We start from the raw sequence: 138,622 nt of genomic DNA on the forward strand, positions 1-138,622 counted from the left end.
CCTCCCTCAGTAATCTTTCTCTGAGGTGAGTCTCTGATGCCACACACTATCCTGTCTCGGATAAGGGAGTCCCTGATGTCCCCAAATCCACAGGTTGCAGCCAGTCTCCTCAGCTCTGTCACATATCTGTCCACACTGTCCCCAATCTCTTGATTCCTTGAGAAGAACTTGTATCTCTCCACTGTCTCATTCTTTTTGGGGTCACAGTGCTTATCAAATGCTTGCAGTATGTCTGTCAGTGCCATGCTGTCTGTGAGCAGGGTCTCAGCTAGTTCTCTGCCTTTTTCCCCAATCAAGTAATAAAACAGCTTTACTTCCCTCTGCTCATCTCTGGGGGCCACTGTCAGGTCCACATACAGAGTAAACTCTTCCTTCCAGTGTCTCCATGTCTGTGAGAGATTGGAAGAAGTGACATCCAGTCTCTGAGGGGGTTTCAGGCCACTCTCCATAGTGCAGTCTGATAGGGACTCTGTACTTACAGTTGCTGATTCTCTGTACAGTTCTAGTGTCACACAATCTGTATTTGTAGACAGAAGACTTGCTATTCAGAGGTCCAGTGCCCAGCTGCCACCATGTTCTGTTAGTTGATCCTGCTCAGATGCTCACACACTGTAGTTAGTAGCAGTCATTTTTATTAGATGCTCCTAGCTGCCATTATACATGTGTCTGCCTAGAACTACAACCAAAGAGAGGCAATAACACAGTTGTACCAGTATCTAAGTAGTGAGACCCCTAGAGGCCATACACAGCATATAACATATTGCTACACTGCACATCCATTAATTTCATTTTTAATTTTCTCTGCAGATCTCCTGCAGCCTAATAGCTCCCATTTTCCTCTCTATGTCTCAGCAGATCTCCTGCAGCCTATTAGCTCCCATTTCCCTCTCTATGTCTCAGCAGATCTCCTGCAGCCTATTAGCACCCATTTCCCTCTCTACGTCTCAGCAGATCTCCTGCAGCCTATTAGCACCCATTTCCCTCTCTATGTCTCAGCAGATCTCCCGCAGCCTATTAGCACCCATTTCCCTGTCTATATCTCAGCAGATCTCTCGCAGCCTATTAGCTCCCATTTCCCTCTCTACATCTCAGCAGATCTCCTTCAGCCTATTATCACCAATTTCCCTTTCTATGTCTCAGCAGATCTCCTGCAGCCTATTAGCGCCCATTTCCCTTTCTATGTCTCAGCGGATCTCCTGCAGCCTATTAGCTCCCATTTCCCTTTCTATGTCTCGGCAGATCTCCTGCAGCCTATTAGCTTCTATTTCCCTATATGTCTCAGCGGATCTCCTGCAGCCTATTAGCTCCAATTTCCCTATATGTCTCAGTGGATCTCCTGCAGCCTATTAGCTCCCATTTCCCTTTCTATGTCTAAGCGGATCTCCTGCAGCCTATTAGCGCCCATTTCCCTCTCTATGTCTCAGCGGATCTCCTGCAGCCTATTAGCGCCCATTTCCCTTTCTACGTCTCAGCAAAATGGTGCAATTAAAATATTTACAGAAAAAGATGTAACAAAGATATAAAGAGAACAATAAAACAACAGAGAAATAAAAGAAAGGAGTTCAGAAGGCAGGATACTTGCAATGTCCTTGGTTTAGCAGAGTCCAATTGTCTGAACAAAAAGATTGCCTTGGCTCTCAAGTCTGTTAGATGGTTCCTGATTGATGTTAAATGAGAGCTGTCTTCTCCAGGCTGTCAGTCTTTTTCTACCATATTAAAGGGGTGTCTCCTGAGAACAAATGACCAATCATCCAGTTTGGGGAGGGGTGTTAGGCGGTAACCAAGGTTATGACCAAATCCCTTCCAATTTCATACTAAGGTCAATAACCTTCAATAGGTACAGGCAGCATCCTAGCAACTGGCAGATTAATATTCAGAATTATATTCCAAACACAAAGATACCAAACATAGCGCACCCTTGTCACCCAGGAGGGAAGAGACGGCTTCTTCTCTCTTGTAGGTACTAATATAGTGATGTAAGGTCTTGTGTGACTCATATTAAAGTGACCCGTCCGAATATATACTTCATATTAATGTGCCCAGTTCCTGCTGAAGTGTATGAATTGTATGAAAACTGTCTCTTGTGGAATGTACGTTTTATGGCACGCTCTGCCCTAATGGCCTAACAGGTCATGACTGACTGAGTTATTGTTTTATGATCCAGCAGAGGGAAGTGGTTTTCCAGCAGACCCCCTGGAACCAGACTAATTAGAGGTGTACAGCCCTGGAGATGATCTATCTGTGTTTTATTTAGGATAAGAGATCCTGTTGACCTCCGTTCAACATACAGCTATGCATTCCATGTACAAAGGAGGGGGGAGGACAGAAGGGAACATGGCAGAGACCTAACAAGATGGCTGTCATATACAGCGTCCATGCCTCTATTGCACACAATCATCACAAAAGGAGGACATGATTCCTCTATATAGATCTTTATATCACCAGAGGGGTCACCAGCAGGAGGAAGGAGGTCCTGATTTCTCTATATAGATCGTTATATCACTAGAGGGGTCACCAGCAGGAGGAAGGAGGTCCTGATTCCTCTATATAGATCTTTATATCACTAGAGGGGTCACCAGCAGGAGGAAGGAGGTCCTGATTCCTCTATATAGATCCTATCACTAGAGGGGTCACAGGCAGGAGGAAGGAGGTCCTGATTCCTCTATATAGATCTTTATATCACTAGAGGGGTCACTGGCAGGAGGAAGGAGGTCCCGATTCCTCTATATAGATCCTATCACTAGAGGGGTCACAGGCAGGAGGAAGGAGGTCCTGATTCCTCTATATAGATCCTATCACTAGAGGGGTCACCAGCAGGAGGAAGGAGGTCCTGATTCCTCTATATAGATCTTTATATCACTAGAGGGGTCACCGGCAGGAGGAAGGAGGTCCCGATCCCTCTATATAGATCTTTATATCACTAGAGGGGTCACCAGCAGGAGGAAGGAGGTCCTGATTCCTCTATATTGATCCTATCACTAGAGGGGTCACCAGCAGGAGGAAGGAGGTCCTGATTCCTCTATATTGATCTTTATATCACTAGAGGGGTCACCAGCAGGAGGAAGGAGGTCCTGATTCCTCTATATAGATCTTTATATCACTAGAGGGGTCACCGGCGGGAGGAAGGAGGTCCTGATTCCTCTATATAGATCTTTATATCACTAGAGGGGTCACCAGCAGGAGGAAGGAGGTCCCGATTCCTCTATATAGATCTATATATCACTAGAGGGGTCACCGAAAGGAGGAAGGAGGTCCCGATTCCTCTATATAGATCCTATCACTAGAGAGGTCACCGGCAGGAGGAAGGAGGTCCCGATCCCTCTATATAGATCTTTATATCACTAGAGGGGTCACCGGCAGGAGGAAGGAGGTCCCGATTCCTCTATATAGATCCTATCACTAGAGGGGTCACAGGCAGGAGGAAGGAGGTCCCAATTCCTCTATATAGATCCTATCACTAGAGGGGTCACCGGCAGGAGGAAGGAGGTCCTGATTCCTCTATATTGATCCTATCACTAGAGGGGTCACCAGCAGGAGGACGGAGGTCCTGATTCCTCTATATTGATCTTTATATCACTAGAGGGGTCACCGGCAGGAGGAAGGAGGTCCCGATTCCTCTATATAGATCTTTATATCACTAGAGGGGTCACCGGCAGGAGGAAGGAGGTCCTGATTCCTCTATATAGATCTTTATATCACTAGAGGGGTCACCGGCGGGAGGAAGGAGGTCCTGATTCCTCTATATAGATCTTTATATCACTAGAGGGATCACCAGCAGGAGGAAGGAGGTCCTGATTCCTCTATATAGATCTTTATATCACTAGAGGGGTCACCGGCAGGAGGAAGGGGGTCATGATTCCTCTATATAGATCTATATATCACTAGAGGGGTCACCGAAAGGAGGAAGGAGGTCCCGATTCCTCTATATAGATCCTATCACTAGAGAGGTCACCGGCAGGAGGAAGGAGGTCCTGATTCCTCTATATAGATCTTTATATCGCTACAGAGGTCACCGGCAGGAGGAAGGAGGTCCCGATTCCTCTATATAGATCCTATCACTAGAGGGGTCACCAGCGGGAGGAAGAAGGTCCCGATTCCTCTATATAGATCCTATCACTAGAGGGGTCACAGGCAGGAGGAAGGAGGTCCCAATTCCTCTATATAGATCCTATCACTAGAGGGGTCACCAGCGGGAGGAAGGAGGTCCTGATTCCTCTATATAGATCTTTATATCACTAGAGGGGTCACCGGCAGGAGGAAGGAGGTCCCGATTCCTCTATATAGATCCTATCACTAGAGGGGTCACAGGCAGGAGGAAGGAGGTCCTGATTCCTCTATATAGATCCTATCACTAGAGGGGTCACCAGCAGGAGGAAGGAGGTCCTGATTCCTCTATATAGATCTTTATATCACTAGAGGGGTCACCGGCAGGAGGAAGGAGGTCCCGATCCCTCTATATAGATCTTTATATCACTAGAGGGGTCACCAGCAGGAGGAAGGAGGTCCTGATTCCTCTATATTGATCCTATCACTAGAGGGGTCACCAGCAGGAGGAAGGAGGTCCTGATTCCTCTATATTGATCTTTATATCACTAGAGGGGTCACCAGCAGGAGGAAGGAGGTCCTGATTCCTCTATATAGATCTTTATATCACTAGAGGGGTCACCGGCGGGAGGAAGGAGGTCCTGATTCCTCTATATAGATCTTTATATCACTAGAGAGGTCACCGGCGGGAGGAAGGAGGTCCTGATTCCTCTATATAGATCTTTATATCACTAGAGGGGTCACCAGCAGGAGGAAGGAGGTCCCGATTCCTCTATATAGATCTATATATCACTAGAGGGGTCACCGAAAGGAGGAAGGAGGTCCCGATTCCTCTATATAGATCCTATCACTAGAGAGGTCACCGGCAGGAGGAAGGAGGTCCCGATCCCTCTATATAGATCTTTATATCACTAGAGGGGTCACCGGCAGGAGGAAGGAGGTCCCGATTCCTCTATATAGATCCTATCACTAGAGGGGTCACAGGCAGGAGGAAGGAGGTCCCAATTCCTCTATATAGATCCTATCACTAGAGGGGTCACCGGCAGGAGGAAGGAGGTCCTGATTCCTCTATATTGATCCTATCACTAGAGGGGTCACCAGCAGGAGGACGGAGGTCCTGATTCCTCTATATTGATCTTTATATCACTAGAGGGGTCACCGGCAGGAGGAAGGAGGTCCCGATTCCTCTATATAGATCTTTATATCACTAGAGGGGTCACCGGCAGGAGGAAGGAGGTCCTGATTCCTCTATATAGATCTTTATATCACTAGAGGGGTCACCGGCGGGAGGAAGGAGGTCCTGATTCCTCTATATAGATCTTTATATCACTAGAGGGATCACCAGCAGGAGGAAGGAGGTCCTGATTCCTCTATATAGATCTTTATATCACTAGAGGGGTCACCGGCAGGAGGAAGGGGGTCATGATTCCTCTATATAGATCTATATATCACTAGAGGGGTCACCGAAAGGAGGAAGGAGGTCCCGATTCCTCTATATAGATCCTATCACTAGAGAGGTCACCGGCAGGAGGAAGGAGGTCCTGATTCCTCTATATAGATCTTTATATCGCTACAGAGGTCACCGGCAGGAGGAAGGAGGTCCCGATTCCTCTATATAGATCCTATCACTAGAGGGGTCACCAGCGGGAGGAAGAAGGTCCCGATTCCTCTATATAGATCCTATCACTAGAGGGGTCACAGGCAGGAGGAAGGAGGTCCCAATTCCTCTATATAGATCCTATCACTAGAGGGGTCACCAGCGGGAGGAAGAAGGTCCCGATTCCTCTATATAGATCCTATCACTAGAGGGGTCACAGGCACACAATCATCACAAAAGGAGGACATGATTCCTCTATATAGATCTTTATATCACCAGAGGGGTCACCAGCAGGAGGAAGGAGGTCCTGATTTCTCTATATAGATCGTTATATCACTAGAGGGGTCACCAGCAGGAGGAAGGAGGTCCTGATTCCTCTATATAGATCTTTATATCACTAGAGGGGTCACCAGCAGGAGGAAGGAGGTCCTGATTCCTCTATATAGATCCTATCACTAGAGGGGTCACAGGCAGGAGGAAGGAGGTCCTGATTCCTCTATATAGATCTTTATATCACTAGAGGGGTCACCGGCAGGAGGAAGGAGGTCCCAATTCCTCTATATAGATCCTATCACTAGAGGGGTCACCAGCGGGAGGAAGAAGGTCCCGATTCCTCTATATAGATCCTATCACTAGAGGGGTCACAGGCAGGAGGAAGGAGGTCCCAATTCCTCCATATAGATCCTATCACTAGAGGGGTCACCGGCAGGAGGAAGGAGGTCCTGATTCCTCTATATAGATCTTTATATCACTAGAGGGGTCACCGGCGGGAGGAAGGAGGTCCTGATTCCTCTATATAGATCTTTATATCACTAGAGGGGTCACCGGCAGGAGGAAGGAGGTCCCGATCCCTCTATATAGATCTTTATATCACTAGAGGGGTCACCAGCAGGAGGAAGGAGGTCCTGATTCCTCTATATTGATCCTATCACTAGAGGGGTCACCAGCAGGAGGAAGGAGGTCCTGATTCCTCTATATTGATCTTTATATCACTAGAGGGGTCACCGAAAGGAGGAAGAAGGTCCCGATTCCTCTATATAGATCCTATCACTAGAGGGGTCACAGGCAGGAGGAAGGAGGTCCCAATTCCTCCATATAGATCCTATCACTAGAGGGGTCACCGGCAGGAGGAAGGAGGTCCTGATTCCTCTATATAGATCTTTATATCACTAGAGGGGTCACCGGCGGGAGGAAGGAGGTCCTGATTCCTCTATATAGATCTTTATATCACTAGAGGGGTCACCGGCAGGAGGAAGGAGGTCCCGATCCCTCTATATAGATCTTTATATCACTAGAGGGGTCACCAGCAGGAGGAAGGAGGTCCTGATTCCTCTATATTGATCCTATCACTAGAGGGGTCACCAGCAGGAGGAAGGAGGTCCTGATTCCTCTATATTGATCTTTATATCACTAGAGGGGTCACCGAAAGGAGGAAGGAGGTCCCGATTCCTCTATATAGATCCTATCACTAGAGAGGTCACCGGCAGGAGGAAGGAGGTCCTGATTCCTCTATATAGATCTTTATATCACTAGAGGGGTCACCGGCGGGAGGAAGGAGGTCCCGATTCCTCTATGTAGATCTATATATCACTAGAGGGGTCACCGGCGGGAGGAAGGAGGTCCCGATTCCTCTATGTAGATCTTTATATCACTAGAGGGGTCACCGGCAGGAGGAAGGAGGTCCCGATTCCTCTATATAGGTCTTTATATCACTAGAGGGGTCACCAGCAGGAGGAAGGAGGTCCTGATTCCTCTATATAGGTCTTTATATCACTAGAGGGGTCACCGGCAGGAGGAAGGAGGTCCCGATTCCTCTAGATAGATCTTTCTATCACTAGAGGGGTCACCGGCAGGAGGAAGGAGGTCCTGATTCCTCTATATAGATCTATATATCACTAGAGGGGTCACCGGCAGGAGGAAGGAGGTCCTGATTCCTCTATATAGATCTTTATATCACTAGAGGGGTCACCGGCAGGAGGAAGGAGGTCCCGATTTCTCTATATAGATCTATCACTAGAGGGGTCACCAGCAACCTCATGTAGAATACTGTGTCCAGTTCTGGAGATCTCACTTACATAAAGGTATTGATAAGATAGAACGAGTCCAGAGACGGGGAATACAAATAGTGATATCAGGAGAGACTTCAGGAACGTAACATGTCCAGTCTGGAGGAGAGAAGGGAAAGGGGAGACATGACTGAAACCTTTACATACAACAAGGGAGTGAATAAGGTTCAGGAGGGCAGGATTTTCAATATGAAACCAAAATGAAGAACATGAGGACATGACCTCCAACTAACTGGAGGAAAGTTCACAACTAATCTCAGAAAGTATTATTTTACTGAAAGAGTAGTAGATGCTTGGAATACATTTCCAGTAGAGGTAGTGAGCCAGTGACAAATCACAGAGACCATCACAATAGTACACAATGAATGAAAGCCATTCATTGTGTACAAATGTCATGTGATCACTGTGATGGTCACAGCAATCACATGGTACTGGGCTGGCCTGGTACAATGATTTGTCATCTGGTGGACACAGCAGGTGACATATCAAGATACAGCAGAGCCACTAGACTTGGAGGACTTCATATGATGTCCACCCAGGATGGGAGAGATCCCGCTCAGCTGTCATTCTGCTATAGGCCTGGTGGGAAGCAGTTCATTACAGGGGACACTGTACAGGATCTATATGTAGTCTGGGGGTCCCTGTGGAAGTCCATGTGTGGACATTCCTACCTATGATAAATGACAGGCTAAACCCACCTGGAGACTTTTCTCCACACCTGGAGTGTGCTGAGTTCTTGGAGAACGTCTACACAGTGTTTCCAGATTGGCTTTATCACCCCAACGAGCTCGCTCCAGTTCATGGATGTCATCATTATGTTTGGAGGATCTCACCAGTCAGGAGCCTTTCCTGTCATCCTACATGTTCCCTTCTGAGGATTGTTCTATCCTTCCAAACAAATGTATGAAATCATGGATGAGTCCTCCTTCTATGTGATCTAGAAGATCTTCAATCACAATGTCTTTATGGATGAAGTGGATGGCCCAGTTTATATATTATTTATTGCTTTACAGCTTTATTCCCTCCAGGATTCATTCTTTATTTATAGAACCATTCAAGGAAGTGTTCTTACTGTGAGAGATCTCCACCACCATTCCTCTGTGACCATTACATCCTTGTCATTTATGTCTAACATCTTCATTATCAGTGGATTGATAGATATTCTTATACTTTAGGATATATATTTGCATTTTCTTCAACAAAAAGATACATTTCGGAGGTATCTGTTTCATTGGGTTTACCTTTGTTTTTAACTTGTGTTCTGTGTCTTTAAGACTTTTCTTTATGTAATGAAATATCTTTGTTAAACAGTTGGCTGCAAAAGATCTAGATTTATTTTTCTTACTTTTTAAAATAATTGTTGATCTTCTGTGGTAGCCCTCAAAGGTAGATATTATACAGGAATGGCTATTATGAGACATTTTGAGGGCTGCAGTTCCTCTGAACTCCACAAGGTGGTGATCTCATTTAAACTCAGACAGGAAGTTTCTATGGAATACACACAGGAAGTGATGTCAGGTATAGACAGGAAGGGATCTGAACAAAGACAGGTAGTTCCTTGTGGCACAAAGAAGAGGAGACGTTGCTGGAAGTGGCAGCAGAGGAGGTAATAAGATGTTATTTCCTATTTACACCCAGTAACCCCCCATCATGTCTATCCTCTTCCTCTATAGTCATGTCTGTCCTCTTCCTCCATAGTTATCTCCGTCCTCTTCCTCCATAGTTATCTCCGTCCTCTTCCTCCATAGTCATGTCTGTCCTCTTCCTCCATAGTCACGTCTGTCCTCTTCCTCCATAGTCACGTCTGTCCTCTTCCTCCATAGTCACGTCTGTCCTCTGCCTCCATAGTCACGTCCGTCCTCTTCCTCCATAGTCACGTCCGTCCTCTTCCTCCATAGTCACGTCCCTCCTCTTCCTCCATAGTCACGTTTGTCCTCTTCCTCCATAGTCACTGTGATGTCTTTTATCTCCAGCAGATGATGATACACACATATATAATGTGGGAACCCAGATGAACCCCTTCAGGGGCAGAACATTCCCCCACTTCCAGGGCCGGAACATTCTCCTCATTGTGGAGATAAATTCTAGTAATATGGTCCTCTAAACAAACAGCACTGACAATAAATAGACAAGACAAGGACCATCCTGACCATACATGGCCTACAAAGGGCAATGATGACACTACACAGGCAGCCAATGGGCAATCATTACACTATGCAGCCAACACAATGATGGAGTGCCGGGGTCAGGAGTATGGAGCATAGAGCCCCTTACATTGCTGGGAAGGAGGAAGGAAACATTCCAAATGAATAAAGAGTAATCACCACTGAAGTGCTATGTTCCCTCTTTTATACATTGTGGAGGGTCTGGTTTGAATATGTCCAAATAAAGGTGATTTTTTTTTTTTCGGATGTGCAGCCAAACAGATTTTTCTTCTCTACCCGGAACAAAACATTCCCCAGCCTGCTATGAAAATTATGTTTATTCATTGGTGTCAGAGGGAGGAAAACAAATGAAGGGTCTGAGGGATGAAGGAGAGCTGAGAGGACTCTCAGGAGGTACTAAGGATGAGAGACTTTGGGACCCCTGAGGGTGTAGAGTAGATGGTGAAATCTGGGTTGATAGGGTTGGCAGGTAGCATGTCTCTGAGGGAAGAGAAGGTTGTAGGACTCAGGGGGACTCTGAGGTAGGGAGGGGGGCTCTTGGTCTCTGGTTGTCCTCCCACCTACACTTACTTTCCAGACCTCCTTACAGAACTCCAGCCAGGAAAGGAAATAAACCTTCACCTTCTTATCATCTAACCGGTCAAATAACATTTTCCAAGATACCAAGCGGAATGAAGAAGGGAAGTCTTTCCCCCCTTGGTGGGCACTTGTTCTTAGAGGAGGTCTGTTGGTGTATTATCAACTAAAAGGTAGTCAGGGGTCAGTGCTGAACATCTTCAGGAGACACTCCAATACCTTCCCATGACACAGGCTCTGGCAGTGCCCGGTGCTGGAATTCAGAGCCCCAGGAACCCACCACCACTCTGTACAATGTCCTGGATACTACAGTATACTTGCCAATGATGAAAACAAGACCCTACCCCCTGCCATCATCCTACCCATACTGGGCTACCATTGGAGGAAGGAGAGCAGACCCCTCCCTCACAGCTCTCTACTCCACCAGCACCATCATCCTGTCCTATCCAATCCCTTCTCATACTGCAGAGAGTGAAAGTGACATCACTCCTAGAAAGCTGCCAGAGATTGGAGTCTTGCAGCCGGAGTTCTGGCAATTATCCTGATTAGCCGGCAACACCCGCTAATAGTCAGCAAGTTCCCCTTCCTGGATATCATGATGAGCCGACATTGACCTCACAGCACTGCCTCAGAGCAAACAAGTCATAGGAAGGATCAGATTTATCATTCCTTGTCTGCAGATCTAAAACTCATCAAAACCAGTTCAGAGACCAAACAAACCCAACAGAGAAAAGGGGATTTTTGATCCTGCAGGTCAAGAGGGTCCCGGGACCTCCAAAATGTAGCAAATACTAAACAGTCCCAAATAAACATCTTCCCATGGGGGAGTAGTTCTTCAATGTCCAGCAACCCTCCTATTCCCCCCTCACATCCACATCCTATTATTGTGTGACCAATACCATCCAAATCATTCTTACTTTCATTTCCCAAAGTTATCCATCTACAAGGAGACCTGTATAGGTCACATGATGGCACCAATGAGGATGGAGGAGGACCGGAGTCACATGACTGAGAAGATACTAAACCTCACCCTGGAGATCATCTACCTGCTGACCGGAGAGGTGAGGAGGATTCTGGGAGGTCACATGACATCACTCTTATCTCTATTAATAAAACAGACCTGACCGGAGAGGTGAGGAGGATTCTGGGAGGTCACATGACTTCACTCTTATCTCTATTAATAAAACACAGACCTGACCGGAGAGGTGAGGAGGATTCTGGGAGGTCACATGACTTCACTCTTATCTCTATTAATAAAACACAGACCTGACCGGAGAGGTGAGGAGGATTCTGGGAGGTCACATGACTTCACTCTTATCTCTATTAATAAAACACAGACCTGACCGGAGAGGTGAGGAGGATTCTGGGAGGTCACATGACATCACTCATCTCTATTAATAAAACACAGACCTGACCGGAGAGGTGAGGAGGATTCTGGGAGGTCACATGACATCACTCTCATCTCTATTAATAAAACACAGATCTGACCGGAGAGGTGAGGAGGATTCTGGGAGGTCACATGACATCGCTCTCATCTCTATTAATAAAACACCGACCTGACCGGAGAGGTGAGGAGGATTCTGGGAGGTCACATGACATCACTCATCTCTATTAATAAAACACAGATCTGACCGGAGAGGTGAGGAGGATTCTGGGAGGTCACATGACTTCACTCTCATCTCTATTAATAAAACACAGACCTGACCGGAGAGGTGAGGAGGATTCTGGGAGGTCACATGACTTCACTCTTATCTCTATTAATAAAACACAGACCTGACCGGAGAGGTGAGGAGGATTCTGGGAGGTCACATGACTTCACTCTTATCTCTATTAATAAAACACAGACCTGACCGGAGAGGTGAGGAGGATTCTGGGAGGTCACATGACATCGCTCTTATCTCTATTAATAAAACACAGACCTGACCGGAGAGGTGAGGAGGATTCTGGGAGGTCACATGACATCGCTCTTATCTCTATTAATAAAACACCGACCTGACCGGAGAGGTGAGGAGGATTTTGGGAGGTCACATGACATCGCTCTCATCTCTATTAATAAAACACAGATCTGACCGGAGAGGTGAGGAGGATTCTGGGAGGTCACATGACATCGCTCTTATCTCTATTAATAAAACACCGACCTGACCGGAGAGGTGAGGAGGATTCTGGGATTCTAACATGATGTTCCTATTGGTTCCTCAATACAGAGATTTCCTCTTCTGAAGTCAGGTGATCATATGACCATCACAGTGCCTCCATTTGACTCCATAAACCCTGAGAGACACAACATGGAGAAGATTCTAGAAGTCACCAAGAAGATGATGGAGCTGCTGACAGGAGAGGTGAGCGGTGCCGGGAATTCTGGGACATTCTCCAGTAACAGACAAGGGATGTGTCTGGATGGTGACTGTATCATTGTGTGTGTCAGGTTCCTATAAGGTGTCAGGGTGTCGCTGTCTATTTCTCCATGGAGGAGTGGGAGTATTTAGAAGGACACAAGGACCTCTACAAGGACGTCATGATGGACAATCAGCAGACTTTGGGTTTTGTGAAGATTGTAAGGAAGGAATTTCCCCGGAATGAGACGATATTGAAGCTCACCCTGGAGATCCTCAGCCTGCTGACTGGAGAGGTGAGTGTAATGAAGGGGTTAAATCTGACTGGGCTGTACACTGGGAGGGATTCAGAGTCACTTGAAGTCTTCTGATGTTCTGTAATCAATAACGACATCCACACAAGTACTATGAATACATAAAGTGTCCGGACTCTATGAGATTTGGTTATAGCACAAGATGGCGGCATTGGTTATAGAAGAGAACAATCTCAGCTTTAGTCCAATCAGAGAGACCCATGATTACCAGCATGCCACGCCCACTGACCACTAAATCCATGGGTGACATTTCCTGGTGGGTCAGTGAGCCTTACTAGTAAACCATTAGTGACTCTATTATATGACTTCTAGAAGAAGCTATAAATCTGACCCCATTGTCATCATATCATTGGATGGAGATGTCTGTCCTTTGCTGACTCGGCACATTGTGGCCAATCCCTGGAGAATAAATCTAGAGCTGATCATAGAAGTGAGGGATTATGGGAGAGCAGGGCACTGCCCAGGGGCCCCTTGATAATCTTGCATTACATGATACCAATTTTCCAGGATAGTCAAGCTTTTTACCAAGCTGTCCCAGGATGGCCGTGTCCCGGGCAGTGTCCTGGAATCTGGGCTGCGGGTACAGCAGCAGCCTGTCACTGGGCTCCATCTATAATCAGAATGACATCTCCTCCCTCTACTTTCTTCTGCTTTGCAGGAGTTAAGGAACCCTGAGACGGAGCATCTTACTGCTGCTGGTGCTTGTGTGGGCGGGACATGTACAGCTCTGATCCCAATGGCCCTCCCCTCCTATTTATCCCATGTGTTCAGAGCAGTACATATCCCGCCCACACAAGCAGCAGCAGTAGTAAGATGCTCCACCTCTTCCTTAACCCCTACAAAGTACTGGAACTGTGGGAGGAAGGTACAGGTGGGGAGATGTTATTTTGATTGTAAATTTAAAGCAGAACTGAAATCAAACCATTAATTTTCTTTGTTTCCTGTTTGTAAGACCGATGGCTGCTCCGCCTCCTTTACTTCCAGCCACTGGTCTTGGCACATCCCTTCTGTAGTTCTTTCTGCAGGAAGCAGAGATGTCATTCAGCCCCACTTTCAGTGGTGGGCGGACCGAGACTCTCAGACACATTCAACACATACAGGTCTAGTGTACCCGCCCACATTCACCTGTAATTGATGGGAACTGTAGTTTCCTTTTACTACAGAGAGAGAGGAGAGGATATGATGTCATCCCGGCTGTTACACCTCCTCCTTGGCACAGCAGATGATGTTATCTTTTGGGTTACAGAGATTAGGTCATAAAAATTCAGTTAGACTTTTCTCCACAATGGGAAGGATGTTCAACATTTTATGGACTGTTTAGTGTTTTCTGTAGGGGGGTGTACTATTGGGGGGTTTATTGCCTATCCCAGAGTTCTTTAACCCAGTGACAGGCTGTCAGAACAGGCAAGATCTGTGACAGCAGCTTCCCTGTGTTGCTGTGCTTGAGACCATCTCTTCTATATTATACATTACTGCACCTTGTAATGTACCTTGTAACCCCTCTGTACTGTACTCAGCCCTCCATCCCTCCTGTACTGTGCCCTCCTGCTCCCCCATACTGTGACCTCCTGCCCCCCCTGTACTGTGACCTCCTGCCCCCCCTGTACTGTGACCTCCTGCCCCCCCATACTGTGACCTCCTGCCCCCCCTGTACTGTGACTTCCTGCCCCCCCTGTACTGTGACTTCCTGCCCCCCCCTGTACTGTGACCTCCTGCCCCCCCTGTACTGTGACCTCCTGCCCCCCCTGTACTGTTCCCTCCTGATCCCCCTGTATTGTGCCCTCCTGTCCCCCATGTACTGTGCCCTCCTGCCCCTTTGTACTGTGCCCTGCTTATCCCCCTGTACTGTTCCCTCCTTCCCCCCTGTACTGTGCCCTCCTGCCCCCCCCCCCCCCCCGTACTGGGCCTTTCTGCACCCCTCCCTGTACTGTGCCCTCTTGCCCCCCTGTACTGTGCCCTCCTGCCCCCACTTGTACTGTGCCCTCCTGCCCCCACTTGTACTGTGCCCTCTTTCCCCCCTTTGTACTGTGCCCTCCTGCCCCCCTGTACTGTGCATTACTGCCCTTCCCTGTACTGTACCCTCCTGGCCCCCCATACTGTGCACTACTGCCCCCCCTTGTACTTTACTGTGCCCTCCAGTCCCCCCCCATACTGTGTACTCCTGCTCCCTGTACTGTGCCCTCCTGCCCCCATAATGGGCCCTCCTTCCCCACCTTGTACTGTACTGTGCCCTCCTGCCCCCCATAATGTGCCCTCCTTCCCCACCTTGTACTGTACTGTGCCCTCCAGCCAGCGGGTACTGAGCCCTCCTGCCCTCTGTACCATGCCCTCCTGTCCCCCCAGTACTGTACTATGCACTCCAGCACCCCTGTCCTATGCACTCTTGCTCCCACATACTGTGCCCTACTGCACCCTTTACTGTGCCCTCCATCCCCCTATAATTTGCACTCCTCCCCCATATCCTGCACTCCTGCCCAACTTATACTTTTACCTCCTGTATTATGTTCCCCTGCCCCCCTCTGTACTATGCCCTTCTTCCACCTATACTGTGCATTGCTGTCTCCCATACCCTGCACTCCTGCCCCACCTATACTGTGCTCTCCTGGCCCTCCTGTATTATGTTTTCCTGCCCCCTGTACTGTGCCCTCCATCCCCCTGTACTGTGCCCTCCTGCCCCCCCTGTACTGTGCCCTCCTGCCCCCCCTGTACTGTGCCCTCCTGCCCCCCCTGTACTGTGCCCTCCTGCCCCCCCATACTGTGCCCTCCTGCCCCCACTCATACTGTGCCCTCCTGCCCCCCCGTACTGTGCCCTCCTGCTGCCCCTTGTACTGTGCCCTCCTGTCCCCCCTGTACTGTGCCCTCCTGCCCCCCCATACTGTGCCCTCCTGCCCCCACTCATACTGTGCCCTCCTGCCCCCCCATACTGTGCCCTCCTGCCCCCACTCATACTGTGCCCTCCTGCCCCCCTCCCTGTACTGTGCCCTCCTGCCCCCCCTGTACTGTGCCCTCCTGCCCCCTCCCGTACTGTGCCCTCCTGCCCCCCCATACTGTGCCCTCCTGCCCCCCTTCCTGTACTGTGCCCTCCTGCCCCCCTTCCTGTACTGTGCCCTCCTGCCCCCCTTCCTGTACTGTGCCCTCCTGCCCCCTCCCGTACTGTGCCCTCCTGCCCCCTCCCGTACTGTGCCCTCCTGCACCCTCCCGTACTGTGCCCTCCTGCCCCCTCCCATACTGTGCCCTCCTGCCCCCTCCCTGTACTGTGCCCTCCTGCACCCTCCCGTACTGTGCCCTCCTGCCCCCTCCCATACTGTGCCCTCCTGCCCCCCTCCCTGTACTGTGCCCTCCTGCCCCCTCCCGTACTGTGCCCTCCTGCCCCCTCCCGTACTGTGCCCTCCTGCACCCTCCCGTACTGTGCCCTCCTGCACCCTCCCGTACTGTGCCCTCCTGCACCCTCCTGTTCTGTGTCCTCCATCCCCTCTTCCTGTACTGTGCCCTCCTGCCCCCTCCCTGTACTGTGGCCTCCTGCCCCCCCCCCTGTACTGTGGCCTCCTGCCCCCCCATACTGTGCCCTCCTGCACCCTCCCATACTGTGCCCTCCTGCACCCTCCCATACTGTGCCCTCCTGCCCCCCTTGTACTGTGCCCTCCTGCCCCCCTTGTACTGTGCCCTCCTGCACCCTCTTGTACTGTGCCCTCCTGCACCCTCTTGTACTGTGCCCTCCTGCACCCTCTCGTACTTTGCCCTCCTGCACCCTCCCGTACTGCGCCCTCCATCCCCCCTTCCATACTGTGCCCTCCTGCACCCTCCCGTACTGTGCCCTCTTTCCCCCCTTCTTTTCTCTGCCCTCCTGCCCCCCTCTCTGTACTGTGCCCTCCTGCCCTTCTCCCTGTACTCTGCCCTCCTGCCCCCCTCTCTGTACTGTGCCCTCCTGCCCCCCTCCCTGTACTCTGCCCTCCTGCCCCCCTCCCTGTACTGTGCCCTCCTGCCACCCTCCCTGTACTGTGCCCTCCTGCCCCCCTCCCTGTACTGTGCCCTCCTGCTCTCCCTGTACTGTGCCCTCCTGCCCCCCTCCCTGTACTGTGCCCTCCTGCCCCCCTCCCTGTACTCTGCCCTCCTGCCCCCCTCCCTGTACTGTGCCCTCCTGCCACCCTCCCTGTACTGTGCCCTCCTGCCCCCCTCCCTGTACTGTGCCCTCCTGCTCTCCCTGTACTGTGCCCTCCTGCCCCCCTCCCTGTACTGTGCCCTCCTGCCCCCCTCCCTGTTCTGTGCCCTCCTGCACCCGCCCGTACTATGCCCTGTGTTGAGTAGTCTTTGGTTTATTGTATGTTTTCTTATTTAAAATTGATTACGTTGAAAGTCCTAATAAATATATTTCATTCTATCAACTAATATACTATAATTTTTGAGAGTATGTGCTGAAATTTGGGCAGGCTGGTAGGGGCCCCAGAGAATGACTTTGTTCAGGGGCCCATGATGTTACATTCCTGTGGGAGAGTGAGATCTCTCTTTGTATCACACAGAACTGTACAGGAGTCATGAAGAAATCCACCGACAATGACACCAGAAGGAGATCTCATCGTATGACCACAAGATCCTCGAGAATCCAGAATCCCATCACCATCCCCCCACCTCCATCCCTGATCCCTACAAGACAGAAGATTCTAGAAGTCACCAAGAAGATGATGGAGCTGTTGACAGGAGAGGTGAGCGGTGCCGGGAATTCTGGGACATTCTCCAGTAACAGACAAGGGATGTGTCTGGATGGTGACTGTATCATTGTGTGTGTCAGGTTCCTATAAGGTGTCAGGGTGTCACTGTCTATTTCTCCATGGAGGAGTGGGAGTATTTAGAAGGACACAAGGATCTCTACAAGGACGTCATGATGGACAATCAGCCGCCCCTCACATCACCGGGTAAGAGGAGACTTTATTGTAAAGGAGAGAGCAGTACGGAGGATCCACCTAGATCCCCCATCATCTGATAAACACATAGAAACAATGGATTTAGTCTCAGGAGATGGGAGGCGGCGGTGTGGGACCTCTGCAGCTTGTCTCATGTGGACATCTAGGCCACCACTGAGTGCTGAATACCAATATTATGAGTCCTGACCATTTCATTGTATAATTTATATTGTACATTACATACTCCTGACCCCTGCACTATATACTCCATGTTGTACATTACATCCTCCTGACCCCTGCACTATATACGCTATGTTGTACATTACATACTCCTGACCCCTGCACTATATACTCCATGTTGTACATTCCATACTCCTGACCCCTGCACTATATACTCTATGTTGTACATTACATACTCCTGACCCCTGCACTATATACTCCATGTTGTACATTACATACTCCTGACCCCTGCACTATATATTCTGTGTTGTACATTACATACTCCTGACCCCTGCACTATATACTGTATGTTGTACATTACATACTCCTGACCCCTGCACTATATACTGTATGTTGTACATTACATACTCCTGACCCCTGCACTATATACTCTGTGTTGTACATTACATCCCCCTGACCCCTGCACTATATACTCCATGTTGTACATTACATACTCCTGACCCCTGCACTATATACTCTATGTTGTACATTACATACTCCTGACCCCTGCACTATATACTCTATGTTGTACATTACATACTCCTGACCCCTGCACTATATACTCTATGTTGTACATTACATACTCCTGACCCCTGCACTATATACTCTATGTTGTACATTACATACTCCTGACCCCTGCAGTATATACTCTATGTTGTACATTACATACTCCTGACCCCTGCACTATATACTCCATGTTGTACATTACATACTCCTGACCCCTGCACTATATATTCTGTGTTGTACATTACATACTCCTGACTTCTGCTCTCCCCCTCCCCCCACTGCTATATATACACATAATATGGATTCTCTTTTGTTCCCCCCATTTCCTCCCAGCTGGACATTTTATATCGGATGATGTGATTGGCGCACAGACTTTTACATGGGGATAATAATGTGATAACATCCTCCAACTTTGGACCCTTAAACAGAAAGTGATAATGAGGGAGGAGTCAATACCCCAATGTTGGTGGTTATAAGGATCAGTCCAGTCTTCATCTTGGTTGTTCTCCCCCCCATCCTCACTCTCTGACCTCTGGTGGGACTCAGCCAGTCCTGGTTTGGGGGAACCAATCAGCTCCTGTCTAGTAATCCTCTTTGTCTTTGTATTTTAGTCCATGGCCGGGAGATGAGGAAAACCTCCGAGGATTGTCTCACTTTGTCTCCAGACTGGAAAGTAGAAGATGAGGACATCACACAGTATAGTCCAGGAGAAAACCCGGCTCCCTCCAATGTCCATCCGGCACCACCCAGTGTAGATGGACCATCGGATTCCTCGTATCCTGAGGAACCTCAGACTGTGCGGGACCGGGCCGGCCTTCCAACAGGGAAGAGCTTCTCCTGTACTGAGTGCGGGAAGAGGTTCCATTCTAAATCCAAACTTAATGTGCATAAAAGAACACACACAGGGGAGAAGCCGTATTCCTGTCATGAGTGCAGGAAATGTTTCCATTCCAAATCACTTCTTAATGTTCATAAAAAATCCCATATGCAGGAAAAGCCACATTCCTGTCCTGAGTGCGGGAAGTGTTTCAGTTTTAAATATAATCTTAATGTGCACAAAAGATCTCACACGGGAGAGAAGCCATTTTCCTGCCCTCAGTGCAAAAAATGTTTTTCACAAAAATCCTATCTACAAATACATCATAGAACATATCACATGGGCGAGAAGAAATATTCCTGTCCTGAGTGCGGGAAATGTTGTTTACAGAAATCACATCTTATTACACATCTAAGGCTTCACACAGGAGAAAAAACGTACTCCTGTTTTGAGTGCGGGAAATGTTTTTCAAACAAGTCCTTTTATCACAGACATCAGAGACTACACACAGGGGAGAAGCCATATTCCTGTCCTGAGTGCGGGAAATGTTTTTCAGATAAGTCAGGTCTTTGCAGACATCAGAAATCTCACACGGGGAAGAAGCCGTATTCCTGTTCTGAGTGCGAAAAATGTTTTTCACAGAAGTACAATCTTTCCACACATCAGAGATGTCACACGGGGGAGAAGCCATACTCCTGTCCTAAATGCGGGAAATGTTTTTCAAGTAAGTCCCATCTTCACACACATCAGAGATCTCACAGCGGGGAGAAGCCACTTTCCTGTTCTGAGTGTGGAAAATGTTTTTCAAGTAAGTCCCATCTTCACACACATCAGAGATCTCACACGGGGGAGAAGCCGTATTCCTGTCCTGAGTGCGGGAAATGTTTTTCGCAGAAGTCCCATCTTTCCAAACATCAGAGATCTCATGCGAGGGAGAAGCCACTTTCCTGTCCTGAGTGAGGGAAATGTTCCTCACTGAAGTCCTGTCTTCCTGTACATCAGGGGTTCCACACAACCCTGGAGGTGTATTAGTGCCTTGAGTGCGGGAAATGTTTTTCACAGAACTCCCATCTTTACAGACATCAGAGATCTCACATGGAGGAGAAGCCACTTTCCTGTCCTGAGTGAGGGAAATGTTCTTCACTGAAGTCCTGTCTTCCTGTACATCAGGGGTCCCACACAGCCCTGGAGGTGTATTAGTGCCTTGAGTGCGGGAAATGTCTTCTAGATGAATGTTGCTGGACATCCCAGCTCTCATGTGGGGAAGAAGCACACCCTGATATACACCTCAGATATACTCCATGGCTGATCTTCATCATGGAAGAAACAGTCCATAAGGAGATCAGAGGTCCCCAAAGACATGGATGAAGTGTGGGACCAGGTTGGCCATTGATAGCAGGAGAATAAAAATGGGGTCCTGATCTGTCATTGGCTGCACACAGTTTGTGGCGGGAGATTTCACAAACACTTGGAGGTGTGATTTGTAAACAACAATATTGGACAGATGTGATCAGTGCTGGCCCAGCTGTGATGAATATTGGTGGTATTGTATTCATCCAGTGATGACATTAAGGCCCTGATTTACTAATGTGTCTAGGTGCATTTCCGTGGGCTAACAATCCAGGAATCGGTCTAAAAAAGCAGACTTGGTAAAAGGCATGTCTAACACTCTGACCAATCACTGCAGAGACGTTCACATTGAAATTTGCTTTGTCAAATATCAGGACTTCACTTTAAACAATATCTGACATTTCCAAAAAAATGTTTAAATGGGTAAAAAGTAGTTTTTTAAAGCAAGTCATGACAGTGAAGAACTAGACGCTTTTCCAACGTCTATGTCCGATATAAATGCGCATGTGCAGAACACGTTAGACGTCCTCTCTGGGCGCTTTCTTTTTAGCCACTGCTCAATAGTAAATCTCTGTATGGAGTCCTCTGACAGCCGGCATTCGGTCGTGTCTCCTGTGTGTGACAACCATCACCATTTGTAGCCAGGCAGATCTTTATGTATTCTAGTTTGCATCACCATTTGTAGCCCTTCCCTCCTCCTACCACTCCATCCCCCACAGCCACTTCCTCCTGTACCTCTACCCCCTCCCTCCTAGATTGTAAGCTCGAAAGAGTAGGGCCCTCTTACCCCTCGTGTGCTGTTTGTTGTTACTGTAATGTTTCATGTATTGTCCCCCCTCTATTGTACAGCGCTGAGCAAACCCTTTGGCGCTATATAAACTCGATAAATAAATAATTTGATTTCCTTAGTTCTATTTATTCTGATTTTGTTTGTTATCCTTTATAATTATTTCTGTAATGATTTTACATATTTTGAAGGTCTAGATAATATATATTATTGATAGCTGAATCTAAAAATAAAGGTCAGTAATAAAAGAAAAATGGTGTGGGGTCCCCCCTCCCATCCACACCAAGCCCTTTGGGTCTGGTATGGAATTAGAGGGGAAGCCCCACACCAAAATGTAAAAAAAAAATGGCATGGGATCTCTCCCAAAATCCCTACCAGACCCTTATCTGAGCATGCAGCCCGGCAGGTCAGGAAAGAAGGAGGAATGAGCGAGTGCCCCCCTGTACCATACCTGGCCACATGCCCTCAACATGGGGGGGGGTGCTTTGGGGCAGGGGGGCCTCCCAAAGAACCTTGTCCCCATGTTGATGGGGACAAGGGCCTCTTCCTCACAACTGTGGGGGCTTATTAGAATCTGGAAACGCCCTTTATAAAGGGGGCCCCCAAATCCCGCCCCCCAGTTGAATGAGTATGGGGTACATGGTACCCCTACACATTGACATAAAAACAAAAAATGTAGTGTGAAAAAAGACAGAAGTCTGTCTCTGACAAGTCCTTTATTTAAAACACTAAAAGAATGTCCCCCACAGTGGATCCAACGTCAATCATGATGCCCGCCATCACCACCGCTGCTGCCGCTACCTGAAAAAATCATTTAAAAACAGGCTCTGCTCCCACCGATGGCTTCCAGCCATCTGCTTCTGAGGTGGCTTGACAGTTTTTAAATATATAAGGGGCGGGGCCACCAGGACATCATTAGCAGCATAATAAAATACACCCTGAAAGCCTGGAGGTGCTTATTGGATTTTGGAGTCCTGTGTGTAGCTAGACTGCCAAAACATCTCTCACATGTGGTGCCCCCATACTCGGGAGAAGTAGCAGAATGTATTTTGGGGTGTAATTCCACATATACCCATGGCATGTGTGAGCAGTAAATCATTACAATGGCAACTATGTTTAAAAAAGAAAACTTTTTTTGCCATTTTTAAAAACTTGTGACAAAAAAATAAAATCTTCCATGGACTCAACAGAATATTCCTTTTGGTTTCTACTTTCCAAAAAGGGGTCATTTGGGGTGTTTGTACTATTTTGGTATTGTAGCACCTCAAGAAATGTGATGAGTAGTCAGAAAGTAAAAGCTGTGTAAATTTCAGTATCTATCCCATAGTTTGTAGACACTACAACACTCACACACAGCAATCAATATACACTTACTGGGATTTTTTCTTACCGGAGACATGGAGCAGAATACAAGATAGACATATCTAACATAGAAGTTAGAAAATATTTTTTTTTGTAATGTTGGTCTTTTTTCATTTATATGGAACACACCCAGTGCTGATCAAATACCACTAAAATAAAGCTTTATTTGTGTGAAGAAGGATATAAATATTGTTTGGGTAAAGCGTTGCATGACCGAGCAATTACCAGGTGAAATAGTGCAGTGCTGAATAGTAAAAATGGCCTGGTCATGAATGGGGGAAACCTTCCACAGTTGATTGGATCCAGAGAACAGAACAATCTATAGCTGACCATACACTGTTAGTTCTTTTGTTCAGATTTCTCCTTCCACACAAACAATGTGAATGGAGGAATCCCTCCCACTGGGAATACACTGATTGGTGGCTGCAGATGCTGATGGACAAATGTTTTCCATCATATCCCTGAGACAGAAACAGCCAACTTTTGTTGATGGAGAACAGCCACACATGGAGCAGAATGTATTATTATTATACAGGATTTATATAGAGCCAACAGTTTGCTCATCACTTTACATACAATATGAGGGCAGACAGGACAATTCCAATACAATTCATTACAGGAGGAATCAGGGGGCCGGCTGGTTAGAGCTTACAATCTAAAATGGAGGGTCAACTGATACAAAAGGTAATAGTTTGGGGGGATGGGCTGATGGAGAAAATAAAAGTACAGATATTAGGTGGGGGCAGGATAGGCTTCTCTGAAGAGAAGGTGTCACGGTATGGGAGCGTGCCAATTATTAATCCCCTTATTAGTGCCTTGTATCACATGCCCTCAGTGTCCTGCTCTGTATTACAATTGTTCCCTGTGTCACTAGGCCAAATGGCCAAATCAAATTACTCTGGGCCCCCTCCCTCCTGGCCAGCTGGCTGGGAGCTCTCTGCACACCTTCCAACCTGCTTTTCATCTATGCAGACATCATCCCTGGCCCCATGATGTCCCTGTCACCAGCCTGATTCTCCCTGGGGTCTAGTGTTCCCTTCCCCCTCCCGGTTGCCAAGGCGACCGGGGAGCGTCCTGCAGCAGTTTAAGAGGTGGATGCTGGGAGCTCCTATTCATTCTGGTGTGGAGTCTGCAAGGGATCTCAAGCTTCGGCGAGACCCTTGTGAATAGACTCTGCAAGCCTACCCTAGCTTCACGGAGACCCCACAGGAGGGAAGAGACAACCAGAGAAAGCTTGCCTACGATTGCGAGAGACCCCACAGAAGGGGGAGAGACTACCACAGCCTGCCTGCTTTTTGCCAGAGGCCCCACAGAAGGGGGAGAGACTAACACAGCCCATCTGCCAGAGCCAGAGGCCACCCGCCTGATCCGGACTCCACAGGTACCTGCGTTCTGCTTCTACCCCTGGGAGACCAGGCACCCTGTTGGATCCGTGAGTACCTGCTTCCCCCCTGTGTTACCTGAACTGTTGTGGTGGTGACTCCTCGCACCCCTCTACTGTGTCGGACTACCCCTGTTACAGGGACACCCCCTTGGCTCTCCTAGTGGACTATAAGTGGGTGGGGCCCCCTCGTTACCCTTTAGTGGCAAATCCACCCTCTCTGCCACCCAGCGTATTAAAGGACTGCCGTCTGTTTGTCTCAATAAAGCTTTGTGCGTCTGCCATCCACTCTGTGTGTTCTTTCCTGCCTTTCCTCCGTCACAGAAGGGTTCTCAGGGATCATCTAAAAGTGGACAGAGTAGGAGATAGACAGATTGGGGTAGGGAGTTCCATAGTATGGGAGAGCCTTGGGAAAAGTCCTGGAGATGAGCATGGGAGGAGGTGACAAAGAAGCTAGAGAGTAGGAGGTCTTGGGAGGAACAAAGAGAACAATTTGGTTGGTATTTTGAGACTGGGTTAGTGATGTAGGTGGGGGCTAAGCTGTGGATGGCTTTGTAAGTTAGTATTTTGAATTGAATTTGTTGGGTGAGTGGCAGCCAATGAAGGGATTAGCAGAGAGGAGTTGGGTTGGTTCCTGGTCAATCAGCCACATTCAATCAGTGTATGGTCATCATAACCCGAATGGTGTGTATGAGTAGCGGGATGATGAATAACATCCTCCCAGGAGGAGAGACCATTCCCAATCATCCTACAAGACTTCATTCAATGTCAATCTGCAGCTTCTACAGCCGGCAATGGGGAGGGGATCGAAGTACGGACTGAACTTTTCCTGTTCTGTTCTTTGTCCAAATGGCGGACTATTTGCTGATATATAGTAGCTGTATGTCTACCACTTCTAGACAGAACACCTTCCTTCCTGTCATTGGTGGTAAGAAACCAGCGGATGGCTACCAGTGATGTCACCCGGCCCCAGTCAGGAGTCCCCAGCCATGTAAGTAAAGGGGCGGAGATAGCATGACATCACTAACCAAAAAGAGTCACATGCTCATATTTGGATAATGACATCACCCTGGAGACCGCGCCCCTCTTTTACATTTAGCGTATAGGGACCAGAAGTCGTCATTCATGGTAAGTGCAATAATGGATCATATGTATTCTCTGGAGTTGTCATCATGATTGATGATGATCTGCATTGCTGGACAACATGGCTGACGGATTTACAATGATGGACATTTTAAAGTCTTTTTATTATAGAGCGTGGATATAGGGAGTGAGGGGTCCGGGGAGAGCAGGTATAGTGAATGCGAGGTCCGGGGAGAGCGGATATAGTGAATGTGGGGTCCAGGGAGAGGGGATATAGTAAATGTGGGGTCCAGGGAGAGCGGATATAGTGAATGTGGGATCCAGGGAGAGCGGATATAGTGAATGTGGGGTCCAGGGAGAGCGGATACAGTGAATGTGGGGTCCAGGGAGAGGGGATATAGTGAATGTGGGATCCAGGGAGAGCGGATATAGTGAATGCGGGGTAAGGAGAGCATGGATATACGGAGTGAGGGGTCTGGGGAGAACAGATATAGTGAATGCGGGGTCCCAGGAGAATGGATATAGTGAATATAGTGAATGTGGGGTCCAGGGAGAGGGGATATAGTGAATGCGGGGTAAGGAGAGAGCGGATATAGTGAATGCGGGGTAAGGAGAGTGCGAATATAGTGAATGCGGGGTAAGGAGAGTGCGGATATAGGGAGTGAGGGGTCTGGGGAGAGCAGATATAGTATATGCAGGGTCCAGGCAGAGCGGATATAGTGAATGCGGGGTCCCAGGAGAACAGATATAGTGAATGCGGGGTCCAGGGAGAATGCAGGGTCCGGGGAGAGCGGATATAGTGAATGCAGGGTCTGGGGAGACCAGTTATAGTGAATGCGGGGTCTGGGGAGAGAGGATATAGTGAATGCGGGGTCCGGGGAGAGCAGATATAGTGAGGGGATATAGTGAATGCTCTCCCCGGACCCTGCATTCACAATATCCCCTCTCCCTGGACTCCGCATTCACTATATCCGCTCTCCCCGGACCCTGCATTCACTATATCCGCTCTCCCCAGACCCCGCATTCACTATATCCGCTCTCCCCGGACCCCTCACTCCCTATATCCACGCTCTCCTTACCCTGCATTCACTATATCCCCTCTCCCCGGACCCCGCATTCACTATATCCGCTCTTCCCGGACCCCGCATTCACTATATCCGCTCTCCCCGGACCCCTCACTCCCTATATCTGTGCTTTCCTTACCCTGCATTCACTATATCCCCTCTCCCCGGACCCAACATTCACTATATCTGGTCTCCCCAGACCCTGCATTCACTATATCCGCTCTCCCCAGACCCCGCATTCACTATATCCACTCTCTCCTTATCCCGCATTCACTATATCCCCTCTCCCCGGACCCTGCATTCACTATATCCGCTCTCGCCGGACCCTGCATTCACTATATCCGCTCTCTCCAGACCCCGCATTCACTATATCCGCTCTCCCCAGACCCCGCATTCACTATATCCCCTCTCCCCAGACCTCGCACTCACTATATCCACTCTCTCCTTATCCCGCATTCACTATATCCCCTCTCCCCGGACCCTGCATTCACTATATCCGCTCTCCCCAGACCCTGCATTCACTATATAGCTCTCCCGGGACCCTGAATTCACTATATCCGCTCTCCCCGGAACCCGCATTCACTATATCCACTCTCCCCGGACCCTGTATTCACTGTATCCACTCTCCCTGGACCCTGCATTTGCTATATCCGCTCACCCAGACCCCACATTCACTATATCCTCTCTCCCCAGACCCCACATTCACTATATCCGCTCTCCCCGGACCCTGCATTCACTATATCCTCTCTCCCCAGACCCCGCATTCACTATATCTGCTCTCCCTGGACCCCGCATTCACTATATCCGCTCTCCCCAGACCCCGCATTTCATTATATCCGCTCTCCCCGGACACTGCATTCACTATATCCGCTCTCCCCAGACCCCGCATTCACTATATCCGCTCTCCCCGGACCCTGCATTCATTATATCCGCTATCCCCGGACCCCGCATTCACTATATCCTCTCTCCCCGGACCCCGCATTCACTATATCTGGTCTACCCGGACCCTGCATTCACTATATCCGCTCTCCCCGGACCCTGCATTCACTATATCCGCTCTCCCCGGACCCAGAATTCACTATATCTGGTCTCCCTGGACCCTGCATTCACTATATCCGCTCTCCCCGGACCCCGCATTCACTATATCCGCTCTCCCCGGACCCTGAATTCACTATATCCACTCTCCCCGGACCCCGCATTCACTGTATCCACTCTCCCCGGACCCTGCATTCGCTATATCCGCTCACCCTGGACCCTACATTCACTATATCTGGTCTCCCCGGACCCTGCATTCACTATATCCGCTCACCCAGACCCCGCATTCGCTATATCCTCTCTCCCCAGACCCCACATTCACTATATCCTCTCTCCCCGGACCCTGCATTCACTATATTTGGTCTCCCCGGACCCCGCATTCACTATATCCGCTCTCCCCGGACCCTGCATTCACTATATCCGCTCTCCCCGCACCCGGCATTCATTATATCCCCTCTCCCCGGACCCCGCATTCACTATATCCGCTCTCCCCGCACCCGGCATTCCTTATATCTGGTCTCCCCGGACCCCGCATTCACTATATCCACTCTCCCCGGACCCCGCATTCACTATATCCGCTCTCCCCGGACCCCGCATTCACTATATCCGCTCTCCCCGGACCCCGCATTCACTATATCCGCTCTCCTCGGACCCCGCATTCACTATAGCCGCTCTCCCCGGACCCCGCATTCACTATATCTGGTCTCCCACAGTCCACAGAACATGGAAATACAATTATTTTAGTAAATTTAAGCATGTACATGTACTGTACTGAGTTGTAAAGTGTCCCTTGTAAAGTGTCTCCTGTGAGAAATGTTTGGGCCCCAGAGATCCCCATCATGGCCCCGACACACACAATTCTTTTCACTCAATAAATTCTTTATTATAGTTTTACTTCTAACAAGATTGTAATCATAGAATCAGGAAATAACAAAGGAAGGAATCTGATTGGTTAGGAAGATCTCTTGTCTGGAATGTGGGGGCGGAGTCATTATTATTGGTGTACAATACAATACACAACGGGTTCCATTATTATAACAAAGTATTGTAGAAAAGATCCCAACATGTGACATGGCTGAATGAATGCTGGTCATAGTAGTTCATCTATTCTCTAAGTGGGGTGGTATCTATTGGGCCAATCCCTTTTACAAACCACACATAATATCGCCCTTCAAAGTGAAAACAGAAACAATTTGCACAAAATTAAAGAGTAGAAATATTTTCCAGTGGATCCCCTCTACCCAGACCCCATATGTAGACATAGAACAACAAGCTGTGTTCCCTCTCGTGCCGCACTCCTCCAACCACCCAAACCCACACAGAAGCAAAGGGAAATAATGAGAGGAAAGTTCCCCCCTAGTTTGGGGCGGAGTTCTCCTTCCCTCCTGTTGGGGGATGGGAGAAGGATGGACTGAAGACAGAGAGACGCTTCGGGGTCACCACTGTTCTGTAGAGCCTTGAAATGAAGGACATCAACTTCAGAAGTTCTTGTTGTCTGTGTAAAGTTCCCCGATAACGAGATCTGGGCTCTCCCGGCTTCTAGCTCTGTAACCCGCTATATCATTATCAGGAAACGCAACTCCGACACCCAAGAAGGGCTGAAGTTGTGTCCTTCATTTCCAGGATCTACTGACCACTCTGCACCCCAACATTTACTGCACTTCATCCATGTCTTTGGTGACCTCTCATCTCCTTATCAACTGTTTCTTCCATGATGAAGATCAGCCATGGAGTATATCTGAGGTGTATATCAGGGTGTGCTTCTTCCCCACATGAGAGCTGGGATGTCCAACAACATTCATCTAGAAGACATTTCCCGCACTCAAGGCACTAATACACCTCCAGGATTGTGTGGGACCCCTCATGTACAGGAAGACAGGACTTCAGTGAGGAACATTTCCCTCACTCAGGACAGGAATACGGCTTCTCTTCCGTGTGAGATCTCTGATGTGCGATAAGATGGCATTTCTGTGAAAAACTTTTCCCACACTCAGGACAGGAAACCGGCTTCGCCCCTGTGTGAGATCTCTGATGTCTGTAAAGATCGGACTTAACTGAAAAACATTTCCCACACTCAGGACAGGAAACCGGCTTCGCTCCCGTGTGACATCACTGATGTCTGTAAAGATCGGACTTCACTAAAAAACATCAAACAAGAGATCCCTGTGCTCAAATCCATACAGCTAGTGCATGCATTTATCCATCAGGTGCTAAAGGGGTGTAACCACATTAACTCTAGAAATTCTGAGGCCCCTCTGCACACTGCTATATACCCTTCAAGCAAACTATGCAATAGGGATATTTAGTTCACACATATTGCAATACATGCTTAAGCTGCCAACTGCGTCAAAGTAATCCCTCTATGGCCAGTCCTACTCTGCCCTGCCTACGCGAGTGCTACTGTGGACACAATGCTAACATAGGGGAAAAGACACAATGGGGAGAGCTACAAGGTTCAGGTCTGGCTACTGACCCAACAATACAACAAACAAGAGATAGGACTGGCCATAGAGGGATCACTTTGACGCAGTTGGCCAGCTTAAGCATGTATTGCAATATGTGTGAACCAAATATCCCTATTTGTTGCATAGTTTGCTTGAAGGGTATATACCAGTGTGCAGAGGGGCCTCAGAATTTCACTAAAAAACATTTCCCGCACTCAGGATAGGAACATGGCTTCTCACCTGTATGAGATCTCAGATGTTGGTAAAGACTGGACTTCATTGAAATAATTTCCTGCACTCAAGACAGGAATATGGCTTCTCCCCCGTGAGATCTTTGATGTGTGTAAAGACTGGACTTCACTGAAAAACATTTTCCACACTCAGAACAGGAATATGGTTTCTCCCCTGTGTGAGATCTCTGATGTTTATAAAGATTGGACTTCTGTGAAAAACTTTTCCCGCACTCAGGACAGGAATGTGGCTTCTCACCTGTGTGAGACCTTTTATGTTTGACGAGGTCTGATTTTTGTGCAAAACATTTCCCACACTCAGGACAGGAATACGGCTTCTCCCCTGTGTGAGTACTTTTATGCACATTAAGATTTGATTTATAGGGGAAACATTTCCCGCACTCAGTACAGAAATATGGCTTCTCCCCCATGTGAAATCTTTCATGTCTGTAAAGATGAAACTTCACTGAAAAACATTTCCCACACTCTGGACAGGAATATGGCTTCTCCCCCGTGTGAGATCTTTTATGCTCATTAAGACGGGATCTATAATGGAAACCCTTCCCACACTCAGTACAGGAGAACTTCTTCCCTGTTGGAAGGCCGGCCCGGTCCCGCACAGTCTGAGGTTCCTCAGGATATGAGGAATCTGATGGTCCATCTACACTGGGTGGTGCCGGATGGACATTGGAGGGAGCCGGGTTTTCTCCTGGACTATACTGAGTGATGTCCTCATCTTCTACTTTCCAGTCTGGAGACAAAGTGAGACAATCCTCTGAGGTTTTCCTCATCTCCCGGCCATGGACTAAAATACAAAGACAAAGAGGATTACTAGACAGGAGCTGATTGGTTCCCCCAAACCAAGACTCCGCCCACATCAGGCAGCTTGGTCTCTGAGGAGCTTACAATTCCACCCTCAAGGGAACTAGGAAATGGCTCCTCTGATCTCCTACCAGGTCATTTCTTTATTCATGGACCTTAGTCAGAGAGTGAGGAAACAACCAGAACTGTCTTTTATAGGAGGGACAGTGATGAGGGGATTATAGGATGAGGGTCCCCACCCGCTCTATCACTCATCGCCATCTTCCCAACACAAGAAGTACTGCACTTCCTTATTTAGTCCATGATTTAGTCATGAAGAACAGCGGGGCTGAGCCCCACCAGAGGTCAGAGAGTGAGGATGGGGGGAGAACAACCAAGATGAAGACTGGACTGATCCTGAAGACCACCATCATTGGGGTATTGACTCCTCCCTCATTATCACTTTCTGTTTAAGGGTCCAAAGTTGGAGGATGTTACCACATTATTATCACCATGTAAAAGTCTGTGCTCCAATCACATCATCCGATATAAAATGTCCAGCTGGGAGGAAATGGGTGCAAAATAAGGATTATATAATTTACAATTTATTATATATTATACAAATGTTAGGACTATACAATTCATGATGTAATGTACAAAAGAGTATATAGTGCAGGGGTCAGGAGTATGTAATGTACAACATAGAGTATATAGTGCAGGGGTCGGGAGTATGTAATGTACAACACAGAGTATATAGTGCAGGGGTCAGGAGGATGTAATGTACAAAAGAGTATATAGTGCAGGGGTCAGGAGTATGTAATGCACAAAAGAGTTTCTAGTGCAGAGATCAGGAGTATGTAATGTACAACATAGAGTATATAGTGCGGGGGGTTAGGAGGATGTAATGTACAACATAAAGTATATAGTGCAAGGGTCAAGAGTATGCAATGTACAACACAGAGTATATAGTGCAGGGGTCAGGAGTATGTAATGTACAACATAGAGTATATAGTGCAAGGGTCAAGAGTATGCAATGTACAACACAGAGTATATAGTGCAGGGGTCAGGAGTATGTAATGTACAACATAGAGTATATAGTGCAGGGGTCAGGAGTATGTAATGTACAACAGAGTATATAGTGCAGGGGTCAGGAGGATGTAATGTACAACAGAGTATATTGTGCAGGGGTCAGGAATATGTAATGTACAACATAGAGTATATAGTGCAGGGGTCAGGAGTATGTAATGTACAATATAGAGTATATAGTGCAGGGGTCAGAAGTATGTAATGTACAAGTTATATAGTATAAGGGTCAGGACTCACAGAATTAGTATTCTGTAATCAGTGGAAGCTTAAATGTTTACTGTAGAGGGGTGGTGTTGAACGTGGTATACTTGGACAGGGGGTGGCTGTGGAAGTGGTATACTTGGACAGAGGGGTGACGGTGGACGTGGTATACTTGGACAGGGGGGTGGCTGTGGAAGTGGTATACTTGGACAGGGGGGTGGCGGTGGACATGGTATACTTGGACAGGGGGGTGGCTGTGGACATGGTATACTTGGACAGGGGGGTGGCTGTGGACATGGTATATATGGACAGAGGGTTTGCAGTGGACGTGGTATACATTAGCACAATGTATACAGTCCTCCACTCTGAGGGAAATACATTAGACCTTGTTTTCTCCCATCTTTGCACTCGATACAACCTCACAAACACCCCCTTTCCTCTCTCTGATCACAATCTCATCACCTTCACAGTCTCCTCGTCTTCAAACACCTATCCCTCCAAGCAGCAAACAATTACCTGCAGAAACCTTCACAACTTGAACCCGGCTCCTTTCCACTCTGCAACTGACCAACTCTAAGACAGAATCTCTCCCCTGTCCTGCCCTGTCCTGGCCACTGCTGTCTACAACAGTTCACTTTCATCCGCATTAGACTCCCTTGTTCCTCTAACAACACGAAGCATCAGACCCCAGCCATTACAACCTTGGCAGACTGACCACACCAGACATCTTAAATGACATAGTCGTGCGCTGGAGTGATTGTGGCGTAAAACCAAATGCCACCAGGCGTTCATCAGATATAAATCTGCTTTCTTCACATACAATTCCTCCCTCCATGCTGCCAAACAAGCCTACTTTGTCACTCTCATCAATAGCTTGTCATCCAGTCCTCATCATCTCTTCTCTACTTTTAACTCTCTACTTTCTCCACCTCCACCCAGTACCTCACTCACTGCTCACGAGATTGCAAATCACTTCAAAAACAAGATTGATGCAATTCGTAGCGGCATCGCCACTGCACAGACATCCATCCCACTTAGCATACCTTATACTAAACCTCCCTCAACACTTTCCTCTTCTGACCTCGCTACTACTGAAGAGGTCACTAAGGTTTTCTCAGAAGCCCATCTCACCACGTGTACCCTGGATCCTGTCCCCTCACAACTACTATGGTCACCCTCTTCCATCCTATGCTTCCTCACTCACATCTTCAACCTATCCCTCTCTAACGGTGCCTTCCCCTCCCCTCTAAAGCATGCACACATCACTCCCATACTTAAAAAGCCCTCCCTGGACTCCACCAACCTGAACTACTTAAGACCCATCTCCCTGCTGCCATTTACCTCTAAACTCCTAGAACGCTTAGTCTACAATCACCTGAGCTCATACCTCACTGACAACAACCTTCTTGACCCTTTACAGTCTGGCTTTCACTCACTACACTCCACTGAAACTGCCCTACTAAACCTCACTAATGATCTACTAACTGCTAAAACCAATGACCACTACTCCGTACTCATCCTAACCAATGGTCACTACTCCGTACTCATCCCAACCAATGGTCACTACTCCGTACTCATCCCAACCAATGGCCACTACTCCGTACTCATCCCAACCAATGGTCACTACTCTGTACTCATCCCAACCAACGGCCACTACTTTGTACTCATCCCAACCAATGGCCACTACTCCGTACTCATCCCAACCAATGGCCACTATTTTGTACTCATCCCAACCAATGGCCACTACTCTGTACTCATCCCAACCAATGGCCACTACTCCGTACTCATCCCAACCAATGGCCACTACTCCGTACTCATCCCAACCAATGGCCACTACTCCGTACTAATCCCAACCAATGGCCAGTACTCTGTACTCATCCCAACCAATGGTTACTACTTCATACTCATCCAAACCAATGGTCACTACTTCGTACTCATCCCAACCAATGGCCATTACTCCGTACTCATCCCAACCAATGACCACTACTCCGTACTCATCCCAACCAATGGTCACTACTCCGTACTCATCCCAACCAATGGTCACTACTCCGTACTCATCCCAACCAATGGTCACTACTCCGTACTCATCCCAACCAATGGCCACTACGCCGTACTCATCCCAACCAATGGCCACTACGCCGTACTCATCCCAACCAATGGCCACTACTCTCTACTCATCCCAACTAATGGTCATTACTCCGTACTCATCCCAACCAATGACCACTACTCCATACTCTTACTGCTTGACCTCTCTGTGGCTTTTGATACAGTTGACCATCTCCTCCTCCTCAAAAAACCCCACTCTCTTGGCCTCAGAGACTCTGCTCTCTCCTGGTTCTCCTCCTAACTTTTGCAGCACTCCTTCAGCATTACCTATAATGCTACCTCCTCCTCTTCACTCCCTCTTTCTGTAGGGATCCCTCAAGGTTCTGTTCTTGGACCCTTCTCTATTCTATCTACACCTCCTCCCTTGGTCACTTGATAAACTCCCATGGCTTTAAGTACCATCTCTATGCTGATGACACACAAATCTATCTTTCTACTCCTCACCTCACCCCTTCAGTCTCCTCCTCACCTCACCCCTTCAGTCTCCTCTCACATTTCTAACCTACTAAGCAACATATCGGCATGGATGTCACTCCACTTCCTCAAGCTCAATCTTTCCAAAACTGAGCTCTTAGTATTCCCCCCAGCCCGTGCCCCCTCCCCTGACTTCTCCATCAAGATCAATAACACAATCATCAGTCCCTCCCTCATGTCAGGGTACTAGGTGTATTCCTAGACTCCCATCTGTCCTTTCACCCCCAAATCCAATGGCTGTTCTAATATTGTAGACTTCACCTCCACAACATCTCCAAGATACGCTCGTTCCTAACCTCGGAAACCACTAAGCAACTTATTCACTCCCTTGTTATATCTCGCCTTGACTATTGTAACTCCCTCCTCGTTGGCCGTCCTCATCGCAGGCTATCCCCTCTTCAGTCTATCATGAATGCTGCTGCCAGATTCATCCATCTTACTAACAGTTCTATATCTGCCACCCCTCTCAGCCAATCCCTCCACTGGCCTCCATTTAGTATCCTCCACCCCTCTCTGCCAATCCCTCCACTGGCCTCCACCCCTCTCTGCCAATCCCTCCACTGGCCTTCATTCAGTATCCTCCACCCCTCTCTGCCAATCCCTCCACTGGCCTCCACCCTCTCTGCCAATCCCTCCACTGGCTTCCCATTGCCCAACAGATAAAATTCAAAACACTAACAATAACGTATAAAGCCATTTATAACTCCGCCCCAAATTACATCTCCGATCTTGTCTCTAAATATCACCCAACCGTACTCTCCACTCCTTGCAAGACCTCCTGCTCTCTAACTCCCTTGTTTCCTCCTCCCATGCTCGTCTCCATGAATTCTCCAGAGCTTCCCCTCATCCTCTTTCTTCAGGGAAGCCTAGCATGCCCTCAGCTAATACTGGAATCTTCTGCTCTTCCAACCAGTACAACCCCCCACAGTTACTACCTTTTGTACCACTAGCCCCTCCCTCCTAGATTAAAAGCTCCAAGGAGCAGGGCCCTCCTTTTCCTCTTGTATTGAACTTTATTGTTGCTGTATTGTTGTCAGGGCTGGAGCGGGGGAATAAACAGGCAGGCCTTATGGTAAGGTCACGCACCGACTGACGACAGCAACCACCCACAGGCTGGAGTCCCTCAGGGCACGGAGTCTAGGCCCCAGGCTGCCTTTCACCAGGGCCCCTGATGGTGGGGATGGACTTGATGCAGCCAGAGACCAGGTAGCGACCCCCAAGTAACCTCAGCTGCGGTAACGGCTGCCGCCAATGGTGTATAGCTGGTGGGAGCCAGATGGGAAGACATATAACGTGGTCGGACAGTAACGGCGGGACAGACAGTACAAGACAGTAGGCAAGAATACTCAGGTCACGGGTCGGTATCCAGTAGAGCAACGAGAGCTGAACAAGAGCTTGCGGCAATGAAACATACAGGACACGAATGCAAAGAGCAGCTGCAGACAGCAGGCTTAAATGTGATCAGCCACACCCTCCTGGAGGAGGAGCCACAGAGGCCTGAAAGCATAAAGGCTCCCACCTTGCTTTGCAGAAACCTAAGATGGATGCCAGCACATGGAGCAGCAAGCTCTGAGGAAAGGTAGGACATGGACAATTGTCTCCCGTTATATTGTAAAGAACTGAGCAAACTGTTGGCACTATATAAATCCTGAATAATAATAATACTTGGAGGGGTGGCAGTGGATGTGGTATACTTGGACAGAGGGGTGTCGGTAGATGTGGTATACTTGGACAGAGGGGTGGTGGTGGATGTGGTATACTTGGACAGAGGGGTGGCGGTGGACGTGGTATACTTGGACAGAGGGGTGGTGGTGGATGTGGTATACTTGGACAGAGGGTTGGCGGTGGACGTGGTATACTTGGACAGGGGGTGGCAGTGGATGTGGTATACTTGGACAGAGGGGTGACAGTGGACATGGTATGCTTGGACAGAGGGGTGGTGGTGGACGTGGTATACTTGGACAGAGGGGTGGCGGTGGACGTGGTATACTTAGACAGAGGGGTGGCAATGGACAAGGTATACTTGGACAGAGGGGTGGTGGTGGACGTGGTATACTTGGACAGAGGGGTGGCGGTGGGCGTGGTATACTTGGACAGAGGGGTGGTGGTGGACGTGGTATACTTGGACAGAGGGGTGGCGGTGGGCGTGGTATACTTGGACAGAGGGGTGGTGGTGGACGTGGTATACTTGGACAGAGGGGTGGTGGTGGACGTGGTATACTTGGACACAGTTCCCCACACACGGCTAATGTGTAAGGTAAAGTATATAGGCTGGAAAAATCTGAATGTAAATGGATAGAAAACTGGCTAAAAGATCATATTCAGAGAGTAGGGGTAACTAATTCATACTCTGCATGGTCTAGGGGTGTCAGTGGGGTACCCCAAGGTTCAGTGTTATTAGTGGGGTACCCCAGGGTTCAGTGTTATTAGTGGGGTACCCCAAGGTTCAGTGTTATTAGTGAGGTACTCCAGGGTTCAGTGTTATTAGTGGGGTACCCCAAGGTTCAGTGTTGTTAGTGGGGTATGTAGCAAGTGAGCATAAAGAGATGGACGCGGTCATCCATCTTGCTAAAGATCCTCCATCTTGTATCACTTCTATTCCCAATCAGCTTCCCTCCAATTTCCCCCCTCCCTCAGGAATGTGGTTTGTATGATACCAGAGATCACAGGCACAGTGGGACAGCTCATGGTTATAAATCCCAACCTAGCTTGTGCCTGGATGTCTGTTAGCTTCTCAATCTGAGATATCGTAAAACCATAAACCAGTCCTTCACTGAGCTTTAAAGACATTCCAGCTAGCTATAAAACAGACTCACATTTTCCATATAATTTGATATCTGGAGAGATGAAAGACTTACATGAAAACCAGGAATATATTCAGATCGGTCACTTTAATACAAGTCGTCTGATACCTTACACCCACCTAGCTGAACTCTACAGGAGAGCAGAAAATTATATCTCCTTAACCGTCCCAAGCAGGTATGTCATATTTAATATCTAGACGTTCAGCAGATCATTCTGTATATTAATCTACTAGTGGCTAGGCTGCTACATGCACCGAGGGTAAATTATGAATCATGATATAAACTGCGAGGGATTTTGGTTCTAGCTTGGGTCTCCGCCTGCAACACCCTCCCCAAATGAGGCGATTGGTTCTCTGCTTCAAGGAGACACCCTGCTGAGTTCCTGGAAAAGACTTTTATGCTTGGAGCAGAAAGTTAAGTTGAGTAGGTCGTGTTGAAGTTGAAGAATCCTCCCTTTTAACATCAGAAATAACTTTGGGAGATAAGGCACCCTTTTGGCTCAGGACCCTTGAATCTGCATAACTCAGGACTTTTGACAAGTACTCTACCTCTCTAAACTTCTGTTATCTCTTTGCTGTGTTATTGTGCTCTGTATTTATATCTTTTTTCTACATCTTTTTCTGTAAATATTTTTATTGCACCCTTTTGATGTTTTAGTAATAAATCTTACTTTCTGAAAGTGTTGAACTGTTTCTAAAGCTCTTTAATGCAAACTAAGAATCCCTGTCTATGAAGAGCGCTACTGTGTGTTTTTAAACCTCTATATATCTCTGCCTGCAGTGACAGTGGTATACAGACGATTATTCAACATCATAGTGTTATTGCTGATATTGGCGAGTTTTCTCCTTCTCTGTACAAAAAGGAGGTGCTGGCAGTGTGAAGGGTTCATTGCGCAATTAACCTGACCCAGTAACAATCACTCTCAGGCTGCAGGTACACAGATTGTGGTCCATTAGCTGGAAAACCTTTGTGCAGGGTGCAGCTGGGAGTGGCACTGTTACATCGCGGTTTTAGATTGGCTAGTCCTTCGGTCACGAGTTTGGTGAGAAGGGCTGGGGATCTGACGTCACAATCATCACAGGATACCCCAAGGTTCAATGTTATTAGTGGGGGATGCCAAGGTTCAATGTTATTAGAGGGGTACCCCAAGGTTCAGTGTGATTAGTGGGGTACACCAAGGTTCAGTGTGATTAGTGGGGTACCCCAAGGTTCAGTGTTATCAGTGAGGTACCCCAAGGTTCAGTGTTATCAGTGGGGTACCCCAAGGTTCAGTGTTATCAGTGGGGTACCCCAAGGTTCAGTGTTATTAGTGGGGTACCACAAGGTTCAGTCTTATTAGTGGTGTACCCCAAGGTTCAGTGTTATTAGTGGGGTACCCCAAGGTTCAGTGTTATTAGTGGGGTACCTCAAGGTTCAGTGTTATTAGTGGGATACCCCAAATCTTGTTTCTAACCTCTGAAACCACTAAGCAACTTATTCACTCCCTTGTTATATCTCGCCTTGACTATTGTAACTCCCTCCTCATTGTCCGACCTCATCGCAGGCTATCCCCTCTTCAGTCTATCATGAATGCTGCTGCCAGACTCATCCACCTTACTAACCATTCTGTATCTGCCATCCCTCTATGCCAATCCCTCCACTGGCCTCCACTCAGTGTCCTCCACCCCTCTCTGCCAATCCCTCCACTGGTCTCCATTCAGTGTCCTCCACCCCTCTCTGCCAATCTCTCCACTGGCCTCCACTCAGTGTCCTCCACCCCTCTCTGCCAATCCCTCCACTGGCCTCCACTTAGTGTCCTCCACCCCTGTCACCGTTCACCCAAATGCCACGCCCACAGCGACTAGCTAACCGAGGCACGCACGTGCGGACATGACTTGGGGTAAGAGGGAAGAAGGAGGACTTAACTTATAATATATCTACGTATATAAGACCAGCCGTGATACACTTTCACAACACGCACTACCTCTTGGCCACCACCAGAAGGGAGACTCCACTCCAATCCAGCTAGCCGACCACACACTGGCAGATACAAATCCTATATACAATCTGGTGCACTGATTAGAGTTGAGGAGCAGCCCAGCAATCACACACCCTTTTAGGATCCCTCCAGCTATCCTACAGCTAGGACCCCGGTGTGAATCACTCTTCCACTGTCCACACACCCCCACACCAGACACACCACAAACGGTAGCTTGCCACCACACAACAGTTTATCCGCAGAACGGTCTGTTGGGACACCACACACACACAGATCTCCGTATTGCAGATCTGTTACCTTTTCAATCTGCACGCAATCTGCCAACATGCAGTGCAATTGCATATAGATTGGTAATGAGCTTGACCGAGCATATAAAGGCACTAAAATACAATACAATCTAATCTCTCCAATCAAATCTCTCTGGAGATATGAGCCCGTGCTTAAATACACAGAAGTCACTTATTAATTTTAAGATTTAATATCCTGAAAGTGGGGAGTGCATAAAATATGTACAAAGTATACAAAGTTACAGAAAATACAAAACATACAAGAAGACACACAAATGACTATTCACTATAAAATAAAAGGGAATAAATAACAGAAATAAAACTTTTCCCGAGATCTATCCTGCGACTGGAGCAAGTCAGAGAAAGTCAGCAATCTGTTAGTCAAATAGAACTGGCTCCATACAAATCACCCTGTCTATATCTCTGGGTCCTCAATTTATGGGAATATGGACGTAGGCTGGACATTAGTTCTTGGCCAATTGACTCTGGGGGGTGTTCCTGTACCCGCCCACAGGATGTTCTGGGTGCTGACCTGCCCAAAGTCAACTGGACCAGGAACGGCTTGAATCACCAAATCAGGTATTGAATTTCCAACACCAGCACATCAGTCCGATTGCGACAGTACCAATCACTGTTCCGCTATCGCACGCCACATAACCATTTCCTGCATTTTTCTGGGGTTCTACATAGGTCACAAATATAGTTTTATATGCTTATGTAGCCTACAGAGTTCCCCATCAGAAGGAAGTATTTTCATCTCTCTGCAACTGCAATTTTAGCTTTTACATACTCCTTTGATCTCCTGATATACTTCAAAGCTCTGGTCTTCCGCTGTCATGAAGCCAACCCGTCTCCAGCCGTTTCCTTCCATGTTTCCCCAGAAGGTGACAAATCTTATTAGCACCCAGATGCCACTTCCAGCCTGAGGAAGCTCTGTCTCTTTTCAGATGCTAATGGCTGACCATCTGCCTCTGAGTACCAATGGCTGAATATTTCTTTAATGACAAGAAATTAACTACATTTACAATTACATATTGCTACAGGTCACATCTTATCTACTCAATTCTGTACATTTATGTCACAACCCCTCTCTGACAATCCCTCCACTGGCCTCCATTCAGTGTCCTCCACCCCTCTCTGCCAATCCTTCCACTGGCTTCCCATCCAACGGATCCAATGGATAAAATTCAAAACACTAACAATAACGTATAAAGCCATTTATAACTCCGCCCCAAATTACATCACCGATCTTGTCTCTAAATATCACCCAAACCGTACTCTCCGCTCCTCAAAAGACCTCCTACACTATAGCTCCTTTGTCTCCTCTTAACATGCTCATCTCCAGGACTTCTCCAGAGATTTCCCCATCCTCTGGAACTCTCTACCCCAATTTTTCAGACTATCACCTACTCTGCTCACTTTCAGGCGATCTCTGAAAACTAATCTCTTCAGGGAAGCCTATCCTGCCCTCAGCTAATACTGGAATCTTCAACTCTTCCAACCAATCCATCCCCCACAGTTACTACCTTTTGTACCACTAGCCCCTCCTTCCTAGATTGTAAGCTCCAAGGAGCAGAGCCCTCCTATCCCTCTTGTATTGAACTGTATTGTTGCTGTATTGTCTCCCGTTATATTGTAAAGCGCTGAGCAAACTGTTGGCGCCATAAATCCTGTATAATAATAAGGCTCAGTGTTATTAGTGGGGTACCCTAAGGTTCAGTGTCATCAGTGGTGTACCTCAAGGTTCAATGTTATTAGTGGTGGACACCAAGGTTCAGTGTCCTCAGTGGTGTACCCCGAGATTCAGTGTTATTAGTGGGGTACCCCAAGGTTCAGTGTATTAGTGGGGTACCCCAAGGTTCTGTGTGATTAATTGGGTACCCCAGGGTTCAGTATTATTAGTGGGATACCCCAAGGTTCAGTGTTGGGACCCTTATTTTTAATATATATATATATAAACAATATGGGGTGTGAGATTATAAATCCCATTTCAGTCTTTGCAGATGACACCAAGCTGTGCCGGGGAATAACGTCCTTACAGGATGTCTCCAACTTACAAGCTGACCTCAATGCTCTGTGTAATTGGGGTATTATGGGGCCAATGAGGTTTAATGTTGATAAATGTAAGGCTCTGCACTTGGGGGCTAAGAATATGCATGCATCATACATACTAGGGGAGGTACAACTGGGGGGGGGGGGCAATGGTGGAGAAGGATCTGGGGGAGTCAATGGTGGAGAAGATTCTAGGGGACAATGGTGGAGAAGGATCTGGAGGAGTCAATGGTGGAGAAGGATCTGTGGCGGACAATGGTGGAGAAGGATCTGTGGGGGACAATGGTGGAGAAAGGTCAGGGGAGGTCAATGGTGGAAAAGGATCTGAGGGACATTGGTGGAGAAGGATCTGGGGGGCAATTGTGGAGAAGGATCTGGGGGGGTCAATGGTGAAGGATCTGGGGGGCCAATGGTGGAGAAGGATCTGTAGGGGTCAATGGTGGAGAAAGATCAGGGGGACAATGGTGAAGAAAGATCAGAGGGGTCAATGGTGGAGAAAGATCAGGGGGGTCAATGGTGGAAAAGGATCTGGAGGGCAATTGTGGAAAAAGATCTGGAGGGGTAGAGGTCAGTGGGGAAGATGGATCTGAAGGGGGTCAATGGTGGAGAAGTATCTAGGGGGGTCAATGGTGGACAAGGATCTGGGGGTTCTTGTAGATCACCAGCTTAATAATGGCATGCAATGCAAAGCAGCGGGTTCTAAAGCGAGCAAAATCCTCTCTAGTATAAGGAGAGGTATAGACTCCAGAGAGAGAGATATCACCCCCCCTCCCCCCGGTACAAATCATTAGTAAGACTTCATCTGGAATATGCAGTTCAGTTTTGGACACCAATTCACAAAAAGAACATTGGGGAACTGGAGGAAGTACAGAGAAGGGCAACCAAACTGATACGAGGCATGGAGGAGATCAGCTATGAGGAGAGATTAGAGGAACTGAATGTATTCTCTACTGAGAAGAGGAGATTAAGGGGGGATATGATCTCCATGTATAATACATAAGGGGGGGATATGATCTCCATGTATAATACATAAGGGGGGATATGATCTCCATGTATAATACATAAGGGGGGATATGATCTCCATGTATAATACATAAGGGGGATATGATCTCCATGTATAATACATAAGGGGGGATATGATCTCCATGTATAATACATAAGGGGGATATGATCTCCATGTATAATACACAAGGGGGATATGATCTCCATGTATAATACATAAGGGGGGATATGATCTCCATGTATAATATATAAGGGGGGATATGATCTCCATGTATAATACATAAGGGGGGATATGATCTCCATGTATAATACATAAGGGGGATATGATCTCCATGTATAATACATAAGGGGGATATGATCTCCATGTATAATACATAAGGGGGATATGATCTCCATGTATAATACATAAGGGGGGATATGATCTCCATGTATAATACATAAGGGGGATATGATCTCCATGTATAATACATAAGGGGTGGCTATGATCTCCATGTATAATACATAAGGGGGGATATGATCTCCATGTATAATACATAAGGGGGGATATGATCTCCATGTATAATACATAAGGGGGATATGATCTCCATGTATAATACATAAGGGGGGATATGACCTCCATGTATAATACATAAGGGGGGATATGATCTCCATGTATAATACATAAGGGGGATATGATCTCCATGTATAATACATAAGGGGGGATATGATCTCCATGTATAATACATAAGGGGGGGATATGATCTCCATGTATAATACATAAGGGGGGGATATGATCTCCATGTATAATACATAAGGGGGGATATGATCACCATGTATAATACATAAGGGGGGGATATGATCTCCATGTATAATACATAAGGGGGGATATGATCTCCATGTATAATACATAAGGGGGATATGATCTCCATGTATAATACATAAGGGGGATATGATCACCATGTATAATACATAAGGGGGATATGATCTCCATGTATAATACATAAGGGGGATATGATATCCATGTATAATACATAAGGGGGGATATGATCTCCATGTATAATACATAAGGGGGATATGATCTCCATGTATAATACATAAGGGGGATATGATCTCCATGTATAATACATAAGGAGGATATGATCTCCATGTATAATACATAAGGGGGATATGATCTCCATGTATAATACATAAGGGGGGATATGATCTCCGTGTATAATACATAAGGGGGATATGATCTCCATGTATAATACATAAGGGGGGATATGATCTCCATGTATAATACATAAGGGGGATATGATCTCCATGTATAATACATAAGGGGGGATATGATCTCCATGTATAATACATAAGGGGGGATATGATCTCCACGTATAATACATAAGGGGGATATGATCTCCATGTATAATACATAAGGGGGGATATGATCTCCATGTATAATACATAAGGGGGATATGATCTCCATGTATAATACATAAGGGGGGATATGATCTCCATGTATAATACATAAGGGGGGATATGATCTCCACGTATAATACATAAGGGGGATATGATCTCCATGTATAATACATAAGGGGGGATATGATCTCCATGTATAATACATAAGGGGGGATATGATCACCATGTATAATACATAAGGGGAGGATATGATCTCCATGTATAATACATAAGGGGGGATATGATCTCCATGTATAATACATAAGGGGGGGTATGATCTCCATGTATAATACATAAGGGGGGATATGATCTCCATGTATAATACATAAGGGGGGATATGATCTCCATGTAGAATACATAAGGGGGGGATATGATCTCCATGTATAATACATAAGGGGGGATATGATCTCCATGTATAATACATAAGGGGGGATATGATCTCCATGTATAATACATAAGGGGGGATATGATCTCCATGTATAATACATAAGGGGGGATATGATCTCCATGTATAATACATAAGGGGGGATATGATCTCCACGTATAATACATAAGGGGGGGATATGATCTCCATGTATAATACATAAGGGGGGGAGGGGTATGATCTCCATGTATAATACATAAGGGGGGTATGATCTCCATGTATAATACATAAGGGGGGTATGATCTCCATGTATAATACATAAGGGGGGGATATGATCTCCATGTATAATACATAAGGGGGGGATATGATCTCCATGTATAATACATAAGGGGGGGATATGATCTCCATGTATAATACATAAGGGGGATATGATCTCCATGTATAATACATAAGGGGGGATATGATCTCCATGTATAATACATAAGGGGGGATATGATCTCCATGTATAATACATAAGGGGGATATGATCACCATGTATAATACATAAGGGGGATATGATCTCCATGTATAATACATAAGGGGGATATGATCTCCATGTATAATACATAAGGGGGGGATATGATCTCCATGTAGAATACATAAGGGGGGATATGATCTCCATGTATAATACATAAGGGGGGGATATGATCTCCATGTATAATACATAAGGGGGGATATGATCTCCATGTATAATACATAAGGGGGGATATGATCTCCATGTATAATACATAAGGGGGGGATATGATCTCCATGTATAATACATAAGGGGGGATATGATCTCCATGTATAATACATAAGAGGGTGATATGATCTCCATGTATAATACATAAGGGGGGATATGATCTCCATGTATAATACATAAGGGGGGGATATGATCTCCATGTATAATACATAAGGGGGGGATATGATCTCCATGTATAATACATAAGGGGGGATATGATCTCCATGTAGAATACATAAGGGGGGATATGATCTCCATGTATAATACATAAGGGGGGTATGATCTCCATGTATAATACATAAGGGGGGATATGATCTCCATGTATAATACATAAGGGGGGATATGATCTCCATGTATAATACATAAGGGGGGATATGATCTCCATGTATAATACATAAGGGGGGTTATGATCTCCATGTATAATACATAAGGGGGGATATGATCTCCATGTATAATACATAAGGGGGGATATGATCTCCATGTATAATACATAAGGGGGGATATGATCTCCATGTATAATACATAAGGGGGGTATGATCTCCATGTATAATACATAAGGGGGGATATGATCTCCATGTATAATACATAAGGGGGGATATGATCTCCATGTATAATACATAAGGGGGGTATGATCTCCATGTATAATACATAAGGGGGGATATGATCTCCATGTATAATACATAAGGGGGGATATGATCTCCATGTATAATACATAAGGGGGGATATGATCTCCATGTATAATACATAAGGGGGATATGATCTCCATGTATAATACATAAGGGGGGATATGATCTCCATGTATAATACATAAGGGGGGATATGATCTCCATGTATAATACATAAGGGGGGATATGATCTCCATGTATAATACATAAGGGGGGGATATGATCTCCATGTATAATACATAAGGGGGATATGATCTCCATGTATAATACATAAGGGGGGATATGATCTCCATGTATAATACATAAGGGGGGATATGATCTCCATGTATAATACATAAGGGGGGATATGATCTCCATGTATAATACATAAGGGGGGATATGATCTCCATGTATAATACATAAGGGGGGATTGCTGTAGGAAAGTCCTGGATTCTTTCTTGGATACACAGAATATAACTGGATATAACATTTATAGGGAAAGTTGATCCAGGGAATATCCGATTGCCTCTCGGGGGGATCAGGAAGGAATTGTTTCCCCTGCAAGAGCAGATTGGATCGTGCTTTGCTGGGTTTTGCCTTCTGGTGGATCAGCTGTGGGTGTCGGATTATAACTTTTATTTTTATTGGTACAACTAGATGGATGTCTTTTTTCAGCCAGACTAACTATGAAACTATGTAGGTCCCACACCGCTGCCTCCCATCTCCTGAGACTGCACTCAGTGACTTGGGTCTGAGACACTACAGACATATCCCTCCACCCGGCACAGCCAGCAGATAACAGAGAAGTTACCCTGGAGGAGTCAGGCACAAGGCAGGAGACCCCAGTCACATGTCCTGGGTGCCTACATTATGCAATGCTTAGAGTAAAAATCAACATTTGTCTGCCAGCTGAACCCCAGAACCTCCATAAATCCAGTCTAGAGACATAAATTGTGTCTGCAGCACAGAGAAGGAAGATTATCCGAGAGAAATCCAGGAATACAGGACGGGGAACACAGCTCAGGAAAGTGACCAGGGGATTACAGGCTGATATCACCCAGTCCCCGCCCTACTCTGGACCAATCAGTGAGCAGTATGGGTGGAGGAATGGATTTAGTGTTCATGACCCACCTGTGCTGATCTCTGTAGGAGTGTCCTCCTCTATAAATGTCCCCGTTATTCCATCCTCCTCCATAGACTGCTGATCATCCCTCACATACGCCTCTTCTTCTTCTGCTTTCACCTCAAATTCTATATCGATTGGATCTCCACTCTAAATCAAGGAAATGAGAGAGAATATCATCTGTAAAATATAAGGTCACATAAAAAACTCCACACATTGTCTCTATGAATCCATGTTCTCGATGCTCCATCCCACCAACCTTGCAATGGGGAGGGATGGTGTGACCTTCCTGTGTGGAATCCCGGGAATACAGAGGACGGGGACATCTCTCTGATGGGTTCCTGGTATTAGGTGGCTCCATCATATCCTTGTGTCCTTCTGAAAACTCCTCCATCACTCCATACTCCTCATCCTCCTCTTTATACTCTTCTTTAACATCAATATTATCATCCCCGAGGATTCCACTCTGAAAGATATAATAAAACATTCATTGTAACAAACATGCTGTGTATAAATCACAACTACCAATAATTGTCATCATCTACCTGATGATGGTGAGGGATGGTGTGACCTTCCTGTGTGGAATCCCGGGAATACAGAGGATGGGGACATCTCTCTGGTGGGCTCCTGTAGCTGGATGACTCCACCATGGTGTCCTGGTACAGATCTTTGTGTTCTTTTAGAAGCTCTGACTCCTCCATCCCCCCATCCTCATCCTCCTCCTCTTTTATCTCTTCTTTAACCTCAACTTTAGAATCTCTCAGGTTTCCACTCTGAATATATAATAAAAATGACATCAATGGTAACAATGCAGAGAATGTACAGATCCTAATGATACTATCAGTGATTGTTCCTCATCTACCTGATGATGGTGAGGGATGGTGTGACCTTCCTGTGTGGAATCCCGGGAATACAGAGGACGGGGACATCTCTCTGGTGGGTTCCCATGACTGGATCCATCTGTAGGAAACACACACACTGACTGAATCCATTGTTTCTATGTGTTTATCAGATGATGGGGGATCTAGGTGGATCCTCCGTACTGCTCTCTCCTTTACAATAAAGTCTCCTCTTACCCGGTGATGTGAGGGGCGGCTGATTGTCCATCATGACGTCCTTGTAGAGATCCTTGTGTCCTTCTAAATACTCCCACTCCTCCATGGAGAAATAGACAGTGACACCCTGACACCTTATAGGAACCTGACACACACAATGATACAGTCACCATCCAGACACATCCCTTGTCTGTTACTGGAGAATGTCCCAGAATTCCCGGCACCGCTCACCTCTCCTGTCAGCAGCTCAGTGATCTCTCTGGTGACTTCTAGAATCTTCTTCTTCTTTCTCTCTTCTATCAGGGAGGGAGGTGGAGGCAATGTGATGTCATATGATCTCCAGACTTCACAGGAGGAAAACTCTACATCTGAACACGAATAGTCACATCAAATGATATTCCCAGAATCCTCCTCACCTCTCCATTCAGGTCTCCATTTATTATAGCCCCACTTGACTCTGGATGGAGGGACATTGGGAGGAGGAGCTGTGAGGTCAGTGTGATGTCATAGGATTCTCTGACTCTGGATGGAGGGACATTGGGAGGAGGAGCTGTGAGGTCAGTGTGATGTCATAGGATCCTCTGACTCTGGATGGATGGACATTGGGAGGAGGAGCTGTGAGGTCAGTGTGATGTCATAGGATTCTCTGACTCTGGATGGAGGGACATTGGGAGGAGGAGCTGTGAGGTCAGTGTGATGTCATAGGATTCTCTGACTCTGGATGGAGGGACATTGGGAGGAGGAGCTGTGAGGTCAGTGTGATGTCATAGGACATATAGACTCTGGTTGGAGGGAGATTTGGATGGGGAGATTTGAGGGGTCCTCTATATGAGGCTCCCATACAAACCAAATCCTTGTTCCTGGGTGCGTCCTACCTCTCCTAAACTGAAGAGTGAACTTTGTCTTCTACCATCCAGAAATCTGTCCGAAATCTGTGGAAGTAAGCTGTCATGTGATCAGGTGACGTGCGGAGGAACGGAGTGTAAATAGCAGACAATTGTCTCCAGAGCCCCTAATGGTGGGGATGGATTTGGCGGCGTGCTGGTGCCAAGTTTCCTCCCCCCAGGGTCACTGCAGGTGTGGAGAAAAGCTGTGTAAGAGGATATGGAGGAGAGATGAGGAGGAGATCCAGGAATCAGGAGAAAGGTCAGGGCAGGCAACAGACAAGTATGAAGACAAGGCGGTTGGCCGCACAAGCAGTGATGTAGGGGATAAAATCCTTTATTGGAATCCTTTACACACAATGTAGTAACACATGACCGCTCCAGGACAGAGCAGAGGAACAGAACACGCGTGTCACACCAATACAGGCTTAGTCATTACTGATTTATATTTGTCCAGAACAGCTTTAAATAACATGTAACAGCTGATAAGGATTTGTCTGGAATCCGGGATAACAAAGTATACAACAACATGACATCATTAATATCATGACACATAAAGTGACAACAATCCCTGTAATATATGTGGTTCCTGGGACAGGTCACAGATATATGAAATGGAAACCAGCATGATAAGGAAGGATGAGTGACACCTTTTATTTGTTCAGTCCAAGCAGGGAGGTGGAGTCACCCACAATATAATGAGACAATAAATGAAACAATCCTACATAAACATGATAACATCCCACCCGGCACTCAGCCCTGGAGGGAGGTGTCTGCAAATGACAAATCCAAATCCTTCTGTTTACATAGAACATGAAAGCCTGTATTGGTGTGACGCGTCTTCTGTTCCTCTGTCCTGTCCTGGAGCTGTCATGTTATTACTACATTGTGTGTAAAGGATTCCAATAAAGGATTTTATCCCCTACATCACTGCTTGTGGGGCCAACCGCCTTGTCTTCATACTGCCCCTGTGACCACGGATCAGGCCGGCACCTACGTGTCTGTGGAGGGGTCATACACATTCCGCACTCACTTACAGACGTCTTTTTGTTTTTCCTGTAAGTCAGCTTTGGGAGCAAAATATATTATCATCAACTCCACCCCCTGAAGGGGTTCATCTACGCGTTACCTCATCTGCTGCCAGATCCAGGAATGTCTCCTCTCTGCTTCCTCATTCATGGAACTTCCTGTCTGTACCTGACATCACTTCCTGTCTGTACCTGACATCACTTCCTGTCTATACCTGACATCACTTCCTGTCTTTACCTGACATCACTTCCTGTCTTCCATAGAGACTTCCTGTCTGGGTAGAAGTGAGATCCCCACCTTGTGGAGCTCAGAGAGGTCCAAAACCCCTCCCCCGAGCAGTCATATATTTCTGTCCCCCTTGGTGGGAGTGGAGGTGACCCCTCTATAAGGATCTACAGTCCATACACACCCAGCACAAGGCCGGGGTCACACTACCAGATGGTTCTCGGGGCTGCAGTTCCTCTGAGCTCCACATGGTGGGGATCTCACTTCTACCCAGACAGGAAGTCTCTATGGAAGACAGGAAGTGATGTCAAGTACAGACAAGAAGCAGATCGGAGACGTTTGTGGAAGTGGCAGCAGAGGAGGTAATAAGATGTTATGTTCTATTTACACCCAGTAACCCCCCATTATGTCCGTCCTCTTCCTCCATAGTCATCTCCGTCCTTCTCCTCCATAGTCACGTCCGTCCTCTTCCTCCATAGTCATGTCCGTCCTCTTCCTCCATAGTCACGTCCGTCCTCTTCCTCCATAGCCACGTCTGTCCTCTTCCTCCATAGTCACGTCCATCCTCTTCCTCCATAGTCATGTCTGTCCTCTTCCTCCATAGTCACGTCCGTCCTCTTCCTCCATAGTCATGTCCATCCTCTTCCTCCATAGTCACTGTGACGTCTTTTATCTCCAGCAGATGATGATACACACATATATAGTGTGGGAACCCAGATTAACCCCTTCAGGGGCAGAACATCCCCCCACTTCCGGGGCCGGAACATTCTCCTCATTGTGGTGAGGTGGTCTTCTCATAGGAGTGAGCTGAGCTCTCCTGGGTTCGGTTCCAGTGTTGCTCAGTGAACTGGCTGAACTCAAACCTTCCTGAAGTCAATGGCAGCCAATGCACAATAGTTGGACTAATAGACAAGGGGGTGTCAGACAATCACCCTGAGGGACATGTACAATGCAGGAATCCAGTTGGCCGGGAGCAGGGAGGTTCTAAATGGTTAAAGTGAAACATTATAACTGTCCAACACCTTTAAATGGCATTTCTGGGGAGTGTCCTAATCTTGGGGGGTTTCCTAATAATGGGGGTGTCCTTATCCTGGGGGGTGTTCTTAATCTGGGGGAGTATCCTAACCCTGGGGGTTTCCTAATCCTGGGAGGTGTCCTAATCATGGGAGTGTCCTAATCCTAGGAGGTGCCCTAATCCTGGGAGGTGTCCTAATCATGGGGGTTTCCTAATCCTGGGAGGTGCCCTAATCCTGGAGGTGTCCTAATCCCCCTGTGAAGGGACATCTCTGTGATGTACAGAATGTGCTGCAGCAGCGCTGACACTTACAAAGGAAATAGTGTTTAATCATTTGCCTACCAACAACTTCCTGGTTTACAGGAGAGCACGCCGCCCCTTGCTGCTCACGCTGTGGTTGGACACAGCATGAGTTTGTGGTCAGGCCTGCAACCAATGATTGTGTGGCCAACCACAGCGCAGAGATCAGGGTGTTAGTGATCACACATGAAGATCTGGTTGCTTCTTCTCCCTGATCTCACTTACCATTCAGAGCTGAGATCAGGAAGAAAATCCATCCAGTCTGGGAGTACAATCAGCACACATACACTTGTTAGGCACACAGTGAACCCCTTGATTGCCTTCCTGATCACCCATCACCCAGCCAGTGTCATTAGTACAGTGACAGTGTACAGTATTATCACAGATCTCTGTATTAGTGTCACTAGTGACATCAGTTAGTGTCCCCCCCAGTCAGTGTCAGTTACTGTCAGTCTCTGATTGGCTGCCACATTATCAGTCACACTATAAATTGCTGATCACTAGTATAGTGTTTCTCTGGACTGGTATCCTGGTCACGGTCAGACCAATACTAGTGTCCCCGATGGAATGGTAGAAATTCTGAGGCCCCTCTGCACACTGCTATATACCCTTCAAGCAGACTATGCAATGAATAGGGATATTTAGTTCACACATATTACAATACATGCTTAAGCTGCCAACTGCGTCAAAGTGATCCCTCTATGGCCAGTCCTACACAATGGGGGGAGCTACAAGGTTCAGGTCTGGCTACTGACCCAACAATACAACAAACAAGAGATCCATGTGCTCAAATCTCAACAGCTAGTGTGTGCTCAAATCCCAACAGCTAGTGCATGCACTAGCTGTTGGGATTTGAGCACATGGATCTCTTGTTTGTTGTATTGTTGGGTCAGTAGCCAGACCTGAACCTTGTAGCTCTCCCCATTGTGTAGGACTGGCCATAGAGGGATCACTTTGACGCAGTTGGCAGCTTAAGCCTGTATTGCAATATGTGTGAACTAAATGTCCCTATTTATTGCATAGTCTGCTTGAAGGGTATATAGCAGTGTGCAGAGGGGCCTCAGAATTTCTGGTGTTAATATGTGATTACACCCCTTTAGCACCTGATGGATAAATGCATGCACTAGCTGTTGGGATTTGAGCACATGGATCTCCCGATGGAATGTGTCCCCATAAATGCAGTGTTAGCAGGATCAGCCCCGATCACTGCCACCACTTGCATTTAGCCCCCCCAATAAATGCAATGTCAGTATAATTTTTCAGATCACTGCCATCTCTGATACATTGTCTGCAAATCACAGTGTCAGCAACATCTGAGCCTGATCTCTCCTACCACTAGCAGATCATTTTATTTCTAGCACACAAGCAGTCCCTGATTGCTAGCCAGGAGCTCTTTTTCCCATAGTCACCACTAAGTACCTGTAAATTTAGTGTCCAAAAAAAGGTTCCCTAGGGAGGCGTACAGGATTCCCAGCATGACAGATGAGAGTGAAGGGGAAGCCTCACTATCAGAATCAGGCTCAGATTATGAACCTGTAGAGAGCAGTGACACCCCAGCAGGTAGGTCTGATGATGGTGAAGAGGTCCCTGCTAAGATCAGGCACACCCAACCCCATTCCCAGGTTGCTGAGGTGCTAGAAATGCAGGATTATTCTCATATGCAGCACAGTGACAGTACTAACACTGCACTACCTTTTGGTGGATTGACAAGCACCAGTGGCCTAGTACTTCCTAGCCTTTTATACATCAGCACTGCAGTATTTCATGGTGAAGTGGTGAGTCCCAAGTGCAGTACAAGCTGGTGAGGTGGCTAGCACTCGTAGCATTATGCAACTGCATCCACCAAGAATTCAAGCACAGGCCTGTAGAGCCCATGGTGTCCTCCCAGAGGTGCCTGCAAACCCTGAATGGCTTCCCCCAGATTCAGCAGCATCCGTCATCCCCCCATTCACTGCCCAGGGTTCAGGTGGAAACAGCGAACTTAACAACGCCCCTTGATATTTTTTAGCTGTTTTTCACTGAAGACCTCTAAAATTTGATTGTGCACCAAAGCAATCTTTATACCATAATACAATACATCTCTGCCAATGCAAATTCAAAGTTTGCCAGCCTATTCGAGTTCAAACCTGTCACGGTTTCTGAATTTAAAGCTTTTTTGGGCCTAACCCTTGACATTGCCCTTACAAAGAATGAATTGTGCTCATATTGGTCCACAGACCTGATTCATCATATGTCTGTGTTCTCTGCTGCAATGGCCCCCGATGTTCAGACTACATGGAGAGCAGTGGTAAGATAGTGTGGGACTTGTCACCCTTGTTGAATATGGGGTACCATCTGTACGTGGACAACCTTTATGCTAGCATGCAACTTTTTAGACATTTGTTCCTTCAAGAAATTGGCTGCTATGGCACCATGCGATCTAATCACAAAGGCTTTCCCCAGTGGCTTGGTAACACCCCACTTAGAGAGGGGAAGAATTCTGCTTTTGAATGAAGAACTACTCGAGTAAAATGGAAGGACAAATGTGATGTATTTATTCTGTCTTCCATTCAGACACAACAGTCCAAATTTACATGGCCTCTGGTGTTGTTGAAAGGCCTATCTGTGTCAGCGTCAGAATACACCGATCAATGCTGCAGCTGACTGGTGTTCCTGCAAAGCAAATAGTTAACAATAACAAAGTAACAATATAACATTAATTAAAAAAATATATATATATTTTCCCTGACTACCTATGATCTTTAGAGACCTGTCCTGTGCTGAATTGTGTGGACCCCTACACTGTGCCATGCTGTACCCTGGAGTTTCTCCCCTTATTCCATGTTTACCACAGACACATCATTTTTGGGGCGACTTTTGTGTTGAGGTAGGTGGGAGGACAACAGGAAAATGCCTCTCATGCAGCCGGCTAACTGCATCTGGATTTGGGCTTTGGGCCGCAGTGCCTTCTGGATACAGAAGGGCCTTGATGATCTCTTCCTGATATTTTAGGAAGGATCTGGTTCTTCCAGTAGCTTTGTAAATAACAAAAGCATTGTATAGAGCCAATTGACATTATTAAATGTCATTATTTAATGATAAATATATAGACACTTTTTTATGCCAATGTCTAGCTCTGCAGGTGGTTAAAAATGGCTTCATCATTTGGTAGTTGAAGTCTACACCTCCCAGGCTTTTGGAAAATGAAGAAAAAAAATATATTTTTTATTTTCATCTTTCATTCCTCAAAACCTTGTGACAATAAAATGAGATCTGCAAAATACTCAGCATGCCGCTGGTTAAATACCTTGGAGTGTCGACTTTCCAAAAAAGGGTCATTTAGGGGTGTTTGTACTATTGGGGCATTTTAGAGTCTCTAAAACTGTGATAAGTATTCAGGACATCCAATGAATAATTAATGCCCCTTGAAAGCCTGAAGGTGCTGATTGGATTTTGGGCCCTGTACATGGATAGGCTGTACTTGTTTGGGGCTGTAATTACACATATACCCATGGCATGTGTGAGAAATATCTCATTAAAGTGACAACTTTGTGTAAAGAAAAATAACATTTTTGTCATATCCCAAATACTTGTGGCAAAAAATAAAATCTTCCATGGATTCAACATGCCTCCCAGAAAATACCTCAGACTGTCTACTTTCCAAAAATGAGGTAATTTAGAAACATAGAAAAGTGAAGCAGAAAAAACTGTGTGGCCCAGCAAGTTCTTTTGGGGAGGAGGTGGGTGGGGGTTTGTTTGGTAACGTTTTGTCTGAGTATAGATCTATGCTTATCCCAAGCATGTTTGAAGCTATTTACTGCTGACTGGCTCACTACCTCTGCTGGAAGTTTACTCCAAGCATCATCTACTCTTGTGTGTACTGTCCTGGCATTTTAGCACCTCAAGAAATGTGATAGGCAGTAGGAAAGTCAGAGCTGCTTAAAAGCTGCGTAGATTCTGGTATATATCCCGTAGTTTGTAGACTATAACTTTCACACACAACAATTAATATACACTTACTGGGGATTGTTTTCCAAAGACAAGTAGTGGAATACATTTTGGCCTAAATTTATGAAGAAATGAGATTTGGTCAGATATTTTTAATAACAGAAAGTAGAAAATATAGTTTTTTTTTAATGTTGGTCTTTTTTCATTTATATGTAGCGCTACCCCCTCAAGAGTCGCTGAGTATTTTGGGTTCCCTGTTCACTTCTGAGCCCTGGCTGGTGCACAACCCCTGATGACACCATTGTAATACCTTGGTCAGGTGTCCCCCCCGGCTATAACACACAATAATCACATAGCATTGAATGAATAGTAAATCAGTCTGTATTAGAGTCAGATTAGCAGCAATATACACACAAAGAATCGATGACTGATGTGAGAAACTATGAACCGTTCAGGAGAAATAAACAACATATTACAGCACAATACCACATTAAATAGACTGAATTGTCCTCCAGGACTCAGAGTTTTATTGTTTCTCTCCTACCCAGAGAACTTTCCCCAAACAGGCAGAAAAGGGGAGATTAGGAATGTTAGGCTCGCTCCCTTGTGGGCTCCCAGTAAACAGAACCAGTGCTTAACTCTCTGAGGGTTTCAACAAGCAGAAAGTCCCATATAAACCCCATCACCCAATGCAGGAAAGACTCTTCTGCTGGTTTGGTGGAGCTCTTTACATTGGTGCACAGTGGAGGGGTCATCCCTTTTCTTCATGAGAAAATGTCCCTTCCCTGGTGATGAGGACACAGCAAGCAGAGTTCCCCTTCAATAAAGGCAGCAATCTAGGAGTTTACTTGGGTCTGGTGGTTACTCAAACTGAGGAGGGTGAGAGCAGACTTCAGCAGAAGTATGTCCCTTTAGTGTGAGACTTGGCTGGTGGAACTTTGTGTAGAACAGGCCGGAGGTAATATGATTTTACCTTTTTCCAGTTCCTGCCAATCAGGCAACAGAATCTATTAGATCTGATATACTGTGTGTGATACTTCAATGGGCTTCTGGTGTAGATAGGCCGCAGCACTGATTGGGCTACAGAGACTGTGTCTCTATGTGGCAGTCTGTATTGTAAGAATCCTGGACTTAGTAACCGGCAACAACAACTATGGAACCTGTATCACATGGTGGTGTGGTGTGGGTTAGGAACTCTCTCACCCAGTCCTTCAAAGTAGTGGTGTGAAATGATGTCCTTGTTGCTGGGGGGCCCCTTTTCTGGCTGTCTTCCCATAGAGATAGTGGTGCCGATGACGATGACCCGATCCACCTACATGCAGGATTGACTATCCTGCCTCTCTGAACAATCAACAATCTGGAAATTCCCTTCTCCATCCTCTGATTCAGTCTGATCCAGCCTGAGGCCTCCTGGATCGGCACTCTGTTCTCACACGCACCCTGCCTCTCTTCTCCTCTCCTCCTGGGCTTTTCTCCTTTTATACGCTCCAGCCCCTTTACTTACTGACTTGGGATCTGTAGTTCTATGTCAGCTGCACTGAATGAAGAAATCCTGCTTGCAGCATACAAGTCCCAGCATTCTCAGCGTTGCTGTACAATTTCCTGTGTCAGCTGAACTGCAGAGCACAGCCATCTTGTGGCCATTTAACAATCTGCAATTAGTAACAATGCAGTGTGTTACATACATAAAAAAACCCTCAGTGGTGATCAAATACCACCAAAAGAAAGCTCCATTTGTGTGAAAAAATTATATCAATTGCATTTGGGTTCAGTGTTGCATGACCGAGCAATTTGCCGTTAAAGTAGTTCAGTGCTGAACAGCAAAATATAACCTGGTCATGAAGAGGTAATACCTTCTGGAGGTCAAGTGGTTAAACTGTGTGTTAGGTTCTTTACTGTTGGAGCGGTAAGGATGTGGAACTCCCTTCCACAGTTGGTGTGTCAGCGGGGAGTGTAGATACATTCACAAACCTTTTAGATGTGTTTCTTAGGGAACACAATGTAAAGGGATATGGAAGAGGATGGTGCCATAGACACGCAGATACACACAATGCGGCTGAACTGGAGGGACGAGTGTCTATAGTCAACCTTACCGACTATGTAACCATTTATCATTCCTTGTCTGCAGATCTAAAACTCATCAAAACCAGTTCAGAGACAAAACAAACACAACAGAGAAAAGGGGATTTCTGATCCGGCAGACCAAGAGAGTTCTGGGGTCTAAACACTAAACAGTCTAAAGTAAACGTGTTCCCGTGGGGGGCGGTAGTTCTTAAGGTATAACTAAAGGTAAAACTTTTTTTTTTAGGTTTAGATTAGAGAGGAATTAGAGCATCTGTCAGTTTTCATTGCGCTTTGTGCCCCCATTTGTCCCGGTGACCATTATAATCAAGAGTGAAAGAGAGCCCCAAATTTTGGGTTGACATCAGAACACTAATAGAGGGTATATCGTCCACTGGGGAAACTAGTTCTGGCGACACCCCAGAATTCCCTCACTTTGGGGGGATTTCCTCTCACTTCTTGTTTTGGTTATGAGACAGGAAGTGAAGGGAAATCTCCCCAATGGGACACAGATGGCAAAAACACCTGACAGAGGTTATAACCCTACCTTACTCTATCCAAAATGAAACAAGTGGTTTGTCTTTAGTTACACTTTAAATGTCCAGCAACCCTCCTATTCCCCCCTCACATCCACATCCTATTATTGTGTGACCAATACCATCCAAATCATTCTTACTTTCATTTCCCAAAGTTATCCGTCTACAAGGAGACCTGTATAGATCACATGATGGCACCAATGAGGATGGAGGAGGACCGGAGTCACATGACTGAGAAGATACTAAACCTCACCCTGGAGATCATCTACCTGCTGACCGGAGAGGTGAGGAGGATTCTGGGAGGTCACATGACATCACTATTATCTCTATTAATAAAACAGAGTCCTGACCAGAGAGGTGAGGAGGATTCTGGGAGGTCACATGACATCACTCTTATCTCTATTAATAAAACACAGACCTGACCGGAGAGGTGAGGAGGATTCTGGGAGGTCACATGACATCACTCTTATCTCGATTAATAAAACACAGACCTGACCGGAGAGGTGAGGAGGATTCTGGGAGGTCACATGACATCACTCATCTCTATTAATAAAACACAGACCTGACCGGAGAGGTGAGGAGGATTCTGGGATTCTAACATGATATTCCTATTGGTTCCTCAGAGATTTCCTCTTCTGAAGTCAGGTGATCATATGACCATCACAGTGCCTCCATGTGACTCCCTAAACCCTGAGAGACACAACATGCAGAAGATTCTAGAAGTCACCAAGAAGATGATGGAGCTGCTGACAGGAGAGGTGAGCGGTGCCGGGAATTCTGGGACATTCTCCAGTAACAGACAAGGGATGTGTCTGGATGGTGACTGTATCATTGTGTGTGTCAGGTTCCTATAAGGTGTCAGGGTGTCACTGTCTATTTCTCCATGGAGGAGTGGGAGTATTTAGAAGGACACAAGGATCTCTACAAGGACGTCATGATGGACAATCAGCCGCCCCTCACATCACCGGGTAAGAGGAGACTTTATTGTAAAGGAGAGAGCAGTACGGAGGATCCACCTAGATCCCCCATCATCTGATAAACACATAGAAACAATGGATTCAGTCAGTGTGTGTGTTTCCTACAGATGGATCCAGTCATGGGAACCCACCAGAGAGATGTCCCCGTCCTCTGTATTCCCGGGATTCCACACAGGAAGGTCACACCATCCCTCACCATCATCAGGTAGATGAGGAACAATCACTGATAGTATCATTAGGATCTGTACATTATCTGCATTGTTACCATTGATGTCATTTTTATTATATATTCAGAGTGGAGACCTGAGAGATCCTAAAGTTGAGAAAAAAGAAGAAATAGAAGAAGAGGAGGATGAGGATGGGGTGATGGAGGAGTCAGAGATTCCAGAAAAACACAAAGATCTGTACCAGGACACCATGGTGGAGTCATCCAGCTACAAAAATCTACCAGAAAGATGTCACTGTCCTCTGTATTCTCAGGATTCCACACAGGGGGGTCACACCATCCCTCACCATTACAAGGTTTGTGTCAGGTCCAGACTGGCCATAGGGCACACTGGGTATTTGCCTGGTGGACAGGGGCTTCTGGACAGGGCAAGAACTCTGGGAACTCTGCTGCATTTCCTTAGTACCCTGTGATGTGTGGAGAGGGAGTGAGGCAGACAGCTCTGGAGCCCTGGAGCCATGGGGGACTGAGCCAGGGGGCAAGGTAACCTTGCTGCTCTGATTCCATTGTTAGTGGCCCCAGGAGGCTGGACTGCGGCTGCCCAGTGGCTGCAGGGCTCTGAGCTGAGAGAGTCTCTCTCTTACAGCCCAGAGCCATCAATGACATTCCACCCCTTTTCCCACATGGACAGGGGTTGAGAGAGAGAGCTGGTTCTGTTCCTCCTCCTCCCTCCCCTCCTGTGTCATCCTCACCTACACCCCCCGGCAGTGTTGTGCCTCAGAGATGGAGATATGTGGGTGGAAAGTTTTCTTTTTCTACATTGTGCGGAGGATTACACTGGGCTGCTCAGTCTAAAATGCCTGGGACAATTTTTTTGGCCCAGTCTGGGCCTGGCTGGTGGGATGGAGCATCTAGAACATGGACTTGTAGAGACAAAGTGTGGATTTTGTGGGTGATGTCACAATAATAAAGCTCATATTTTACAGATGATATTTTCTCTCATTTCCTTGATTTAGAGTGGAGATCCAATCGATATAGAATTTGAGGTGAAAGCAGAAGAAGAAGAGGCGTATGTGAGGGATGATCAGCAGTCTATGGAGGAGGATGGAATAACGGGGACATTTATAGAGGAGGACACTCCTACAGAGATCAGCACAGGTGGGTCATGAACACTAAATCCATTCCTCCACCCATACTGCTCACTGATTGGTCCAGAGTAGGGCGGGGACTGGGTGATATCAGCCTGTAATCCCCTGGTCACTTTCCTGAGCTGTGTTCCCCGTCCTGTATTCCTGGATTTCTCTCGGATAATCTTCCTTCTCTGTGCTGCAGACACAATTTATGTATCAGTTCTGGTTTATTCCTCACTCTCTGACTAAGGTCCATGAATAAAGAAATGACCTGGTAGGAGATCAGAGGAGCCATTTCCTAGTTCCCTTGAGGGTGGAATTGTAAGCTCTTCAGAGACCAAGCTGCCTGATGTGGGCGGAGTCCTGGTTTGGGGGAACCAATCAGCTCCTGTCTAGTAATCCTCTTTGTCTTTTAGTCCATGGCCGGGAGATGAGGAAAACCTCCGAGGATTGTCTCACTTTGTCTCCAGACTGGAAAGTAGAAGATGAGGACATCACACAGTATAGTCCAGGAGAAAATCCGGCTCCCTCCAATGTGCATCCGGCACCACCCAGTGTAGATGGACCATCGGATTCCTTGTATCCTGAGGAACCTCAGACTGTGCGGGACCGGGCCGGCCTTCCAACAGAGAAGAGCTTCTCCTGTACTGAGTGCGGGAAATGTTTCCATTCTACATACCATCTTAATGTGCATAAAAGATCTCACACAGGGGAGAAGCCTTATTCCTGTCCTGGGTGCAGGAAATGTTTCAGTTCTAAATCCCATCTTAATGTGCATAAAAGATCTCACACGGAGGAGAAGCCACATTCCTGTCCTGAGTGTGGGAAATGTTTTTCACAGAAGTCCAGTCTTTACACACATCAGAGATCTCACACGGGGGAAAAGGCATATTCCTGTCCTGAGTGTGGGAAATGTTTTTCACAAAAATCCAGTCTTTACAGACATCAGAGATCTCACACGGGGGAGAAGCCGTATTCCTGTTCTCAGTGCTGGAAATGCTTTTCAAGCAAGTCCATTCTTTCCAGACATCAGAGATCTCACACGGGTGAAAAGCCATTTTCCTGTCCTGAGTGCGGGAAATGCTTTACACAGAAGTCTAATCTTTATGTACATCAGAGATCTCACACAGGGGAGAAGCCATATTCCTGTCCTGAGTGCGGGAAATGTTTTTCAGACAAGTCTAGTCTTTACAAACATCAGAGATCTCACATGGGGGATAAGCCGTATTCCTGTCCTGAGTGCGGGAAATGTTTTTCAGAGAAGTCCAGTCTTTCTAAACATCAGAGATCTCACACGGGGGAGTAGCCACTTTCCTGTTCTCAGTGTGGGATATGTTTTTCACAGAAATCTGATCTGTACACACATCAGAGATCTCACACGGGGAAAAGCTGTATTCCTGTCCTGTGTGCAGTAAATGTTTCATATATAAATCAGCACTTGTTACACATCAGAGATCTCACACGGGGGAGAAGCCGTATTCCTATCCTGAGTTTGGGAAATGTTTTTCAAGGAGCTTCAATCTTTCCAGGCATAAGAAATCTCACATGGAGGAGAAGCCACTTTCCTGTCCTGAGTGAGGGAAATGTTCCTCACTGAAGTCCTGTCTTCCTGTACATCAGGGGTCCCACACAACCCTGGAGGTGTATTAGTGCCTTGAGTGCGGGAAATGTCTTCTAGATGAATGTTGCTGGACATCCCAGCTCTCATGTGGGGAAGAAGCACACCCTGATATACACCTCAGATATACTCCATGGCTGATCTTCATCATGGAAGAAACAGTCCATAAGGAGATCAGAGGTCCCCAAAGACATGGATGAAGTGTGGGACTGGGTTGGCCATTGCTGGCAGGAGAAGAATAACAATGGAGTCCTGCCCTGTGATTGGCTGAGTCTATAAATTGTTGAATGAATGGACCGTCATTCACCCAGACGTGACCAGTTTGGTCCATACTTAAAGGAGAAGTTCCCCTTTTTGGGCAGAATTTCCCTCCCATAATACACAGAAGCGTTCTCTGATGCCGTCTCTGGCCCGGCCGTCCCGATGGGCTTTCCTCTCCCCTCATCCACAGGACCATCACTTGTCTGTCAGTTTATTGGATCGTTGGAACGGATTTTCAGATTGCATCATTTCCTGTCCATGATTTCTCAGCATTCACTTCCTGTAGGCCACTTCCCAGAAGCCTTCACTTCCTTGTTGCATCACAGAAGGGGGTGTGACAGGGCGTGTTCACCGCTCTGGACCACACCTCCCTCATTATAATACCTTCCTATACAATCTGATTGGACAATCTCCTCTAGATCTCCCCCCAGCTATGTAGTACAAGGGCAGACAAAGTCCAGGGTATGGAATGTGTGACAATTATATTGGGAACTTGTGAGGCCTGGGGGCTGCAAAGGCATTAAGATGTACCAAGGATTCCTGGGGGAGCGCAGATTAGTAACGTTTGTAACCGTTTTAGGATCGCCCAAAAGAGGACAGAGAGGCAAGTGAGGGGATATGAAGTTGCTGGAATATTTATTAGAGTTCCTGGTGCAGAGTGTGTGACCCATCAAGAGGCTGATAGACGTAGGTCTGGATTTAGGAGGACGCCATGGGAGTGAATGGTGAGAAGTTTGAGAACAGAGCAATGCTTCTAAGTCAGCCCATAAGGAGCCATGTATTGTGGTGTAAAGGGGGGTTAGTGGGGTAATCTGGGCACCAAGAAATATTTAGTAACATTTGGAACACCCAAACCTCCTTGTTCCTTATGTATAAACATAGTATGTCTTGGGATTCGTGGCCCTTTGTCTGCTCAGTAGAATCACAAGACCTGATTTTAAAAAAGATTTCAGAGTATAGGAGGAGATGGGGATCGGTGGGGGTGGGGATGGGGAAGAGTACAGAACAAGTAAAGGAGTTTTGGTAAAATTGCCAATTTTCCATCACTGATCCTCCCTATCCAGGAGAGGTGAAGATGAGTCCAGGACAGAAGTAGGACTCTCAAGTATTTGAAAGTGGGGATGTAGTTGGCCTCATGGAGTGTGTTGTACGAGCGAGGGAGATGAATGCCCAAATAATCCAGGTAGGAGGTGGGCCAAGGAAACTATCATTCTGTTTTACAGAGGAAAGGGAAATGTATGGAGTACAGAGAACAGGACTGGCAGGGAGGTGTTGGGTTGGACCAAAGTAAGCAAAAGATCATCGGCAAACAATCTGACTTTACCCAGTTCAGGACCGACCACCACACTTATACTGCGGCAGGGCAGCCCCGCTTCTCCAGATCACATACAGTACATGTACACGTGTGAGCCCACCACCCTGACTGTGCTGTCATTCAGTACAGCACAAGCCGATTATCAGGTCCAGGTCAATGATTTCTGGCCTGGACCTGCTGATCACCTGGACCTGCTGATCACCTGCACCTGCTGATCACCTGTACAGAATCAGAGATCATTCTGTGTCCATATTTATAAACACAGGAACTGGAAAGGTACACTAGTGAAGAGGAGCACAAATAATACACAGTATTCCCACAAGCAGCTAAAAAAGGTGATCAATAATCAATAAACCAACTTAACAGTGAATTCAACTAAAACAACGCTGCCCACACCTAAACATACTCATATAAATGTGCAAAAATGTCAATAAATAGAAATACAGCGCCGAGCTTTCCTTAACCACTTTAGGTCCGCCCTATAATAGAAATACTGCCACAGGGCGGACTCCCTGCACAAAATCATGTGTATATGATAGCTGTGCCCAATAGAAATTGCGGTTACTGTCTGTGTCCCCATTAGGGAGATTCACTGTCTCAATTTGTCCTGTTTTCATTGTGAACATAAAAAAAATCCCACACTTTGGGTTGTCTCCAGAAAAGTAATAGAAGAGAAATCTTCCAATGGAGACGCTGGTTCTGGTGGTCACCAAGGAACTTCCTTAATTGGGAAGAATTTTCTCTCACTTCCTGTTTGGCTGACACAAGAAGTGAAGGGAAATCTGCACAATGGTGCACAGATGTAAAAAAAAAACTGACAGTGTATTTTTTGTTGCATTCAGTAAAAAACAAAGAAAAATGAACAAATAGGAACACATTTTATTAAAAATAAAGAGTACCGTGTTAAAGTTTATACCTTTGACTGTATTTTGCAAGATGACTTTTCTGCATAGGGGATGTTACCCATTTCTAATCTGTGTACTCTGGAAATACTGAACTGCTCTGTGAGTGTGGAATTGTCTCTATAAATAAAGAATTTGAAAAAAAATAGAGAGTACATACACATTCATTTTTGTTGCATTTAATAAAAAAAAGAAAAATGAATAAATAGGAACAATTTTTAATGGTATTTTCATTTTTTTTTTTTTTTGTTGCATTTAATAAAAATATTTGCACAGTGGCTAAATGGTTAGCACTTCTGCCTAGCAGCACAAGGATCATTGGTTCAAATCCCAACCACAGCATCACCTGCCTGGAGTTTGCATGTTCTCCCTGTGCCTGCATGGGTTTCCTCTGGGACTCCGGTTTCCTCCCACACTCCAAAGACATGCTGGCAAGTTAATTGAATCCTGTCTAAAATTGGCCCTAATATAGTATGAATGTAAGTTAAGGACTTGAGATTGTACGTCCCTTGAGGGTTAGGGACTGATGTGAATGTACAATATATATGTAAAGAGCTGCGTAAATTGATGACGCTATATAAGTAATGGAAATAAATAAGAAAAAAGAAAAAAATGAATAAACAGGAACACATTTTATAAGAAATAAAAAGAGTACATGCAAAGGTAACATATACACACACATTCCTGAATATCCATGCATAGACTGGTGACAAGTCCATTTACATATTAAAAGGGAATTCCTGAAGAGTGATAGACTATGGGGACTATTCTGGTGCTAATTCTATTTAAAAGGAAACTGTATCTGTGTGACTGTAATGAGAGAAATGGTAATGGGTCCAATGGAGAATAGTATACTGTGCTGTCCTGGGTGACCAGGGTGGGAAACAATTGTCCATTTCAGCAATTAACATTTTCATGATTAGATGTTTGGTCAAAAAATCAGAAATCCCTCCAGCAGGTATTAATCTGTATATGAAGGGAAGATTAACAGCTAAAGACTTTATACCCACATGGAAGGAAGATATATTTTAAATATATTCTAAAAATATTCTTCCCAATATTTTGACATATATTTGAAATACTACAATCTTGGCCGTATATATATGCTGCATGTTAAAATGAGTTTTTTATATATTCCAAAATATATTAAAAATATCTTTAAAAATATATATTTTTAAAATGTATTCTTCAGATTTTTTTTAACATATAAAAAAGTAACTTTAACATATATTTTTACATATATTTGTAAATGCATTCCAAAAATGTAGATTAAATGTATTTACAAAGGCATACAGTATATATGTAAATGTATTTTTAAAAATATGTTTCCTATATTTTGTAATACAAATGCATTTCAACATACAATATATATATATTTATTGAAATATCTTTAGAAATATATTGCATATGACCAAAATTGTAGTATTTCATTACATTTTGGAAGAATATTTTTAAAATATATTTAACCACTGGACATCCTGAGGATTTACCCCCCTTCCTGTTTATGCTGTTCGGCGCTGCACTATTTCAACTGACAATTGCGCAGTCATGCAATGCTGTACCCAAATGAAATCTACGTCCTTTTTTTCATACAAATAGAGCTTTCTTTCATTGGTATTTGATCACCTGTGCGATTTTTATTTTTCACACCATAAACAAGAAAAGGCCAAACTTTTTGAAGAAAAAGGATATTTTTTACTTTTGGCTATAAAAAATATATAGTAAACTCAAAGTTCGTTATACATTTAGGCCAAAATGTATTCTGCTCCATGTTTTGGTAAAAAAATCCCAATCAGTGTATATTGATAGTTATAGCGTCTACAATCTATGGTATAGATACTGCAATTTACACAGCTTTACTTTCTGACTGCCCATCACATTTCCTGAGGTGCTAAAATACCAGGATAGTACAAACACCCCCAAATACCAGGACAGTACAAACACCCCCAAATACCAGGATAGTACAAACACCCCCAAATACCAGGATAGTACAAACACCCCCAAATACCAGGACAGTACAAACACCCCCAAATACCAGGACAGTACAAACACCCCCAAATACCAGGATAGTACAAACACCCCCAAATACCAGGATAGTACAAACACCCCCAAATACCAGGACAGTACAAACACCCCCAAATACCAGGACAGTACAAACACCCCCAAATGACCCCTTTTCGGAAAGTAGACACCCTAAGCTATCTGCTGAGAGATATATTGAGTTCATGGAAGGTTTTTTTTGTTCCACTACTTTTTGGAAAATGACAAAAATATATATTTTTTTACACAAAGTTGTCATTTAAGTGATATATTTCTGGCATGAGCCATGGGCATATGTGGAATTATATATATAGACTTTTTGGGAGCCTAGCCACATACAGGAGCCTGAAATCCAATGACCACTTTGAAAGCCTGAAGGTGCGTAACTTCCTCATTACACTTCCTCACTACCTATCACAGTTTTGGAGGCCCTGAAATGCCAGGATAGCACCAAACCCCCCAACCCCAAATGAACCCTTTTTGGAAAGTAGACACCCCAAGGAATTTAAAAAGAGGCATGGTGAGTATTTGAAGGTATTGAAATATTCAAAAAGAAAAGAAATAATATGTTTTTTTTCTTCATTTTATAAAAACTTGTGGCAACAAATGAGATCTGCAAAATACTCACCATGCTTCTTATTAAATTCCTGGGGGTGTCTACTTTCCAAAAAGGGGTCATTTGGGGGGGTTAGGTGATATCCTGGCATTTCAGGGCCTCCGAAACTGTGATAGGTAGTCTGGAAGTGTAATGAGGAAATAAAGCCCTTTAAAAGCCTGAAGGTGCTTATTGGATTCTGGGTCCTGTACTTGGCTGGACTGCCAAAAAGTCTCTCACATGTGGTACCCCCATACTCGGGAGAAGAAGCAGAATGTACTGTAATGTAATTTTGGAGTGTAATTCCACATATATACATGGCATGTGTGAGCAGTAAATCATTTAAATGACAATTTTATGTAAAAAAAAAATTTTTTGTCATTTTCCAAAAACTTAAATTCTATGACTTCATGATCTTCAGTTGAGTGATATGCAGGACCCAACTTTGGTAACTGGATCTTGGTGTGTGGGTATATACCTGGGATAATATTTCAGTTTAGATATATGCCACACTTATTTTGTAATTTTTTTGTAATTAAATGAAGCAAGTCTTTCCTTTTGAGCCGAGTGCAAAGTTCCAGGAGAGATGACATAGGAAGCCTCTAGGTACTAGAACTATTGTGTGATCATTAGAGAACACATCCAGATGGAGATTAGTGAGAAGTTTGACTCACTATAATTGAGTTTCCTGGAGACCTACAATTGACTTTAATCCAGATATCTCCTGGCTTCCCATAGACAATGGTGCTTGTTTAGATAACACACATCTGCAAGGAGTTGTGAGAACCAGAGTCACTAAGGTTCACTCCCACCATTGTCATTGTACAGTATCTTGTGTTTGATCATCTGCGAGGACTTGTGAGAACCAGAGTCACTAAGGTTCAGTCCCACCATTGTCATTGTATGGTATCTTGTGTTTGATCATCTGCAAGGTCCTGTGAGAACCAGAGTCACTAAGGTTCAGTCCCACCATTGTCATTGTACGGTATCTTGTGTTTGATCATCTGCGAGGTCCTGTGAGAACCAGTCACTAAGGTTCAGTCCACCATTGTCATTGTACGGTATCTTGTGTTTGATCATCTGCGAGGTCTTGTGAGAACCAGTCACTAAGGTTCAGTCCACCATTGTCATTGTACGGTATCTTGTGTTTGGTCATCTGCAAGGACTTGTGAGAACCAGAGTCACTAAGGTTCAGTCCCACCATTGTCATTGTACGGTATCTTGTGTTTGGTCATCTGCAAGGTCTTGTGAGAACCAGAGTCACTAAGGATCAGTCCCACCATTGTCATTGTATGGTATCTTGTGTTTGATCATCTGCGAGGTCCTGTGAGAACCAGAGTCACTAAGGTTCAGTCCCACCATTGTCATTGTACAGTATCTTGTGTTTGATCATCTGCGAGGTCTTGTGAGAACCAGAGTCACTAAGGTTCAGTCCACCATTGTCAATGTACGGTATCTTGTGTTTGATCATCTGCGAGGTCCTGTGAGAACCAGAGTCACTAAGGTTCAGTCCCACCATTGTCATTGTATGGTATCTTGTGTTTGATCATCTGCGAGGTCCTGTGAGAACCAGAGTCACTAAGGTTCAGTCCCACCATTGTCATTGTACGGTATCTTGTGTTTGATCATCTGCGAGGTCTTGTGAGAACCAGAGTCACTAAGGTTCAGTCCACCATTGTCAATGTACGGTATCTTGTGTTTGATCATCTGCGAGGTCCTGTGAGAACCAGAGTCACTAAGGATCAGTCCCACCATTGTCATTGTATGGTATCTTGTGTTTGATCATCTGCGAGGTCCTGTGAGAACCAGAGTCACTAAGGTTCAGTCCCACCATTGTCATTGTACAGTATCTTGTGTTTGATCATCTGCGAGGTCTTGTGAGAACCAGAGTCACTAAGGTTCAGTCCACCATTGTCAATGTACGGTATCTTGTGTTTGATCATCTGCGAGGTCCTGTGAGAACCAGAGTCACTAAGGTTCAGTCCACCATTGTCATTGTACGGTATCTTGTGTTTGATCATCTGCAGGCCTCACATACTGTATTTGGTCCCCATTGTATGTCACACAGATCTCCTCCACTTATGGTTTATGGTGGCTTCCTGGAAGGTCACCTGAAGTTAATCAACTATTTTAACCCATAAGAGTCAGCTTAGAATTTCCTTTTTGGGATAATATAAGTTTTCTTAATAATTACTCCAAAAGTCACTACAGAGACACAAAGGCACCATATGACCACTCCGCGTAACTCAAGCGGGAAAGGAAAGGGATCCCCAGAGCCCCACCCACCCGCTTGTAGACATCTATATTGAAGGGGCACTGAAGCAAGAAATGGTCCATCGTCTCCTCCACTCCACCGCACTCCACTCTTGGACAACCACAGTTCTCCGCAGAGCGATGCATCAGGTTGCCCTTCACATAGAGTCTGCCATGGAACGAGAGCCAGGCCAAATCCCAAAACTTTAAAGGGATTCTCTCCAGATTCATCAAACGCAGACCCTCCCTCATAACCGGGCCTGGGCAATCCCTCAAGGCCAATGGCTCACTAAAGGCAGATTCAACAACCCTCCTCTCCAGGGCCTTCCTAGGAAGAGATTTAATTTCCTCCGCCATCACTCGCCATTGCCGAAGCATTTTCAGACATGGGGCAACATAAGCCGGGAGCTTACCATGTTGGACCCTCAGGCTTTTCACTGGCCCACCATTCTCCCAGCTCCGTAGAAAAGGCCTAAACCAGGACTGAAAAATACCAACCCACCCAGGCGGTTCCTCTGCCAGCATGCTACCAAAATTATGTTTCAAAAACATCAGAGAAAAGAAAACCACCGGGTTGACCATACCTAGGCCACCCATCCACCTGGGAAGGTAGGTTACAGACCTCTTAATGAGGTTCAGTTTGTGCCCCCATAACAGCTGGAAGAAACAACTGTAGATCCTCGCATAGAGAGACACTGGCAAAACACAGACAAAGCTGACATACAGAAATACCGGGATCAGGTAAGTTTTAATCAGGTCAATCCTTTCCCTGTAAGAAAGTTTCCAATCCTTCCAGCTGGCCACCTTGGCATCGGCATCTTGTAGCCTGCTTACCCAATTTGCAAGGCCGTAATCACCGGGACCAAATCTGATGCCTAAAACTTTAATTTCCTGCTGGGGCTTTGGGAAGGCGTCCGGAAGGGTAAAGCCTTCGCCTTCCTCTCCCATCCAGAAAACCTCACTCTTATCCTGATTGATCTTTGAGCCAGATGCCTCAGCATACTGTTCCATCACCGAGACCACCTCCTCCGCCTCCTGCGTCCCGGAGATGAAAACAGACACGTCATCAGCATAGGCCACGACCCTCAGAGGGGGCTCCCCAGGAATGCCCAAAGGAACTCCACACAATGGTCCGCTCTCTAACCTCCAAACGAAGGGATCGATTACAAACGCATATAGCAGAGGACCCAAAGGACTCCCTTGATGCACACCTGAGCCAACCTCAAAGGGCCTTCCAATCCAACCATTCACAAGCATGAAGCTTTCAGCCCCTCTGTATAAGGTCTTTAGCCAATCGATAAAGCCCCCCTCCAGGCCATACTTGCCAAGAAGCAGCCATAGGTACTCATGATTGACTCGATCAAAAGCTTTGGCCTGATCCAATGCCAGCAGGAACTTTCCCCAGCCTGCAGCCCTGCACCGCTCCAGGGCCTCCCGGACAGCTAACACCGCTGAAAAAGTGCTTCTTCCCTGAACCGAACAGTGCTGATGGCGAGAAAGTAAATTGCCCGCAACAGACGATAAACGCCAAAAAATAATCTTTGCCAATATCTTCCTATCAACATTGAGAAGGCTAATGGGCCGCCAATTCTCAATTCTCGAGGAATCCTTACCCTTTGACAGAAGAATCACTGCAGATTGTCGCATGGAGGGAGAGAGCGAACCCTCTCTCAGACAGCCATTAAAAACCTCCACCAAATATGGGGCCAGAGTCACCTTGAAGTGCTTATAAAACTCGGCTGTCAATCCGTCTGGCCCAGGTGACTTCTTCATGGCAAGCTGATCAATAGCTTTCACCACCTCATCTGCCGTGATGTCCTCTGTCAAACTCACAAGAGAACTGCCATTTCCCAGTCCTGGAGTAGAGTCCAGAAAACCCAACATGCTCGCCCGATCGAGGTCCCTCCTACCCAGGAGGTCAGCATAATATGACCTGGAGGTTTCCAGGATCCCAGACTTGGACTTTGTCAGGGAACCCGTACTGTCAACCAGGCCTACAACTGACTTAACTTCTCTACCTTGTTTGCAGTTCTGGTAAGGGTCGGGTGAGTGATATTTCCCATAATCCCTTTCCAGAACCAAAGAGGCATGCCTGTCATATTGACACTGCCTGAGCAAGAGTTTAACCTCAGAGATCGCTTCTGGATCTCCATTATTCGAGACAAGCCGATCGAGCTTCCTCCGCAGACGCTGGGAGGTGACATACTTATCAAGCTGTTTATTCCTTCCTATGGCCTTGAAAAACCCAACGATCCTTCGTTTTGTAAGCTCCCACCACTCGGACTTACTGCTGCAAACGTCCATGATTGATACCTGTGCCTGAAAAAAATCCTCAAAGGATTGACTCACCTTCTCATCGTCCAGGAGTGCCGAATTCAGCTTCCAGGTACCCCTCCCCTTAGGTGGTGTATCGGGGCCACTCAGAGTCACAGACAGAATACAGTGATCGGAAAACTCCACCGCCTGACACACTGGTGCCGAGAAGGCGGAGTTCCCCTTTAAAAAAAACCTATCTAGTCTACTCTGACTGGAACCTCGCTGAAAAGTGAATCCCGTGTCGTCTGGGCAGCAATGAATGTGCACATCAACCAGACCTGCCTCTCTAGCTATTTTGTTTAAAAAAAACCCGTCACAGTCCAGCCTGACTCCGGTCCCTCTCCTGTCCTTAGTCCTAGTGACGGTGTTAAAGTCACCACCGAAGACAACTTGCTGGGCTGTAAAAAGGAAAGGCTTGATCTTCATGAAGAGGCATTTCCTGTCCCATTTTGTCTGGGGCCCATAGATGTTAATCAGGCGCAGGTCCTGCCCCCCCATGGAGACATCTAAGACCATGCATTTCCCCATTTCTACCTCAATAATCCGCCGACAGGTTACCATGCCGGAAAAAAGTACCGCAACTCCAGTGTAAGGCTCGGCCACAAGAGACCAGAAGGAGGGGCCGCGCCTCCACTCCTTCTTTGCCATATGAACATCCCCCAAACTGGACAACCTGGTCTCTTGCAAAAAGAAAATGTCAGCATCAAACCTGCTGAGCAAAAATAAGGCCATGTTACGAGCGCTTACTGATTTTATGCTGGAGACATTAATGGTCGCCACCTTCAAAGGAGTGGGAACCGCCATCAGGATGATCGAGGTACACGTTTCTTAGCCTGCTTACCCCCCTCCCTACTTGGAGACCCTACGCGCTTCATAGTCCTCTGTGATTCCTCCTCCATGGAAACCACAGACTCATCACCTGAAGATCCCTCATCCTCCACCTCAGATAACACATCAAAAGTGTTTGACACCTCCACCCTCCCATGGTCAGGTACAGGCACATCCTTCTTCCGCTTCTTCTTCCCAGACTTCCTTTTTGCCTCCAACCACTTCATATCATCATTTGATAAACCGGCCCGCAAAGCCCCCTCCCCTTCCCTTCCACCATCACCAACAACATCATCCACCCCACTCTCTCCACTCACCACAGCAGTTCCCCCAACCTTAACCCCAACACCCCCACCATCGTTCACTCCACCCCCCAGTGCCTCATGCCCTGTGATCCTCAGATGCCGAGGAGCAGGGATCGGTGCAACCATACACTTTGGTCCAGCTCCCTCCACAGCCCCCACTACCTCTGGGGAAACTGACACAGGAGGATCAGACACAACATCCACGGACACTGACTCAGGGGGCACAACACAAGGAGATGACACATTAGAGGGACCATCAGACACTGGGACCACAGGGACAGAGACATTAGGGACCCCTGGCACAGCCCCCCTCTCCTCTGCCTCCTCCATGTCCAGATGAAAAAATTCTTAAACCAAAGCTGACTGGTTGTGCATGGCCTCAGGGCACCGGTTGTACGAATGGCCAACCTTATCACAAAAATTGCACCTGATGATGTTACAATCCTTAGCCAGATGCCCCAGATCCTGACATAGAGAGCACTTCATCTCTGGACATGAGGAGGCGAAGTGACCCCGAGAACCAGATGCCCCAGATCCTGACATAGAGAGCACTTCATCTCTGGACATGAGGAGGCAAAGTGACCCTGAGAACCAGATGCCCCAGATCCTGACATAGAGAGCACTTCATCTCTGGGCATGAGGAGGCGAAGTGACCCCGAGAACTGCACTTATTGCAGAGCTTGGGCTGTCCAGGGTAGAACACCACAATCCTATCCTTCCCAATGAAGGCTGAGGAGGGCAGATGCTGGACCACATTCCCACACACATACAACCTCATCTGCACCGACCACCCACCAGTCCATATCCCTCTTTCATCCACAAACTTCTTCAGGGGTGTCAGTAGCTCCCCAAATCTCCTCAGCCAGACAGCCAAGTCAGCAGAAGGAATCAACTCATTCCTTACTAGGATGGTCACTGTCTTAACTAGAGGTTGGTGTGAGACAACCTTTGGGACGAGTCCCTTCCACTCCGGTAGACCCCTATACATATGTTCATACTTCTCCCAGAATATATCCAGAGACTCGGGGCGCACAAAGGACAGGTCATACTCATAGAATCCCACCGGACTGATCAAAGCGAAGATCTCATCAGCCCTAAAGCCCATCTCCAAAATCTTGTCCACCACCAACTTCCTGACCGGGGAGCACCCCCACTTTCCCACCTGAGCTGTACCAAATTCCTCCTCCTGAAGGATAGGGGTGCAGAAGGCAGACCTGCAGCAGACCTCCCCCCAGAGCTGACAGCCTGATGTGACCCCCTCCTCCCAGCCAGAGCCCCAGCATAGGTTTTATTTGCAGCATTAGATGTACTGAACCTTAAAGCTGCACCCTGCCCATTGGTTGCAGGAACCTCAGAACCCCCGCTCTGCAGACCACCATCAGAGGCAGCAGTCACTCCATCAACCAACACACAGGCATTCCCCTTTCCAGCATTGCAAGCACTTTTATAATTCACATGTTTCCTTTCACTCGTGGCACTACTGCTCCCAGCAGACCCACTCACACCAGATGCTCCTATCTCCCCCAACATACTCCTCTTAGGCAAAGCCTTCCACTCCTGGTCACTCTCCCCTGGGTTTCAGCAACACCTTTCATAGTGCAGCTGACAACTTCCCTCCATTTTCTGCTGCATTTGCAGCCATCAGCAGGGATTGTCCAGGCACAATGTCAGATCCCAACTTTACCTTCCCCCCAGCAGAGTCCACAGTCACAGGGTTCCTGGTATCAGAGTCCACAGTCCCAGCAGAGTGCAGTCCTGCAGGCACAGCAGCCATCTTCCCTGCAGAGCTCTGTGCACACACAGGAGGATTTCCCTCCAAAACACTGCAGTGCACATGGCTGTCCATACTGGAGTCCAAACTGTCACTTTTAATAAAGCGTGGCTTTGCTGTCTTTTTTTCCTGTACAGGACCAGGTACAGAGTCCTCACCGTCATCCTCATCCGCAGAATCCTTGGAAAAGTGGAAGGTTCTTCCAATTAGGAAAGACTCCAATTCTTCAATGAACTTTAGCAGCCCTCTGTTATTTTCCTGTACCTCCTGTGTTGTTCCTCTAGCTTGCTGGGGAGGGAAGCAGAGGCTGACATTTCCTCCAGGGAAGTAGATCCTGAGGTGGATGGGATACCAGGGGCAGCATCCAGGACCCCCTCCTCGCTCTCCACCCATACTGCCACCACCGATGCTGGATCCTTACTGGAGTCTCCCTTCATCTTCCGGAACCTTTCCTCATTCTGGAAATTTTCTTTGAAAGCTCCACTCTTCTCCTTCAGTGCCTTTACCAAACTCTGCTGCTTCTTGATGGCGTCCTCCAAACCTTTCATCTCCGGCTTCAGACTCTGCCGCTGCTTCATGACGTCCTCCAAACCTTTCATCTCCGGCTTCAGACTCTGCTGCTGCTTCATGACGTCCTCCAAACCTTTCATCTCCGGCTTCAGACTCTGCCGCTTGCTGCTCCTTGCCTTATCATGGAGTACTTTCTTCTTCTTGTAGTCTGCTTTCAGGTTCATCAGCTTTTCCTCCTCCTTTGCAATTCTTACTAAATAATCAGCAACCCGCTCTCTGAAGACAGGGAGGGATTCCCTTCTTTTAGGGCCACAACCAAGGTCTTCAGGTGTAGGTGAAGCATGGGAGGGCAAGCTGGGTCCCTCAGGGGGAACTTGACTTGAGCCTATCCCAGAATTATGTAAATCAAAAGTGCAGCAATGAAAAAAAGACACTATAAATATAAATCATTAAATAAACAGTTCATATGGTGATTTCAAGTGACATCAGGTGCTTTCATATAATCATATCCTCCTGGTGGTAAGGTGCTGTGAGATAAGGTGCAGAAGAATGCACACTCACCAGAACGCACAATTTAATGAGCGTTTGTAAATATATGTTTCTCCTGAGGTCATCTGCTGGTCAGGGTGATGTCTGGAATCCAATATCCTCCCTTCAGTGGTCCTGGATGTTTATCAAGGTGGTCCAGTATACCCCTCAGGTAGTAGCCTATGGACTGCTCTGTAGTGGTAGGGAAAGCTCCTTCTCCAGTGGTCAGGTGGATGGCTGTGGATTGATACTCCCCAAGGGAGTCAAAGCAGAGACATCTCCATAGTGTAGTAAGTATATACTTCATTAGGGCAAAACGAGGATATATAGAATAAAATTCAGTAGATGTACAAGCGATTACATGGACTAACCATCCAGTGTTAAAGATGGCCGCCGGAGCTCCACGATGCTCCGGCGGCATGACGTCACGGCATTGCTGGCTCCTCCTACGCGTTTCGTGCGCACGCACGCCGTCTGGGGGGATTTGCCAATAACGCTGAGCCGTGTGACACCAATTTATATGCTAGGCGCATGCGCATTAGGGAGGCGCCATATTGTAGAAGCCTAATTCATGGACGTCCGTGCAATCGTACGGGCGCCATTTTCTGTTGGTTGTTTCTAAATCCAAAATAACATTGCAGCTGCGATGTATCTATTACACTGGCAGTAGTTAATTATCTTGTATATAGACGTGGACAACTGCCATCCATTGTCCCTATATACTATATTTCACCTATCAAGGCTGCTCAATATGCATTCTTATTATAATAATTAGAAATAGTTTGCAAAATTGAAAAAAATGGACATTGAAACACCTTGTCAATCAACCAGTAAACCTGGTATTCATTTGAAGAAAATGCCAATTAATTTCAAATAGAAAATATAGCACTAGCATATAAATAGTCTATATTTACAATAAAAATCCATTACATCATGACATGATAAAATTAGATTATAATCAAAATATTCATAACAAAGTTACAATCAAGGTAATACAAATTATTGTTGTTGTTCCTAAATGATAACCATAACTAATTTTATTATATATAAAATAGTATTAAAATAGTAATAAAATATATCTACTTAAAATATATATATATAAAAATTATTTTATTTTATTAAAACTTAATATAAAACCCACATGTAATGACATCATGATTCTAAAGAGCACATCTGATATTTTAAATATTTTAAAAGGTATTAGACCATATTTTATCTTATTCTATTCTGTTAGAACCCCAAATAAAACATAAAACCGAGAGATATTAACTATTATTATTGAAGCAATTCAAGTCTATATCTATATTGTGGCCTTTTGGGTGCAGGGTCCGGAGCTCATGTATCCAACGTGTTTCAAGTTGTGAAACAACCTGCAGTTTGTTGACCCCCCTCCAATGTGGTTGTACCGCATCTATTCCAACAAATTGTAAGGACGAAGGGTCTTTATTATGTTTCTGTTTGAAATGATAGGACAAGGAATGATCCTTATAACCCTTTTTAATGTTAATGACGTGTTCTCTCAGTCTGTCGCGTAAACGTCTAGTTGTACGTCCCACGTACTGGAGTTTACACGAACATTCAAGGAGGTAAACTACGTTCTTACTGTAACACGTAATGCATTTATCAATATTGTATGTTCTACCCGTAGTACATGAAATAAAAGAATATTGTTTATGTTTTCTTATGTTATTGGTTGTGCATATGACGCACTTATTACAAGGATAAAATCCTTTTAGATTTGATGCAAAAGAAATTTTCTCGGGGATTTATGATATTCGGTGCTAATCGATGTCGCAGGGCCACAGCTTTTTTATATATAATTTCTGGCTTATCTGGTAGAATTTTAAAAAGAATAGGATCCGTCATCAGAACATTCCAATTTTTATTAATTATACGTTTAATAGCTCTATGCTGTATGGAATATGTGGTTATGAAAGGACAAGTCAAGGATTTATTTGGCGTTCCTTTGTTCTCTAGTAGCATACTTCTGTCTGTATTTGCTACTTGCTGAATTGTGTTATCCAGATTTTGTTGGGAGTATCCTTTTTCCAGGAATTTTTTCTTAAGAATCTTAGCTTGTGTGTGATATGTGTTGAGTTCTGTGCAGTTCCTGCGAATTCTTAAAAATTGGCCATTCGGGATATTTGCCAACCATGTGGGATGGTGGCAACTTTCAAGCGGAATGAAACTGTTCCTGTCAGTTTTTTTAAAAAAGGACTCAGTTACAATCATCCCATTAACATTCGATAGTGTCAGGTCAAGGAAATGTATTTCTTTAGTACTATAAGAATAACTAAATTCAATATTAAGTTTATTGTCATTGAGTGTGGTAAAAACATTTAATAAAGATTCCTCCTCCCCATTCCATAATAAAAACACATCGTCTATAAATCTTTTGTAAAATATTAACTCTGGCCAGTCTCTGGCATAAATTAAAAACTCCTCCCAGTAGGCCATAAAAAGATTTGCTAAACTGGGGGCAAATTGTGCCCCCATCGCTACGCCTTTGGTTTGGAGAAAGTAGTTGCGGTCAAACCAAAAATAGTTATTCTGCATAGCGAACTGTAATAGTGATAGAATATACTCGATATGTGAGGGGGACAAAGTACTATGAGTGTCCAGGAAATATCTGGTAGCTTCCATCCCATCTGCATGTGCGATGTTACTATATAGGGAAGTGACATCCGCTGTTACTAGAAAAGTCTGAGGTGAAATCCTAATATCTTTCATATCATTAAGAATATGTTTTGTGTCTTTTAGAAAGGAAGGGGTTTGTGTTACTAGCGGCTGCAGGAAATAGTCTATATATTCTCCTGCTTTTGAGAATAATGATCCTATTCCACTGATGATAGGTCGTCCTGGTGGTTTCACCGGATTCTTGTGTACTTTCGGAAGTATATAGAACACAGGAAGTTTCGGAGCTGAAGGACATAAAAAATCCTTCTCTTTTTTATTTATTATGCCATCTTCAAATCCCCTTTTTATGATATTTTTCAAACCTTTTTTAAGAGTTGGTAGGGGATTGTTAGGTAAGCGTATGTAGGTGGTGGTATCGTTGAGGATTTTATATGCTTCCTCAAGATAATCTGATTTATGAAGTATAACCACCCCTCCTCCTTTGTCCGCTGGTCTAATAACTAAGTCTTTTCTTTCTAAAAGAAGATCGATCGCTTTGGTAGTGTCTGTATTGGGAGTCTGTTTTAATTTGAGCTCATCCAGATCTTTTAATACCAGTTCTCTAAAGATATTAACATGAGACCTGGATTGGGGTGGGGGGTTATAGGTTGAAGCATTTCTTAATGTTAATGTAATGTAACAGTTAGCAGTGTTATTATGATTGTAAGTAATAGGATTAGAGTAGAAATACCGTTTTAGGGAAAGCTGTCGTGAAAATCTATGAACATCAATGTAAGTTTGAAATTTATTTAACTTTTTCTTTGGAGCAAATTTCAACCCCTTATCTAGGAGCTGTAGCTTCCGGTTGCGTTAATACTGTATTGCTCAAATTGAAAATACCTTGACCTGCTAAGTTTTCCTTCTTTTGCCTGTGTCTGTTGACCCTTTTGCCACCCCTCTTCCCTCTGCGGAACCGCTTCTTTTCCGGATCCTTCCTTCCCCTAAAAAATGCACCTGAGGTGTTCTGTTTGGGCCATGGTTATATGATGTCCTTGGCGGTGTATATTGATGGTTCCTATTATCATAATAATCCCTATTGTATTGTGTAGCTGATGGTTTAGTTTTTGGGTTAGAGGGCATCTGATTATAGTACCTTGAGGATGCTCCTGTTCCTTGCTGGTGGGGATATTGCTTCTTATTAGGGTAGTGTTGCCAATTACCAGACTGATTTTGTTGAGTGTGGTATGGGTGTTCATAAGCAGGATGCCATTGCAAGTTCCGTGAACCTACATTCTGGTCGGCAATTGGTTCAAATCTATTATAAGTTGGAACATTGTACTGATTGGGTTTCCTGTTATTTCTAGGAGACTGGTATTGTTGATATGCAGGTTTGTGTCTATTGTCAGATTTGTGCTTTTTTAGGTTTCCCCTTATTATTATCAGTAGGGTTTGTTACTGTTTGGGAAGTATCTTCATCGGATTGCCATTTGAAAACTACATTATCTTGATAGTCCTTAAAGTCTCTAGTATACTTTTTCTTTTTCTTTATTTTTTGTTCTTTTTCTATATTTTCAAGGTATTTCTTTACTTTATCGGATTCTTTTTTATATTCTTCCGTATCTCTATATGGAATCGTGGAGCTCCGGCGGCCATCTTTAACACTGGATGGTTAGTCCATGTAATCGCTTGTACATCTACTGAATTTTATTCTATATATCCTCGTTTTGCCCTAATAAAGTATATACTTACTACACTATGGAGATGTCTCTGCTTTGACTCCCTTGGGGAGTATCAATCCACAGCCATCCACCTGACCACTGGAGAAGGAGCTTTCCCTACCACTACAGAGCAGTCCATAGGCTACTACCTGAGGGGTATACTGGACCACCTTGATAAACAACAAGGACCACTGAAGGGAGGATATTGGATTCCAGACATCACCCTGACCAGCAGATGACCTCAGGAGAAACATATATTTACAAACGCTCATTAAATTGTGCGTTCTGGTGAGTGTGCATTCTCTCTGCACCTTATCTCACAGCACCTTACCACCAGAAGGATACGATTATATGAAAGCACCTGATGTCACTTGAAATCACCATATGAACTGTTTATTTAATGATTTATATTTATAGTGTCTTTTTTTCAGCGCTGCACTTTTGATTTACATTGTTTTAGAGGTTTTATGGTTACCTGGTGTACAGCTGCTATACTTTCTTTGTAGGTGCGCTCGCATATATTTCCCATATTGTCTATCCCAGAATTGGCCATGTTTCTCCATCTCCAGACCCCCTAGGGTCTGGAGATAGAGAGCAACTGCACCACAACCTCTCTGGTGCAGAGTGTAAGCTCCTCTGGTACAGAGACTGATGGGACTGTGGGGGAGGGGACATTAGAGTGTAAGCTCCTCTGGTACAGAGACTGATGGGACTGTGGGGGAGGGGACATTAGAGTGTAAGATCCTCTGGTACAGAGACAGATGGGACTTGAAAGTATTAATGGAATATAAGTGAATCTATTTTGTACACACTGATACAAGATGCTTGTGTAACACATATATATATGATCTTTGTACACACTAACACAACTGTCTAGGCCAGCTCTAGGTAGAAATGAGTGTTTTTGCAAACTTTACAAAAAAGCAGATAATCTTTACTGTCAGTCCTGAAAAGTTGTAACCACAGCTTGGGCGTAGGTCCATATTATAGCCGTGGTCAGGGTGTAGGATCAGATTATGGCCGTGGTCTGGGCATTGGGCCAGATGATAGCCGTGGTCTGGGCATTGGGCCAGATGATAGCCGTGGTCTGGGCATTGGGCCAGATGATAGCCGTGGTCTGGGCATTGGGCCAGATGATAGCCGTGGTCTGGGCATTGGGCCAGATGATAGCCGTGGTCAGGGTGTAGGATCAGATGATAGGCGTGGTCAGGACATAGGGTCAGATGATAGCCGTGGTCAGGGTGTAGGATCAGATGATAGCCGTGGTCAGGGTGTAGGATCAGATTATGGCCATGGTCTGGGCATTGGGCCAGATGATAGCCGTGGTCAGGGCGTTGGGCCAGATATGGTGTGACAGATAAGGCAGAGACGTGGGTGTAATGCAGACTTCATACAAATAATTGCTGAGTAAAGGAGAACATAATGTACATGGATGTGATTGGATGGTGTGAAGGTGATATGTGGAGTCTGCCCGGAGGATACACTATAACATCCCCCATGTTATACCAACATAGCTGAAGTGCTTGTGATCACAACTGAGGTGACTTCACTTTCCCAGATCTCCTAGCTGTGTCCAGGTGTGACCATTGGTATCCGGAGGGGACCCTAAGGAAAAGGAAAAAGACCACCTACCTACCTACAAGACTGGTTCAGTGTTCTCTGTACAGCACTATGGTATGTCAGAGCTATATAAATGTATAATAATAGTGTTTGTGGGGGAGGGGACATTAGAGTGTAAGCTCCTCTGGAACAGAGACTGATGTGACTGTGGGGGAGGGGACATTAGAGTGTAAGCTCCTCTGGTAAAGAGACTGATGTGACTGTGAGGGAGGGGACATTAGAGTGTAAGCTCCTCCGGTACAGAGACTGATGTGACTGTGGAGGAGGGGACATTAGAGTGTAAGCTCCTCCGGTACAGAGACTGATGTAACTGTGAGGGAGGGGACATTAGAGTGTAAGCTCCTCTGGTAAAGAGACTGATGTAACTGTGGGGGAGGGGACATTAGAGTGTAAGCTCCTCTGGTAAAGAGACTGATGTAACTGTGAGGGAGGGGACATTAGAGTGTAAGCTCCTCTGGTAAAGAGACTGATGTGACTGTGAGGGAGGGGACATTAGAGTGTAAGCTCCTCTGGTAAAGAGACTGATGTGACTGTGGGGGAGGGGACATTAGAGCGTAAGCTTCTCTGGTAAAGAGACTGATGTGACTGTGGGGGAGGGGGCATTAGAGTGTAAGCTCCTCTGGTACAGAGACTGATGTGACTGTGGGGGAGGGGACATTAGAGTGTAAGCTCCTCTATACAGAGACTGATGTGGCTGTGGGGGAGGGGACATTAGAGTGTAAGCTCCTCTGGTACAGAGACTGATGTGACTGGGGGAGGGGACATTAGAGTGTAATCTCCTCTGGTACAGAGATTGATGTGACTGTGGGGGAGGGGACATTAGAGTGTAAGCTCCTCTGGTACAGAGACTGATGTGACTGTGGGGGAGGGGACATTAGAGTTTAAGCTCCTCTGGTACATAGACTGATGTGACTGTGGGGGAGGGGGAATTAGAGTGTAAGCTACTCCGGTACAAAGACTGATGTGACTGTGGGGGAGGGGACATTAGAGTGTAAGCTCCTCTGTACAGAGACTGATGTGACTGTGGGGGAGGGGACATTAGAGTGTAAGCTCCTCTGGTACAGAGACTGATGTGACTAGGGGAGGGGACATTAGAGTGTAAGCTCCTCTGGTACAGAGATGTGACTGTGGGGGAGGGGACATTAGAGTGTAAGCTCCTCTGTACAGAGACTGATGTGACTGTGGGGGAGGGGACATTAGAGTGTAAGCTCCTCTGGTACAGAGACTGATGTGACTATGGGGGAGGGGACATTAGAGTGTAAGCTCCTCTGGTACAGAGACTGATGTGACTGGGGGAGGGGACATTAGAGTGTAAGCTCCTCTGGTACAGAGATTGATGTGACTGTGGGGGAGGGGACATTAGAGTTTAAGCTCCTCTGGTACAGAGACTGGTGTGACTGGGGGAGGGGACATTAGAGTGTAAGCTCCTCTGGTACAGAGATTGATGTGACTGTGGGGGAGGGGACATTAGAGTGTAAGCTCCTCTGGTACAGAGACTGATGTGACTGTGGGGGAGGGGACATTAGAGTGTAAGCTCCTCTGGTACAGAGACTGATGTGACTGTGGGGGAGGGGACATTAGAGTGTAAGCTCCTCTGGTACACAGACTGATGTGACTGTGGGGGAGGGAACATTAGAGTGTAAGCTCCTCTGGTACAGAGACTGATGTGACTGTGGGGGAGGGGACATTAGTGTGTAAGCTCCTCTGGTACAGAGACTGATGTGACTGTGGGGGAGGGGACATTAGTGTGTAAGCTCCTCTGGTACAGAGACTGATGTGACTGTGGGGGAGGGGACATTAGTGTGTAAGCTCCTCTGGTGCAAAGACTGACTTCCTATCAGTAGAAATGTATTTGTAGATGAAGATTTCTGGTTGGGAAGGTGTCTGGGTTGTAGATTTCTCTCTCGGGGCTTTTAGAGAGCAGAAATGATGAGGAAATAGTCCTTCGTGGTATCTGATTGGCCGGTAGAACAGGGGGAGGGATATTACACATACACATTGCTGACAGTGATAAGGACTCGGCTGTTATTGTGGAATTCCTGTAACGGGAAATGTCAGCAGATTTCAGTCCCTTTAGCACAAACCTGTAGTCATCTCACCTCCCTATACCGGGGAGAGGCTGATTCGGCCCCCATAACCCCCTCCAGCTGTCATGTAGAAGAGAAGAGGATTAGGAGTTGGTGAGTATTTGGTATTGTTGGGGTTATTCGATCGTTGTGTGTTCGGATCTTTGTATGTAGATCTGTATGGTCCCCTCCATAGATTAGAAGAGTTCTCTGAGAAGGTGGACAACTTCACAAAATGTTTCAATGTCTTCCTCAGGAAAGCAGAATATCCAGGGCTCTGGGAATAGAGAATAGAAATCACACACAGACACACACAGGGGTTCCACCGCATGGAACAAGGGATTTTTAGCCTTACAAACCAGGGCCGGGTCTAGCCAGTCTGATGTGGGGGTGCAGTTATAAAATGTCAGGGGGTGGAGGATAGGGTCAGCAGTTTGCAAAGCAGTGTACAGGGGTCAGCAGAGCTCAGGATGGGAGGTCAGCAGAAGAGTATAAAGGAATCAGTTGGGCAGTGTACAGGGGTCAGCAGGGCACAGGATGGGGGTCAGCAGGAGAGTGTAAAGGAATCAGTTGGGCAGTGTACAGGGGTCAGCAGGGCACAGGATGGGAGGTCAGCAGGAGAGTGTAAAGGAATCAGTTGGGCAGTGTACAGGGGTCAGCAGGGCACAGGATGGGAGGTCAGCAGAAGAGTGTAAAGGAATCAGTTGGGCAGTGTACAGGGGTCAGCAGGGCACAGGATGAGAAGGTGGCAGGAGAGTGTAAAGGAATCGGTTGGATAGTGTACAGGGGTCAGCAGGGCACAGTATGGGAGGTCAGTAGAAGAGTGTAAAGGAATTGGTTGGGCAGTGTACAGGGGTCAGCAGGGCACAGGATGGGAGGTCAGCAGAAGAGTGTAAATGAATAGTTGAGCAGTGTACAGGGGTCAGCAGGGCACAGGATGGGAGGTCAGCAGAAGAGTGTAAAGGAATCATATTGGCAGTGTACAGGGGTCAGCAGGGCACAGCATGGGAGGTCAGCAGAAGAGTGTAAATGAATAGTTGGGCAGTGTACAGGGGTCAGCAGGGCACAGGATGGGAGGTCAGCAGAAGAATGTAAAGGAATCAGATGGACAGTGTAAAGGAGTAAGCAGGCCACAGGATGGGAGGTCAGCAGAAGAGTGTAAAGGAATCAGATGGGCAGTGTACAGGGGTCAGCAGGGCACAGGATGGGAGGTCAGCAGAAGAGTGTAAAGGAATCAGTTGGGCAGTGTTCACGGGTCAGCAGGGCACAGGATGAGAAGGTGGCAGGAGAGTGTAAAGGAATCGGTTGGATAGTGTACCGGGGTCAGCAGGGCACAGTATGGGAGGTCAGCAGAAGAGTGTAAAGGAATCAGTTGGGCAGTGTACAGGGGTCAGCAGGGCACAGTATGGGAGGTCAGCAGAAGAGTGTAAAGGAATCAGATGGGCAGTGTACAGGGGTCAGCAGGGCACAGGATGGAAGGTAACCAGAGGAGTGTAAAGGAATCAGTAGGGCAGTGTTCATGGGTCAGCAAGGCACAGGATGGGAGGTCAGCAGAAGAGTGTAAAGGAATCAGTTGGGCAGTGTACAGGGGTCAGCAGGGCACAGGATGGGAGGTCAGCAGAAGAGTGTAATGGAATCAGTTGGGCAGTGTACAGGGGCCAGCAGGGCACAGGATGGGAGGTGAACAGAAGAGCGTAAAAGAATAGTTGGGCAGTGTACAGGGGTCAGAAGGGCATAGGATGGGAGGTCATCAGAAGATGTTATGTTCTATTTACACCCAGTAACCCACCCGTTATGGCCTTCCTCTTCCTCCATAGTCATGTCCGTCCTCTTCCTCCATAGTCATGTCTGTCCTCTTCCTCCATAGTCACTGTGACATCTTTTATCTCCAGCAGATGATGATACATACATATATAGTGTGGGAACCCAGATTAACCCCTTCAGGGGCAGAACATCCCCCACTTCCGGGGCCGGAACATTCTCCTCATTGTGGAGATAAATTCTAGTAATATGGTCCTCTAAACAAACAGCACTGACAATAAATATACAAGACAAGGACCATCCTGACCATACATGGCCTACAAAGGGCAATGATGACACTACACAGGCAGCCAATGGGCAATCATTACACTATGCAGCCAACACAATGATGGAGTGCCGGGGTCAGGAGTATGGAGCATAGAGCCCCTTACATTGCTGCTCAGGAGGAAGGAAACATTCCCCAGCCGGCCATGAAGAATATGTTCCATCATTGGTGTCAGAGGGAGGGAAATACTGAGGGGTCTGAGGGAAGTAGAGGAGCTGAGGGGTCTCTCAGGAGTTATTTATCATTTCTTGCTTGAAGATCTAAAACTCATCAAACCCAGTTCAGAGACCAAATAAACCCAACAGAGAAAAGGGGATTTCTGATACGGTAGGTCAAGCGGGTTCCGGGACATCCAAGATGTAGCAAATACTAAACAGTCCTGACTAATGTCTTCCCTTGGGGGAGTAGTTCTTCAATGTCCAGCAACCCTCCTATTCCCCCCTCACATCCACATCCTATTATTGTGTGACCAATACCATCCAAATCATTCTTACTTTCATTTCCCAAAGTTATCCGTCTACAAGGAGACCTGTATAGATCACATGATGGCACCAATGAGGATGGAGGAGGACCGGAGTCACATGACTGAGAAGATACTAAACCTCACCCTGGAGATCATCTACCTGCTGACCGGAGAGGTGAGGAGGATACTGGGAGGTCACATGACATCACTATTATCTCTATTAATAAAACACAGACCTGACCGGAGAGGTGAGGAGTATTATGGGAGGTCACATGACATCACTCTTATCTCTATTAATAATACAGAGACCTGACTGGAGAGGTGAGGAGGATTCTGGGATTCTAACATGATATTCTTATTGGTTCCTCAATACAGAGATTTCCTCTTCTGAAGTCAGGTGATCATATGACCATCACAGTGCCTCCATGTGACTCCCTAAACCCTGAGAGACACAACATGCAGAAGATTCTAGAAGTCACCAAGAAGATAATGGAGCTGCTGACAGGAGAGGTGAGCGGTGCCGGGAATTCTGGGACATTCTCCAGTAACAGACAAGGGATGTGTCTGGATGGTGACTGTATCATTGTGTGTGTCAGGTTCCTATAAGGTGTCAGGGTGTCACTGTCTATTTCTCCATGGAGGAGTGGGAGTATTTAGAAGGACACAAGGATCTCTACAAGGACCTCATGATGGACCATCAGCAGACTTTCAGGAAGATTGTAAGGAAGGAATTTCCCCGGAATGAGACGATATTGAAGCTCACCCTGGAGATCCTCAGCCTGCTGACTGGAGAGGTGAGTGTAATGAAGGGGTTAAATAAATAAAAAATCCTCTTGTGCTGCCAAACCTAATATGATGAACTAAGAGTGTCTGCAAACACCAAACTGCGTTCCCACAACACTACAAAATAAATGGAGAGATAAATAGTGCTGCGCTACTCACTAAAGCTAACCATAAAGTAAACACCTGACAGAGCCCCTAACTAAGGTGATAGAAGTGCATACCTAGAGAATCACCAAACACAAGGGAAGGAAAAGATCCAGAGAGAATGGATGTCCTGCTAGGCAACACCAAATGTGAACAAATCAGTGAGTGCAACTTCAACAAATGTGCAAATAGATAGTCTGAGTAATATATATCAAGGCATAAATAATAATATATATAACAAAGCACACAAAATATAAAGATAATAAAATTCCATTAAACACACACCCGGCTGAGCCCTCAACAGAGTGACAGTCTGTGAATAAATGTCTGTAAATGCAGTACAAATCAAGATCTGTAATGCAGAAAAATCTTCATATCAGCACCACCAGAAATCTTAAACGACATAGTCGTGCGCTGGAGCGATTGTGGCGTACAACCAAATCTCAACAAGCATTCACCCGATATAAATCTGCTTTCTTCACATACAATTCCTCCCTCCATGCTGCCAAACAAGACAACTTTGTCATTCTTATTAATATCTTGTCATCCAGTCCTTGTCGTCTCTTCCCTACTTTTAACTCTCTACTTTCTCCACCTCAACCCAGTACCTCCACCTCCACCCAGTACCTCACTCACTGCTCACGAGATTGTAAATCATTTAAAAAACAAGATTGATACAATTCATAGGGACATCTCCACTGCACAGACATCCATCCCACTTAGCATACCTTATACTAAACCTCCCTCAACACTTTCCTCTTCTGACCTCGCTACTACCGAAGAGGTCACTAAGGTTTTCTCAGAAGCCCGTCTCACTACCTGCCCCCTGGATCCTGTCTCCTCACAACAACTACGGTCACCCTCCTCCTCCATCCTATGCTCCCTCACTCACATCATCAATCTTTCCCTCTCTACTGGTGCCTTCCCCTCTAAAGCATGCACACATCACTCCCATACTTAAAAAGCCCTCCCTGGACCCCACCAACCTGAACTACGTCAGACCCATCTCCCTGCTGCCATTTACTTCTAAACTCCTCTTAGTCTACAATGGCCTGAGCTCCTCCCACCTCACCGACAACAACCTTCTTTACCCTTTACAGTCTGGCTTTCGCTCACTACACTCCACTGAAACTGCCCTACTAAAACTCACTAATGATTTACTAACTGCTAAAACCAATGGCCACTACTCCATACTAATCCCAACCAATGGCCACTACTCCGTACTCATCCCAACCAATGGCCACTACTCCATACTCATCCCAACTAATGACCACTACTCCATACTCATCCCAACCAATGACCACTACTCCATACTCTTACTACTTGACTTCTCTGCGGCTTTTGATATGGTTGACCATCCCCTCCTCTTCAGAAAACTCCACTCTCTTGGCCTCAGAGACTCCACTCTCTCCTGGTTCTCCTCCTACCTATTGCAGTGCTCCTTCAGCGTTACCTATAACGCTACCTTCTCCTCTTCATTCCCTCTTTCTGTAGTGGTCCTTCAAGGTTCTGTCCTTGGACCCCTTCTCTTCTCCCTTGGTCACTTGATAAACTCCCATGGGTTTAAGTACCATCTCTATGCTGATCGCACACAAATCTATCTTTCTACTCCTCACCTCACCCCTTCAGTCTCCTCCTCACCTCACCCCTTCAGTCTCCTCCTCACCTCACCCCTTCAGTCTCCTCTTGCATTACTATCCTACTAAGTGACATATATCTGCATGGATGTCACTCCACTTCCTCAAATTCAATCTTTCCAAAACTGAGCTCTTAGTATTCCCCCAGTCCGTGCCCCCTCCCCTGACTTCTCCATCAAGACCAATAATACAACCTTTAGTCCCTCCCCCCATGCCAGGGTGCTAGATGTAATCATAAACTCCCATCTTTCCTTTCAGCCCCAAATCCAATCACTGTCCTAATCATGTAGACTTCATCTCCACAACATCTCCAAGATACGCCCGTTCCTAACCTCGGAAACCACTAAGCAACTTATTCACTCCCTTGTTATATCTCGCCTTGACTATTGTAACTCCCTCCTCAATGACCTACCTCATCGCAGGCTATCCCCTCTTCAGCCTATCATGAATGCTGCTCATCCACCTTACTAACCGTTCCGTATCTGCCAATCCCTCCACTGGCTTCCCATTGCCCAATGGATACAATTCAAAACATTAACAATAACGTACAGTATAAAGCCATTTATAACTCTGCCCCAAATTACATCACCAATCTTGTCTCCAAATATCACCAAAACCATACTCTCCACTCCTCGCAAGACCTCCTACTCTCTAGCTCCCTTGTCTCCTCCTCCCATGCTCGTCTCCAGGACTTATCCAGAGCTTCCCCCATCCTCTGGAACTCTCTACCCCAATTTATCAGACTATCGCCTACTCTGCTCACTTTTAGACAATCTATGAAAACCTATCTCTTCAGGGAAGCCTATCCTGCCCTCAGCTAATAATGAAATCTTCTACTCTTCCAACCAATCCACCCCCCACAGTTACTACCTTTTGTACCACTAGCCCCTCCTTCCTAGATTGTAAGCTCCAAGGAGCAGGGCCCTCCTTTCCCTCTTGTATTGTTGCTGTATTGTCTCTCATTATATTGTAAAGCACTGAGCAAACTGCTATATAAATCCTGTATAATAATAATAATATTTTCCACACGTGACTTGGAAGAATCCTCCGCCAGCTAGCGTGCACGCTCCCCTCCCCATTTTGACCTATAGGGAATATACATCAAATGTGCTTTAATATCAACCCAAAATCCAACCAGCTCTCCTCTGTAAGTACTTTACTGGCTCCTTCTCCAATTCCTCATCAGAAATCCATGTTCAAAAAAAATCAAAGGACATCTCATAGTGTCCTTTAATTTGTCCATATTAAATGTATAAAAACCGAGTATAGAATACTCAAAATTGGGCCAGCAGACCCATACAAGCATTGGTAATAACATACACAGGGACAGGTGTACCAAGATGGCAGCCACCGTCTGACCAGAAATGATGTCACCACACTTCCTTCCTTCATGGTACATCATGAATCGTAACTTCCTCAGGGACATGGATTTCTGATGGGGAATGGGAGAAGGAGCCAATAAGGTACTTGCAGAGGAGAGCTGGTTGGATTTCAGGTTGATATTAAAGTGCATTTGACCTATATTCCCTATATGTTTTTGGGGAGGTAGTTGTTTTTTTTTTTGTCTGAGTATAGATCTATGTTTGTCCCAAGCGTCTTTGAAACTATTTGCTGTTGACTGGCTCACTACCTCTGCTGGAAGTTTACTCCAAGCATCAACTACTCTGTCAGTAAAATATTACTTTCTGAGATTGGTTGTGAACTTTCCTCCAGTTAGTTGGAGGCCATTTCCTCGTGTTCTTCATTTTGTTTTCATGTTGAAAATCCTGCCCTCTTGAACCGTATTCACCCCCTTAGTGTAAAGGTTTCAGTCATGTCTCCCCTTTCCCTTTTCTCCTCCAGACTGGACATGTTACGTTCCTGAAGTCTCTCCTGATATGTTCTATCCCCCCCAGACCTTTCACCATTTTTGTTCCCCGTCTCTGGACTCGTTCTATCTTATCAATATCTTTTTATAAGGTCTCCAAAACTGGACACAGTATTCTAAATGAGGTCCAACTAAAGATCTACTGTATATAGGGGAATAAGGACCCCTCTAGTGATATAAAGATCTATATAGAAGGAATCAGGACCTCCTTCCTCCTGCCGGTGACCCCTCTATTGATATAAAGATCTATATAGAGGATTCAGGACCCCCCTTCCTCCTGCCGGTGACCCCTCTAGTGATATAAAGATCTATATAGGGGAATCAGGACCTCCTTCCTCATGTCAGTGACACCTTTAGTGATATATAGATCTTTATATGGGAATCGGGACCTCCTTCCTCATGTCAGTGACACCTCTAGTGATATAAAGATCTATATAGAGGGATCGGGACCTCCTTCCTCCTGCCGGTGACCCCTCTAGTGATATAAAGATCTATATAGAAGGAATCAGGACCTCCTTCCTCCTGCCAGTGACCCCTCTAGTGATATAAAGATCTTTATAGAGGAATCAGGACCTCCTTCCTCCTGCCGGTGACCCGTCTAGTGATATAAAGATTTATATAGGGGAATTGAGACCTCCTTCCTCCCGCCGTGACCCCTCTAGTGATAAAAATATCTATACAGAGGAATAGGGACCTCCTTCCTCCTGCCGGTGACCCCTCTAGTGATATAAAGATCTATATAGGGGAATCATAATCTCCTTCCTCATGCCGGTGACCCCCCTTGTGATATATAGATCTTTATAGGGGAATCATAATCTCCTTCCTCATGCCGGTGACCCCCCTTGTGATGTAAAGATCTATATAGAGGAATCGGGACCTCCTTCCTCCTGCTGGTGACCCCTCTAGTGATATAAAGATCTATATGGAGGAGTCGGGACCTTCTTCTTGCTGCCGGTGACCCCTCTAGTGATATAAAGATCTATATAGGGGAATCGGGACCTCCTTCCTCCCTCCTCCCACCGGTGACCCCTCTAGTGATAAAAATATCTATACAGAGGAATAGGGACCTCCTTCCTCCTGCAGGTGACTCCTCTAGTGATATAAAGATCTACAGTATATAGAGGAAACAGGACCTCCTTCCTCCCGCAGGTGACACCTCTATTGATATAAAGATCTATATAGAGGAATCGGGACCTCCTTCATCCCACCGGTGACCCCTCTAGCTATATAAAGATCTATATAGAGGAATTGGAATGTCCTTCCTCCTGCTGGTGACTCCTCTAGTGATATAAAGATCTATAAAAGGGAATCGGGACCTCCTGCCGGTGAGCCCTCTAGTGCGCTCCCCACAACCTCACTAACACCCCCTTCCCTCTCTCTGACCACAACCTGATTACCTTCTCTATCTCTTCGTCCTCCAACGCCTACCCCTCCAAATGTCACACTACTACCAGCTGTAACCTTAACCCTGCCCCCCTCCACTCTGCAGCTGATCAACTCCACAACAGCATCCTCCCCCTGTCCTGCCCCGACTTGGCTATGACTGCCTACAACAACGCGCTGTCAACAGCCCTTGACTCAATAGCGCCTTCAACCACACACAACATCAGACCCCGACCGCTCCAGCCCTGGCAGACTAATCACACCAAAACCCTCAAACGATGCAGTCGTGCCCTGGAGCAACTATGGCGCAAAACCAAATCCCAACAAGCCTTCACCTGCTACAAATCTGCCTTCCGCACCTACACCTCCTCCCTCCACGCAGCCAAACAAGCCTACTTCCTGACCCTCATCAAGGCCCTCTCCTCCAATCCTCGCCGACTCTTCTCCACCTTCAACTCTCGCCACCCCCACCTCCACCCAGCATCTCACTCACTGCCCTTGAGATTGCCAATCACTTCAAAAACAAGATTGACACAATTTGCAAGGACATCGCCGCAACTCACACGCCCTCTCAACCCGTCCCCTCTCACACAGCTACCCCCTCATCCCCCCTCTCCCTCGACATAACCTGCAGAGACTTTGTCGCTGCTCAAACTCCCTCCAACCCCGTTCCCCCTCACTCAGCTACCCCCTCATCACCCCTCTCCCATGGCCCCACCACTGCTCTGACCCCCACTTCCACCCCACCCTACATTCCTCATACTGAAGCCCCCCCAACAATCAGCACCTCTGACCTTACTACCATCGAGGAATTCTCCAAGATCCTCTCTGATGCCCACCTCACCACCTGCCCCCTCGACCCTATCCCCTCACAACTCCTACGACCTCCCTCCCCCTCCATCCTACGCTTCCTCACCCACATCTTTAATCTCTCCCTCTCCTCAGGCACTTTCCCCTCCCCTCTGAAACATGCACACATCACCCCCATACTTAAAAAGCCCTCCCTGGACCCCAATGACCCGAACAACCTCAGACCCATCTCCCTGCTCCCATTTACATCTAAACTCCTCGAGCGCCTAGTCTACACCCGCCTATGCTCTCACCTCAATGACAACAACCTCCTCGATCCCCTACAGTCTGGCTTCCGTCCCCTACACTCCACCGAAACCGCCTTATTCAAACTCTCCAACGACCTGCTAACCGCCAAAGCTAATGGCCACTATTCAGTGCTCCTACTCCTTGACCTCTCTGCGACCTTCGACGCAGTCGACCACCCCCTCCTCCTCAAAAAACTACACTCCCTCGGCCTCAGAGATTCTGCTCTCTCCTGGCTCTCATCCTACTTGTCACAACGCTCTTTCAGTGTTACCTATAATGCTACCACCTCCCCCTCACTCCCCCTCTCTGTTGGGGTCCCTCAAGGCTCTGTCCTCGGCCCCTTTTCTTCTCCATCTACACCTCCTCCCTTGGCCAACTTATACACTCTCACGGCTTCAACTACCACCTCTATGCTGACGACACACAAATCTATCTCTCAACCCCCCACCTCACCCCCTCGGTCTCCGCCCGAATCACACACCTACTGAGCGACATATCAGACTGGATGTCGCTCCACTTCCTTAAACTGAACCTCTCCAAAACCGAGTTTCTTGTCTTCTCCCCAGCCCGGACCCCACCCCTCATTGACTTCTTCATCACATCCAACAACGCCACCATCAAACCCGCCCCACAGGCCAGAGTACTTGGTGTCATTCTGCACTCCACACTATCCTTCCAGCCCCAAGTCCAACTGATTTAGTATTGGACTTAATTGTCCAGTGCTTATCTGTTCCTGTCCTAATTTATGATGCTGGCCAGCTTCTGGAATGTGCGCGCATAAAGAAACTCACACTGACACGTTTGGTCTGTGAAAACTTCTCTCTAATTTATTGAAATGAAACCGTGAGCTTATATATGAAAAATGATGCGAACATCACGTGATAACAGCATAAGGATTATATTAGTCTTTGATTGGTCACTTTACACGAAAACAATCTCCGTCATGGTATAGGTGTGATCTTCTTCAGTCTTATCTTAAAAAGAGAAAAACATTCTTTTGTCTTCCAAATCACACGATGGGAGGAGGTCTGTTCCTGTGAGCAAATATTTCTTAAGCAAGGATTTCTTAAAGTACCACAAAGCCCAGCAGGCAGAAAATATTCACACAGCATATATATTAAAGTATAAAAGTAAATATTTATAAAACTTATAGAAATAGCGTATATATATATATATATATTCAATAGGAAACGAAATAGGCATTTTACCAAATCCATCACAGTCCCCCCTTAAAATGACTATTTTACTCTGTCCCTATAAAGCCTAGCTCATCTGTTCTTATGTACCTTGGAACTCTTTTATGCTGTACGTTAGACAAGTGATGACTATTTCATCACCTCCCTTGCCACAGACTTTGTACATAAGGAAGTCAGATGCTATCCCTACAAAATTGTGAGATTACTATTGGTGGGGAGGGACCGTAATGGGGTATAAGGTTTTCCTTCATCTATCATATGGGGATCCTCTTGCTCCTGGTTCAGGAAGGTAAATGTTCTGTTGTCTACAGCTTTGCTCATCAATTTCCTCACACATGGTATAAGACAGCATACAACCAGGACCAGGAGAATCAGAATTATTAATACAGTTACCCCTATTTGGGCAAGTATCTTTTGCCACCCACTCATCCAACTGAAATATTGATCCCACAAGTCTGTGATCCCTGAATTCTTTTTTCAACTCAACTGACAGATCTTCCAATTTCTTTATAGCCAGAGTAACCTTACCATTCGGGCCAGTATTGTCAGGAATATATGTACAACATGTTCCGGTTCCTTCTATCATTTTACAGACATCTCCTTTTTCTGCTAAAATCATGTCCAGAGCCATCCTATTCTGTAATGTCATGTAGGATGTAGGGGCTAACTGGTCAACGATTCCTTGAAGGACATCCCTGGTGTAATTCACAAACCTCTGTTGGTTGTAATATATGTAATTTATCTAATCTACATTTTTATTAACAGTTATCATGGGAATCAGGGATTCAAAACCTGCTTTACTTGGTCTCTGGCTTTAAATTTATTAGGCACCCCCCTTGGGACTCCAATAGCATCTATACACATGTGGGTCAAAACTGCCAGAAGGAGCTTTTCATTTCCTCCTACGGCCAGGCGTTGGGTCAGGGGTATTCTCTGCTAGGATGTGGAGAGGCATAATGGCCTTTGCAAGGGCATACTCACCAGTCCAAATCCCTTCCAATCTGGTTCTAATCTTTTGGTCCCCAGTAATCATCCATGACACATATGTATATTTACTCACTACTATCGGAACATGCTCATTATGTCAAGATCATATAGATTATGGTCATAGCACCACATGGGATCTATACTACAGAAATCAAAGGTGTAAATAGCTACATGAGTGTTGGATGAGTTGTACCAAAATATAGTGGTGTCACCTATTTCGGTGATATCCACCTGTTGAGCCTCTATCAGACTCATTAGAAAAAGGATATACAACATAGCTGTCATGGTGTAGATGACGCCTTTCCCTCAGGGTTCGGGACTTTCTTGCAGTGGGAGGCGTGTATCCAAGTGTTCTTCCTGGCCACCTTGTCAGAAGTGGCTGTGGTCAGCAGAACTTGGAATGGACCATCATATCTTGGCTCAAGGGAATGTTTCCTCATAAATGTCTTTACTAATACCCAATCTCCGGGTAATAGGCTGTGAGTTCCTGTATCTGACTCAGAATCTGGAATGGAGAAAACACTTGGACATGGATACGGGTTAATTCACGTAATAATACAGTCACATAATCAGTTAACACATCAAATTGTAATTGCAACTGTTGTGGAAAATAACAACCAAATCGGGGGGCTGAGCTAAACAAAATCTCATAAGGGGATAGGGCGTGTTCTCTCTTGGTGTGTATCTGACACTAAATAGGGCAATAAACAGACTGTCTGGCCAACTCATGCCAGTCTCTTGGGCTACTTTTAGCATTCTTTCTACTTTCCCACTACTTTGGGGGTGATAGGGGGTATGGAACGCCAGAGTGACTCCTAATGCCGCCCATAATTCTTTGGTTACTGAAGCTGTGAAGGCGGGGCCCTGGTCACTCTCTATCACCTCTGGAAGCCCATATCTGCATACAACCTCAGTGGGGAGTTTCTTCGCAGTTGTTTTAGCAGTCCTGTTAGTTACAGCAAAGGCCTCTGGTCAACTGGAAAACATGTCCAACACCACTAGGGTGTACTCAACCGCCCACTCTTTGGCATCTGGATATGGTCAATTTGTATCCTTTGAAAAGGGTATAGGGGTTTGGCCAAGTGTTTCTGTGGTGTCTTTTCTGTGCATCCCGGATTGCATTTTGCACAGATGGCACATGTTCTGCAAAAATTGTTCGTCAATGTGGTGATTCCAGGCGCTACATAGTACTTGTTGATGAGAGAGTTCATGAGGCTCTTTGACAGATGGGCTGCTCCGTGTGCCCACTGGACTACAGCTGGAAACATATTCTTGGGTAAACAAAGCCTCTTGTTGCACTCAAACAGACCGTCTTTGAAAATAGCTCCTCTCCATCTCCAGCTTTCTTTTTCTTCTGGACTTGCTGCTTCTTGGAGTTCCTTGAGGTAGCTTCTGTCCACAGGCAAAGTCTGTAAGGTGAATATTGTTTCCCACTCTCCGGTCACCTCTCCTTCCATTTCTGGTGGTCCCATGGCCGCTCGTTTTGCCGCCAAATCTGCCAATTATTGCCTTTGGCTTCTGAGGAGTTTAATTTCCCATGAGCTTTTACCTTCAGAATAGCCACTTGAATGGGTAGAAGGAGTGCTTCCAGCAGTTGTCCAATGGCTGCTCCATGTCTTATGGATGTACCTGCCGCAGTCATAAATCCTCTTGCCTTCCATATGGGTCCAAAGTCATGGGCCACCCCAAAGGCATATCTGGAGTCTGTGTAGATATTGGCCCTTTTTCCTTAATTCATCTGGCATGCTGTTGTGAGTGCTTGAAGTTCAGCTCCCTGTGCAGATATTGCTGCCGATAGGGCTCTTGCCTGTAGGACTGTGTCTTCAGTAGTGACCGCAAATCCTGTGTAATATGTGCCTCCTTCATCTGCATATCTGGAACCATCAACAAAGAAAGTGAAGTCTGGATCCTGCAGAGGTGTTTCACTCACTGTGGGAGAGATGGAAGATTTCCATTTTCATCACTTCAAGACAATTAAGAGGCTCAGTGGCTCCATCATCCTCTCCACTTTCTGCATTACCTTCATTACCCCCCTCAGCAATTGGGAGGAGAGTGGCCGGATTCAGGGTTTTGCAACGTAGGAGAGTGACGTTATCAGGAAGGTGGAGGGAACACTGTAGTCTAAGATGCCTCGCTGTGGACAAATGTTTAGGTTGGACTTGGTTTAAAATGGCAGCAATGTCATGCGGCGCCAGAAGAACATGTTCATGTCCCAGTACGATATCAGAGGTCTTATCCAGCAGAGCTGGAGCAGCGAAAACTGCACGCAGACACAAGGGTGCTCCTCTAGCCACTGGGTCTAAACGGCATGAGTAGTAGCCTACGGATCGTAGGCAGTCTCCGTGGGACTGGGCCAATACTCCTGTGCCATGGCCTTGGCGTTCAGACATGAACAGTTTGAAAGGTTTCTCATAGTCTGGTAGACCTAGGGCTGGGGCTGAAGAAAATAAGCGTTTTAGAGCCAAAAAAATTGGAGTCGGCCTCTTCGGACAGATGGAAGGGCTCAGACTTGAGAGCATCGTAGAGTGGTTGCATAAACCAAGAAACATCAGGAATCCATGACCTACAGTAGGATATGAGGCCAAGAAAGGCATGGAATGGCTTCTGGCCTAAAGGGAGTGGCAAGTTCTGGATGGCCTTAACTCTTTCCTTCATAAGATGCCTTGTTCCATGTGAGAGGCAGTGGCCCAAGAACACGACTGTTGTAGAGCATCATTGCAACTTCAGTTTAGAGGCCTTACAGCCTTGGTGTGCCAAGTAACATAGTAAATTCTCTGAGGCTTCTTCAGCCGTGGGCAGGTCATCAGCACAGAGGAAAAGTCATCCACATATTGAAGAAGGACCTTTGCCGAATGTTCCTTTTGCCACGTGCCCAGTATGGTGGTCATGGCTTTGGCAAACTGACTCAGGGAATTTTGCGCCCCCTTGTGGCATAACTGCCCAGGTGTATTGCTGCCCCTCATGGATAAAAGCAAAGAAGTATCTACAGGGAGGATACAAGGGAACGCTGGAGAATGCATTTGCCAGGTCCACCACGGTGAATTACTTTGCTGTTGGAGATACCCCTGTGAGTAAAGTGTGGGGATTTGGAACGATAGGTGTCTCTAAGACAGTGGCTTCATTCACTGCTCGGAGGTCCTGTATCATCCTGTACTTCTCTGGTTCTCCTTTGGGTGTCTTCTTTTCTTATCGGGAACAAAAGCGTATTACATGGAGAGGTACAAGGTATGAGTGCACCATTTGCCACAAGGGACTTGACCTGCTTCGAAATGGCCTTGGATTGCGCTGGTTTCAGTGGGTACTGTGGTTTCCTGGGTAGGGGAGCTCCAGGCTTCAGTTCCACCATAATTGGGGGTACCTTTTAAACGTCCAATATCTTCGGGTCCTGTGGACCATAGACAACTTGGGATTCTGCTCAGCACATCCGGTGCCACGTAGAATGTACCATTGACTTGTAAGACCGGACACACTGGGTAGAGGCGGCTCACTCAAGGCGTTGGCCTTCCATTTGTCTAATTTTGATGTACCAATATGGCCGCCTCCAGGAAGTGTACTGGGCTGGGCAGGAAGGGACAAAGCAGGAGCAGGAAGATGGCTGCCATCAGGAAGTGTACTGGGCAGGGCAGGAAGGGACAAAGCAGGAGCAGCAAGATGGCTGCCTTCAGGAAGTGGGCTGGGCAGGGCTGGGGTGGTGGGCATAAAGTAGGCGTTAGATAAAGGGCAGTGCTGTCCCTCCCCTCCTCCACCCCACATTCCAACATAGGGCGGTGGTTTTAGCACACACTTCCATTTACAATTTTGTGATACAAATACATTATACAATTGCCATTTTCCTGAATTTCTTCCAACTATCCTTCTTTATACAACACTTTTCCAGTTCTGTACCAAACTTCTGTCACGTTCAGCAAACCTTTTTTCACATAACATTCCTCTCTGTTCCTACAATGATTTATGCCAGTCCTGACCTTCAGCTTACAAACTTTCGCTACTTTAGATAACTTTAACTGCTTCACTTCCTTCACAATATGACATGCCAGTAATCCTTTTCAATATTTTAACACATTAATGGTACACATAAACAGTTTTTTTTTTTTTTTCCTGTAGCAATACCTGTTCTGTCCACTACTCTTTGTGGATAACTTCGGCTACATTATACCAAACTTCTTGCTGTCTTCAGCACATGTTTGTCAACTAAGACATCTTTCTTCTCTTTTTTTTTCTCATACCTCCTTATCTTTGATTCCATATACTTTCTAACTTAACTATTCCCTTTAACATACTGCTCCCCCTCCCTCTGTGCAACCAGGTCACGTGCTAACTTTCCTTTCTAAGGGTCTTATCAGCGTCTGACCCATCTCCTCCTGTCCCTGGTCCTTCCTAACAAATCTAAGACACTTCACAGGCTGCTGTCCAGACTTTCCTTAACCCTTAACAAACCCCAACCTTCTGTTATGAATGGCAAACATTAGCTTACAGACACACATTTAGGACATAACATAGCAGTCTATCTTGGTGGGCTCTGAGTACAGACCACTGAGTAACTCATCGTAACCCACACAAACAGTTACGGCACCCGCTGTCAAACTACCGTGACGCATATCCGACACCTCCTCTGTTGTGGTCAACACACAAGGTTACCACACACCCAGAGAAATTATGTGTCAAAACCCTCAGTAGGTCCACTCCTCTTCCACCTCAAGACTGATACATAAAAACACACAACAGAGACCCAGGTAACAGATAAGCACATGCAGGTATATTTAAATAAACTCCGGGCATACAAGGTTACCTGCCTTTAGTGACCTTTAGCAGCCGTACTAGGCACAGGTATGAATCAACAACAAAGACAGGATAAGCAATGGTAAGATAGCAAAATATATCTTACCATGCTCCGAGAGGTGATCAAGCTCTCCGGCCTGTCCAGTTTGACTGACACCGAACGCCTTTTCATGGCGGCTGGCTGCAGGTTCATTATTCAGTTCCCGGGTTTCTTGGCACCAAATTGTTTTAGTCTTGGACTTAATTGTCCAGTGCTTATCTGTTCCTGTCCTAATTTATGATGCTGGCCAGCTTCTGGAATGTGCGCGCATAAAGAAACTCACACTGACACGTTTGGTCTGTGAAAACTTCTCTCTAATTTATTGAAATGAAACTGTGAGCTTATATATGAAAAATGATGCGAACATCACGTGATAACAGCATAAGGATTATATTAGTCTTTGATTGGTCACTTTACACGAAAACAATCTCCGTCATGGTATAGGTGTGATCTTCTTCAGTCTTATCTTAAAAAGAGAAAAACATTCTTTTGTCTTCCAAATCACACGATGGGAGGGGGTCTGTTCCTGTGAGCAAATATTTCTTAAGCAAGGATTTCTTAAAGTACCACAAAGCCCAGCAGGCAGAAAATATTCACACAGCATATATATTAAAGTATAAAAGTAAATATTTATAAAACTTATAGAAATAGCGTATATATATATATATATTCAATAGGAAACGAAATAGGCATTTTACCAAATCCATCACACAACCTTTAACAAACTCATGCAGACTCCACCTCCGCAACATCGCCAAAATCTACACATTCCTAACCCCAGAAACCACTAAACAGCTCATCCACTCCCTCATCATATGCCGACTCGACTACTGCAACTCCCTCCTCACTGGCCTGCCTCGCCGCTGGCTATCCCCGCTTCAGTCCATCCTGAATACGGCTGCCAGACTCATTCACCTTTCCAACCGCTCCATTTCCGCCACCCCCCTCTGCCAATCCCTCCACTGGCCTACACTCAGTGTCCTCCACCCCCCTCTGCCAATCCCTCCACTGGCTTCCGATTGCACAACGGATCAAATTCAAAATCCTAACACTGACGTACAAAGCCGTCCATCATACTGCCCCGTACTACATCACTGACCTAATATCCAAGTACCGCCCAACACGCACACTCCGCTCCTCACAAGACCTCCTTCTCTCTAGTTCCTTGGTCTCCTCCTCCCATGCCCGCCTCCAGGACTTCTCCAGGGTGTCACCCATCCTCTGGAACTCCCTGCCCCAACCCATTAGATTATCACCTACTCTCCTCTCCTTTAGGTGCACCCTGAAAACCCATCTCTTCAGGGAAGCCTACCCCACCCCCTGCTAACTTGCCGACCTCCTCCACTCTTCCTACCACTCCATCCCCCACAGCTATCTCCTCCTGTGCCCCTATCCCCTCCCTCCTAGATTGTAAGCTCGAAAGAGCAGGGCCCTCAATCCCCTCATGTTTTGCATTGTATTGGTATTGTTCTGTCACATGTTCTGTCCTCCTTTGTAATGTACAGCGCTGAGCGAACTATTGGCGCTTTATAAATACTGTATAATAATAATAATCTATATAGAGGAATCAGGACCTCCTTCTGTGGACCCCTCTAGTGATATAAATATCTATATAAAGGAATTGAGACCTCCTTCTTCCCACTGGTGACCCCTCTAGTGATATAAAGATCTATATAGAGGAATCAGGACCTCCTTCCTCCTGCTGGTGACCCCTCTAGTGATATAATGAAATATATAGAGGAATCGGGACCTCCTTCCTCCTTCTGTGGACCCCTCTAGTGATGCATCCTAGAAATTGTTTTGCTTTCCCCACTGCCTGGCCACATTGTTTGCTCATTTTGAAATCATCTTAAATAAGTACCCCCCAAATCCTTTTCCTCTGCAGTGCTGGCCAACACTGTACCCCAATGTTGTTCTCTCTCAAGGGATTATTTTTCCCTAGGTGCATTATTTTACATTTATAAACATTGAATTGAAATTTCCACTTTTTTGACCAATCTTCCAGCAATGGCAGATCCTGTTCCATGTTACAGACACCTCCAGGGATATCCTCCCTATTACACATCTTTGTGTCATCAGCAAAGAGACATCCCCTTACCCAACAACCCTTTAGTTCTATCCCTTACATATAGATTACATAGAACAGGACCCAGTACAGAGTCTTGGGGTACACCACTAGTGACTGGTCTCTGTTCCGAGTGAACCCCATTTACAACCACACCATGGTATCTTTTAGCCAACTGCACATCCACTGAACCACCAAAGGGCTAAGTCCTAGCTTGTCCAACTCTTGTATTAGATCGTTATGTGGAACTGTATCACATGCCTTGCTGAAATCAAGATATTCTATGTCCATAGCACCACCCTGGTCCAAAACATTGGTAATATAGTAGTCAAAAAGTCCAATCAGATGAGTCTGACATGATCTGCCCTCAGCAAAGCCATGCTGCTTTGGATCCAGCAAGTTATGTGTTTTTAGATCAATAATCCTTCCTTTCAGGAGTGATTCCATTAACTTGACTACCACCCATGTTAGACTTACTGGCCTGTAATTGCCGGCTTCTACCTTGCTGCCCTTCTTGTGGATCAGTACAATATACGCCCTCCGCCAGTCATGGGGAACTTCTCCTGTTAGGAGAGATTGATCAGTTACTGGTCCAACAACTAGACCTCGAGGTTCTCTGAGAACTCTGGGATGATCCATCAGGGCCCATTGCTTTATTAACCTCTTAGCGCTGGCTGCATGCAAATGTGTGGCCCCCTGGCATCTGGGCCTTGATGCCAAGCGGCCGCTCATTTGCGTGCAATTAAGAAAACCATATGTGCTGAGAGTGCATGCCCTGCATGCTCCCAGCACACATGTCCGGTACTCACGGAAAGGTCCGGATCTCCTCTTGTTATCAGGACCTTTCCCGATCATGTGTGACAGATAATCACGGTGGTCACGTGACCCTAAAACTGTCAAGGTCCTACCTTTCCTCAGGGTTTGTGCTGCTCTATGTGCTGTCATCCACCTTAGGTATCTGCAAAGCATTGTGGTATCCTTTATGCTTTCAGGCCTCTGCGGCTCCTCCTCCAGGAGGTGGCGGCTTATCACATTTAAGCCTGCTGTCTGCAGCTGCTCATTGCATTCGTGTCCTGTCTGTTGCATTGCAACAAGCTCCTGTTAGTTTCTCATTGCTCTCCTGGATACCAACTCGGTTTTGGCGATCATCCTTCCTGGCTTCTGAACCCGGCTCTGGCGATCATCCTTCCTGGCTTCTGACCCCGGCTCTGGTGATCATCCTTCCTGGCTTCTGACCCCGGCTCTGGCGACCATTCTTCCTGGCTACTGTCCTACCCAGTCATCCACTGTTGCTGTTGGACTTGCATAGACTCTGTCTTGTTTTTGTACAATAAACCTACCTTTAATTGCACCTCATGTGTCTGGCTCCTCGCTCCCTGACACTACACGAATGCCATGAATCCTGACGTTGCAGGTACGCTCTTGTTCCCTATGTTGGTTGCCAGACTTGATCAGCAGGATCGCTTGTTGGATCAGTTCGCTCAGGCATTGCAAACCCTGCTTGCACGCACAGCGCACCTTGCTCCTGGTGCTATTAGGCTGGTTTTCACTCCTGTGGTTGCTTCCGATGTCGCTCTGGTTGTTGCACCTACCTCCGCATCTGCTGCCGCACCTGCGGTGCCCAGAGGCATGACTGGTTCAGCCCCCCTTCCACAGCGCTTGGGGGGTGAGCCGAGTCAGTGTCGGGGTTTCCTTAACCAAGTGGGCATATATTTTGAATTGATACCCCATGCTTTTCCTACGGAGAGGTCAAAGGTGGGCTTCCTAATCTCACTACTGGTTTTGTTGCCTCCTTCCGTACGGTATTCGATGTGCCTGCTCGCTCCGCCTCTGCTGCTAAGCTGCTCATGTCCATGCATCAGAGTTCATGAACCGTTGCCAAGTACGCCATAGAATTTCGTACCCTGGTGGCAGAGGTGGGTTGGAACAATGAGGCTCTGGTGGCTGCTTTCTCTCATGGTCTCTCAGATGCGTTGAAGGACAAGATTGCAGCAAAAGAACTGCCTGTGGAGCTAGAGGCACTTCCTTGCTAATCCTGATTGACACCAGGCTCAGAGAGAGGCCTTCATGTAAGGAGCATCTGCGGAGGCCTCCTATCCAATTGGCGCCTACGTTTTCTGTTTCATCCGTTCCTCCCTCTCCTCCCACGCCTCCTGGGGATGGCTTGTCTGGCGGTGAGCCCATGCAGCTGGGGTTTGCCCGCCTTTCCGAGAGGGGCGGGCCGCTCGGCGTCGGGAGGGTCGCTGCCTGTACTGTGGTCTCGGTGGGCATTTTCGGCAGTCCTGTCCAGTCCGTCTGGGAAACGCTCGCACCTGAGATCCTGTCGGGGAAAGATCTTCGGTGGAGTTTTCTCATCCCCAGTTTCCCGTAAGGATAAACCGCTAATCACCGTTGTCCTCTCTTGGGCGGAAGGCTTGGTTACGGCCCAGGCGTTGGTAGACTCTGGGGCTGGCGGGTTGTTTATGGACAGTTTGTTTGCTGCCCAGTACTCCATTCCTCTGCAAGCTCGAGTTACTCCATTGGTCCTCGAGGCAATAGATGGCAGGTCCCTGCAACCGTCGCAGGTTACCCACGAGACCCTGCCGGTTGAAGTAGTTATTGGGGCTGTTCACAGGTAGTTGGCCTGTTTCCAGGTAATTTCTTCCCCGCACTACTCCGTAGTTTTGGGCTATCCCTGGCTTCAGAAGCACAATCCGACCTTTGATTGGTGGTGCCAAGATTCTCTCATGGTCGCCACAGTGTGGGGCCGGTTGCATCCGCGGACCTGTTAAGGTGTTGTGTGCCTCCTCAGACTCTGTGTTGCCCACTGAATATGGGGAGTACCTGGACGTGTTTGACAAGGTGCGCTCCGGTGCTCTGCCTCTTCATCGTCCATACGATTGTGCCATAACCTTACAACCCGGTGCCACTCCTTCGCATGGCAGGGTGTATCCTCTTTTGGTTGCGGAGAATCAGGCCATGGAGGAGTACGTTGCGGATGCGCTTTCCCGGGGGCACATTCGCAAGTCTACTTTTCCAGCAGGAGCTGGCTTTTTCTTCATGAAAAAGAAGGGCGGTGAGTTGAAGCATTGCATTGATTTTAGGGGCCTCAATCGAATCATGATTAAGAATGCTTACCCAATTCCATTGATTACCGAGTTGTTTGACCGCCTCAAGGGAGCAACGGTCTTTACTAAACTCGAACTTAGGGCTGTGTACAACCTCGTACGGATCGAGGAGGGTGACGAGTGGAAGACCGCGTTCAACACCAGAACCGGTCACTATGAATCCCTGGTTATGCCCTTCAGGTTGTGTAACGCGCCCGCAGTCTTTCAGGAGTTCATTAATGATGTCTTTCGTGACTTGTTGCAGCAATGCGTGGTGGTTTACTTGGATGACATCCTGGTTTACTCTGCGTCTATGGAGTCTCACATCCAGGATGTTAAGCGGGTGCTGCAATGGTTACGTGAGAATGAGCTTTTCTGTAAGCTCAAGAAGTGTGAATTTCACAGATCCCAGGTTGCCTTTTTGGGCTAAATCATTTCTGCTGTGGGTTTTTCCATGGACCCTCAGAAGGTTTCGTCGGTTCTGCAGTGGCCTCGTCCCAGTGGTCTTTGGTCCATTCAGCACTTTTTGGGATTCGCCAACTATTATCGGAAGTTTATCAGGAAATTCTCCACGCTGGCCAAGCCTCTCTCAGATATGACCAACAAGGGCAGTAATCCTCACAAGTGGTCACCCGAGGCCATTTTAGCTTTCGAAGCTCTGAAATCCGCCTTCGCTTTGGCTCCGATACTGTCTCACCCCAATCCTGGGTTGCCTTTTGTCCTCGAGGTTGATGCATCTGGGACTGGAGTAGGCGCCCTCTTGTCTCAGCATCGGTCACCCAATGGACCCCTACTTCCCTGTGGGTTCTACTCCAGGAAGCTTCCCTCCGCAGAATGCAACTACCAGATTGGAAACAGGGAGTTGTTGGCCATTATTCAGGCTCTCAAGGAATGGAGGCACCTGATCGAGGGTTCTGTGGTTCTGGTTCTCATTCTCACTGACCACAAGAACCTGACGTATCTCTCAGAGGCTAAGAGGTTGATGCCCCGTCAGGCCAGATGGGCTCTGTTCTTGTCGCGCTTTAACTATGTGGTCTCCTATTTGCCTTGCTCCAAGAATGTCAAGGCTGATGCCTTGTCGTGGCAATACTCTGAGCTATCCAGGGAGGACTCTGAGCCTACCTCGGTCATACCTCCGGACCAGATCCTGGCTGCCATTCTTACCAACTAGACTTCTCCCCTTGGGGAGCAGATTTTGGCGGCTAAAACTGATGCTCTTCCTGAGAGACCGACTGGCAGATGTTTCATACCTGAGGGATTGCATACCCACTTGCTGTGTACCTACCATAATTCCAAGACTGCCAGTCATCCAGGTAGGAACCAGTTGTCCTGGGTCGTTTCTCGGTTATTCTGGTGGCCATCTCTCCATTCTGACATTGCCTCATATGTAGCGGCATGTTCGGTCTGTGCCCAGAATAAATCTCCTCGGCATCTTCCATTGGGCCTTCTGCAACCCATTCCCAATGGGGAGAGTCCCTGGTCACACCTGGGCATGGATTTTATTGTGGACCTCCCTGCGTCTCAAGGCCATACGGTCATTCTTATGGTCATTGATTGTTTTTCCAAGATGTGCCATTGTGTTCCGTTCAAAAAATTGCCAACTGTGCAAGAACTGGCTACGGTTTTCACCAGGGAGATCTTTTGCTTGCATGGGTTGCCCAAGGTGATTGTCTCGGACCACGGGAGTCAGTTTGTGTCCAGGTTCTGGCGCGCTTTCTGCTCCCAGTTGGGTATCGAGCTCTCCTTCTCTTCGGCCTACCACCCGCAGTCCAATGGGGCTGTGGAGCGTTCCAACCAGGCCCTGGAACAATTCCTTCGCTGCTATATATCAGACCATCAAGACAATTGGGTCGATCTCCTGCCATGGGCAGAGTTTGCGAGGAACTCGGCTGTCAACTCCTCCTCTGGGATGTCTCCCTTCATGGCCAACTACAGTTGTGACCAAAATTATTCAACCCCCAATGCTGTAAAGGGGTTTAGGGACTATAGTGTACATTTGGAATTGTATTCAGAATCAAATCCTACAAGGACGTTGTAACTACCCAAATGCAACTAAAATGACATCAATTGTTTATGTAATACAGTAGTAAATGGTTCTTATGTGGTTTCTTCATTGCCACAATTATTCAACCCCTTAAAGACTACCACTCTGAAGAACAGAGGTTCATACAGGTGCTTTCCATCAGGTATTGAAAACACCTGTGGATGTCACCGAGCAGCAATCAAGCATAATAAGCACCAATTAGGCAGCTTTAAAATGACTGTGATACTCAGCTCCTTCTAGACATTTACTGGTGTGGTTACAAACATGGTGAAGGCAAGAGAATGGTCCAGGAAGACAAGAGAAGAGGTGATTTCTCTTCACAGGAAGGGCAATGGCTATAAGAAGATTGCAAAGATGTTAAACATACCAAGAGACACCTTAGGAAGCATCATTCGCAAATTCAAGGCAAAGGGCACTGTTGAAACGCTACCTGGTCGTGGCAGAAAGAAGATGCTGACTTCGACTGCTGTGCGCTACCTGAAGCGTAGAGTGGAGAGAAGTCCCCGTGTGACTGCTGAGGAACTGAGAAAAGATTTGTCAGATGTGGGTACAGAAGTTTCAGCCCAGACAATAAGACGCACACTGCGTAATGAAGGCCTCCGTGCCAGAACTCCCAGGCGTACCCCCTTGCTGTCTCCAAAGAATAAGAAGAGTCGACTGCAGTATGCCAAAAGCCATGTGGACAAACCACAAAAGTTGTGGGATAGTGTTCTGTGGACTGATGAAACAAAATTAGAACTGTTTGGGCCCATGGATCAACGCTATGTTTGGAGGAGGAAGAACAAGGCCTATGATGAAAAGAACACCTTGCCTACTGTGAAGCATGGTGGAGGGTCAATCATGCTTTGGGGCTGTTTTGCTTCTGCAGGTACAGGGAAGCTTCAGCGTGTGCAAGGTACCATGAATTCTCTTCAGTACCAGGAGATATTGGATGGAAACGTGATGCAGTCCGTCACACACCTGAGGCTTGGGAGACGTTGGACCTTTCAACAGGACAATGATCCCAAGCATACCTCCAAGTCCACTAGAGCATGGTTGCAGAGGAAAGGCTGGAACATTTTGGAGTGGCCATCGCAGTCACCAGACTTAAATCCGATTGAGAACCTCTGGTGGGACTTAAAGAAAGCAGTTGCAGTGCGCAAGCCTAAGAATGTGACTGAACTGGAGGCCTTTGCCCATGAAGAATGGGCGAAGATACCCGTAGATCGCTGCAAGACACTTGTGTCAAGCTATGCTTCACGTTTAAAAGCTGTTATAACTGTAAAAGGATGCTGTACTAAGTACTAAGATTGAATGTCACTTGGGGGTTGAATAAAACTGATAATGCTGTGAGCACAGAAAAGACATTTGTGGTTATTTCATTATAACTGTTATGTTATATTTGTCTGACCTACAAGTGCCTCTTTAATGTAAATGTAAGCAAGATGACTGAATGATCAAAAGCAATGTCAAACTGGCCAAAACACTCAATTTCAGTGGGGGTTGAATAATTTTGGTCACAACTGTATGAGTTCCAACCCGCTGTATTGCCTGAGTTGTTCTCGCCACAGCACATTCCGGCTGTGGATAACCATCTTGCTGCCCTGCGTTCCTCATGGGGGCAGATCCAGAGGTCCTTGAAGGACTCAGCACAGCGCCAGAAGCTCCAGGCTGATCGTAGATGGTTGCCCGCTCCTTCATACCAGGTCGGAGATTGGGTGTGGTTGTCCACTCGTAACCTCAATCTTCAGGTGCCTGCACCGAAACTGGCTCCCCGTTATGTTGGTCCTTTCTGCTTCCTCCGCAGGGTGTACCCGGTTGCCTATGCCCTTGCTCTTCCTCCTGGGATGCGTATCTCCAATGTCTTCCACGTATCCCTGTTGAAGCCTCTGGTCTGTAATCTCTTTACTGCCTCTCCGCCTCGGCCTCATCCTATCCAGGTTGACGGTCATGAGGAGTATGAGGTGAGCCGCATCCTGGATTCTCGGTTGGTCCGCGGTCGGGTGCAGTTCCTGGTCCATTGGCGTGGTTATGGTCCCAAGGTGCGTTCCTGGGTTCCTTCCATGGATGTTCATGCTCCTGCCCTCCTCCACTCTTTTCACGCCCGCTTTCCCCAGAAGCCTTATGTTGAGCCACGGAGGGGGAGGGGTCCTTGAGGAGGAGGTACTATCAAGGTCCTACCTTTCCTCAGGGTTTGTGCTGCTCCGTGTGCTGGCATCCATCTTAGGTGTCTGCAAAGCATTGTGGGATCCTTAATGCTTTCAGGCCTCTGTGGCTCCTCCTCCAGGAGGTGGTGGCTTATCACATTTAAGCCTGATGTCTGCAGCTGCTCATTGCATTCGTGTCCTGTTTGTTGCATTGCAACAAGCTCCTGTTAGTTTCTCATTGCTCTCCTGGATACCGACTCGGTTTTGGCAAGACTCCTTCCTGGCTTCTGACCCCGGCTCTGGCGATCATCCTTCCTGGCTTCTGACCCCGGCTCTGGCGACCATTTTTCCTGGCTACTGTCCTACCCAGTCATCTGCTGTTGCTGTTGGACTTGCATAGACTATGTCTTGTTTTTGTACAATAAACCTACCTTTAATTGCACCTCGTGTGTCTGGCTCCTCGCTCCCTGACAAAAACCCCATCCTCCTCCCGGCTTCTGAAACCCTCAAAGGGCAAGGAGACGCCGGCGCCAAGGGGTTAAGCTTTAATCGAGCAACTTCCTCTGCCACCTCTGTCTCCAGAAAACCTAAAAATGATCCATCATTACTAGAACCAATATGATTTCCCATCTTATTATTAGTATAATTTATTTCTGAGAAGACTAAACAAAAGTCATTGTTTAAGTGGTTTGCTACATTCAGGTCTCCCTCAACACATAGTAGGTGTTGTGCCCAGTTTTAATTTTAGTGATCCCATCGTATTTTTTCTATCACTAATGTAGCTATAAAATGTTTTATCTCCTTTCTTCATAGATTTAGCAATTTCCTCCTCTTTCTGTGCTTTGGCAGCGCTGATAATGTGTTTGGCCTCCTTTTGTACATTTTTATACTCTTCTCTGTCAGCTCCACCTCCTGTTTCCTTGAATCTCCTATATGATGATTTCTTTTCCTTTACTATCCTACTTCTCTCTTTAGTGAACCATATTGGTTTTCTCTTCTGTTTATTCTTACTAACTTGCCTGACATATAATCTAGTTTCCTCCAGGATGGTAGACTCTAACAGTGCCCACTGATTACTTACTCCGGTCCTTTTACTCCAACCTTTCAACTCATTTTTTAGAAATTCACCCAATTCACCAAAATTTGTCTTTTTGGAATCTAAATCTTTTGTTTTTGTATATGATTTTTCAGTTCTTATTTTAATATCAAACCAAAGACATTGGTGATCATTAGAACCCAAATTTTCTCCCACCTCAACATTAGACAGTCGATCCCCATTTGTCAGTACTAGGTCTAGAATATGATCACCTTGGGTTGGACTTTTTACTGTTTTAGAGAAGCACCATTCAGTGCTTCCATTACATCCCTGTAATGCTTGTAATAGCAGTTTGAGATTTCCAGTTAATGTCAGGCGTGGTGACGTCACCCATAATAAAAACCTCCCCCTTCATTGCCATTTGAGTTATCTCATCAATCAAGAAGTCCTCCTAATCTTCAGTCTGTCCTGGGGGTCTGTATATGACACCAATTCTAAGGGAAGATCCCTCTCTGGTTGGAAGGCAGACCCAGAAGGTTTCCAGTATTTCATTTGTTGTTTGAATTAATGTTCTCCATATGCTATTTCTGACATATATGACAACTTCACCTCCCCTCCCCCCTACTCTGTCTTTCCTGTATAGTGTATAGCCTGGTATAGTTCCCAGTCATCTGAATCCTTGAACCACGTCTCTGTAATTACAAGAAGGTACAAGTGGTCCCTGACATAAGAGCTGTCAGCTCACAAAGCTTGTTGCCTAAACTTCGAGCAACTCTGTCCTGAACAACACCAACCTCACACTTGTTTCAGCCTGCTGGAGACAGAAATGATCCTCAACAATGACATCTCTGCCCCCATTTCTCAGTTTAAATGCATGTCCAAAAACCTCCTAAATTCCATAGTAAGGAGCTGAGTGCCCTTGTGTGAGGGATGCAGACCATCTCTATTGTACAGCTCAATGTCAGACCACCTGATGGCATCATGACTAACAGAACCAAAACCTTGAGCTTTGCACCAATCCTTTCACCAAACATTGGACTCTGCTATACCAAGTACTTCCTCTTGTTGTCCTTTATGGACAGGTAAAACCTCTTTGTATCACACAGAACTGTACAGGAGTCATGAAGAAATCTACCGACAATGACACAAGAAGGAGATCTCATCGTATGACCAAAAGATCCTCGAGAATCCAGAATCCCATCACCATCCCCCCAATTCCATCCCTGATCCCTACAAGACAGAAGACACAGAAGATTCTAGAAGTCACCAAGAAGATGATGGAGCTGCTGACAGGAGAGGTGAGCGGTGCCGGGAATTCTGGGACATTCTCCAGTAACAGACAAGGGATGTGTCTGGATGGTGACTGTATCATTGTGTGTGTCAGGTTCCTATAAGGTGTCAGGGTGTCACTGTCTATTTCTCCATGGAGGAGTGGGAGTATTTAGAAGGACACAAGGATCTCTACAAGGACGTCATGATGGACAATCAGCCGCCCCTCACATCACCGGGTAAGAGGAGACTTTATTGTAAAGGAGAGAGCAGTACGGAGGATCCACCTAGATCCCCCATCATCTGATAAACACATAGAAACAATGGATTCAGTCTCAGGAGACAGGAGGCAGCAGTGTGAGACCTCTGCAGCTTGTCTCATGTGAACATCTAGGCCACCACTGATTGCTGAATACCAATATTATGAGTCCTGACCCTTACACTATATAATTTATATTGTACATTACATACTCCTGACCCCTGCACTATATACTCTATGTTGTACATTCCATACTCCTGACCCCTGCACTATATACTCTGTTGTAGATTCCATGGTTTTGACTTCTGCTCTCCCCCCCTCCCCCCACTGCTATATATACACATAATATGGATTCTCTTTTGTTACACCCATTTCCTCCCAGCTGGACATTTTATATCGGATGATGTGATTGGAGCACAGACTTTTACATGGTGATAATAATGTGATAACATCCTCCAACTTTGGACCCTTAAACAGAAAGTGATAATGAGGGAGGAGTCAATACCCCAATGATGGTGGTCTTCAGGATCAGTCCAGTCTTCATCTTGGTTGTTCTCCCCCCATCCTCACTCTCTGACCTCTGGTGGGGCTCAGCCCCGCTGTTCTTCATGACTAAATCATGGACTAAATAAGGAAGTGCAGTACTTCTTGTGTTGGGAAGATGGCGATGAGTGATAGAGCGGGTGGGGACCCTCGTCCTATAATCCCCTCATCACTGTCCCTCCTATAAAAGACAGTTCTGGTTGTTTCCTCACTCTCTGACTAAGGTCCATGAATAAAGAAATGACCTGGTAGGAGATCAGAGGAGCCATTTCCTAGTTTCCTTGAGGGTGGAATTGTAAGCTCCTCAGAGACCAAGCTGACTGATGTGGGCGGAGTCCTGGTTTGGGGGAACCAATCAGCTCCTGTCTAGTAATCCTCTTTGTCTTTGCATTTTAGTCCATGGCTGGGAGATGAGGAAAACCTCAGAGGATTGTCTCACTTTGTCTCCAGACTGGAAAGTAGAAGATGAGGACATCACACAGTATAGTCCAGGAGAAAACCCGGCTCCCTCCAATGTCCATCCGGCACCACCCAGTGTAGATGGACCATCGGATTCCTCGTATCCTGAGGAACCTCAGACAGTGCGGGACCGGGCCGGCCTTCCAACAGGGAAGATATTCTCCTGTACTGAGTGCGGGAAGGGATTTCATTTTAAATGCCATCTTAATGTGCATAAAAGAACTCACACGGGAGAGAAGCCATATTCCTGTCCTGAGTGCGGGAAATGTTTTTCACAGAAGTCCAGTCTTTACACACATCAGAGATCTCACACAGGGGAGAAACCGTATTCCTGTTCTGAGTGCGGGAAATTTTTTTCACAGAAGTCCACTCTTTACACACATCAAAGATCTCACACAGGGGAGAAGCCATATTCCTGTCATGAGTGTGGGAAATATTTTTCAGATAGGTCTATTCTTTACACACATCAGAGATCTCATACAGGAGAGAAGCCGTATTCCTGTCCTGAGTGCGGGAAATGTTTTTCACAGAAGACCAATCTTTACACACATCAGAGATCTCACACAGGGGAGAAACCATATTCCTGTTCTGAGTGTGGGAAATTTTTTTCATTGAAATCCCATTTTCACAAGCATCAGAGATATCACACGGGGGAAAAGCTGTATTCCTGTTCTGAGTGTGAGAAATGTTTCTCAGAGAAGTCCAGTCTTTACAGACATCAGAGATCTCACACGGGGGAGAAGCCATATTCCTGTCTTGAGTGCAGTAAATGTTTTTCCGTGAAGTCCAATCTTTACAAACATCAGATGTCTCATACAGGGGAGAAGCCATATTCCTGTCCTGAGTGCGGGAAATGTTTTTCACAGAAGTCCAATCTTTACAGCCATCAGAGATTTCACACGGGGGAGAAGTTGCATTCCTGTCCTGAGTGTGGGAAATGTTTTTCACAGAAGTCCCATCTTTACACACATCAGAGATCTCACACGGGGGAGAAGCCGTATTCCTGTCCTGAGTGCGGGAAATGTTTTTCACAGAAGTCCCATCTTTACACACATCAGAGATCTCACACGGGGGAGAAGCCGTATTCCTGTCCTAAGTGCGGGAAATGTTTTTCAGTGAAGTCGCATCTTTCCAGACATCAGACATCTCACACATGGGAGAAGCCATATTCCTGTCCTGAGTGAGGGAAATGTTCCTCACTGAAGTCCTGTCTTCCTGTACATCAGGGGTCCCACACAACCCTGGAGGTGTATTAGTGCCTTGAGTGTGGGAAATGTCTTCTAGATGAATGTTGCTGGACATCCCAGCTCTCATGTGGGGAAGAAGCACACCCTGATATACACCTCAGATATACTCCATGGCTGATCTTCATCATGGAAGAAACAGTTGATAAGGAGATCTGATGTCCCCAAAGACATGGATGAAGTGTGGGACCGGGTTGGCCATTGATAGCAGGAGAAGAATAAAAATAGAGTCCTGCCCTGGGATTGGCTGAGTACATTTTGTGGCGGGAGATTTCACAAGCACTTGGAGGTCTATTATAATACTTTGTGGACAAATGTTCCAAGCACTCATTAGGCCCACAGTTGTAGGTGAGGACAATACTTGCATGGTGGGGGATCACTGAAGAGGTGGGTGGTAATAAAATGTCCCAATTCTAGAAGAGTGACTGATGGTGTACACATGGAAGCAATGGAATTGTGTGTATACCGGGAATGAAGGAGTGATTGGTGAATGCACATATGGGGACTTTCCCGTGTCTTTCTCCATACATGTTTCTTCTTGTATGTTTCCCGTGATACAAATGTCTGTGTATATGATCGGCACATGATGGTCTGTCTATGACAAACGTTTTATTGATCTGATCATTTCCATGGTGATTGTGGACACATTGTGATTGGTTGATGGGGGATGGAAAGAACAGAGAGCAGGAAGTAGAGCGCCATCCTTTCTACCTTTCTCTATTCCTAGTTCAGATTTGTAGCAGAAATCCCCAACATGTAGCAATACACGGACAATTGATATCAGACAATGAGGCAGAGGAAGGCCAATCATGAAGCTGTGGGTGGTGCAGCATAGACTGGAACAGGGTCCTCCAGGAGTGCAGCTCACACTGCGGGCAGAACTCCTCCTACTGGGACATTCAGGCTTCACACAGCTACAGCTGCACTCCTGGGACTGCCACGCCTGGACTGTATATGGGGCGGGTGTGGAGGGAGAAGGAGCAGGGATTGGCTAATGGAAAGTGGGAGCATCTCTGAGTTACTGATGGATATACAGTATATGGAGATCAAGGAGAGTTCATCTTCTGCCGGCTATAGATGGGGCCCTTCAACAGTTGGAGTATAGGGGATGATAATGACTGGGTCAAATCTGCAGAGAAGATGGGGTAATGGGATCTCCTTGGGTGAAGTGGGGTTGAGGTGTCTGCTAGCAGTGTCCACGTGTGAGAAAGAGAGGAAGTGGGGGAGGGTAAAGGTGTCTGCTAGCAGTGTCCACGTGTGAGAAGTAGAGCAGAAGTGGGGGAGGGTAAAGGTGTCTGCTAGCAGTGTCCACGTGTGAGAAGTAGATGAGAAGTGGGGGAGGGTAGAGGTGTCTGCTAGCGGTGTCCACGTGTGAGAAGTAGAGCAGAAGTGGGGGAGGGTAGAGGTGTCTGCTAGCAGTGTCCACGTGTGAGAAGTAGATGAGAAGTGGGGGAGGGTAAAGGTGTCTCTAGCGGTGTCCACGTGTGAGAAGTAGAGCGGAAGTAGGGGAGGGTAGAGGCGTCTGCTAGCGGTGTCCATGTGTGATAAGTAGATGGGAAGTGGGGGAGGGTAAAGGTGTCTGCTAGCTGTGTCCACATATGAGAAGTACAGCGGAAGTGGGGGAGGGTAGAGGTGTCTGCTAGCGGTGTCCACGTGTGATAAGTAGATGGGAAGTGGGGGAGGGTAAAGGTGTCTGCTAGCTGTGTCCACATATGAGAAGTAGAGCGGAAGTGGGGGAGGGTAAAGGTGTCTGCTAGCGGTGTCCACGTGTGAGAAGTAGATGGGAAGTATGGGAGGGTAAAGGTGTCTGCTAGCTGTGTCCACATATGAGAAGTAGAGCGGAAGTGGGGGAGGGTAGAGGTGTCTGCTAGCAGTGTCCACATGTGAGAAGTAGAGCAGAAGTGGGGGAGGGTAGAGGTGTCTGCTAGCAGTGTCCACGTGTGAGAAGTACAGCAGAAGTGGGGGAGGGTAGAGGTGTCTGCTAGCAGTGTCCACGTGTGAGAAGTACAGCAGAAGTGGGGGAGGGTAAAGGTGTCTGCTAGCGGTGTCCACGTGTGATAAGTAGATGGGAAGTATGGGAGGGTAAAGGTGTCTGCTAGCTGTGTCCACATATGAGAAGTAGAGCGGAAGTGGGGGAGGGTAGAGGTGTCTGCTAGTGGTGTCCACGTGTGAGAAGTAGATGGGAAGTATGGGAGGGTAAAGGTGTCTGCTAGCGGTGTCCACATGTGAGAAGTAGAGCAGAAGTGGGGGAGGGTAGAGGTGTCTGCTAGCGGTGTCCACGTGTGAGAAATAGAGCAGAAGTGGGGGAGGGTAGAGGTGTCTGCTAGCAGTGTCCACGTGTGAGAAGTACAGCAGAAGTGGGGGAGGGTAGAGGTGTCTGCTAGCGGTGTCCACATGTGATAAGTAGATGGGAAGTGGGGGAGGGTAAAGTTGTCTGCTAGCGGTGTCCACGTGTGAGAAATAGATGGGAAGTGGGGGAGGGTAGAGGCGTCTGCTAGCTGTTTCCACGTGTGAGAAGTACTTTATCCACTTCAATCCATTCCTCTACTACTCCGGCATGGAGACGTAACCAAACTAAACACAGCTCTCTCACAATTTCTCTGGAGGGGTCGCCATCCACGCATAGCTTTGCAAAACCTCTATCTCCGGAGGAGCGAGGGGGGATCGGGCCTTCCCAACATTCACATACCGGAGGAGCGAGGGGGGATCGGGCCTTCCCAACATTCACATACCGGAGGAGCGAGGGGGGATCGGGCCTTCCCAACATTCACATACCGGAGGAGCGAGGGGGGATCGGGCCTTCCCATCATTCACATATATAACCTTGCATGTCTCTTACACATCAGTCTACACTGGCTATCCAAGTCGTCTATTTACTCTCCCAGCTAGAATCTGACATGGTAACCCGCACAATGTAGCTGCTATTTTACATGCAATATAAACCAGCTTCCAACTCCCCTAAAAAACAATCCTCTTTTACGTGACACATTGGTGGCCTGGAGAGAAATCAGACGCAAATTGGGAGTGTCCCCATGGGTTTCCCTCTACCTCCCTATTCATGGTAATCCATCTTTCCCTCATCCACAACAATACGCGGCCTACGCTAATGGCACACTTAGGACCTTACACTTGTTCCACAATCTTTGACTCTTCCTCCGGTAAACCTCCACCAATCCTGCGCACATTAGGGACCCTGGACTTGCCTTCACACCATTTTATATATGCAATGCAAGTAATAAACTTTGTTAAATCACCAGCTCCTGACAAGCCTTCTCTTTTTCAAACCACATTGGTTGACACTCTGTTGAGCAGAGGCAGGTTCAAGACTTCAGATATTTACTCCCCACTTAACCCTTGCTTTACTAAACCTTTAGAGTCTACATCTGTGACCTCATGGGTCAAGGACTTCCAGGACTTACTGTGGAACACATTTTGGCAGGCTTCAACACCACCTGTGCCTATGTTACGAACGAGTTCTGTCAGGAACAGCAACTGAAAATTATGCATCGGGCCTACATGCCTCGCTCTTCCTCCAAGTCCGCATCAAACACGTCTCAATGTCCTCTCTGCCTCTGTAACCTACCAAACCTTAAACACAGATTTTGGACTTGCCATCCTATCTCCACATTTTGGGATCAAGCGCTATCTTTCATCCAATTTGTGACAGGAGTTAAACTCCCTGAATCTCCAATACATCTACTATTCGGCAATTTGGACTCTACCCTTTTCATGCTTCACAGGGGCCTCAACTCACTTCCTCAACAAAACAAGTCTTGGATGTCTACTTGCCTCCTGATGGCAAGACGAGCCATCCTGAAAAAACTATCTGTAGATACTACACCACCAACCATATCTGACGTCAAAAAGGATCTCATCCACCTCCTCCACACAGACAAACTTCATCTTTTCTCATCCTGTCCAAACAAATCGGACTCTTTCGCATGAAAATGGCAAATATACGTATCAAGAACATTCTATCTGAACAAAGAAGCCTTCTGGAAAATGCTATGGCAGATCCTGCCCCCACCTACACCCCCTCCAGAACACTGTCTCCACTTCTGACTAAAACGTATGGATAATGTATTTATTAAGGCATTAGTGGTCCTGAGATCCCTCTGCTCCACGGAGGTCAACCCATCTAAATCCAACTTGTCATATGAGCATGAGGCCATGATGTCCTTAGGATCCACCCCTCCCTCCCCTTCAAGGGGTCGCTGAACAACGTGATACTTAGATGCTCCACTAGAGGTTCCGGCTATACTTATATGTCTATTTATCCCTCTCTAATCCCACACATCAGAGATCAGGGGATTCCTTTTTATTCCCTTTCTAGCTCCCTTTTCTTTCTGCCCTTCCCCCCTTCTTTCCACCCCCCCTCCCTCCCTACCCCCTTCCTTCCAACCCCTCCTTCCCTTCTCCCCCCCTCCCCCTTCTTAAGCCCTCTGCTGTAGTCCTTTTTCTTTGTCTTTCTTTTATGTCCCTTTGTACATTTGTAGGATGTATTGTAGGATGTATAGATGTTGATGTGAGCCCCGGTCTCCTCACTGCAACACACATTGGAGAGCAGAACCCAGCAATGCTCTATGTACATCATCTGCAATGTCTATCCAGTCATTAATGTCATCTCTTCTCCCTGTTTGTAACACCCAAACGACTTGATGTTTTCTTTTTTTTATTGACATAAAACCCAATAAATATTTCTTTAAAAAAAAAAAGTTCACAATGATGGTAAAAATTATTGTAGGCCCAAAATATCTATCACACTAGTAAAGAAATACAATTCCAGTATCTATCCCGCCATTTGTAGACGCTGCAACTTTCACAGAAAACGATTCATTTACACGGATTGGGATTTTATTTTTAGCAAAGACACGGAGCAGAATACATTCTGGACGAAATTTATGACGAAATTTTAATTTTAATTTTTTTTTGCTGGACATGATTAACCTCTTGCCCTCCAGAGGATTTACCCCCCTTCCTGACCACGCCTCTTTTTGATATTCAGAGCTGCACTAATTCCACTGATAATTGCGCGGTCATGCAATGCTTCACCCAAACAAAATTTACATCCTTTTTTCACACAAATAGAGCTTTCTTTTGGTGGTATTTGATCACCCGTGTGCTTTTTATTTTTCGCGCTACAATCAAAAAAATACCGAACATTTTGAAGAAAAACCAAATTGTTTACTTTCGGCTATAAAAAATATATAGTAAACTCAAAGTTAGTCATAAATTTAGGCCAAAATGTATTCTGCTCCATGTTTTTGGTGAAAAATCCCAATAAGTGTATATTGATTGCTTTGTGTGATAGTTATAGCGTCTACAAACTATGGGATAGATAATGGAATTTACACCATTTTTTGCTATACAGCGCTGCGCTAGTGTTACTGACAATTGCGCGGTCATGCAATACAGTAAATAAATGAAATTTACGTCCTTTTGAGCTTTCTTTCCATGGTATTTGATCACCTGTGCAATATTTATTTTTGGTGCTATAAACAAAAAACATTTTGAAAAAAAAAGTTTTGAAAAAAAAAACATTTTCTCATTTCTGTCATAAAAATATTAAAAAATACTAAAATATTCTGCTACATATCTTTGGTTAAAAATATTCCCAATAATTGTATATTGATTGCTTTGTGTGAAAGTTATAGCGTCTACAAACTATGGGATAGATAATGGGATTTACACAGCTTTTACTTTCTGACTGCCCATCACATTTCTTGAGGTGCTAAAATACCAGAATAGTACAAACACCCCCAAATGACCCCTTTTCAGAAAGTAGACACCCTAAGCTATCTGCTGAGAGGCATATTGAGTCCATGGAAGATTTTTTTTATTTCCACAAGTTTCTGGAAAATTACAAAAACGTTTTTTACACAAAGTTGTCATTTAAATGATATATTTGTCACACAAGCCATGGGTATATGTGGAATTACACCCCAAAATACATTCTGCTACTTCTACCAAGTATGAGGATACCACATGTGTGAGACTTTTTGGGAGCCTAGCCACATACAGGAACCTGAAATCCAATGACCGCTTTGAAAGCCTGAAGGTGCGTAACTTCCTCATTTCACTTCCTCACTACCTATCACAGTTTCGGAGGCCCTGACATGCCAGGATAGCACCAAATGACCCCTTTCTTGAAAGTAGACACCCCAGGGAATTTAAAAAGAGGCATGGGGAGTATTTTGCAGATCTCATTTTTTCTCAAAAGGTTTTGAAATATAAAAAAAATAGAAACATTTCTTTTGTTTTTTTTCTTCAATCTTCAAAAACTTATGGCAGCAAATGAGATCTACACTACCAGATGCTTCTCGGGGCTGCAGTTCCTCTGAGCTCCACAAGGTGGGGATCTCACTTCTACCCAGACAGGAAGTCTCTATGGAAGACAGATAAGTAGTGATGTCAGGTACAGACAGGAAGTGATGTCAGGTACAGACAGGAAGTGATGTCAGGTACAGGCAGGAAGTGACCTGAAATAAAGACAAAGTTCCGTGTGGCACAAAGAAAAAGAGACATCGGTGGAAGTAGCAGCAGAGGAGGTAATAAGATGGTATTTCCTATTTACACCCAGTAACCCCCCATCATGTCCATCCTCTTCCTCCATAGTCATGTCCATCCTCTTCCTCCATAGTCACATCCGTCCTCTTGCTCCATAGTTATGTCCGTCCTCTTCCTCCACAGTCATTGTGATTAGAGATGAGCGAATCGAACCAGGCGAACCGGAATTCGAGTCGAATTTCAGGAAATATTCGATTCGCGTCGAATTCGAAATTTTGCCTACTTCGGGTGCGCGAATCGAATATTTCCCGATCAGCTGGCAAAAGTGTCCCTGCAGTGAGCTCCGCTATTTCTGACAGTTCTCTGACAGAAGGAACACATGTAAAGCGGTTGAAACATTGTATCTATTAGTTTCCATTTAGGATACAGATGTTTCAACCGCTGTACATGTGAAGAAGCTGTCAGAGAACTGTCAGAAATAGAGGAACTCTGCACATACACTTTTTGCCGGTTTGGAATTCTTATTTTCATCCTACTTCTTCTTCTTCTACTTCTTCATCCTCAGAAGAAGAAGAAGAGGATGAGGATGAAGAAGAAGAAGAAGAAGAAGAAGTAGGATGAAAATAAGAATAATTCCAAGCCGGCAAAAAGTGTATGTGCAGAGCTCCTCTAAGTGTATGTGCAGAGCTCCTCTAAGTGTATCTGCAGAATAGAGGAACTCTGCGCATACACTTTTTGCCGGAAACCGCTGTATGGAGGGAATGTCCCAGAACTGTCAGAAATAGACTATTTATGACAGTTCTGGGACATTCCTTCCATACAGCGGTTGAAACATTGTATCTATTTTTTTCCATAAATGACATTCTGCAGATACACTTAGAGGAGCTCTGCAGATACACTTTTTGCCGGCTTGGAATTATTCTTATTTTCATCCTACTTCTTCTTCTTCATCCTCATCCTCTTCTTCTTCTTATGAGGATGAGAATGAAGAAGAAGAAGTAGGATGAAAATAAGATTAATTCCAAGCCGGCAAAAAGTGTATCTGCAGAGCTCCTCTAAGTGTATCTGCAGAATGTCATTTATGGAAAAAAATAGATACAATGTTTCAACCGCTGTATGGAGGGAATGTCATAGAACTGTCAGAAATAGACTATTAATGACAGTTCTGGGACATTCCTTCCATACAGCGGTTGAAACATTGTATCTATTTGTTTCCATAAATGGATCCATTTATGGAAACAAATAGATACAATGTTTCAACCGCTGTATGGAGTGAATGTCCCAGAACTGTCAGAAATAGACAGAAACTGTCACAGAACTGTCCTTCTTCTCATCCTTCTCCTTCTTCTCATCCTTCTTCTCATCCTTCTCCTTCTTCTCATTCTTCTCCTTCTTCTCATCCTTCTCCTTCTCCTTCTTCTCATCCTTCTCCTTCTTCTCATCCTTCTTCTCATCCTTCTTCTCATCCTTCTCCTTCTTCTCATCCTTCTCCTTCTCCTTCTTCTCATCCTTCTCCTTCTTCTCCTTCTCCTTCTTCTCATCCTTCTCCTTCTTCTCATCCTTCTCCTTCTTCTCATCCTTCTCCTTCTCCTTCTTCTCATCCTTCTCCTTCTCCTTCTTCTCATCCTTCTCCTTCTCCATCTTCTCATCCTTCTCCTTCTCCTTCTTCTCATCCTTCTCCTTCTGCTTCTCCTTCTTCTCATCCTTCTCCTTCTTCTCATCCTTCTCCTTCTTCTCATCCTTCTCCTTCTTCTCATCCTTCTCCTTCTCCTTCTTCTCATCCTTCTCCTTCTTCTCATCCTTCTTCTCATCCTTCTCCTTCTTCTCATCCTTCTTCTCATCCTTCTCCTTCTTCTCATCCTTCTCCTACTTCTCATCCTTCTCCTTCTTCTCATCCTTCTCCTTCTTCTCATCCTTCTCCTTCTTCTCATCCTTCTCCTTCTCCTCCTTCTCATCCTTCTCCTTCTCCATCTTCTCATCCTTCTCCTTCTCCTTCTCCTTCTTCTCATCCTTCTCCTTCTCCTTCTTCTCATCCTTCTCCTTCTCCTTCTTCTCATCCTTCTCCTTCTCCTTCTTCTCATCCTTCTCATCCTTCTCCTTCTCCTTCTTCTCATCCTTCTCCTTCTCCTTCTTCTCATTCTTCTCCTTCTCCTTCTTCTCATCCTTCTCCTTCTCCTTCTTCTCATCCTTCTCCTTCTTCTCATCCTTCTCCTTCTCCTTCTTCTCATCCTTCTCCTTCTCCTTCTCCTTCCTCATCTCCAAGGGCATTTAAATTAAAGGTACAGTGTTCTGCACTAATTTAAAGGCTCTCTGAAGCCTAGAAACCCTTTTAATAAGTTAACTTCGTAGCGAATTAATTCGCATCGAATCAAATTTCATACTGGAATTCGCCGAATCAGCCGAATCGAATTTTTGAGAAATTTGCTCATCTCTAATTGTGATGTCTTTTATCTCCAGCAGATGATGATACACACATATATAGTGTGGGGACCCAGATTAACCCCTTCAGGGGGAGGAGTTGATGATAATATATTTGCTCCCAAAGCTGGCCTACATGGTTCAGTTTTATCGTTCAGCCAGCGGGATGAGAGAAAAAAATATTATTATTATTATGCATGACTTATATAGCGCCAACAGTTTGCTCAGCGCTTTACAATATAAAGGGAGACAATACAGCAACAATACAGTTCAATACAAGAGGGATAGGAGGGCCTGATCCTGGGAGCTTACAATCTAGGAGGGAGGGGCTAGTGGTACAAAAGGTAGTAACTGTGGGGGATGGACTGGTTGGAGGAGTAGAAGATTCCATTATTAGCTGAGGGCAGGATAGGCTTCCCTGAAGCGATAGATTTTTAGAGATCACCTAAACGTGAGCAGAGTAGGCGATAGTCTGATAAATTGGGGTAGAGAGTTCCAGAGGATGGGAGAAGTCCTGGAGATGAGCATGGGAGGAGGAGACAAGGGAGCTAGAGAGCAGAAGGTCTTGCGAGGAGCGGAGAGGACGGTTTGGGTGATAAAGAGACAAGATTGGTGATGTAATTTGGGGCAGAATTATAAATGGCTTTATATGTTATTGTTAATGTTTTGAATTTTATCCGTTGGGCAATGGGAAGCCAGTGGAGGGATTGGCAGAGAGGGGTGGAGGACACTGAGTGGAGGTCAGTGGAAGGATTTGCAGAGAGGGATGGAGGACACTGAGTGGAGGCAGTGGAGGGATTGGCAGAGAGGGGTGAAGGACACTGAATGGAGGCCAGTGGAGGGATTGGCAGAGAGGGATTGAGAACACTGAGTGGAGGTCAGAGAAGGGATTGGCAGAGAGGGATGGAGAACACTGAATGGAGGTCACTGGAGGGACTGGCAGAGAGGGCTGGAGAACACTGAGTGGAGGCCAGTGGAGGGATTGGCAGAAAGGGGTGGAGGACACTGAATGGAGGCCACTGGAGGGATTGGCAGAGAGGGCTGGAGAACATTGAGTGGAGGCCAGTGGAGGGATTGGCAGAGAGGGGTGGAGGACACTGAATGGAGGCCAGTGGAGGGATTGGCAGAGAGGGGTGGAGGACACTGAATGGAGGCCACTGGAGGGATTGGCAGAGAGGGGTGGCAGATACAGAACGGTTAGTAAGGTGGATGAGTCTGGCAGCAGCATTCATGATAGACTGAAGAGGGGATACCCTGCGATGAGGTCGGCCAATGAGGAGGGAGTTACAACAGTCAAGGCGAGATATAACAAGGGAGTGAATAAGTTGCTTAGTGGTTTCCAAGGTTAGGAACGGGCGCATCTTGGAGATGTTGCGGAGGTGAAGTCTACAAGATTTGGACAGTGATTGGATTTGGGGCTGAAAGGACAGATGGGAGTCTAGGATTACACCTAGTACCCTGGCATGAGGAGAGGGAATGATGGTTGTATTATTGATCTTGATGGAGAAGTCAGGGGAGGGGCACAGGCTGGGGGGAATACTAAGAGCTCAGTTTTGGAAAGATTGAGTTTGTGGAAGTGGAGTGACATCCATGCCGATATGTCACTTAGTAGGTTAGTAATGCGAGAGGAGACTGAAGGGGTGAGGTGAGGAGGAGACTGAAGGGGTGAGGTGAGGGGTAGAGAGATAGATTTGTGTGTCATCAGCACAGAGATGGTACTTAAAGCCATGGGAGTTTATCAAGTGACCAAGGGAGGAGGTGTAGATGGAGAAGAGAAGGGGTCTAAGGACAGAGCCTTGAGGGACCTCTACAGAAATAGGAAGTGAGGGGGAGGTGGCAGCATTATAGGTAATGCTGAAGAAGCGCTGTGATAGGTAGGAGGAGAACCAGGAGAGAGCAGAGTCTCGGAGGCCAAGAGAGTGGAGTTTTTTGAGGAGGAGGGGATGGTAAACAGTATCAAAAGCCGCAGAGAGGTTAAGTAGTAAGAGTACGGAGTAGTGGTCATTCGTTGGGATTAGTACAGAGTAGTGGCCATTGGTTGGGATGAGTATGGAGTAGTGGCCACTGATTGTGATGAGTACAGAGTAGTGGCCATTGGTTGGGATGAGAACGGAGTAGTGGTCATTGGTTGGGAAGAGTACGGAGTAGTGGTCATTGGTTGGGATGAGTACGGAGTAGTGGCCATTGGTTGGGATGAGTGCGGAGTATTGGCCATCGGTTGGGATGAGAATGGAGTAGTGGTCATTGGTTGGGATGAGTACGGAGTAGTGACCATTGGTTGGGATGAGTACGGAGTAATGGCCATTGGCTGGGATGAGTACGGAGTAGTGGCCATTGGTTGGGATGAGTACGGAGTAGTGGCCATCGGTTGGGTGAGTGCGGAGTAGTGGCCATCGGTTGGGATGAGAATGCAGTAGTGGTCATTGGTTGGGATAAGTATGGAGTAGTGACCATTGGTTGGGATGAGTACGGAGTAGTGGCCATTGGTTGGGATGAGTACGGAGTAGTGGCCATTGGTTGGGATGAGTACGGAGTAGTGGTCATTGGTTGGGATTAGTATGGAGTAGTGGCCATTGGTTTTAGCAGTTAGTAGATCATTAGTGAGGTTTAGTAGGGCAGTATCAGTGGAGTGTAGAGAGTGAAAGCCAGACTGTAAAGGGTGAAGAAGGTTGTTGTCGGTGAGGTGGGAGATCAGGCGATTGTAGACTAAGCGTTCTAGGAGTTTAGAGGTAAATGGCAGCAGGGAGATGGGTCTTAAGTTGTTCAGGTTGGTGGGGTCCAGGGAGGGCTTGTTAAGTATGGGAATGATGTGTGCATGCTTTAGAGGGGTGGGGAAGGCACCATTAGAGAGGGAAAGATTGAAGATGTGAGTGAGGGAGCATAGGATGGAAGAAGGGGGTGACCGTAGTAGTTGTGAGGGGACAGGATCCAGGGGGCAGGTAGTGAGACGGGCTTCTGAGAAAACCTTAGTGACCTCTTCGGTAGTAGCGAGGTCAGAAGAGGAAAGTGTTGAGGGAGGTTTAGTATAAGGTATGCTAAGTTGGATGGATGTCTGTGCAGAGGAGAGGCCCCTACGAATTGCATCAATCTTGTTTTTGAAATGATTTGCAAACTCATGAGCAGTGAGTGACGTACTGGGTGGAGGTGGAGAAAGTAGAGAGTTAAAAGTAGAGAAGAGACGACAAGGACTGGATGACAAGGTATTAATAAGAGTGACAAAGTCGTCTTGTTTGGCAGCATGAAGGGAGGAATTGTATGTGAAGAAAGCAGATTTATATTGGGTGAATGCTTGCTGAGATTTGGTTTTACGCCACAATCGCTCCAGCGCACTACTATGTCTCCTAAGATGTCTGGTGTGGTCAGTCTGCCACGGATGTAATGGTCGGGGCCTGATGCTTCGCGTTGTTAGAGGAACAAGTGAGTCCAGTGTGGATGATAGTGAATAGAGATGAGCGAAGAAATGAAAAATTTGATTCGACTGATTTGGCGAATTCGTGGACAATATTCGATTCGAGTCGAATAAATTCGCTGTGAATTTAACTTAAAAAAGGGTGTTTCTAGGCTTCAGAGAGACTTAATATTAGTGCAGAACACTGTACCTTTAATTTAAATGCCCTTGGAGTCTGCTGGGGAAGAAAAATAATACTGTCAGTCAGTATGACATGCAGATGAGTGCGGTCGATCTTAGAATCACCGCACACTTCACTCATTTGGCCAGTCACGGGGCCAAAACCAGAGTGTGGAGCCACAGTGTGGCGGCGGAGGCAGCAGCAATGGGAGGCCATACAGCAACCTATGACAAAATGGAAACCAGCAGGAGTGTGAGGAGATTTCAAAGTGGCACATGGCAGAGTGGAAGCAATGGGAGGCCGTACAGGGACCCAGGTCACACTGTGGGACCAGCAGCAGCGTGACCAGGCGGTATGGGGGCCCATGGCCGATATGGGGCCTGGCGGCACCTATGGAAGGCCGCTAATCTGCCAGCAACCTATGACAAAATGGAAAACCGCAGGAGTGTGAGGAGACCTCAAAGTGGCACATGGCAGAGTGGGAGCAATGGGAGGCGGTACAGGGACCCAGGTCACACTGTGGGACCAGCAGCAGCGTGACCAGGCGGTACGGGGGCCCATGGCCGATATGGGGCCTGGCGGCACCTATGGAAGGCCGCTAATCTGCCAGCAACCTATGACAAAATGGAAAACCGCAGGAGTGTGAGGAGACCTCAAAGTGGCACATGGCAGAGTGGGAGCAATGGGAGGCCGTACAGGGACCCAGGTCACACTGTGGGCTCAGCAGCAGCGTGACCAGTCGGTACGGGGGCCCATGGCCGATATGGGGCCTGGCGGCACCTATGGAAGGCCGCTAATCTGCCAGCAACCTATGACAAAATGGACAACCGCAGGAGTGTGAGGAGATTTCAAAGTGGCACATGGCAGAGTGGAAGCAATGGGAGGCCGTACAGGGACCCAGGTCACACTGTGGGCCCAGCAGCAGCGTGACCAGGCGGTACGGGGGCCCATGGCCGATTTTGGGCCTGGCGGCACCTATGGAAGGCCTGTAATCTGCCAGCAACCTATGTCAAAATGGAAAAGCACAGGAGTGTGAGGAGACCTCAAAGTGGCACATGGCAGAGTGGAAGCAATGGGAGGCCGTACAGGGACCCAGGTCACACTGTGGGCCCAGCAGCAGCGTGACCAGGCGGTACGGGGGCCCATGGCCGATTTGGGGCCTGGCGGCACCTATGGGAGGCCCGTAATCTGCCAGCACCCTATGACAAAATGGAACCCTGGGCTGGGGCAGGCAGAACCGCCGTATCTTTATCACGTTTTTCCCAGGCCACCGAATGGCGACGCTGCATATGCTGACGCAACGCTGTAGTCCCAACATGGGCCCCCTGGCCACGCTTGACTTTCTGGCCACATAGTCGACATTAGGCTACGTTTACTTCCTCGGGCGGCTTAACGAAAACTTGCCACACCGCCGAGTAGGAAACTTTGCACCCGCTACTCCTCACTGGCTGACTGCTACTTCCTCCGTGCACACCGGCACCACTACTGGCTGTGGTGGTAGGCTGCAGTGGAGCTGCTGCTCTACTCCGTGGCCGTTTGCCTCCACTGACACTGCTGCGACCCTGCTGCCTCCTGGCAGCAGCAATGGGAGGCCGTACAGGGACCCAGGTCACACTGTGGGCTCAGCAGCAGCGTGACCAGGCGGTACGGGGGCCCATGGCCGATTTGGGGCCTGGTGGCACCTATGGAAGGCCTGTAATCTGCCAGCAACCTATGACAAAATGGACAACCGCAGGAGTGTGAGGAGATTTCAAAGTGGCACATGGCAGAGTGGAAGCAATGGGAGGCCGTACAGGGACCCAGGTCACACTGTGGGCCCAGCAGCAGCGTGACCAGGCGGTACGGGGGCCCATGGCCGATATGGGGCCTGGCGGCACCTATGGAAGGCCGCTAATCTGCCAGCAACCTATGACAACATGGAAAACCGCAGGAGTGTGAGGAGATTTCAAAGTGGCACATGGCAGAGTGGAAGCAATGGGAGGCCGTACAGGGACCCAGGTCACACTGTGGGCTCAGCAGCAGCGTGACCAGGCGGTACGGGGGCCCATGGCCGATATGGGGCCTGGCGGCACCTATGGAAGGCCTGTAATCTGCCAGCAACCTGTGACAAAATGGACAACCGCAGGAGTGTGAGGAGATTTCAAAGTGGCACATGGCAGAGTGGAAGCAATGGGAGGCCGTACAGGGACCCAGGTCACACTGTGGGACCAGCAGCAGCGTGACCAGGCGGTACGGGGGCCCATGGCCGATTTGGGGCCTGGCGGCACCTATGGAAGGCCTGTAATCTGCCAGCAACCTATGTCAAAATGGAAAAGCACAGGAGTGTGAGGAGATTTCAAAGTGGCACATGGCAGAGTGGAAGCAATGGGAGGCCGTACAGGGACCCAGGTCACACCGTGGGCTCAGCAGCAGCGTGACCAGGCGGTACGGGGGCCCATGGCCGATACGGGGCCTGGCGGCACCTATGGAAGGCCTGTAATCTGCCAGCAACCTATGACAAAATGGACAACCGCAGGAGTGTGAGGAGATTTCAAAGTGGCACATGGCAGAGTGGAAGCAATGGGAGGCCGTACAGGGACCCAGGTCACACTGTGGGACCAGCAGCAGCGTGACCAGGCGGTACGGGGGCCCATGGCCGATTTTGGGCCTGGCGGCACCTATGGAGGGCCTGTAATCTGCCAGCAACCTATGTCAAAATGGAAAAGCACAGGAGTGTGAGGAGACCTCAAAGTGGCACATGGCAGAGTGGAAGCAATGGGAGGCCGTACAGGGACCCAGGTCACACTGTGGGCCCAGCAGCAGCGTGACCAGGCGGTACGGGGGCCCATGGCCGATTTGGGGCCTGGCGGCACCTATGGGAGGCCCGTAATCTGCCAGCACCCTATGACAAAATGGAACCCTGGGCTGGGGCAGCCAGAACCGCCGTATCTTTATCACGTTTTTCCCAGGCCACCGAATGGCGACGCTGCATATGCTGACGCAACGCTGTAGTCCCAACATGGGCCCCCTGACCACGCTTGACTTTCTGGCCACATAGTCGACATTAGGCTACGTTTACTTCCTCGGGCGGCTTGACGAAAACTTGCCACACCGCCCGGTAGGAAACTTTGCACCCGCTACTCCTCACTGGCTGACTGCTACTTCCTCCGTGCACACCGGCACCACTACTGGCTGTGGTGGTAGGCTGCAGTGGAGCTGCTGCTCTACTTCGTGGCCGTTTGCCTCCACTGACACTGCTGCGACCCTGCTGCCTCCTGGCAGCAGCAATGGGAGGCCGTACAGGGACCCAGGTCACACTGTGGGCCCAGCAGCAGCGTGACCAGGCGGTACGGGGGCCCATGGCCGATTTGGGGCCTGGTGGCACCTATGGAAGGCCTGTAATCTGCCAGCAACCTATGACAAAATGGACAACCGCAGGAGTGTGAGGAGATTTCAAAGTGGCACATGGCAGAGTGGAAGCAATGGGAGGCCGTACAGGGACCCAGGTCACACTGTGGGACCAGCAGCAGCGTGACCAGGCGGTACGGGGGCCCATGGCCGATTTGGGGCCTGGCGTCACCTATGGAAGGCCTGTAATCTGCCAGCAACCTATGACAAAATGGACAACCGCAGGAGTGTGAGGAGATTTCAAAGTGGCACATGGCAGAGTGGAAGCAATGGGAGGCCGTACAGGGACCCAGGTCACACTGTGGGCTCAGCAGCAGCGTGACCAGGCGGTACGGGGGCCCATGGCCGATTTGGGGCCTGGTGGCACCTATGGAAGGCCTGTAATCTGCCAGCAACCTATGTCAAAATGGAAAAGCACAGGAGTGTGAGGAGATTTCAAAGTGGCACATGGCAGAGTGGAAGCAATGGGAGGCCGTACAGGGACCCAGGTCACACTGTGGGCTCAGCAGCAGCGTGACCAGGCGGTACGGGGGCCCATGGCCGATATGGGGCCTGGCGGCACCTATGGAAGGCCGCTAATCTGCCAGCAACCTATGACAACATGGAAAACCGCAGGAGTGTGAGGAGATTTCAAAGTGGCACATGGCAGAGTGGAAGCAATGGGAGGCCGTACAGGGACCCAGGTCACACTGTGGGCTCAGCAGCAGCGTGACCAGGCGGTACGGGGGCCCATGGCCGATATGGGGCCTGGCGGCACCTATGGAAGGCCTGTAATCTGCCAGCAACCTATGACAAAATGGACAACCGCAGGAGTGTGAGGAGATTTCAAAGTGGCACATGGCAGAGTGGAAGCAATGGGAGGCCGTACAGGGACCCAGGTCACACTGTGGGACCAGCAGCAGCGTGACCAGGCGGTACGGGGGCCCATGGCCGATTTGGGGCCTGGCGGCACCTATGGAAGGCCTGTAATCTGCCAGCAACCTATGTCAAAATGGAAAAGCACAGGAGTGTGAGGAGACCTCAAAGTGGCACATGGCAGAGTGGAAGCAATGGGAGGCCGTACAGGGACCCAGGTCACACTGTGGGCCCAGCAGCAGCGTGACCAGGCGGTACGGGGGCCCATGGCCGATTTGGGGCCTGGCGGCACCTATGGGAGGCCCGTAATCTGCCAGCACCTTATGACAAAATGGAACCCTGGTCTGGGGCAGCCAGAACCGCCGTATCTTTATCACGTTTTTCCCAGGCCACCGAATGGCGACGCTGCATATGCTGACGCAACGCTGTAGTCCCAACATGGGCCCCCTGGCCACGCTTGACTTTCTGGCCACATAGTCGACATTAGGCTACGTTTACTTCCTCGGGCGGCTTGACGAAAACTTGCCACACCGCCGAGTAGGAAACTTTGCACCCGCTACTCCTCACTGGCTGACTGCTACTTCCTCCGTGCACACTGGCACCACTACTGGCTGTGGTGGTAGGCTGCAGTGGAGCTGCTGCTCTACTTCGTGGCCGTTTGCCTCCACTGACACTGCTGCGACCCTGCTGCCTCCTGGCAGCAGCAATGGGAGGCCGTACAGGGACCCAGGTCACACTGTGGGACCAGCAGCAGCGTGACCAGGCGGTACGGGGGCCCATGGCCGATTTGGGGCCTGGCGTCACCTATGGAAGGCCTGTAATCTGCCAGCAACCTATGACAAAATGGACAACCGCAGGAGTGTGAGGAGATTTCAAAGTGGCACATGGCAGAGTGGAAGCAATGGGAGGCCGTACAGGGACCCAGGTCACACTGTGGGCCCAGCAGCAGCGTGACCAGGCGGTACGGGGGCCCATGGCCGATTTGGGGCCTGGCGGCACCTATGGGAGGCCCGTAATCTGCCAGCACCCTATGACAAAATGGAACCCTGGGCTGGGGCAGCCTGAACCGCCGTATCTTTATCACGTTTTTCCCAGGCCACCAAATGGCGACGCTGCATATGCTGATGCAACGCTGTAGTCCCAACATGGGCCCCCTGGCCACGCTTGACTTTCTGGCCACATAGTCGACATTAGGCTACGTTTACTTCCTCGGGCGGCTTGACGAAAACTTGCCACATCGCCGAGTAGGAAACTTTGCACCCGCTACTCCTCACTGGCTGACTGCTACTTCCTCCGTGCACACCGGCACCACTACTGGCTGTGGTGGTAGGCTGCAGTGGAGCTGCTGCTCTACTTCGTGGCCGTTTGCCTCCACTGACACTGCTGCGACCCTGCTGCCTCCTGGCAGCAGCAATGGGAGGCCGTACAGGGACCCAGGTCACACTGTGGGCCCAGCAGCAGCGTGACCAGGCGGTACGGGGGCCCATGGCCGATTTGGGGCCTGGTGGCACCTATGGAAGGCCTGTAATCTGCCAGCAACCTATGACAAAATGGACAACCGCAGGAGTGTGAGGAGATTTCAAAGTGGCACATGGCAGAGTGGAAGCAATGGGAGGCCGTACAGGGACCCAGGTCACACTGTGGGACCAGCAGCAGCGTGACCAGGCGGTACGGGGGCCCATGGCCGATTTGGGGCCTGGCGTCACCTATGGAAGGCCTGTAATCTGCCAGCAACCTATGACAAAATGGACAACCGCAGGAGTGTGAGGAGATTTCAAAGTGGCACATGGCAGAGTGGAAGCAATGGGAGGCCGTACAGGGACCCAGGTCACACTGTGGGCTCAGCAGCAGCGTGACCAGGCGGTACGGGGGCCCATGGCCGATTTGGGGCCTGGTGGCACCTATGGAAGGCCTGTAATCTGCCAGCAACCTATGTCAAAATGGAAAAGCACAGGAGTGTGAGGAGACCTCAAAGTGGCACATGGCAGAGTGGAAGCAATGGGAGGCCGTACAGGGACCCAGGTCACACTGTGGGCTCAGCAGCAGCGTGACCAGGCGGTACGGGGGCCCATGGCCGATATGGGGCCTGGCGGCACCTATGGAAGGCCTGTAATCTGCCAGCAACCTATGTCAAAATGGAAAAGCACAGGAGTGTGAGGAGATTTCAAAGTGGCACATGGCAGAGTGGAAGCAATGGGAGGCCGTACAGGGACCCAGGTCACACTGTGGGCTCAGCAGCAGCGTGACCAGGCGGTACGGGGGCCCATGGCCGATATGGGGCCTGGCGGCACCTATGGAAGGCCGCTAATCTGCCAGCAACCTATGACAACATGGAAAACCGCAGGAGTGTGAGGAGATTTCAAAGTGGCACATGGCAGAGTGGAAGCAATGGGAGGCCGTACAGGGACCCAGGTCACACTGTGGGCTCAGCAGCAGCGTGACCAGGCGGTACGGGGGCCCATGGCCGATATGGGGCCTGGCGGCACCTATGGAAGGCCTGTAATCTGCCAGCAACCTATGACAAAATGGACAACCGCAGGAGTGTGAGGAGATTTCAAAGTGGCACATGGCAGAGTGGAAGCAATGGGAGGCCGTACAGGGACCCAGGTCACACTGTGGGACCAGCAGCAGCGTGACCAGGCGGTACGGGGGCCCATGGCCGATTTGGGGCCTGGCGGCACCTATGGAAGGCCTGTAATCTGCCAGCAACCTATGTCAAAATGGAAAAGCACAGGAGTGTGAGGAGACCTCAAAGTGGCACATGGCAGAGTGGAAGCAATGGGAGGCCGTACAGGGACCCAGGTCACACTGTGGGCCCAGCAGCAGCGTGACCAGGCGGTACGGGGGCCCATGGCCGATTTGGGGCCTGGCGGCACCTATGGGAGGCCCGTAATCTGCCAGCACCCTATGACAAAATGGAACCCTGGTCTGGGGCAGGCAGAACCGCCGTATCTTTATCACGTTTTTCCCAGGCCACCGAATGGCGACGCTGCATATGCTGACGCAACGCTGTAGTCCCAACATGGGCCCCCTGGCCACGCTTGACTTTCTGGCCACATAGTCGACATTAGGCTACGTTTACTTCCTTGGGCGGCTTGACGAAAACTTGCCACACCGCCGAGTAGGAAACTTTGCACCCGCTACTCCTCACTGGCTGACTGCTACTTCCTCCGTGCACACCGGCACCACTACTGGCTGTGGTGGTAGGCTGCAGTGGAGCTGCTGCTCTACTCCGTGGCCGTTTGCCTCCACTGACACTGCTGCGACCCTGCTGCCTCCTGGCAGCAGCAATGGGAGGCCGTACAGGGACCCAGGTCACACTGTGGGCCCAGCAGCAGCGTGACCAGGCGGTACGGGGGCCCATGGCCGATTTGGGGCCTGGTGGCACCTATGGAAGGCCTGTAATCTGCCAGCAACCTATGACAAAATGGACAACCGCAGGAGTGTGAGGAGATTTCAAAGTGGCACATGGCAGAGTGGAAGCAATGGGAGGCCGTACAGGGACCCAGGTCACACTGTGGGCTCAGCAGCAGCGTGACCAGGCGGTACGGGGGCCCATGGCCGATATGGGGCCTGGCGGCACCTATGGAAGGCCGCTAATCTGCCAGCAACCTATGACAACATGGAAAACCGCAGGAGTGTGAGGAGATTTCAAAGTGGCACATGGCAGAGTGGAAGCAATGGGAGGCCGTACAGGGACCCAGGTCACACTGTGGGCTCAGCAGCAGCGTGACCAGGCGGTACGGGGGCCCATGGCCGATATGGGGCCTGGCGGCACCTATGGAAGGCCTGTAATCTGCCAGCAACCTATGACAAAATGGACAACCGCAGGAGTGTGAGGAGATTTCAAAGTGGCACATGGCAGAGTGGAAGCAATGGGAGGCCGTACAGGGACCCAGGTCACACTGTGGGACCAGCAGCAGCGTGACCAGGCGGTACGGGGGCCCATGGCCGATTTGGGGCCTGGCGGCACCTATGGAAGGCCTGTAATCTGCCAGCAACCTATGTCAAAATGGAAAAGCACAGGAGTGTGAGGAGACCTCAAAGTGGCACATGGCAGAGTGGAAGCAATGGGAGGCCGTACAGGGACCCAGGTCACACTGTGGGCCCAGCAGCAGCGTGACCAGGCGGTACGGGGGCCCATGGCCGATTTGGGGCCTGGCGGCACCTATGGGAGGCCCGTAATCTGCCAGCACCCTATGACAAAATGGAACCCTGGTCTGGGGCAGGCAGAACCGCCGTATCTTTATCACGTTTTTCCCAGGCCACCGAATGGCAACGCTGCATATGCTGACGCAACGCTGTAGTCCCAACATGGGCCCCCTGGCCACGCTTGACTTTCTGGCCACATAGTCGACATACGGCTACGTTTACTTCCTTGGGCGGCTTGACGAAAACTTGCCACACCGCCGAGTAGGAAACTTTGCACCCGCTACTCCTCACTGGCTGACTGCTACTTCCTCCGTGCACACCGGCACCACTACTGGCTGTGGTGGTAGGCTGCAGTGGAGCTGCTGCTCTACTCCGTGGCCGTTTGCCTCCACTGACACTGCTGCGACCCTGCTGCCTCCTGGCAGCAGCAATGGGAGGCCGTACAGGGACCCAGGTCACACTGTGGGCCCAGCAGCAGCGTGACCAGGCGGTACGGGGGCCCATGGCCGATTTGGGGCCTGGTGGCACCTATGGAAGGCCTGTAATCTGCCAGCAACCTATGACAAAATGGACAACCGCAGGAGTGTGAGGAGATTTCAAAGTGGCACATGGCAGAGTGGAAGCAATGGGAGGCCGTACAGGGACCCAGGTCACACTGTGGGACCAGCAGCAGCGTGACCAGGCGGTACGGGGGCCCATGGCCGATTTGGGGCCTGGCGTCACCTATGGAAGGCCTGTAATCTGCCAGCAACCTATGACAAAATGGACAACCGCAGGAGTGTGAGGAGATTTCAAAGTGGCACATGGCAGAGTGGAAGCAATGGGAGGCCGTACAGGGACCCAGGTCACACTGTGGGCTCAGCAGCAGCGTGACCAGGCGGTACGGGGGCCCATGGCCGATTTGGGGCCTGGTGGCACCTATGGAAGGCCTGTAATCTGCCAGCAACCTATGTCAAAATGGAAAAGCACAGGAGTGTGAGGAGACCTCAAAGTGGCACATGGCAGAGTGGAAGCAATGGGAGGCCGTACAGGGACCCAGGTCACACTGTGGGACCAGCAGCAGCGTGACCAGGTGGTACGGGGGCCCATGGCCGATATGGGGCCTGGCGGCACCTATGGGAGGCCGCTAATCTGCCAGCAACCTATGACAACATGGAAAACCGCAGGAGTGTGAGGAGATTTCAAAGTGGCACATGGCAGAGTGGAAGCAATGGGAGGCCGTACAGGGACCCAGGTCACACTGTGGGCTCAGCAGCAGCGTGACCAGGCGGTACGGGGGCCCATGGCCGATATGGGGCCTGGCGGCACCTATGGAAGGCCTGTAATCTGCCAGCAACCTATGTCAAAATGGAAAAGCACAGGAGTGTGAGGAGATTTCAAAGTGGCACATGGCAGAGTGGAAGCAATGGGAGGCCGTACAGGGACCCAGGTCACACTGTGGGACCAGCAGCAGCGTGACCAGGCGGTACGGGGGCCCATGGCCGATATGGGGCCTGGCGGCACCTATGGAAGGCCGCTAATCTGCCAGCAACCTATGACAACATGGAAAACTGCAGGAGTGTGAGGAGATTTCAAAGTGGCACATGGCAGAGTGGAAGCAATGGGAGGCCGTACAGGGACCCAGGTCACACTGTGGGCTCAGCAGCAGCGTGACCAGGCGGTACGGGGGCCCATGGCCGATATGGGGCCTGGCGGCACCTATGGAAGGCCTGTAATCTGCCAGCAACCTATGACAAAATGGACAACCGCAGGAGTGTGAGGAGATTTCAAAGTGGCACATGGCAGAGTGGAAGCAATGGGAGGCCGTACAGGGACCCAGGTCACACTGTGGGACCAGCAGCAGCGTGACCAGGCGGTACGGGGGGCCCATGGCCGATTTGGGGCCTGGCGGCACCTATGGAAGGCCTGTAATCTGCCAGCAACCTATATCAAAATGGAAAAGCACAGGAGTGTGAGGAGATTTCAAAGTGGCACATGGCAGAGTGGAAGCAATGGGAGGCCGTACAGGGACCCAGGTCACACTGTGGGCTCAGCAGCAGCGTGACCAGGCGGTACGGGGGCCCATGGCCGATATGGGGCCTGGCGGCACCTATGGAAGGCCTGTAATCTGCCAGCAACCTATGACAAAATGGACAACCGCAGGAGTGTGAGGAGATTTCAAAGTGGCACATGGCAGAGTGGAAGCAATGGGAGGCCGTACAGGGACCCAGGTCACACTGTGGGACCAGCAGCAGCGTGACCAGGCGGTACGGGGGCCCATGGCCGATATGGGGCCTGGCGGCACCTATGGGAGGCCTTTAATCTGCCAGCAACCTATGACAAAATGGAAAACCGCAGGAGTGTGAGGAGACCTCAAAGTGGCACATGGTAGAGTGGGAGCAATGGGAGGCCGTACAGGGACCCAGGTCACACTGTGGGCTCAGCAGCAGCATGACCAGGCGGTACGGGGGCCCATGGCCGATTTGGGGCCTGGCTGCACCTATGGGAGGCCTGTAATCTGCCAGCACCCTATGACAAAATGGAACCCTGGGCTGGGGCAGGCAGAACCGCCGTATCTTTATCACGTTTTTCCCAGGCCACCGAATGGCGACGCTGCATATGCTGACGCAACGCTGTAGTCCCAACATGGGCCCCCTGGCCACGCTTGACTTTCTGGCCACATAGTCGACATACGGCTACGTTTACTTCCTCGGGCGGCTTGACGAAAAATTGCCACACCGCCGAGTAGGAAACTTTGCCTCCGCTACTCCTCACTGGCTGACTGCTACTTCCTCCGTGCACACCGGCACCACTACTGGCCGTGGTGGTAGGCTGCAGTGGAGCTGGTGCTCTACTCCGTGGCCGTTTGCCTCCACTGACACTGCTGCGACCCTGCTGCCTCCTGGCAGCAGCATTGGGAGGCCGTACAGGGACCCATGAGACACTCTGGACCTGGCAGCAGCATGAAGAAGCGGTACAGGGGCCCATGGCAGATTACGGGCCTGGCAGAAGCAATGGGAGGCCCGTAATCTGCCAGCACCCTATGTCAAAAAATTCTACACACCAGCAGTGTGTGAGGAGACCTGAAAGTGGCACATGGCAGAGTGTGGCGATGGAGACAGCAGCAATGGGAGGCCGTACAGGAACCCATGAGAGACTCTGGACTTGGCAGCAGCATGAGGAGGCGGTATATAGGGGCCCATGGCAGATTAGGGGCCTGGCAGCAG

At 47.4% G+C, this 138,622-nt stretch overlaps 3 protein-coding genes across 3 annotated transcripts; 2 read left to right on the plus strand and 1 right to left on the minus strand.

Moving 5' to 3' along the window:
• The first annotated feature begins 9,220 nt into the window (after positions 1–9,220).
• LOC149445457 (uncharacterized) lies at positions 9,221–18,709 on the plus strand. Its single transcript, XM_089653792.1, has 6 exons — positions 9,221–9,313; positions 11,381–11,509; positions 12,653–12,787; positions 12,874–13,077; positions 17,613–17,795; positions 17,882–18,709. Exons 2-6 carry the CDS (start codon positions 11,414–11,416, stop codon positions 18,071–18,073), a joined length of 810 nt encoding a protein of 269 aa, XP_089509918.1. The 5' UTR covers positions 9,221–9,313; positions 11,381–11,413; the 3' UTR covers positions 18,074–18,709.
• Positions 18,710–40,187: 21,478 nt separating this feature from the next.
• On the minus strand, positions 40,188–50,328 carry LOC149445458 (uncharacterized). Its single transcript, XM_089653754.1, has 6 exons — positions 50,304–50,328; positions 48,230–48,327; positions 47,913–48,140; positions 47,627–47,833; positions 47,376–47,517; positions 40,188–41,004 (listed from the first exon to the last, which is right to left on the minus strand). Exons 1-6 carry the CDS (start codon positions 50,326–50,328, stop codon positions 40,907–40,909), a joined length of 798 nt encoding a protein of 265 aa, XP_089509880.1. The 3' UTR covers positions 40,188–40,906.
• A 10,625-nt stretch (positions 50,329–60,953) lies between these two features.
• On the plus strand, positions 60,954–115,011 carry LOC149445459 (uncharacterized). The gene is made up of 2 exons (XM_089653794.1): positions 60,954–61,935; positions 113,733–115,011. The coding sequence occupies exons 1-2, from the start codon at positions 61,022–61,024 to the stop codon at positions 114,466–114,468; spliced, it is 1,650 nt and encodes a 549-aa protein (XP_089509920.1). The 5' UTR covers positions 60,954–61,021; the 3' UTR covers positions 114,469–115,011.
• Positions 115,012–138,622: the final 23,611 nt, after the last annotated feature.

This window comes from Staurois parvus, unplaced genomic scaffold, assembly GCF_062004578.1.
Source record: "Staurois parvus isolate SC_StPar_1 unplaced genomic scaffold, SC_StPar_1.0 ptg000720l, whole genome shotgun sequence".
Lineage (NCBI taxonomy): Eukaryota > Metazoa > Chordata > Amphibia > Anura > Ranidae > Staurois > Staurois parvus.

Excerpts from the sequence above, each read along its gene's own strand:
- LOC149445457 (XM_089653792.1), top strand. The coding sequence starts at position 11,414 with ATGATGGCACCAATGAGGATGGAGGAGGACCGGAGTCACATGACTGAG. Across the intron at positions 13,078-17,612 it reads TCAGCCTGCTGACTGGAGAG|AACTGTACAGGAGTCATGAA; the intron begins GTGAGTGTAATG and ends TGTATCACACAG. Across the intron at positions 17,796-17,881 it reads TGGAGCTGTTGACAGGAGAG|GTTCCTATAAGGTGTCAGGG; the intron begins GTGAGCGGTGCC and ends TGTGTGTGTCAG.
- LOC149445458 (XM_089653754.1), bottom strand. The coding sequence starts at position 50,328 with ATGTGTATGACCCCTCCACAGACAC. Across the intron at positions 48,141-48,229 it reads CCATCCCTCACCATCATCAG|AGTGGAAACCTGAGAGATTC; the intron begins GTAGATGAGGAA and ends TTATATATTCAG. Across the intron at positions 41,005-47,375 it reads TCCTACAGAGATCAGCACAG|AAATATTCAGCCATTGGTAC; the intron begins GTGGGTCATGAA and ends TTGTCATTAAAG.
- LOC149445459 (XM_089653794.1), top strand. The coding sequence starts at position 61,022 with ATGTGGGCGGAGTCCTGGTTTGGGGGAACCAATCAGCTCCTGTCTAGT. Across the intron at positions 61,936-113,732 it reads GGGAAATGTTTTTCAGAGAA|GTCTATTCTTTACACACATC; the intron begins GTCCAGTCTTTC and ends TTTTTCAGATAG.